Source organism: Pantherophis guttatus, chromosome 5 (assembly GCF_059756535.1).
Source record: "Pantherophis guttatus breed Tessera chromosome 5, ASM5975653v1, whole genome shotgun sequence".
NCBI lineage: Eukaryota > Metazoa > Chordata > Lepidosauria > Squamata > Colubridae > Pantherophis > Pantherophis guttatus.
In genome coordinates this window covers 20,966,212-21,110,390 of record NC_142067.1, presented here as the reverse complement: position 1 = coordinate 21,110,390, position 144,179 = coordinate 20,966,212, and the positions used below count along the sequence as shown (strand labels likewise).

General features: G+C 39.3%; 1 protein-coding gene across 4 annotated transcripts; it reads left to right on the top strand.

The window, feature by feature from the left end:
* The first annotated feature begins 48,337 nt into the window (after window positions 1-48,337).
* ARHGAP20 (Rho GTPase activating protein 20) lies at window positions 48,338-143,633 on the top strand. 4 transcript variants are annotated; one of them, XM_034409738.3, is made up of 15 exons: window positions 48,338-48,761; window positions 66,624-66,709; window positions 103,343-103,513; window positions 110,094-110,243; window positions 112,505-112,546; window positions 113,562-113,646; window positions 117,735-117,812; window positions 121,189-121,255; window positions 127,254-127,442; window positions 128,518-128,696; window positions 131,965-132,126; window positions 134,375-134,484; window positions 134,824-135,013; window positions 137,452-137,566; window positions 139,041-143,633. In XM_034409738.3, exons 1-15 carry the CDS (start codon window positions 48,663-48,665, stop codon window positions 140,771-140,773), a joined length of 3,456 nt encoding a protein of 1,151 aa, XP_034265629.2. In that variant the 5' UTR covers window positions 48,338-48,662; the 3' UTR covers window positions 140,774-143,633. The 4 variants fall into 4 exon arrangements, with proteins under 4 accessions (XP_034265629.2, XP_034265624.2, XP_034265639.2 ...); XM_034409733.3 differs by having other exon boundaries at window positions 48,351-48,761; window positions 66,621-66,709; XM_034409748.3 differs by lacking the exon at window positions 48,338-48,761 and adding an exon at window positions 49,621-50,012 and having other exon boundaries at window positions 66,621-66,709.
* The last annotated feature ends 546 nt before the right edge of the window (window positions 143,634-144,179 follow it).

The following is a 144,179-nucleotide window of genomic DNA, read 5'->3' as shown; positions in this document are numbered from 1 at the left end:
ATGCCAAGATGATTGGAATGGTTATTAGACACATTATCTAATGGAACTTCTCGGCAACAAATTAACTATTATTTTATGAGAAGATGTAGCTGGTCCCCTGGACAATCCATTTCTGACCTTGTTGAAATAAAGTGATGTATGACACTCTTGTTTAAATGTTGTCATGCATCTTCTTGTTCAGTTTTTATGTTTTGTGTTTTGCTGCATTTACATATTTTTCAATATGTCATCTAAACCAGCTGAGTTATATAACAGGATAAATTTATAAAATGAAAGTTTTAAAAAAAATTTTGACATGAGATAGAACTAGCTAACTTATATCAGGGCACTGAACTTCTGACCCTCCAGATATTAGATGATTAGAATTCCAGATGCTAGAATTAGGTTCATCAGCATGGCTAATGATAATGGAAGATGGGAGTTGTAGTCTAACAGTATATGGAAAATTATATGACCTCTTTCAGCTATACAGGATTTTCATAATGGATCAGATGTTTACATTGTTTCATATTAAATGTTTGAGTGCATGCATGCCATTCTTTTAATTTTTCTAAAAATATTTTGCCTGACTTTCCTTGAACTCTAACGATCTTAGTTGTTTAGGAAAAATAACACAGGAGTTGCTTGGGTAACCAAGCAAGTTTTGACCACCTACAGCTAGCTGTCAATGAGATTGAAATTTGTGGGAGATGGCCCAAGATCTTGAACTAACATTACCAAGCATTAATTTGGGAGATGGCCCAAAATCTTGAACAAGATTCATCATATTCAGATGATAAATGATAAAAAGGGAATATTCCAAAGATTGGCTGTCAGATTATATGGGGCTCATTATAAATTTCACTGAAGATGGAACTAAGAGTTAACAATGAAATAATTCGATTTTTATTGTGTTTACAGGCATGGTTAGCATTATCATTTGATCTAGTTCTTTATGCTTCAGATTTTGACTGAGATTTGATTTACCCTGTTAAATGAATTCAAAAAGATGCCATAAAAGTACAAACTACAAAGTAGATTTGTATCTTTGATTTGGCATAGGTTGCGATGTATGATTAGTGCATACTCAAAATGATAGACCATTTAGGTTTGATGATGCAATGGGTTGTAAGAATGACCTTGGGAACAAGAGAAAGAGCTGCAACCAAGATATTGACCAGACAAGAGAAATCAGGAGCTGAAAAGTAATTTGAGAAAAGGTCTCAGGCTTGACACTCCCTAATTCTCTTTAAGATAAGGTGGGGTGGATGGGTAAAGAGGCACCTTCATACTTGCAAGATTCTGTTAATCTACTGTGTTTCCCTGAAAATAAGACCTTGTCTTATATTTTTTTGAACCCTGAAATAAGCGCTTGGCCTTATTGTCATGTGCTCAAAAGCCCGATTGGGCTTATTATCAGGGGATGGCTTATTTTGGGGAAAACAGGGTAACTCTATAATAAATAGAGTTTATTAGTATAAATAGTATTAGTAATCATTTGGTTTTCTAGTCTACTTCAACTTGGAAGGCTAGCAGGATAATATACTTCAGTTTATTTCTTGGTCCATATTTGATGCATGACAGCACATTTCTTTATCATTTATGTAATGTAAATATAGCCTTTGAAAATCTGCAGAGAAAAAAACCTATTTATTAGTCAAAGAGGCATATGCTAGCTAGGCAGATTGTCATCAAGTGATCAAATATGTTATATCAAAATTATTGTGTAGGTACAGTTATCTCTTGCATTAAGGCTTCAGGGTTATCTCTAGGGGTGAGATTTAAAAAAGTCAGGATGGATTCACAACAGTAAACAGGTAGTCCTTGACTTACAACCATTTGTTTAGTGACTGTTCAAAATTACAATGGCACTGAAAAAAGTGAGTTATGATCAGTCCTCATGCTTACAATTGTCAGAACCTCTCCCACAATCACGTGATCAAAATTCAGTTGCTTGGCAACCAATATCTCAGGGTCCCCATTTGTGGCCTTCCCAGCTGGGTGTCAGATTCGGGTTAATGTCTGGGTTCCAAGTAACACCCCCAATGAAATCAAACTCCGAGGCTTGAGTTTCCTCAAAAGTAATTTTTATTAGGGATGTCATATTGGCACATCTGGGAAAAATCGAATCTGAGAGCTTCCGGGTTTTCCTCACCGAAAAGAAAGTTCAAGTCCTTGCCCATCACCCACATGTCCATCACACAAACCAATCAGGTACCCTCCGAACCAGAAGATACCTCCTCCTCCTTCTCAGCACAGCTGCAGGGCATAGCGGCCTTGACTTTCTGGAAAGAATGTTATTGTGACTACATATCATCTTCACTACATACAATCCCCCCTCCCATTTTCCCACAGTAGAATTTGTGGCAGGCCAGAAGGCTCACAGGTAAAAGATGGCTTCCAGGTCTGACACTGGGTTCCAGCGAGGTAAGTCAATGGGAGAAGCCAGATTGTGTTAAAGACCACAATGATTTGCTTAACGGTGGCAAAAAAAAAAAAAAAAAAGGTTGTGAAATCAGGTGTGACTCATTTAACAACTGCCTTGCTTAGCAACAGAAATTCTGGCCCCAATTGTGGTCATAACCTAAGGACTACTTGTACAATAATTGAAACTCTGCCCCTCTTTATATGCAACTCACACAGAAAAGGAGGCAGGGCTTTGATTGCATGGTCTTATGCACCATCTTGATTTTTGACACCCCCCTCCTGATATTGGCACTCCTGTGAGCATCCTTTCATACAGACAATAGTGAGCAGGATAGAGAGGATAAATATAGTAAAAAAAAAAGGGGTGGTTAATTTTTCAATTTCTTTCACTATTGTTATGTACATATAAAGACAGGCACTGTTAAGGAATTCTCAGAGCAACCATTGAGTAGCAAGGGTGTGCACATGAAAGTGATTAAGAGCAGTTGCGAAATAACACAGCCAACACATAGATACACTGAGTTGTGTTTACTTTCAGGAAAATAGTAATAAGGCACAGTCCAATAAGCTGACTTTGTATAAAAAAGAACACCGCTTGTGGGGGGGGCGAAAGCCCTACTAAGCAGGTATATACAAAAGTATGAAGGCTATTGCTTAATGCATTGTAAGCCGCCCTGAGTCTCTGGAGAAGGGCGGCATATAAATCGAACCAATAAATAAATAAATAAATAATAAATAAACAGTCCAGGTCATACACAGATAAAGCAGTAGATAGTAAAACAATAGTCCAGGGATATTCCAATAACAATGTCTTCTTACCAGTCGTCGTAGTCATACACAATAAACAGTTGCAAACAGTAGCAAAAACAGCACAGAGCAGTAACAATCAGCAAAGAATATCAAAGAGAAACAAACCCTCTTTCAAGCTCCCTCTTAAGGACATTGGCTACAGAGCAAGCCAATCAGGACACAGTATGATGCAATACAGCAATACAGTCTTAAAGCTATAATGCTGGTTTATATATTGCCAACCCAACAAGTTAGGTAATTATCATTTCCTAACAGGCACATTCAAAAACTATATTTATTTAATAGCAATGGACTGCCCATTGCAGTAAGTATAATTTTAAACTAGCCACAATTCCTGAGAATCAGATAATTCTTTGATGTTGTTTATATGGGTATAGTGAGTGATCTTTAGCCACTGTTACAGTTGTCACCGAGGAGAAAACAGCCTATTATTTAATTTTAGTGGCTGGAAACGAAAACAATATAGAATTGTTGCCAGAAATCTGTTTATAAAGAAAGGGGAATATTCTTCTCTTTATCATTAAAACTGAAATGCGGTGGCTCAGAAAAGATAAAAGATCAGAGCCTTCAGTGAAGTCCTCTGTAAGAGCTAGGGAATGCCATATGTTGCCATGGTCCATACTGATGGTCTTCAATAAAAGGAAAACATTTGCAAAATGCATAGACCTAGCATCTGCGTCAAGATTTTGAAATGTTACAAGCTGCACGTAGCTTCAGTTTTAATATACTTTCTGGTGTTCTGATCAGAATTTGATCCAGAATGTAGATTAAGTCACATTTCAATTAACTTTATAATTAATTTCTCCATCCTCCATTAATTTTTATGAGGAAACTTAAAAGATGCACTTAGGGAGATTCTGCTAATAACAGCAGTGGTGTTTTATCTAAATCCTGCTAATAGAAAGAGGAAATAGCTACTGTGTAGCTCAAGGGTCCACAACCCCCAGTCTGAGGACTGGCACCGGGCCGCAGCATGCCAGAAACAGGGCCCCGTAAACAAGCGAAGCTGCATCCGTGGAATGCAGGCAGCATGTGAAACCATGACCCCTCCGATCCGTGGAAAAACTTCTCTCCACAGAACTGGTCCCTGGTGCCCAAAAGGCTGGGGCCCGCTGGTCTAGCTCTTCTATAGCCTGATGCTCTTAAAAGAGGTTTTAAAATACTTCTGACCATAGGTGGGTTTCAGTAGGTTCTGACCAGTTCTGGAGAACTGGTAGCGGAAATTTTGAGTAGTTTAGAGAACCGGTAAATACCACCTCTGACTGGCCACGCCCCCATCTATTATCTGCCTCCCGAGTCCCAGCTGATCAGCAGGAAATGGGGATTTTGCAGTATCCTTCCCGTGGAGTGGGGTGGGAATGGAGATTTTACAGTATTCTTCCCCTGCCATGTCCACCAAGCCACACCCACCAAGCCATGCCACACCATGCCCACCAAGCCACGCCCACAGAACCAGTAGTAAAAACTTTTGAAACCCACCACTGCTTCTGACCAATACCTCAAAAGTGCCCATCTTGACTCTCTGGTATCTGGAGCTCAATGGAAAGCTTTCAATTAAATTATTGACAGACAAGTAGTTTCTTTCAATTCAGTTTTAGATTTCATGTGATATATAACAGGCAAATATTGAAGCTAAAACAAAGTTGATTTACAATGACTAAGATAATGATCTATCACTATTGTATGTACACTGAGAGCTTATGCACCGGAGACAAATTCCTTGTGTGTCTAATCACACTTGGCCAATAAAGAATTCTATTCTATTCTATTCTATTCTATTCTATTCTATTCTATTCTATTCTATTCTATTCTATTCTAGTCTAGTCTAGTCTAGTCTAGTCTAGTCTAGTCTAGTCTAGTCTAGTCTAGTCTAGTCTATTGATACTGTAGTAATGATGCTTAGATACAATTAGTAAATTCTACTGGTGGAACAAATACTTGCTACGTTGATGACATATCTATACACAAATACTTCAAAATTTTGTCTGGGTCCAATGTAAATTAATTTGAACCCTACAGTTCCTGAATTACTCCTTTCTATAAAACGTATTTGTTCAGTCCTTGGGTTTTTCTTTGGATCTGTTGTCTATCTGACATCTTGCATTTTGGTTTTAATTCCCCATCTCCAAAAGACTCTGAGGGTCATAATCAGTTTAATAAATAATAAGAAAAATTTCTTTCTGTGGTTTCTCAGAGATTCCAGATTTAAAAGTTTCAATCTTTTGAGGGAGAAAGGATTAAAAGGTAAATCCTCTCTAAAATAGCCAGTCCATTAGAGGGGATATTTCTTAAGGGATAAGGGGGTACCTTAATTATGGCTTAAGATATCCACTGCCTGTGGATCCTCCATAGGCTGTATAAACTGTTTGCCTTTGATGAACGTTTATGTCCAATCCACCAATTGTTATGTGTGATCATATCTTCACCACTTGTGTTAATTAAACAAGTGAAATTTTCCTTTTATTCTTTCTTTTATGCCAGAAGCTGTTCAAGATAACAGAACAATCTGAAGTGAAAATGTGCACCCGTTACTGCAGAACGGATCCAGAGAAAGACCGAGCTGCTTCCAAATAGCAGGCAGAACTATTTGAAAAGCACTTAAATTGACTTAATTAATGATATTTTAATGGGTTATTCCCCTCCAACCCGCCCCCGTACACTTATAATAATATGCATTCCCTATGAAATGGTTCAGAATATTCCAAGCCAAAAAGAACAGAGTGTTTTATTCTTTGTAATTGCCAGCATGGGATTCTGCAGGCAGGCCCAGTGGGTAGGAATGGCCTGCACCGGTCCAGAGAACATCCCTGCTGGCAACTCTGTCACAGACATTTTTTAAAAAACCCTGGGAGAATAGGAACATCTTATTTCATCCATACAAACAGATCAAGCACTAAGCGAAGGAAATGTCAAAGATGAAAAACAAACGCCCTGTGCACCCTGCTGTCGGATCATGTATGACATGCACTAAATGTGAGTCAGCAATCCGATGCACATTTATTTGAAGTAATTCCCATTGAACTCAGCAGAGAGTCCTTGCTATAGGATTAGGTTTTTATAAGCGATAAAATATGGACTAGATTTACATGTTGTACCAAGCTCTACGGTGTCTGAATCTTGCTTTGAGGACCAAGCCAATTATGACTTACTCATGAAACCATGATGAAGCAAACCATGAGCTCTGTTTGGCTGGTTACACATACATACTAGGCCCAAACCAAATCAATGATTGCTTGGTGCAGTGTTTGCTGGATAAGCTGTGTGGAAAAGGCTAAGCAATCCTTGGCATGGGTGTAGCTCTCCATGACCTTTGATGTAGTTAGTTGTAAGGTCCATATTTTCCTGCTCTTTCTCCCCTGCCTCTTCCTTCCTTCCTACTTCTGCACCCATTTTCAGCAAGGCCCTCCCCCTGCAAAGCTTCAGGAGAATATAGTCCTCTCATAGCAGATTCCAGTTGTGTCAAATATTCTGGCACCATGCAGTTGTGAAACAATGGCAAATCGGATCTTGTTTTGTGGGTCGTTTCTTTGAAAATCTGACAGAAATGAACATTTCTAATAGGGAATAAAGAGAACCAGTGTTATCTATTGGTAGCCCTTGACTTACAACCATTCATTTAGTGACCATTTGAAGTTAGAACAGCACTAAAAAGAGTGATTTATGACCAGTTTTTCACCCAACCGTTGCAGCATCCCCATGGTCACATGATCAGAATTCTGGCACTTGGCAACTGACATGTATTTATGACAGTTGTATTGTCTCAGGGTCATGTGATCGCCATTTGTAACCTTCTCAGTTGGCTTCTGACGAGTGAAGCCAATGCGGGAGGCGATTTGCTTATGTACCCTTGAATTACATGAATTGAATAGTTCTGCCTCAGCTATGAACCAATAAGGCTTTAGCAAATTCCCTCCCTCATTTTCAGGAATCTCACAGGATTTTTGTGAGGCTAGAATTTTTTATCACAAAGTACTTGAAGAAAGGGATGGACAATTTTGCCTATTTTAGGCAGTTCCAGTCAAAGATTCTTGTGAATAAGAGATTGCTGGGATACCGTGCTTCCTACAATTAATCAAATGAAGCTGTAGCAAATGATTCTGTTTCCTATTTTGAGCTGTATTTGGGTGTTTTTCAGAGAACCACTGAAATAGCAATAGCAACAGCACTTAGACTTACATACCCCTTCATAGTGCTTTACTAAGTGGTTTTACAGAAATGGTGATGGCAAATTATCAGGTTGTATTCATTGTCACTTGGAAGGGCAATTAGTGCCTGCAGTGGTTAAGGATGGGGGCAAATGATGAAAGTTACAATATGATACAATATGATTGAGCTGCGGTGGTACAATGGTTAGAATGCAGTACTGCAGGCTACTTCTGCTGACTGCCAGCTGCCTGCAATTTGGCAGATCGAATCTCACCAGGCTCAAGGTTGACTCATCCTTCCATCCTTCCAAGGTCAGTAAAATAAGGGCCCAGATTGTTGGGGGCAATATGCTGGCTCTGTAAACTGCTTAGAGAGGGCTGCAAAGCACTGTGAAGTGGTATATAAGTCTAAGTGCTATTGCTATGATGTCATAATGGAACTCCATACATGGATCTGTCTGTCTGTCTGTGCATATGTATGTATGTATATGTATATGTGTGTATGTATATATAGGGTTCAGGGGTGGGTTCTAAATTTTTTAATTACCGGTTCTGTGGGCGTGGCTTATTTTGTGGGCATGGCATGGGGGTAATGTGACTGGGTGGGCATGGCCAACTTTTTTTTTTTTAACTTTTAAAAGCATTTTTTCTACAACCTTAAGAGGTTGCAGAAAAAAATGCTTTCAGGAGCCTCTGACGATCAGGCAACTCAGATGGGATCGCCAGAGGCTTTTAAAGGGATTTTTTCCCCTACAACCTCTTCAGCTGAAGAGGTTGCAGAAAATAATGCTTTTAGAAGCTTCTGACGATCAGGCAAATCTGCTGGGATCGCCAGAGGCTTTTAAAGGGATTTTTTTCCCTACAACCTCTTCGGCTGAAGAGGTTGCAGAAAAAATGCTTTCAGAAGCTTCTGACAATCCCAGCTGAGCCGCACGATCATCAGAGGCTTTTTTTTTTTTACTTTTAAAAGCATTTTTTCAGCCGAAGAGGTTGTAGAAAAAATGCTTTTAAAAGTAAAAAAAACCAACCCACCTCTGATGAGGTGGGCGAGCGGCGACTGGGCCGGGGATCGGTTTGGGGGCGTGTCCAGCCAATGATATTACCGGTTCTCTGAACTACTAAACATTTTTACTACCGGTTCTTGCGAACTGATGCGAACCGGGAGCAACCCACCACTGATAGGGTTCCAGTATGACATCACATTGTAACTTTCATCATTTGTACAAATTGCCCTTCCTAGTGACAGGAAGTACAATTTGATAAAGGTTGACTCAGCCTTCCATCCTTTCTAAGGTAGGTAAATTGAGCACCCAGTTTGTGGGGGCAATAAGCTGACTTTGTAAAAATATACAAAAATATGAAGGCTATTGCTTAACGCATTGTAAGCCGCCCTGAGTCTCCGGAGAAGGGCGGCATATAAATCAAATTAAAAAAAAAAATTGCCATCACCATTTCTGTAAAACTGCTTAGAGAGGGTTGTAAAGCACTATGAAACTGTATATAAGTCTATATATATCAAGATTCTGCTTGGTAATGAGCTCAACCCATCTTTCCCAGAGTCTGCCGTAGCAAAATAAGCTGATTTGCAAAGGAACCAAATGCAGTGCTCACAGACTTCAACCACTAGTCATTTTTCAGATGCTAACAAAACACCAGCATGGCAAATATAGAAAGATGGAGGAATACTATAAACAATACGAAGAGGTTGTATTAGCCCTGAACTGGAGGGGTGGGGCAAGAAATGCCAGCGGCAGAATGCGCTTGACATATGAAGCCCATCAGATAAGTATGCTCATTTCTCGGAGCACCTTGATTTCTGCAAGGTTAGATCAACCCAGAACAAAATAATCTCAAACTGGAATCAGAAAGAGACTCAACTAAGAGAATCTCTTAGCTGCTATTTGTTTTTTTGTTTATCAAATTTTACTTTTAGTTCATTCTTTTTTTACACAACTTTAAGAGGAAAAAAAAAGCCACATTAAAATGTATATGCTTATTTTTGCATCTATTTGCTAAATGTATGTACATAATTTTGTATTTTTTTTCAACCCTTCACATGCTGTAACAAGCCTGGTATAACCCATGAGTGAAGGAAGTCACAAGCCCATACAATGCAACCAGAATCACAAAACAGATTTGAGGTGTATTTATCCAGACGTAAGCAGTACCTTGTTGATTTAGATTTACAGAATACAGAATAACAAGAGCTAGAAGGGATTTTGGAAGTCTTCTAGTCCAACCTCTTGTCCAAATAGGTGACATTATACCCTTCCATACAAATGGAATGTGAGCAATCTTATTTATTTACTTATTTATTTATTTTCTGGCAAACTATAAGAAGTCTCTAGTAGTATGTGTTGTCCAACTAACTTAACAGATCAGGGATGGGTTCTACTTACCTTTACTACCGGTTCGCAGCGGGGCCGCGCACAGAAGCTTCTGCGCATACGCAGAAGTGTTTTGATGACGTCGGCGGTTGGTGGGCGGAGCCTCCCGACGGTTTTACTACCGGTTCTATAGAACTGGTGAGAACCAGGGGCAACCCACCACCGTAACAAATGAAATAAGTTGCAGCTCATGACAGCTATAACTTTTAATAAGCTTTGTTAGTCAGAAACGGTGCTGCAAGACTCCTTCTGATTTTTTTTTGCCACTAACAACAACTCTTACCTACAATTCCTGACAAACCATTTAAGTTTACAACCTAATATATGTTTCCTTCCAAAGCCGTTAACTATGCCCTGGTTTCAACCTTGGTTTCCTAATACATTCATGCCCCATCGGTTCTTCACTTTGCTGTAAGGAAATAGGGACAAAGGAAAATAGTGTGGATATTAATAATTCAACCGATATGGAATCCCTCTCTTACCTTTTGGAAGAGGAAAGCGGTTATTGGTAGATTTTAGATTAATGACAGAAGCTGGTTTATTTTAATGCTGAGCATAGCCCATTAGTAGCAGCCATCCATGCTAAAAATAAAATTAATTTATCAGAAAAAAGTCACCGAAATGGCCATGAATAATGTAAAAGTTGCTGTTCAAAGGCTGTTCAAACTTATTAAAGCAAGTTTGGATGTGTAGCATAATCATTTTCGCTAGGGCAAAGAGACAATGCACCTTTTGTGTTTCCCATTTTAATGGCCAATACTCAGCTTCAAAACAGAGGTCACTTTTATTACATTTAGTGATTCTCCCAGTCCAATAACACTGTAATAACAATTCCACGTCAGAGCACATCAAAGGCATCAGAAAGGAAACCTCTGTCTCCACCTGCTTTCCCGTAATTTTTATGCTTATAATGAAAAGGCTCCAAGGAAGATCTTTTTATTTGACTGCACAGTAGACAATTAAAGTGGGGTCAGATAGGATCTTCTGCATTCAGGAATTGATATGCAAGAAGGATCTGAGTTAAGTCACACCCATAATAAATAGGGCATACTTCTGTTCAAAGAAATATCCTTCTGGGTTCAGTTCCAAGTGGGGAGAAAGACACTGGAAACATGGTGGCTGATTGGAAAGATTGTTTTTAATGGTGGACAGGACCATATGGTTTTAGGTCCTGGGCAAAAAGCACATGGTTGCAAGAGAGAAAGAGAGATTTATACCCTCTGTTCAGCTTTGAATTTGAGCTTGTATTCTGATTGGTTGTCAGACTCGCATGGGGCCATGCAGGGGTAACTTTGTAGGTTGTCTGTGTCCCAGGCTTGGTTGAGCCTTGCTGGGTGATGATGTAATGAAAGGGCTTTGGGCAATTCCTACTATGGCTCTGCCTGAAGGAGGTAGATCTTTATTATGTAGAATACTGGCCCAGGCCTTAATGGCCCATTGACAAAGGGGGGGAGTGAGTTTCTGCCTACCTTTTAGGGGAAATATCCTGCCCTTTTAATATTTCCTGAAATATCTCATTTTCCTAGGAGAGGGGTAGGTTCTAACTTCCTACACTTCAAAGGGGACAAGTGAAAACTGGCATTTTTTTTCAGTTGGCAGCGGTGTCTTTACTATACCTTTTGACGAAGAGCATTGACTTCCTCATCAGATATATTGGACTTCTTTTTCCCATAACTGTCTGGCAATGGTTCAAGAGAGGCTTATTAATAGATACTGGTTGATTCATTGGCTGCATTTCCACATTGCCTTGCACTTGAATTTTTTCCCTATGGCTCAGGAAAGAAGCTACTATGTACTGTCATCTCATCTCATACTAAGTCACAAATCATGATTTATAAACCACAATGGCTCAGTTCAAATATTGCTTTAAGTCAAAATCTGTAAGGGAAGGAGTGGCAGAGGGCCAGAGTTAAAAGAGGGATCAGCCTAGAATCCTTACATTGCCACAAGCGAGCTAAGTCCTACCCTCTTAAATTCCTCTGACCCTTATTTAATTCCCAGCAGGTGCTATCCATTAGTTGAGAATATTCCCGTGAGTACCAATAAATCAGTTTAATTGGACTACATGTGGACCTGATCTTTCATGCCTGACAAAATCTTTTATATATAGTATATATTGGTTCCTAGCTGTAAGACAGAGTCATTTAGGAGTGGGCAGCCTATAAATAAAATAAAAATAAAACCAAATTGGCCACTTGATGGCTTAATACAACTGTACATCCTGTACAACTGAAGGCAAATCCTATAAACTGTAGTTTGAAGCAATGTGATTTCTCAGATATAACAGCAAGCCATGTAGCAGAGTAACCAGAAGATTGATATCCTCCATGAGTTCAAGGATTTAACATGAGATTCCTTCATTTTGTCTTAACAACAAGTCTTTGAGGTAGGATGAGCTGAGATTGACTAATTGACACAAAGTTACTAAATAAGCTTCTATGGCTGAGTCCAAATCTTCCAACCCAGGCATGGGCTGCTGGGGGTTCGCAGGGGTTCGGGAGAACCTCTAGCTAAGATTCTGTGCAGTTCGGAGAACCCCGAAATCCTACTCCTGGCTGGCTCTACCCACCCTGCCCCTCCCAGGAGTTCCTACACGGCCTGTTTTGGATGCAGGTAAGTGCAGGGTGCACGTGGAGGCTTGGGGAGGGCAAAAACCAGGCCTACCGGAAGTTCGGGAAGGCCAGAAACGAGCCTGTTTCCCACCTCCAGAGGGCCGCCGGAGCCTGGGGAGGCCTTTTTCACTCAACCAGAGGCTCAAAGAAAGCCTCCGGAGCCTGGGGAGGGCAAACCCCCACCCGCCGTGGTGCAGGAGGCCAACTAGGCCATGCCCACCATGGCCACACCCATCCAGCAACCGGGCAGAGAACCCCTCACTAAAATTTTTGAAGCCCACCCCTGTTTCAACCCCTTAATCACTTCCAGTATATTTAGAGTCAATTTATAGGCATTTTTTGTTGCTTGTCGACCTGTCCCTGTTAAGGTGTACATTGATTACTTATTTGCCTTCATCTATTGGATCTCCCTGACAGTATTAGCTGCTTTAAGAACCATTGAGGCATCAATTGACATTTGATTTACATGAACATTCACATATTTTTCTCCATTGTACCTCATCATGGAAAGTTACAGCCCAGGCCAAAAACATCATCTTTCCATCTAGCTGGGAGCAGGTGGCACATGTCATCTTCTGTTCTGCTCCTGCTGCATAATTTGTTGTTTCTGGCAGCAGTTTCCACTTTCCATAGGATACCATTTTGTACCGACACAAGTAATTGGTTCATCCATTTACATCAAGAACAAATTAATTTTCTGAGTGCCAGTTCTCATATAGCTGATGCATATGATCTCCATCCAAGGAGACAGGGGGATGAACAGGTTTGTAATGGAAGAAAGGCATGGTTGACAATGGGAAAAAAAACCCACAGGTTTGATTGGCTAGAATGCCTAAGAATATACTAAAATGAAATAATGTGTTCCAATTCTGACTCTTGTCAGACCTGCCACCACTTAAACCTCTAAATAGAAACGATCCTTGGGTCCATTTGTTGAGAAAGGCATAATTTTATTGGAAGCCACGTGTATTGCAGTAATGCATAGCCAGAACTGAGAACCAAGCACCAAAATCCCTAAATTCAACTTTTCCCTCCCTTAGCTACCTCCCACTGCCACCCCCGTGCAATCAGTTGGGTTCAGGCAGGATGTCTTCATAATGGTCTGACCAAGTACAGGATGGTATGCAGCTGGTATGCCAGGTGACCTTGAAGCAGTGTCTGGAAGAGATACATCACTTGCTTTTGTTTTCCCCCCTTCCCTTCCCCCCTCTCCACATGGCATGTCTGACTCCCAAACATGACAAACCCTTTGTAGTTACTAAATTGTTCCCTTTATTAGAAGCACCAGCAGCCCCGGCAAAAAAATCTCTCTCTCTCACACACACACACACATAGCAGGCTAACAAGTCTGTCTGGCAAGGAGATGAATAGTTGTCTGCCATGCCTATTCATCTCCGCACCCTGACTTTTATCCCCAGAGCTAGGGTGGGGCTTTGCTAGCAGTGGTGGCTCTTCCATCCCAAGGACCGGCCCACAGATTTCCACTGCTCTCCTCTTCTCTGCCTTCTGTGCATCTGAGTATCAGGCACTGGACCCAGCTGTTCCTCTTCTTCCTCATCAGCCACCTCCAGACCTGGGAGCTGTTGACTCTCCATCTGAGGGGTGATGGATGGCCCAGGCTCTGCCTCTGTCTCTATCTCTGACAGCTCCACTCCCTCTTCCCCCTCGGAGGTCTCAGATTGCCTTGATGCTGGCCCTAACTCCCATGCCACCTCCTCATCTGATTCAGCTACTGGAGAGGCCACCAGCCGACAGGCAACAACACGGAAATCTGTCACCAAATGGTAGTGAAGCACAAGCAACCAATAAGGTGGCATCTGACACCTCTGCTATTTGCCATCAAGACTAACAGAAATTTTCAAGATGGAGCTATATTCCTCTTCCACTTTTCTAGAACATTCTTTTTTTAAATGAGATACTGTGGCCAAGTTGGCTTTTTAGACAATGATGAATTTAATGAGGGAATAGTCTCTTCCTTCCTCCACATGGTATTTTAAACCGCATGCATTCTGAAGCAATAGATATAATTTTGGATACTTGTGTGCATCTGTCAGACTATTCTCTTTAGAGAACAACAACATTATGCCAGGTGCCTATGGAGATTTTCAGTCATCCAGGTCATGATTGTCCCAAAGGTGCCTTTTTCATGATGCAACTGGAGTTTCTAGATTTTTCTTTGAAGAGGTTTCGCTTCTCATCCAAGAAGCTTCTTCAGTTCTGACTGGATGGTGAGGAATGGAAGGATTTATACTCCTTGCAGAGAGCTGGTCATTTGCATTCTTTTAGCGAGTCATTAAGGTCACTGGAGGTTGATCTGTGTCATCAGGATCACCTGAGTGGTGCAAATTGGTGTGGAGCCTTCTCGGAACTGTTGAAAGGACTGTGTTGTAGACTGGAGATAGATGATGTCATATCCCTCTTCCTCTGTTGAGAGAGGGATGTTCAATTTTAACATAAATGGCTTCTTTGACCCCTCTTTCAAACCAGCAATCCTCTCTGTCCAAAATATGGACTTTGTGCCAGGTGCAGAAAGTAAGACATGAATAAGACCAAAACATGATGTAAGAAAAGGAAACATAGCTGAAAGTAGTTTACATCAAAACCATTGACAATACCTTGCTATACATTTCTATACTTGGAAAATATCATTGTTTGCATCACCTCCATTTATACATATTTCTACTTTATACATTGGCTATTGTTCTTTCATTTCAGAAACTCTTCAATCCTTCAGCCACAACATTCTTGGTCTTCCTCTTTTTCCTGACCCATCCTCTCCTTTTTCATCTATTTGTTTAATGGTTTAATCCTTACTGTTTCTATATCATCAAATTATGCTTACTGCCTTTCTATTCGCCATTTTGTATTCCCTCTGCATTCCTTCAGCACTCATTAAACCTTGACCTTAATTTTCTTGTTTTGCTACACATGCTTCTTAAATACTTCATTCCCGTTATGTTCAACTGACGTTTATATTCCCTTTAACATACTCAACTCTCCCTTCCATATAACAAAGTGACAGAGACATTGCTTTCTTTTACAGGTTATTCTCACTTCTTTCAACAAATATTCTATGAACAACAAACATTCATTCCTTGCAACAGACCACTGTCCCTCTGCCAGCATTTACAAATCCAGATGTCCATTCTGCTTAACATGCCATCAAGGCATGCCCACAGCTCATCAACTTACTCTAGTTTCTTACTATGTACGTATAATTGATGAATGTTTGCTCCATTTTTTCTGTCAATTATTACAAAACCTAACCATAACTTTTGATATTCAATACATTGCTTTAGATGCTTATTCCTGATTGTAACATACAAACTAGGCATTCGTTATATTCACTCATGACTTCTTGTCCTGTCTTCTGAAACAAGTCTGAATTCCAAAGATCAATACCTACGGGACAGAAATTGGGAACTATTTTGGAGATTGATGGTGCTATCTGTTCAGCTGCTTCCAATTCTCAGTGTATTATTATGAATTAATCTTTTTAAAATTATTTTTATTATTTAATTATTTTTGAGATTATCAGACACAAATTAACCAATAAAAAGATATTATTCATTATCAGCCCATTGGGCAATTAGAAAGAGTATATATCATCAAGTGTTTGAATTTGAATTTAGACCAGGGGTATCAAACTCAAGGCCCGGGGGCCAGATCTGGCCCGCGGGGCCACCCTGAAAACAGCAAAGGACTGGCCTGCGGTGCTTCTGCCAGTGAAAACAGCCTCCCAAGCTCCATTTTCAGCTGCCACAGCCTCCTGCAACCTTCTGCCAGTGAAAACGTAGTTTGGGAGGGCTGCACCCTCCCAAGCTCCATTTTTTCTGGCAGAGGGTTGCAGGAGGCTGTGGCAGTCAAAAACGGAGCTTGGGAGCCTGTTTTTGCTGGCAGAGCACTAAGGCCACCAAAAGCGCCCCTGACAGGAGTGACGTTAAGCTGGCCATGCCCCCCTGGCCACGCCCCCCCGAGGTCAAACACAACCCTGATGCGGCCCTCAATGAAATCAAATTTGACACCCCTGATCTAGACACGTGAAATGAATATTTTCCCTATTCAATAAGAGAAGAAATCAACTTTTTAATACTAGGATATTATTGATTTTCCTCTCCATTAGTGTAATGATCTAGCTGGCCTTAGATAACCATTTCTGTCAGATTTCATTCCAGAGACTACTATAAATCTCTGCTCTCCAGATATTCAATCCCACATTCTCTAGCTAACAATTGAAGTATTACAAATTCATAGATCTGTCTAGACAGATCTTTTTAGAATATGAATATTACAAATTCATAGATCTGTCTAGACAAGTAGACAAGAAGTCATATATACATGCATACATACACACAGTAGATGGGTTTATCAGTGGTGGGTTTCTACCAGCAAACCAGTAGTGGCGGCGGTGGGAGGCTCCGCCCACCCGCCTGGACGTCATCACGGACACTCTGCACATGTGCGGAAGGCTCTGCGCATGTGCAGAAGCGCTGCATGCGAGCAAAGTGTGCGCACAAGCGTGAATGCTCACAGTTCTGAACTGGTAGTGAACTGGTAGCGAACTGGTAGCGAAGCAATAGTGGAACCCACTATTGATGTATTTTACAAAATGCAGAAATCTAGATATGCACAAACACACACAAACACACACACACACGTCTGTCTATGTCCCTGCCTGGTCTCCCCAGGTTTTAAAATTGTAGATCTTTTCCTTTTTTTAGGCAACAAAAACTGGGCCATTCTATTGCAAATAGGGAACAGTACGTAACAGTTATACCTGTCCGGAGAATTATTGATTCCCACCTCATTGTCTTCAGCCCTTACACGACCATTAAAGTAGTTAGCAGCTATCTTTCAGGGATGCTTTCATTTGGATTCCTGGACTAAAGGAAAAGGTTTGTTCAATGGCCTAAAAGTGTAATTTTTAAAATAAAATTTTTTAATTAAATTATTTAAACAAATCTTTAATTCTGTGACTTCGTAATGGCATAACCTTGTTAAAATTAAATGTTTATTTTCTAAAGGAAATAAAGGAGGCTAGAACTATTTTACTCTGAAATGCTATCACACACTTTTGTAATTACTGTGGTTCTAATGAAACTGGGGCTTAGGGTTTGGCATGGGTTTGGATATAACAGCTGTCTGCCTGCACATATGAGTAAACAGTATGGTCCAATGTAAAATCAGTGCTCCATTGCATTCCACTGCTGACCTTTGATGCATCCTTCTGCTGAACATTCTCTGTATTCTGTGGCTTTTGTCTATTAATCTTCTGCGGTTCTAACTGTTCATGTTGTTGCACAAACTGACCTGGATCAAAATCTTTGTGTATGTGTGTCAAAATTTGCTGGAGCATTCCAATTTATATTATGCAAGAACAGCATATTTATTGCTTAGAGAGTTTACTTTTCCCTCTAGTGTGAAAATATATATATATATTACAGAATGAATTTTACATCCTAGGGAAGCAGAGAAGTGGATAACGAGAAAGTAATAGGTAATAGGTTACAACATTTGCTCTTGGCATGGCAAGCAGGATATGGTTAATCTGGCAGTTGGGAACCACAAAGAAGACAAGACGGAGCTTGTTTGAATATCATTGGTGGAATTATAGGCAGGCAGAAAACTGCCAGAGATTATTTCTAAGAATTATTTCTAAAAGGTAAACAGGTATTTTTAAAAGGTAAAGTAAAAAGGTAAACAAGTATTGTAGTGACATTTAGGGTCCAGAGATATTTTACTAAAAGAGTACTCAAAACTTCTTCTTGAAATAAAATTCGAAATTTGAAATTTTAGATCTGGATAGCCTTGAACTATGCTTTCTACGTTCCGACCTATGCTTAGTTCATAAGATTATTTACCAAAAAATCCTACCTGTAAATGAGTACTTTAATTTCAACTGTAATAACACAAGGGTTATCAATAGGTTCAAACTCAATGTAATTCACTCTGATCTTGATTGTAGGAAATATGACTTCTGCAATAGAGTAGTAAATGTTTGGAACCCTCTATCCGATCCTGTTGTTAGTCTCGCTAATCCCCATACCTTTTACCTTAAACTGTCTACCGTGGACCTTTCATGTTTCTTAAGAGGTCCCTAAGGGGGCGTGCATAAGTGCACCAGCGTGCCTTCCATCCCTGTCCTACTGTCCCCATTTATATGTAATCATTCTTTGTCTTTATGGTTATGTTTTGCCTATTTATATCCTTTTATCTGTGCCAATTTTTTTCATATATCTATGTCTATACTGTTATTTGTTTCCTTGTACTCGTTGACAAAGAGAGAGAGAGAGAGAGAGGGAGGGAGGGAGGGAGGGAGGGAGAGAGAGAGAGAGAGAGAGAGATGGGACCTGGTCATCTTGTAGAAAGCGGCAGAGTAAGCAAGCAGCCATGTTCTTTTAATGACCTACTGCAGTAATCAGCATATGCAGGCAATAGTGTTTCATGAAGTGTGCAGTTTTCATTTATATCACTAACTATGTTCTAAATGGTAAACTGGTTTGCAGGGCATTTCTTTCTCTCAATGGATGAAATAGAGTAAATGGATGAGGAAATTACGGATCATCTTAAGATAACCTTCCTTATAGCGGTGGGTTTCACATTATGTTACTACCGGTTCACCGTGCACGCACACGCTTGCTTCGTACAGGCACATGCCTGGTTCACACGCGCACCTGCCTTCCACGTATGCGCCCAGCCTCAAAAACGTGCCTAAATAGAATGGCATATAGCCGGGGTGGGTGGGCAGGTGGGCAGGTGGACAGGGCGGGGGCGGGCCCACCCCCAACCCCACCCCACCCCCACCCACCCCCACCCATACCCCTGATTTCTGCTACCGGTTCGGGTGAACCGGTCCGAACTGGCTAAATACCACCTCTGCTTCCTTAACTTGGTACTCTTGGAATGTACTATGTTTCAAATCCCAGAGTTGCCACGGTGGTTGAGAATTCTGGGAGGTACAGCAGCTTGTGGAAAGCAAGCCGAAATGCACATGCCAGTTGAGAGACACCTATTTAGACTACACTGACCTATTTGGTTGCATTTCTGAGTTGAGATGCCAGAACATCACTCCTTCTCCAACTGATTGTGAGTCTGTCTATCTGCCTATCTGCCTGCCCGCCCGCCCATCCATCCATCCATCCATCCATCCATCCATCCATCCATCCATCCATCCCACATTTTATGGTTCTCTTGCTTTCATATATTTTATAATTACTGGAACGTTAATGTTATGCTTGGGGAGAAATCCATGAACTCAATCATATTTACAATGATGAGTTTATAGTAAATATGTTAAGAAAGCTTCTATTATACAATCATTTACGCAGGTTTCAAATGGCATTAGTTAGGTGAATCAAACTGGACATCTGGCGACTGCTTGGATAAATGTGTGTCTTCCTGAGCTACCCTTAGCAATAATTTGCAGTCCCAACACGAATATTCAGTAATTTCTTTGATTCTGCACATCTCTGTGTTATTTTCTATTACTTCTCCCAATCTTGCCAGAATACTGTTTTCTGGTTCATCTTCCAGTGCTCACATGAGATTAGATATTCCTGTATCTTCACCGTTTCTGATCCCAAATTCCTCAAAACAGTTCAAAGCCAACCTATAAGGATCTTCACTTCTGCCGATTTGAAATGCAGAGAACACACAGAGATCATGATGTGCCAGATGTCTGATCATACACTGCAACAAAGCTTGTCTCCCCAGATACCTAACTTGGTAAGCATGATCTTATTTTTAGCACTAAGGTTGTAGACACAGCATAACAATATACAGAAAATCTGCCTACTGCAGAGCACAGAATTCTTTCTTTTCTCTTTGCCTTTTTCTCCCATCTTGTCAAGTCAATGGAAATTTGACTATTTTCTTTCTGGCTTTGGGAGTGGAAGCTGTATCTGTTTAGTACAGGTAGTCCTTGATTTACAACTGGAATTGGGACCAGAATTTCCATTGCTAAGCAAGGAAGTTGTTAAGTGAGTTACGCCTGATTTTACAAACTTTTTTTGCCATGGTTATTAAGCAAATCATTGCAGTTGTTAAGAGAATTGTGCGGTTGTTAAGCCAATCTGTTTCCCCCCATTCGCTTTGCTTGTTGAAAGCCAGTTGGGAAGGTCATGAACAGCGATTATGTGACTCCAAGATACTGCAGCCATTGTAAATACATCCTGGTTGTCATCGTTTGTCTCCATTCCATGCAAAATAAAAATAAGCTCTCAAATCAGCCAATGTAATCAAATACATCCAGAGCTGGTTCTGAACCAGCCCAAAGCCTACAGTTGGCTGTGCTCATTGTCCTCCACTGATTTGGGTATTTTTAAATTTTCATAGAAAAAAAGGAAAATAAGAATACAGTGGCTGGAAAATGTAATACTAGAGCAGCGATGGCTAACCTTTTTGCCATCGCGTGAGGTTGCGTGCCCACACCCATCATTTTATGTGCCCTGCCCCCGTGCATGCGTGCACAACCCCCCCCGCTCCCTCCACTCCTGGCACGTGATAGCAAGGTAGGCCCGTTTTTCGCTCTCCTCAGCCTCTAGAGCCTTTATAGGAGTCTGGGGAGGGTGAAAACGGCCTTCCCCACCCCCCTGGAGGCCCTTTGGAGGCCAAAAATGGCCCATTTGCCAACTTCCAGTGGGACCGGAAGTCCCATTTTTTGCTGTCCCCAGCCTCCAGAGCCTTTTTAGAAGTCTGGGGAGGGCGAAAGAGGCCTTCCCCACCCCCCCGGAGGCCCTCCAGAGACCGAAAATGGCCCATTTGCCAACTTCTGATCCCACTGGAGCAGAGCTCACGTGTCCATCGATATGGCTACGTGTGCCACCTGTGGCACACGTGCCATAGGTTCACCACCATGGTACTAGAGGGTGTCTTTATGGAAGCATCTAGATTTGGGATCCAAACAACCCATTTTTCCTCCATGCTGAAATGAAACCAATGTGGTAGCACTTCTGCTATTAATCCAAATACTATTCTATAGTAGTAATACTTTTCCCAGAATGACTTGGCTACGATTCCCCTGTAGCACCATCCCCAAACAGAAGAGAGACGAAAACTGCACTCAATAATACTGTATATTTGCTTTCCCAACTCCTGCAACTAGGTGTGGTTTTGAACTTTGGACATAATGGTCTAACTGGTAAAGGATGGAATGCTTTTTTACAGAGTCACATCTGTTGCTCCAAAATGTAATTAGTTCTTCCAGTAACTTGGAAGCTTTCTTGCTTATTCTTGCTCCAATAATACCACACTCCTGCTTTATTTAACTGTTAAAAGAGCTCAGATATCAGAGCTCTTCAAATTTCTGAAGAAGAAAAAGTAATAAAGGATTTACAACCCCAATATAAACGAAAAAGGCAGCAATCAACTGCAATCTTTTCAAAACTGAATTATTGTAAATATGTTTAAACCTGGAAGACAAAGTGAATAGGAAAGGTATGCTAGAATATTGGATAGGCTGATTCAGAATGTTTATCAGTCATTCAGGTAAGCAGGAATTAACCAGTTACCCAGTTATGTTTAATAGATGATTGTTTTCTTTCTGCAGCAAAAAAATGTGTTTGTTCACCCATGGAATATAATGCAAAATCAGAAAGAATATTAAGATGTGAATATATTCAGAAAGGTAAAATTAAATATAACTTTAAAAAATATTTATTCCTAAAATATACAAGTATCATTTATACTGTATTTTGTCAGTGCTTTATCAGATGATATGGAAATGTATATAATGGACAAATTATGCTTAGGTTATTATTTAACACTTTCAATAACAACAAAATTAAGGTGTTCCTTTATAACCATCTGGGACTGAGCATAAAACTGTTTCTATAGGAAAATTAATGAATGTTTAATTAATGAAGAGAGATCACCCTTTTCAAGAAGTGTTAATGGAAAAATAAGTAAGTAGGACTGGACATAAGTTCATTTTAAGGTCAAACTCATCCACATGGAAGCAATACATTTTCCCATGGAAATCTGTTTTGTTGAAGTTAACCTATGCTGTACATTCCATTTCATTACAGATGGTATAAAATAACTTTAAAGAATAACGAAAAAGCTCTCCATGAAGTGTCAAGGGGCAACACAATTCCGTGGAATAAACAGCGTGTGTTTATAAATAAATGAGCTTGCCAGACAATCTTGATTACTTATTGTGACAAGAGTTTTAATTTTCCTGGACAATAGGAATGCCGACAGTGAAAGGATTCTGTGAGTTCGTTAAAATAATTGATGCAATCGCACTTCAAAATATTGATATTGGCATGGATACAGACAATATCACATAGGCTGGATATTGCCAGAAAAACTATAAACATAAGGTTACAGCAAATCACATGCTATCCAACTGAGCAAGGATCAGAGAAGTACCAGCTGACATCGTTTTACTGATCTGTTTCAGATGCAAAATGCCTTTAATAACAATCTGATTAGCTTCTCAACAGAAATTTTAAAATGGGAAAAGAAGAAACCACGAGCAGAGATCTATATTTACAAATGAGAGAATTACATAGAGAATAAAACAAATAAGGAGCCTGGATAGCTCTGCGGACAAGGCACTGTAATTTAACACCAGCTGTCTGCAATTAAAGTAAGTTCGAATCTCACCAGGCTCAAGGTTGAATCAGCCTTTCATCCTTTCTAAGGTAGGTAAATTGAGGACCCAGTTTGTGGGGGCAATAAGCTGACTTAGTATAAAATATACAAAAGTATGAAGGCTGTTGCTTAACGCACTGTAAGCCGCCCTGAGTCTCCGGAGAAGGGCGGCATATAAATCAAATTTTTTAAAAAATGTATAGATTTTTTTAAAAAATGGGCTGTGCTATAAAGGTTGGTTCTTCAGTTTGTTGATTAATTCATGAAGTTCCTGCCATTAGCGATGGCCTTCAACTGATGGTGATGAGAGTTTTAAAAGGAAGCTGAGTATAGGACTGCATCAATCTAGACCCTTTATACAATTTCCTGAATCACAGACAGAAAATCTTAAAACCAGCTATTGGGGACCAATAATGATGGAGGGTTATTACCTTCCTGTCCATGCTTGGGACCTTCCCAAGTACATGTGGTTGGTCAGCATGTAGCAGAGAATGTTAAACTTGATGCATTTGGGGCCTGATCCAAAGGAGCAAGGAAATATGCTTGTGCTGTTGGTTAACATTCACTGTATTTTGTGTGGCTCATAGTTCAAAAAGAGGGAGAATACTACCAATGATTGAACGTCGTACAGGGACAGTTATGTCCTCCTGTGCTATGCTAAGACTAGATAAGAGAGAGGGGGGAGGGAGGGAGGGAGGGAGGGAGAGAGAGAGAGAGAGAGAGAGACCCCCAAGGAGGATAAAGATATAAATATATAAATTTATATGCTAAAATATGAACATTGGGAAACATTTCAAATAGAAATGCAATATACAGTATATATATATATATATCTCACTGTATGACAAAGAAACCACAGCATGTAACCTGATGACTTGTGAATGAATTATGTCAGTTGTTCAATGCTGTTGATAGACATCTTCAGTGTTGTGCTCTCAAATTCCATCAGATTGGAATCAACAATGTTTTCAGTAAAGGTTGATCTGTGAAGTAAGATTTTGGGCCACCCTGGCAGCAGACTATTGCTGAGAAGATGAAAAATATTGCTCAAAAGTCTTAGCTAGCTTTGGCATCTTCTAAAGAAGTTGGAACGGTGTCATCCCAAATTCCCATTTGTCTTTGCAAATGCAAATTTTAAAATGAGACTTTTAAGATACCCCCCTCAATTGTGAAAAATATTTTGCTCAAAAAATGTTTTGTTCAAGTTGATGCAGATTTGGCCTCAGGTGCATTTTCAGTTTTGATGTCTTAGCTTGAAAGTTTGTGGTTGCACACTTGACAAGGAACTGCACCCGAGGATTGACTTGACAGATGGAAGAATTGTCTTTTGGAAGCTTGCTGATTGTTTTTCAGCATTGCAATGTAATGAGGTAACATAGAAATTATGACATCCTTTAAAATGTGGCATTGCAAATATTACTGTAAATTCATTACAATATCTAAAACAAGCCACTTATTCTGAGAAATGCTATTACTATGGATTGTAACCATTCAGCACAACAGCATTTAGGGCCTGAAAAAACACAGATTATATGTAAGACATCAGAATTCCTATAAGATCTGACATACATCTTCACATGTTTAAATTATAGTTCACGGACAATGACATTTTATTTTTTGACTACTCAAAATTAGCCCCGTAGGCACAGAACTTGTCCAGAATCCAAAATGCATTAATTTTCCTGTCAGACCTCAAGAGAACATCAATTCCCACTTATTTTTTCAACCAAAAGGGAACTCCTGCTGAACAGAATAAAGTAGTATACCTCAAAACAGCAGGAAGAACCAAGATACTAGTCCTTTAGATATTGTTCTAGGCAATACTTAGGCTTAATTAAAGAATGGATATTTAGGAGATAAGCAAATCCTTGTAGACTTGTCTGCAGTGATGTTAATATAATTACTATGCTGTTGCATTTTTATACTTTTTAATTGGATAGCTTCTTCCCAAAGGAATTTGAACTGGGTTTTGAGTGAAATCTTAAGAATATTCCCTACTCCCTTTCAGAACCATAGCTCCACTTTTCATATGTTTCTCTGAAGATGGATAATTTTAAAAACTCAATAACTAGGTTGTGCTGAGTCACTGTTCCATGGCTTTAAATGGCTGGAATTTGTAGGGTTTTTTTATGGTTTAGCAGATTGTATGTACACATTTTTTTTACTAGACAGAATAGGTTTTACATGGCATTCATGCAAGCCTACTCATTACATATTCAAAATAGCAATAGCCCTTAAGACTTATATAAGGCTTCACAGTGCTTTACAGCCCTCTCTAAGCAGTTTACAGAGTCAGCCTATTGCCCCCAACAATCTGGTTCCTCAATTTACCCACCTCGGAAGGATGGAAGGCTGAGTCAACCTTGAGCCTGGTGAGATTCAAACTGCCAAATTGCAGGCAACCGGCAATCAGCAGAAGTAGCTTGCAGTACTGCACTCTAACCATAGTGCCACCGCGATTTATTTATTTAAAAAATAAATCATTATAACAATAGGAAGAACCTCAATTTTTCACCAGCCACAGTAAAATAGCTGGAGGACAGGGATGATGGAAATTGCAGACAAGCAATAAATAGATAGTTATGGGTTCTCCAAACAGTTCAGATAGGAACCAATTTTTTTCCAAGATTACAGAGAGAAACAGCTATATTTTAAAGAACTATTTAGGGAGAAGGTACATGAATTGGCAACAGAATGGACAACTGGAACAAAGAAGATAGGAAAAAAAAAACTAATGTCAAAACTATATAGTGCACAATAAGATATATATCTGAGCAGACATGGATAGTTTTCAAAATAAAGGTAAAATTTTGCTTTGCAAACTAGAAAACATATAAAAGTGAACTTGTGAACTTGATGTTTAAAGTGTTTTTGGTGTCTAAATTTGTTTACAGGTACTCTGTGACTTATGACCTGTCACTTAGTGACAGTTCAAAGTTATGAAGGACCCCTGCCCCCCAAGAAAGCTATTTACATCTGGTGCTGGAGTTCTGACATCACCGCTCACAGACACATTACCATATTTTGGCAATTGACCTGCATTTACGGCTGTTTGCAGCATCCCGTGGTCACATGACCATGATTTACAATGATTTTGTTTGAAGTCAGTATTTACTTCTGTTATCTGGCAAAACTCAGGTCAAAATCAACAATGGCTTCACTAAACAATCACCATGTTCACTTACTGACTGCGACATTCGCTTTACAACTGTTGGGTTTGTGTAATGACCACCACAAAAAAAGGTTGTAAAAACAGGCCTAGGTCACCCACCATCATGACTTATGACTGTATTTGCCAGGCTCTTTTACAGCCCTAAGTCAAGGACTACCTGTATTTTAACTGTAAACACCAGGTATTTTATTTGTTAGTAAGATGCGCTGAAAAAGATAATTATCATTATAACGTATCTGTCTCTATTGATCTGTTGTCAATCCTGTTTCATTTAGGTTTGGAGTTTGGCAGCTTTTGCATTGTCAGATTTCACATCCTAATGCTTAGTATAGTCAATACCGTCTAGGAATTTTACAAGTACAGTCCAGAGGTGGGTTTCAGCAGGTTCTGACCAGTTCTGGAGAACCGGTAGCAGAAATTTTGAGTAGTTTGGAGAATCGGTAGTAAAAATTCTGACTGGCCCCGCCCCCATCTATTCTATGCCTCCCAAGTTCTAGCTCTGTGATGGCGAACCTATGGCACGTGTGCCAGAGGTGGCACGCAGAGCCCTCTCTGTGGGAACACGCACCATCGCCAGCTGTTCTGTTTTCCAACTGGTCTTTGCTGGAGCGCCAGAAAATGGCCTGAAAATGGCCCCAAAAACAGGCTGTTTTGGGGGCGGTTTTTGGGCCAAAAATGGCCTGAAAATGGCTAAAAAACAGGCATGCGCACACCAGCCAGCTGGTCTTCGGGTTTCCGGTGCTCCGGCGCACGCCAAGACCGGCTGGTTGGCACACATGTGCGTGGCAGAAAATCGAAGACCAGCTGGCCAGCGCGCACATGCTCTCTGGCCAGCTGGTCTTTGGATTTCTGGCTCCAGTGCATGCACATGCACACACGTTCCGGTTTGGGCACTCAGTGCTGAAAAGGTTCGCCATCACTGTTCTAGCTGATCGGGAGGAAATGGGAATTTTGCAGTAACCTTCCCCTGGAGTGGGGTGGGAATGGAGATTTTATAGTATCCTTCCCCCGCCACGCCCACCAGGCCACACCACGCCCACCAAGCCACACCCACAGAACCGGTAGTAAAAAAATTTGAAGCCCACCACTGGTACAGTCCCAACACATCACAAACATATATTGGGTAATGTTGTTATAAGCAATAAAGTCTGGCACAATTTTTTTTAAAGACATACTGTTTCAGAAAAAGAGACGTATTGACATCTTAATCGTAGAATCTCAAGTTGTAGTTACTTCAGCTCCTTCCAGCACATATGGATGAAGGTTGATGTTGCTGGAAGGCTTATGATGACACCCGCAGTATGTTTTTAAAGATGTGCAAAAGAGGACAAAATTATTGCACTTTGACAGTTGCATAAATGAGAAAATTTCAAGAGGTGAAATGTCCATGACAACATGAGCCAACTGAAATTCTGTCTTCTACAACAGTTGAAGATATGGGAACTTTATTTACTTATTTAATAGATTTATCTTCTTTTCTAACCTTTTAAAATCAGGCTGAGAATAGAAAATGGTTTGGGGAAAGCAACGGTTCAAAGTTTGCTTCTATAAATACTTTCTAACACCAGCAGGCTAATCTGTAAGATTGGGATAATAGTGAAACTACTTTACAGTTCTTTGAAGATAAAGAAGTTAAATCCCGAAGTGCTTTGTAAATGAAAGCAGGCATAATAATGAGAGTTAACTGACAGGTGGTGCTATAGCATAGGGGCTGGTCTGTGGACCAGAAAGTCCCTGAATAATATCCCAGCCCAGTCTTAGAGAATATCTGAAATGTGTTCTTAAGAAGCTCCAGTCCTGTGCTCCTACCAGCTTGTCAGCTTAAGAAAATCCTGTCAAAATTGAGACACTCTGACAACAGCCTGTAAAGTATTCAATGGGGGAGGTCAATACATGACCTCCCTGGTTAATTCCCCCATTTTTTTCTCTTTTCTCACTTTCTACAAAAAGCAGTTGTTAACTGTATGTCTTCCTCTTCCTGGATATATCTATCTTACAAAGCTGAATTCAGTTTATATAGTGATAGTAAAAGAATCAAAAGACACAGGCAGTCAAGCAAAACAATCTGCCTTAATATTAAAAAAAATCCTTTGTTATTGTCCTATTGGTCTTAAAGGTAAAGGTTTCCCTTGCACATATGTGCTAGTTGTTCCTGACTCTAGGGGGCGGTGCTCATCTCCGTTTCAAAGCCGAAGAGCCAGCGCTGTCCGAAGACATCTCCGTGGTCATGTGGCCAGCATGACTAAATGCCAAAGGCGCACGGAATGCCTTTGTTACCTTCCATCAAAGGTGGTCCCTATTTTTCTACTTGCATTTTTTACGTGCTTTCGAACTGCTAGGTTGGCAGAAGCTGGGATAAGTAACGGGAGCTCACCCTGTTACGCGGCACTAGGGATTCGAACTGCTGAACTGACGACCTTTCGAATGACAAGCTCAGTGTCTTAGCCACTGAGCCACCACATCCCTTATCCTATTGGTCTTACGTTGGCAGAAAACATTTTCGATCTCTATTTTTTCTTTCCCTTTACTTTTCCCAGGACCTTTGTTTTATTTTTATTTTTTTTAAAAGTCCTTTAGGATTTTTTTAAAAAAATAATCTTGCAATGTTTTGAACCAGCAATTTTCTCTTTAAGGAGCAATTGTTATAAATGTGGTGCTATTTTAACATTCAAGATAAATATAGAAGACATTCGAGACCATGGTAACTATTGATTGTTGAGGTTAGCCTGGTATGAAGTAAAACATCTCAGCCCAGACAGGAGTGCTTGAGATGATAGGAGGAAAGCAATACTATGGAATTGGAGGAGGAAAATGTGTCCAGAAGTAGCATTTGTGTTTTGGGGATGGGGGGATGGAGATGGGAGGGTGAGTAGAAAGCCAAATTGCCTATTGTTGGTCTCTTCGAATGGTTGCCTGTTTATTCTGGTGATGGGTCAACTGGTAGTGCCGATAAGCCCTTAGTCCTTCTGCTGCTGTGCAATATGGGAATGATAATATTGATCCTCGTGATGGCTTGTTGCAAGGATTATTGAAATAATGACTGACTAAACATTGGATTAAGCCTTAATGTTGTTTGCTTGTTTTTGGCTTAGTGTGATATGTGAATCAGGCTGTTCTGGTTTGTTCAAGCAACCAAGCATCAAAAACCTTGGCTTAGTATTATGTGAGAAGACAATAATTGCATATAAACATATCTGAAAGCTCCAAAATTTATAACTACAAGTTTTATGCATGTTTATTCAAAATCCCTACTTTACTGAAGAGATTTGCATAAGTTTAAAAGCATTTCTATTTAAGCAACGTATGTGCTGAATAATAAACAGCACTGTCAAGCTTAGGTGTGCAAGACTTAACAAAATTATTATTATTATTATTTTGTATTCATTAAACATGAAACTCAATCAACTGACCATTTAAAAATATACAACAATTTTAATTAACTGACCCTGATGGTTGATACGAGTTGCTGCCAGCATCCTAGGTATTGACCAAGTATCTTCTTAAAATGTATGATGTTCCGTTATATATATACTTTCTGAGCAGTTTGGCAAACTGGTCGTTGGAAGAAATCATTAGGGCAGAGAACCGGTTGTTAAATTACTTGAATCCCACCACTGTATGTATGTATGTATGTATGTATGACACTTCCAATTTTACGCGGGAGAAAACCCGAATAACCAAAGACCTACATACAAACACCCGTGAAAACCTCAGAAAACAAATATATATATATATATATATATGTATAGCAGCTTCCTGCAATAACACCAGCAGAACTGCAAAAAAACCCTGTGCTACTTGGAACATCGTACATTTTTTACATACATTATGCACACACACACACACACACACACACACACACACATATATATATTATAATAATAATAAAAAAAGGATTTATTTGCCACCCATCTCATGGTTCGAGGAGACTGAGAGACTTATCTTTGAACAAAAATGTTGGCTTATTCTCATAAAATCCTTAAAGCAAGCCTTTATTTGAGTTACTTTCGAAACTACATGTTCTCATCCAAAATTCACAAATTGCCCTGACTTTAAATTAAGAATAAGAAAATCCCACAATATAAGGGCCTGCAAACATTGTGGCAAAAGAAAGCAAAGACAATCCCAATAGTAATAGATGTCTTAGGTACAATCCCAAAACATCTGGAGTACCACTTGAAAACTATCAATATTGATTAAATCACCATTAGTCACCATGCAGAAGGCAGATTTACTTGGAACAGTTTACGCCCTGAGATATTACCTTTAACATCATGAAAAACAAGAATATTTGCCTATCCCCTGTCCTTGGGAAGGATTTGATTAGTGATTCAAAATGTCAAATGTAGACCAAACATCTAGCTAACTGTGTGACCAACCATAATAATAAAAATAAAACTTTAGCAGTGACTGCATTCCCTTTAAAGGTGTCTCATCCTACATTCCTACATCCCATTATCAAAGAGCCAAGGAAAGCTGAAATTGAAATACTAATGAAAAATATTAATTTTGACACAATGGAACACTTTGACAGCCTTGGGCAAACCCTCGCTCCAGTCATCTGAAGATACCATTATAATTTTAGATTCTAAATTATAGCCATAGGTTATGTTCTGGATGTCTAAAAGAATCAGCTGCATTGCCAACACTGTATGAGTTATCTAATTAGCTGTCATCTTATGCTAAGACAAATGTCTTGTTAGTATCTTATTAACCCCAACACTTACGTAAGGCTTTGTTGTGCAATATGCTACAATGAGATGTTGAAAAAACCCACAAAATTTTGCTAAATGCTCAGCAAATAGTCCATACCAGCTGTGTGGGACGGAGTCATGCTAATCCACAAAGGATGCATGTGGGTCAAAATTAGTAAATTTGTTTACAAAAAAGATCAGAGCTTCAATCATTACATCATGCCGGTCTTCCTACAGATTTTCAACCCAACTCCTTGCAGATATCCCAGTCAACTTGTGTAAGATTTCTTGTGTAAGATTTCTTGTGTAAAATGAACTATATGTTTTTCCTCTTCCTCTTCCCAAATATAGAATGCACCCAAATCTAGAGTTATTTCAAACTTTGGCAATGGCTGCAATTGCTTAGCACCTTTGACCATTAGATGTCAACTTTTATAATCATGTGTTGTCCCAAAGGTCCTTTTTTTTTCTTTGAAGATGTTTCGCTTCTCATCCAAGAAGCTGCTTCAGCTCTAACTGGATGGGGGGGGGAATGGAAGGATTAGAGCCAATTAGAGCTGAAGCAACTTCTTGGATGAGAAGCGAAACATCTTCAAAGGAAAACCAGAAAGTCCAGTTGCCTCTTGGAAAAAAAATCACCTTTGGGATAACCATGATCTGGATCACTGAGAATCTCCATAGACATAATAATGTGTTGTGTTGGTTCACTTAATGATGAGTCTATTTTTCCAAATCAGAAAATAATCAAGTCATGTAAAATACAGTTAGGTAATATATACACTGCTCAAAAAAATAAAGGGAACACAAGCAGAAGACATCCGAGATCTGAATGAATGAAATAGCCTTAATAGATACTTTGTTCATTACATACAGTAGTTTTGTGTTCCCTTTAGTTGTTTTGAGCAGCGTATGTAAAGAACAAAGTATTTAATAAGGCTATTTCATTCATTCAGATCTCGGATGTCTTCTGCTTGTGTTCCCTTTATTTTTTTGAGCAGTATACACTAGCCTCCTGGATGAAGTATTCTAGTGGTATAGCTATGTAGCACCCATTTATTTTGTTGTCATAGGTGTTGTGGGGGGGGGGTGTCTAAAAATCAAAGGCATCTACAATTGTAGGACTGCTACAATGCACTCAGGAAATGGGCATTCTTTCTATTGTGTAGTTTGGAACCAATTGTGATATTTTTGAGCTTGATTTTTGAGATGTCCCCTCTGTTGTCCTACATTAAAATGCCTTGTTAGGACAAATAACTTACATTCACTCAACATATCAGCTGGAACTAGATTTAAGTGGAGCTGCCACATGCTCTGGGCAGAAATGAGTTATTCTGTAGCTCCTTCTTTCTATGATTCAAGACCGTACAACACATAATATGGATGGTGTCATTGCTTCCTTATGGTCTTTTGTCATATCTTAATGCTCTGGTGAGAACATCAAATAACCATGGATGTTTAAGCTCTGTGGGAAAATCAATCGGGAGATGATGCAGCTAAAATTGGTGATTTGCAAAGACCCTACCATCGGTTTGTTTCTGATTCAGTAAGGGATGAATGGTTAATAAGGAGAAAGATTACAGATTGAAACCAGAAAGAAGTCTTCCAAAGGGAAGACATATCACCTTAATACAAGTTGCTCCACCAGACACACAGCAGATATGATAGACCAGTGTTTCTCTACCACAGCAACTTTAAGATGCATGGACTTCAACTCCCAGAATTCCATGCTGACTGGAGAATTCTGGGAGTTGAAGTCCACATATTTAAAATTGTCAGGGTGGAGAGTCGTTGTGTTAGACTTCACATCTCAGAATCTTCAAGTAACACATGTGGAAATTATGTGCTTCTTAACACATTAGTAGCCATTTCCCCATTCTTGAAAGCCCAGCAGGTAGGAGCACCTGGATCTGAATGACTGCATTTTTAAAATTTACACACATTCTCTTATTTTACCAGCTTGAAGTTGTTACAATTGGTATATGCTTATTTGGCAGTGTCAGTGAGTTTCTAAAATTCCTGGTCTGCAAGAGAAGATAAATGCAAGAGAAGATAAACACAGACAAAATGTGAATTATCAGGTAAATTTGTATTATATAGAATTTGATTTTAACTGAGTCTGTACCTAACCTTTTTGGACTTAATTTTTCTCTTGTGTCTCATATCCTTCATTTTTGGGGGCATGATTGATTTGACAAATGAAGAATATACAAGTGTTGTACTGATTGCTAGGTAGCAGTCACAGAAAATCTAAATGAAAGCTAAGTCATTTTCTTAAAACCAAAGGGCAGAGATAGCAAAATATAATAGCCAAGAGAAGCAAATGTTGGCAAAGGAAAACAAAAATAATTGGGCTTGGGTTTATAGTAGTTATAGCTTTCCAGACAAAACCTCAAGACTTGATGATTTTGGATTATATTCAGGATAGTTCAAGACACAAAAAAAATAGGTGTGTCCCAATTAGTCAACAAGAAATTGGATGGATTATTTGATTACACACAAAGAACTAAAGTCTAGAAATAAAAGAAGGTTGTCAGAAAATTACTGTGGCTGTCAAATTGCCATGAACTTTGGTGACCTGGACAGATGTGCTAATGCTTCACAATTGGGTTATTTTTCTACCAGACTGCTCTAAATTGGCCAATGCAAAGGATTGCTTTTGTGGGTTTATTGGCAGGGTGGTGGCTCTTAATTTGATAGGCAATGCACGATTTCACTTCCTGAAATTTAATCAGGCACCTCTTCTTAATCCAATTATACATGCAAGCAAACAAAGTAATCAAGTCTCTCTTGTTCCTGATTGTCTCTCTGACGTCTCCTGCTGTGCCACCTTTCTCCAAAACAAAATGGAGCCTATACTGGAGTCTTAAGCCCAAGTCTCTTGGTAATGTGACACAAAACATAAAGCACCAAAGTATACATGTTCACAAACCTAAAACATTTGATGCTTTTGGTAACTTGAAGCACTGCAACAACTGGACAAGGAATTTGGTTAAGCAGCAATGAAGGTCAAGTGCAAAGAAAGGGACATTACCTCAGAGTTGATCTTCTTGAGGAATTTGGCTATTTTTAACTATTAAAAATGCTTTTTAGTCTGACAATATACAATTTTTATCTTCCTACCACATGGAAGAAACCACCCAAAGGATGGCAATGGTCCCTGCTTCCACAGCCCATAACAACAGCCATATTTCAATTTATTCTCCTTCCAAATATTTCCCTGATGGGCAGGGGTGGGTTCTACCTACCTTTACTACTGGTTCACAGCAGGACCGCGTGCACGCTCTTCTGCCTATGCACAGAAGCTTCTGCGCATGCACAAAAACATTTTGATGACGTCAGGGTCGGTGGGTGGAGCCTCCCGCCGGTTTTACTACCGGTTCTATAGAACCAGTGTGAATCGGGGGCAACCCACCACTGCTGATGGGTTCTTAGGAGTATAGAAAATGGTTTGCATTGAATTTCATTATTAACCCATCCAGTTCAGAAATGACCAATCTGTGGCCTCAAGGACTACATGGAGGTCACAATGCTGTTTTCAGCCCCTGAAACCTCTTGCAACGCATTGCAGAATTTTGACATAGAGATTAGCAAAACTTGATGCAGTTTCTTCCTTTTTTGAGTGAGGAAACTGATGACAAATGTAGAGTGAGCTGTTACAGAGACTTAGCATTATTTTAAAGAAAAATCCAAATATTTATCTTCTCAAAATAGGAAGACCAAACTCTTTGCTAAGTGTGGTTCCCAAAAATTTAAGATTGCCCATCCCTGATCTAGCCTGGTGCTCTCCAGAATTGTTAGGCTATAATTTCTATCATCCCAATAATAATTGACAGTCCAAGAGATCTGGAAAATGCTAGTCTGCACTGACTGATTTTGACTTTTTGAGCATTTGGAACAAAATCTAGTCCCTTACTTTTGACAATTCATATCTTACTTTTACTTATTAAGTGAGGGCAGTATACATAACAGTTCTCCCCTTCATTTTTTTTCTATGACAACTCTGTGACAATGAATGGCTGGCTCAAAAATCACCTAGAAACGTTCCATAGTTGATCGGGTCTTTGACCTCCCTAATCCAGCCCCTTCACTTTTATACCATACATGGCTATCAAGCAAGATGTACCAATGTAACCCAGGACCTTTGTTTAGCTTTTTTGAACAAACAATCCCTTTCCCCAAGTGATGTCAGCACATAAAGGTGTCTTTCAGTGAGTCAGGCCTTTAGTTCATTTCTAGTGTTCTGACTCATGTAAGCATTCTTACTATAGCTCAGTGTACGTGTTTAGCAGCTTTGTGCTGGATTTAATCTCTTTATGGTGTTAAAGGAGCAATACAGAAGATCTAAAGACGCTTTGAGGACTTTCAGATGGAGTTCTCCTAACATCACCATCTAAAATACACGTACATGAACACAGAAACAAATACATGATTAGCAGTAAGAAAACACAGGGAAGTTAAGAAGCAGAATTTGTCTTTTTTAGACTTTCCTTCCAACTTGTATAATTGTATAAATAAAAAAGGCAGGGCAATTGCCCACTAAAATTTTCACCTGAAAGAATCTTTTATTGAGAAACAACAATGTTCTTCTTACACAAATTCTTTTTAAAGTGATTTTTCTATTGAATTGGGGTTGCAAATTAGTTCCAATGAGCAATGATGTAACTAAGTGGATCTGAGGAATTGGTGATTAGGTGACGTTTTATGGCTGCCGGCTATATATGATTATGATTGCAACATCCCCATATGTAAGAAGTAGGATTCAGGAATTTAAAGGCTTATAGCATATATAACATTTTTTTTTTTTTAGCAAACTCTTATCCAAGAGAACAAGATGAAATGAAGACTGGCAAGTTTCAGTGACCATAGAATAAGACACATTTTAATACTTTCTTAAATAAACTACAATTGGCTGTGTGGGCAGCACACAAATAAAAAAAAAATAAAGCCAAACAATTGACATTATTAAAACAAAATCATTAAAATACAATTAAAAAAAATAACAGGGGAGAAAGCATTCTAAACCTAATACAATATAGATATTTAATGGGCTCCACCACACTGGCACCCCTAGGTCAATGGCAGAACCAAGTTTTAAGGGTCCTCTGCAAAGTCAATAGGGTTGGGCCAATCTCACTTTAAGGGGGGAGGAATGATGTTCCAGACAGTGGGGGCTACATAGAAAAGGGTCTTCTCCTGGGTTACGCCAAACAAAACTCCTAGGCCAACAGGACCTGCCACATGTTCCTCCTGCTGGATCTCATGGGACAGGAATGAATGGCCATAATGCCTGAGTTCCCAAGTGCTATAAACTAATAATAACCCAGCAGACCATTAATGGTTTGTGTTAAGTTTGTGTTGGGTGAACTGTATTTCCTATATTTAGTTCTGCTCAGTATTGTTGAGCAATTTCAGATTCTAATTGTGAGAAGGATAATAATTTTACTGGTGATGGCTGGAAAACTTTCCTTAGAAAATATTTAAGATATTGCTTTTTTACGCCAATGAGCCCTGCTGAAGAAGTTGCAACCACATGGCTAGTCCTCCCCAATGATGAAAGATAAAACTCCCATTCATACAAACAGAATCTCAGGTTTGCTAGAAGCCAGTTCCCACTGTCTTTAACAGAGTTTACTAAGCAACCACAAGCTTTGCAGACTTGTTCATTTAGGAAATTAAAAAGAACAAGAAACACAGTGCGCAGTTTGATAATAGTAGTTGTAAAAGGATCTTGGCATTTTAATTGATCACAAATTGAACATGTCAGCAATGTGATGTGACTTTAAAAAAATGCAACTGCAACTTTGGCTAAATCATTAGCAATATAAAATTTCCTAATGAAGAGGAGCTGTATTGGGCATATATCACCTGAGGTAGCTAATCCAGTTCTGGATACTACAGGGGATTAAGATAAAGGCAGGCAAAAGATTATCAGTGGAGTGGAAATTAAGTCCTGTAGGGAGAGATTGAAAGAACTGTGTATGTTTAACCTTGAACAAAGATGACTCAGGAGGCACATAGTAACATTCCTTAAGCATCTGAGGCATTCACACAAATGAAGGCATGACTTGTTTATTATTGTTGCAAACTTCAGGACACAGAATCATAGTCTTCAGTAATAAAATCAGATTCTGGTTGAATATTAGGAATAATGTCCTAAAATAAGAGCAATGGATCCAATGACAACACTGAAGAGATTGTTTGGATGTGTTCTGCTTGGGAAAGCAGAATTCAGTTTATGTACAGTACTAAAGTGAAAGTGGATTTGATGGCTTCAGAGCAACCTTCTAAACCTCTGATTATAGAGGATTCCCAGATTTATTATGCATCCTAAACCCATTGGATAGAGAATAAGTCAGGGGTGAAATCCAGCAGGTTCTGACAGGTTGTGGAGAACCGGTAGCGGAAATTTTGAGTAGTTCAGAGAACTGGCAAATACCACCTCTGGCTGGCCCCTGAGTGGGGTAGGAATGGAGATTTTGCAATATCCTTTCCCCAGGAGTGAGGAGGGAATGGAGATTTTGCAGTATCCTTCCCCTGGAGTGGAGAGGGAATGGGGATTTTGCAGTATCCTTTGGAGTGGGGTGGGAATGAAGATTTTGCAGTATCCTTCCCCTGCCACGCCTCACCAAGCACGCCCACCAAGCTACACCACACCCACCAAGCCATGCCCACAGAACCGGTAGAAAAAAATTTGAATTCCACCACTGGAATAAGTCCCATTCAACCTATTGCTGAATCAGTATGCATAGAATCATCCTATCAGGCTGTAATCTTAAATTTATTTATTCAAAAGTGAATTCCAAAATGTTCATGGGGACTGAGTCTTTAGAAAATGTGCTTGTGACTACAGCTTCAGACAGTTCTGCCTTTAATGAATCTGCAGTGGGTCCAACATTCCATCCTCATGAGAGTGAAAAGAGAAAGCTCGGGAAACACACATACACACTCACACACACACATCCTACATGAACAGGAATATCAATCTGCTAATTTGGAACCAATATTTTAATCTGCTTTTCAGGCACATGTCATACGAATGCTAGAAAAACTCTGATCGAGGTACAAAATAAACCAGTGTTATTTAAATCCTTAATCCTGTATTGGTACAGTTTGCTACTGTTTGCTCCATGCTGTACAAATCTTGGTGGCTTCTGTTGGCTTGTATCCCACAAGGCTCACAAGGAAGTAAGGTGTGACATTTTCTAATAGGATCTGCCTTTACGTACTTACAAGACTGCCGTTGTGTTCCTAGGATGTGTACACTGTGCCTATTCTCTCCGCCGACTTGAAGCACTACATGTTCTGAAACTTCTAGGAAGCACAGTTCATCAAGTCCCGTTTCCTCTGAGTCATGTCTAGTAGTTGCAAAGCTGTTGTGCACAGCATTCTGTTGGCTTTCTTGACTAAAGAGGGAAAGTAATTGAGCAGTAAAAGCCAATAAAGATGTACAAAAGTGACAATATTTTATTCCAGCCAGTGGGGAGCATTACACGGTATGTTACACTTATTTGAATCCTTGGTTTATAAGCCTGGTTGGATTCACATATTTTGTTGTTGTTAGTTGCAAAGTCATGTCTGACCCATCGCGACCCCATGGACAACGTTCCTCCAGGCCTTCCTGTCCTCTACCATCCTCTGGAGTCCATTTAAGTGCCTACTGCTTCAGTGACTCTATTCAGCCACCTCGTTCTCTCTCATATCTAATATATAATATTACATATATAATATATATATAATATGTAATATTCACATATTACATTATTTTAAATAATGGTTGGATTCACACAATATTCTAATCCCAAACCAAATATATACTATAGTATATAGTATGAATACCCAGCTATCTATGATTTATAAACAATAGGGTATGTTTTAATGTGATTCTGACTTAGGATATCCTGTATGAAATTTAACCAAGTTTATTCTGTTTACTTGTGGATAAACCAAGGTATGGTTCACAACTATGAGTAACCCTCATCAGTAGTGGGTTGCCCCCGGTTCGCACTGGTTCTATAGAACTGGTAGTAAAACCGGGAGGCTCCACCCACTGACCCTGACATCATCAAAACGCTTCTGCACTTGCACAGAAGAGTGTGCGCGCACGCGAGGGAAACAAGCACGTGCGCACAGTCCCGCTGCAAACCGGTAGTAAAGGTAAGTAGAACCCACCCCTGACCCTCATCTATGTTTTTTAGTCTTCTTCCACCTAATTGGCAAGGCCTGCATGAAGAGCAATGCCTTTCAAGATATCACAAAGATATCACCACATGACCATGGAGACATCTTCGGAAAGCGCTGGCTTTTCGGCTTTGAAACGGAGATGAGCACTGCCCCCTAGAGTCGGGAACGACTAGCACATATGTGCGAGGGGAACCTTTACCTTTACCTTTTTATCTAGCCAAGCGTGGCTGATCAGACCTGGTTAATAGTCAGGCGAGAGATCACCAGAAATTTTCAAGACTGTAGACTAGACTGGGAAGTTGGAAAAAAAAATATTTACCAGATGTTCCTTATTCCATCATAATAGTATATAACTCGGATCTCTTCTCTAGCATTTTCCAGGATAACATCTTAAAAGACTTTGTATTAATAGTATAGAACATAAGTTATAACAGTATGCTTCACCATCTTTTAAAGGTGCACCAATGCATTTTCCCTGCACAGTTCCACAGTGGATAGGGAATTCTGGGAGTTGAAACCCATACAATTTAAAGTTGTAGAAACACTGCTCTAATCCCTCATCTACTCCCTTATATAGAGAAGTGTGCTGTGCTGTGCATGAACTATCACTATAATGAAATAAAATCAAAGTGGAGCTCTACATTTCCTGGAGAAGAAAACATGGGGTAAAGAACACTGATTCTGGGTCAATACAAAAAACAAAAACAAAAAAAGTGACAAAATATGTTGTGGGCACACCCTCAAAGTTAAGACCAATCCCAGGAATCTAACAGAGTATGAGTATGTAACACCTGGAGCTTGTGGTTCACTTAACTTTGTGTGAATTTTTTACACATAATGAAGTTTCAGAAGAACATCAAAAGGAGTATTTAGTTACTTTGGTTCTCATGGTGTATGATTCTCAGTTCCTCTGGTATTAATTCCAACGGAGCTTGGAGAAAAGTCAAATATGTGAACTTGGTTTTAACTTGTAGCATCTCTATAATTATGCCATGTTTGTTTCACCCTCAAAGGAGCTTCCGCTCTTGAGACTCTCCAAGATTTTTCTAGAACACAAAGAACTAGAAAATCCTCAAGCTGTTGTCCAAAAACTCAAAATAATTCACTGTTTGTTTGTTTTTAAAAAAAAGATGTCTGTGAATTAAAACAGACACAACAAAAGAATACAGCAAACTTAACTCATAAGCAGGAATTAACACCAGGATTAACATCCAACAAACAATCAAGCAGAAAACAATAATTAAGGAATTACCAACTCAGACAAACAAGCAGTAAGCAACAGCTTAACCAAGGAAATTCCAAGAAAAACAACACCACTCCCACCAATGATAGAGAAAGCTACAGTATATAAACAGAGAACAAACCAGGGGTGGGTTCTACTTACCGTTACTACTGGTTTGCAACGGGAGCACACGCACATGCGCAGATAATCAATTATGACGTCCATGTGGGTGGGCAGAGCCTCCCGCCGCTTTTACTACCAGTTCTATAGAACCAGACAGAACCGGGAGCAACCAACCACTGGAGCAAACCTCCTCGAATGTAGCATTGAGGATGTCACCTAGCCAGGTAATGAAACATCTGCATAAAAACAACTTCAAAGAGCACCAAGGACCCCCACAATTCAACCTAGAGCTACATCAGGGGTGAAATGCTCCCGGTTTGGACCAGATCGCCCGATACGGTAGCGGTGGAGGCGGGTGGTTCAGAGAACTGGTAGCAAAAATCCCTGTTCTCCCCCATTGCCCAGCTGAGCTGTGCAATCATCAGAGGCTTTTTTTAATTTTTAAAAGCATTTTTTCTACCTCCACTTTGGCCAAAAAAAAATGCTTTTAAAAGTTAAAAAATAAAAGCCTCTGATGATCGCGTGGCTCAGCTGGGATCATCAGAGGCTTTTAAAAGCATTTTTTCTACAACCTTTTCGGCCAAAGAGGTTATAGAAAAAATGTTTTTAAAAGGAAAAAAAGCCTCTGCCGATCAGGGCAAGTTAGCTGGGATCATCAGAGGCTTTAAAAAAAAAAGCTTCTGCCAATCAGGCAAGTCAGCTGGGATCGGCAGAGGCTTAAAAAAAAAAAAGCAAGCCTCTGCCGATCAGGCAAGTCAGCTACGCCCACTCAGTCATATTACTCCCCACCAAGCCATGCCCACAGAACCGGTAGTAACAAATTTTACATTTCACCACTGAGCTACATATAGTCTCTTCTATTAGTAAACTTGACTGAGAACCACTTATTGAGCTTCATAATGTCCAGTTCAATCTCAATCTCTGACTAGTCTCTGTCTGCTTATATCAATCAAGCACAAACCTCCAGAGGTCTGTTGTTTGCAGAAATAAGCCTCCGTATGAGGGTCACATACCATACTAAGCCATGTTTCTTTAACCACAATTTCGGTACATGACAATGGCTAGATACACAGATACTAGGTCAAAATGTTGTTTGATTTAGTATATTTTGAGAATCCAGGCAGCATGGTTTACAAATCATGATTTATAATGTAATATGTTATACAAAGCCAGCCAACTGTGGCTTAATAGAATCATAAAGACAAAATTGGCCATTTCAGCCAAAAGATCAATTTTACACGGTATAGTGTAAAAATAAAAATTAAAGCATCCTAGTTTGATGTCTGTCTAGCATCTACTTCAGCAAATCAAATAAAGGAAATAAAGGACCAATCATCCACCTCCATGGATGATTGCTCCACTGTTAAACTAATATTGTTAACAAGCTCTTGTAACATTGAATGTGAATCTATTTTTCTACATCTTAAAGTCCTTTATTCCCTGCTTACACTCAACAAAAGAGAATGGGTCTATGACATCCTTTCAAATACAATATATCTACCATCCATGGGTGTCAATCAGGTTGGGGGAATTTATTTAATAAAAATGATGGCTATTGCAGTCACCACACTGAATCTCCATTTTTTTCATGTGCATTGCTTGTGCAACTGATCTATAATCACAAAATTGATTATAGATCAATCACAAAATTGCAGCTACTATCTTGATTTTTTTTAAACCACTCTCTCTGGAAGATACTCCTGCATTCTCAAGTCATCTTTTCCAACACTAAGCATGTCTGACTTCTTCAAATTTTTCTTCATGGGACTTAATTTCTATTCCTTTGATCATATATTATGCATCCTGTAAACCTGTTTCTTGATCTGTTTCAGTTTCTCTGAACCTTTCTTAAAGTATTGAGCCAAAGAATTGGACAGAATATTTAATTCAGAGTCTGATCAAATGAAATGAAACAATTACTTTTCATGATTTGGAAATAAAACTCATTTTTGGCTTCATTATTTGCTGGTTCATAGTCCATTTGCAATTATCTTGAATTCTATTTTGCCAAGTCAAGTATCCTCCATCTTTTGCTGGGTGTTAAATTTTTGCTTTTTAAGTAAAGAATTGAAGGTTTATAAACAAGGGTTTGTCTATAAACAAACCTTGAATTAGGATAGATTTGCACAACACATTAAGGCTAATATGCAGTTGGCTAGTTTGTCTCAGTCCGTTGTATGGGCCCAGCCAGTGTGGTTAATTTATGATTGACTATGTAGGTGAACCTAACCAAGTACTTCATTAAGGAAAATTATGAGTTACTAATATATTGCATAAAGCTCATGGAGGAATTAGCAGAATGAATAGTATACAGTTTATAGAAAGTGGGAGTTAATAGATTTCACTGCTGTTTCACTGCTACTCTGCACCTGCCTCTAATTAGTGGCTCAAGCAAATGATAAATTAGGACTCACAAGATGGATATCTGCCTTTTGTGAAAACAAAAGACACTTTTTTTTTTACTTAGCCATGTTAAAATTAACCTTATTTTCTGCATTTGCAGCAAATGAACCCATTATGCTAGCAGGTTTTACGTAACACCAGAAGTTAAAGTATGGTTAGTTGGCTTGTGATTTGGTATGTTATATGAACAGTGTCACAATATCATAGTCAAAATTCATTTAAAATTTGGAACATTGTTATAATTTTACTGAATAATAATTATTTAAAACTATTTTCCCCTCAGGGAATTGTGCCTAGCTTTGGGATAGTTTCTAGTAGTGAAAAAATAGGAATAAAAACTTCAAAAATATTTCATTAAATGAGCATTAAGTGACATACCTAAGTCCTATTTAAATATAAATGGATAGATAATTCAGTGCACCCTAAATTCAGCTTCCATTCACCCTGGAGGTCAATACACAATTCTTTGCTCATTTTCTATCATCAAAAGAGTAGAAATTTTTTCTAAATTCTAGATTACTAAAGACAAAGATTATTCAGCAACTTCTGGTATTTGTAATTAATGCACAAAGAGCAAGATACATAATGGGAATAAAGTATCCAGTATTTCTCAAACTTGGTGACTTTAAGTCATGTGAACTTTAGTTCTCAGAATTCCAGCATTCTTGCTAGGGAATTCTGGGAGTTGAAATCCACATGTTTTAAAGTCACCAAGTTTGAAAAACTCTGGAACTAAGAATCTAATGGTACATTTTCTTTAATTGATACAATACAATACAATACAATACAATACAATACAATACAATACAATACAATACAATACAATACAATACAATACAATACAATACAATACAATACAGCACAACTTTACCCAATCTGGCTATTTAATTCCCGAAGAGGGACTTTGCAAGTATATACAGTGTTTTTTTATGCTGTCTGTGCTGTTTTATGCATTTATATCTTTCTATTACAGTACATTTCAGTTTTTACTGACCACAGTAAAGCTTTACATAAGATACACTTAGTAATTTAATAAATTAGTATTTGATTCTCAAACTAGTTTTATAATTTAGGCAATTTGTATTCTACCACTCGTAAGGTTTTGTAGTTTGACCCATGCTATTTATTTCTATTAATCATTCAAAAATGCCTATGTATTTGAGCCTTGGAATCTTCCCCCCCAGAATTTATTATTTATTTATTTATTTGATTTTATTTATTTGATTTATATACTGCCCTACTCCCGAAGGACTCAGGGTGGTGAACAGCCAAACAGTAAAAATACATAGATACAAAATTTAAAAACAAAGTAAAATCGAATTTACAATATGCTAGTCAATGGTTATATGTAATAAAGATACTAATTCTATTATTCAACTTTAACTATGAAGACCATCAATGGCCTTGTTTGTATAGCACCTTAAAACGCAGTAAATTTTAGTTTAATATGTTGTTTGAACCCTTCCATATGGCTCATTTTCTGGTTCAATTGTTATGAAAACCCATATGGTTGGGGTTAACTGATTAAATGATAGTTAAAATGGGAAGCATTCATGTTTGTTTTAATTTCTTCTCTGCAAAGCCAAGGGCTTCTGAATTCTACACCCATAAGGAGACAAATGTTTCCCCCCCCCTGAAATGGAAGTCAATCACAGTTTCCTTGTTTCAATATCCTCAATCAGAGCAACCTGATACCTGTAATGTACTAGCCATTGATTCACTCAATTCCTTTGGGTCAGCAGTTTGACTGTAGCTGCCTACGGCTAATTTGCAGGAGGGACACTGCAAGTGATTTTTTCTTAATGGAAATATTCAAGCCATGTAGGGATAGTCTTCATTTTGTGTTGGAGAAGGAGCCTTGTTTCTCCTTATTCTGGCAAAATAAACAAGCATAGGGTCTTGCAATATTGACAATTTTTGTCACAATTCCCTCCTTTTTACAGTTGACCAGCAAAAATAAGCCTACCTTATTTTTCAAGCTATTCATGTACTTCTGGCTGGTTTTTGTGATGAAGATTGGTAAGGTATCTTGAATCCCTTGTTTTACAATCATCATAACAAACTGATTCATGAAAGTTTCCTTACCATAATCACCTCAGAAGCAACTTGGGTTTAACTGATAATTGTTATATCCAACCTTTTTTTATAACCATGGCACCTTCAACTCCCAATATTCTCCAGCCAGCATGTAGGAGAATTCTGGCAGTTAACATCAGGGATAGAAACATATCAGCAAAAGTCTAGGAAAGGAAATGCAGTGCAAATCTACATACAGCTACCAGAAAATGACTTCATTAAAAGTTATTTTAAAGTAAGTAAATTGTGCAGAAAAAATTGTAGGCAGGTAGGTACTGGAGGTTATTTTTTCCCCCAGGGTACAAGTTTTTCAATATTTTTAATTCTGTGGAAGGGATATGGTCAGGTACAGATTACAAGATTTAGGAGTTTAAAAAAATAGTAACTATCACTATTTTTATGACACACAACCATGTTGCTGGGGAAAAAAAACCCATACATTGCCAAAGAATTATATTAATTAAAAAGTCACTCTGAGTTTCCAGGGCTGATGGTAAACGCTTGAGGCCCTGTTCCTAGTTCGACACCTTATTAGCTACACCATCTTGACTCTCATGGGTTTTTTTTTTTTTTAAATATCTGGTCATTTTAATGTGCTTGCATTTTGAAATTATATAATCCCTATTTGAGAAACCACCTGATAAAACACTTGATAAGCAGCATAAATTTGGTTATCACAGTAGAAAACACCATGTATGTACAAAAACTTTATGGAGAAGGTATTAGATGGGTGTCACTTGGTTATCCTATTGTCCTAGAATTACAAGTTCAGCATGATATACAGGGGAGTGTTCTCCTTGATTTCAGAAAAGTTATGTGAAAAAAATTGAGTTTCTTCCAAGTTGAAAGATAGGATAAAATATACATAATAAGAGTAATAGCAAGGAGTACAAAGGTATGCACAAGCTGCTTGCTGTCATAGTACGAGAATGTTTAACTTGAAAACTCAGCTAAAATTGCTTTAAAATGAGATCTAATATTCCCTTAAATCAGCAATGAGTTTGAATGCGAGAAAGATAAGACAAACAAGAATATAAACTTAAGATTTCTGGCTCTAGATTTCTTTTCCTAGTCTCCCACACAGCATTACAGATGTTTCTTATTTTAAAAAACCATTTTCTCTCTCCTCACATCACAAGTCTTGCAGAGCCCCTTATTTCTGTAATTTTGCAGAATGCAGTATCACACTGTAAAGTTAACAATCCAGCCAACAATCTTCATACAACATCAGCATAAGCCTTTTTATTTGTTCTAATAGTGTGAATATTAGAACAAATAATATTATTAAAGAAAGAATATTAAAGAAAGTTTTAAACTGAAAGTTCATTCTAATCAATAGTTTTAAAGTATTTCAATTAAAAATACCGGGAATGGAAGACTGAGTTTATTTTACATACTAACATATAAATTCTGATTTGTCATTGGTGAAAGGAGCTTTATTTATTCAAATTTGTTGTAGCCACCCAAGTTTGACTGACTCATAATTACAATTTATTTAACCATGGTTTATTCAATAAACTACAACTGGATTTTACCTGGAGGTAAAGCAAACCATAATGGCTAGATTTACACAACAAACTTTGTCAGAACAGAAAAAAATTGCATTATATATAAGTCTGGTCAATATATTTTTCTATTTTATTTCCTTTTGTGGCAACTTATTTACTTCACCTTAAATACTCACTGCATTTTTTGGAGATGCATGATTTCAGGCTATATATATTTTGATAAATCTCAAAGCTGTAGGCTAGACAGAAATCATACATATACGGTACATGCCACAGACAGGAGCTTGTTTGGCATAGTGGTTAAGGCATCAAGCTAGTAAGCAGGAGACTTTGCAGTTCTAATCCTACCTTAGGTACAATGCATATATCGTACAGGTATCTCCCAGAAGAATCACAAACTTGCTAAAGACATTTTGGTCTAGCATGTTGTACAAATCCATCTAGTTCACAGTCCAATATGTTGTGAGAAACAATTTCACAAAGCATTCAAGTCCAGGTAATTTCTAGCACAGAATAGTTAAAATAGTCAAGATGGAGGCTGCAATGGTGTGATCAGATTTCAAACTTTTTATTTGCATTGTGACATGGGCAAAAATTCAATTTAATGTTGTGGGCATCATTTTGACTGTTTTGACCATATCCTGGGGACATCCCCCCTCCCCATTCTAGCCAAATGCTTCCTAGCACCTTCAAAATAATGTCTGTGGTCAATTCTCCACATTATAGTAAACCATACTATAATCTGGCTGTAATTTAGCGTGTGGACATGAATCTAAGCCATTCAACCTCAGTGCTTTAATTCAAAATTAATAGCTGAGGTGCTCTTTTCTTTTAAAGAAAATAGCAGAAGGAATGATAGGGAAGTATGGGTTACCGGATATTTGTTCTTTGCGTCTCTCATAAAATGCCAAGCAGAGAAAAAGTAACATTTATTCTTCTCTTCCTTACTAGTAATTATCTCTTTCCACTTATTACTATAACCATGTTTCTTATATCTTTCAATTTATATTGTTTTTGTTTCCTAGTATGATTTGATAGCTTATTAGTAACATTGACTATGACTAAATGTTGTATCTTTTTATTCTTGATGAATGCATTTTATTCTCCTTATGTACACCGAGAGCATATACAGCAAAGACAAATTCCTTGTGGGTCCAATCACACTTGGCCAATAAAGAATTCCATTCCATTCCATTCCAATTTATAAAAGCTTTGCCTGGAAATACAACTCCAGACCTATTCTATGTATTATGAGGTCGTATGGAGGTGGCAAAGTATTCAATAAATGCTTTGTATGGAAGCATCTTTTTTTCCTCTCTCCTGTTTTGGACTGGAGCAGATCTGTTATTTCCAAGCACGCTGTACTTGTTTGGAGCAAGACCCAATGACCTGAGTTAAACGGCCTTCTTAGGAAACTGATACAAGATCTGGCTTGTTCCTTGTTGCCTTCTCCACTTCAGTTTCACAATCAAGAGTTGCCAATGAGCTCTTCTCCTTGCGCCCTTCGCCATTTCATGGGGTCTGACAAAATATTTGTACAGGGCTGATCGATTCCAGATGAAACACGAATTGAGGTTACTTCTTAATCAATTCGATATATGGTACAATATAATATATTAATTTAAAAAACGTGCCCCATTAGTAGGGAGCGGAGGAGGAAGGGATTACGGTTGTTTTAGTAATATTGAGATCAAATGAAGGGACAGTTGTTGTTGTTGTTTTTAATTTGCAAAGGGCTTCTTCGGTCGCAGTGCAGGAAGTCCAAAGACTCGATAATCGGGGATTAAAAAATAATAATAATATATGACTATGAAGAGATCCCTTCGTTTCCTCTGAAACACAAAAGTCAAACGGACGACCGCGCCCACCCCCCACCTCGGAATTCTGCAGTCTCGGTTGTGGGCGGGGCTAAGGGTGCGATTAAAATAAGAGGCGGGGCTACAAAGCATGCCGGCTGGGCTTCGATTCCCCTCCGCAGGAGAAGGGGTGGGGCTTGGGCCTCGGCTTCCATTTCTGGGTGGAGCCTCGGCGCGAAACTCGGGTAGCGTTTGGCCTCGAGGTGGGCGGGGCCAGCCGTGCCGCTGTCTGCCGCACTCGCTTTTTTTGCCTCGCGCTTTGCGCTGAATCCGCTGTTGGCGCTGGCAGTTTCCGCGGCGGCGGAGGCGGCGCTGCTTTTTTTGCGCGCTTTCCCGTTGCTGCCTTTAATTCTCCAATGAGAGGCTCCGAGGAAGGCTGCTTTTTTTGCCTCAGGATCGAGGACCAGCCTGGGATGACCTCAGGTTTGCTCTGGGCTGTTTGAGCAGCGCGGCCCCGTCCAAGGGAATCTAATGGAAGCGATGTCCCCGCAACAGGATCACGTCGGCCAGGGGCGATCTTCCTCCCTGACCGGAGGGAATCGCCGCTCCGCCGCTCCGGAGGGCAAAAAGGTGAGAGAGAGCTCCGACGCCGCGTGCAGAATCGCCCACCGGGGAGGAATGGGAAGCCGGTTTCCTTCCTTAGGCAAACGGGGCGGGGAAGAGAGGCTTTGCGCGCTTTCCTTCTTTCCTTCCCTTGCAGGTGGATGGAGGTCGCTCCGTTGCTCGTTTCCTTGGAAGTCGGGCCGGTTCATTGCAACCTTTTCCCACGGCCGGGTGGGTGGGTGGATGGAGGCTGGTCGTTGTGCAGCCCCAGAACCTGAAAGCTTTTGGCGGGTTGACTTGGGAGGGAGCAAAACCCCACGGAGACCGTCGGGATTCCCTTCAGGCTGGCGCTGCGATCTGTTTTAAAGGGGTTTTTTTTGGGGGGGGGAAAGGGGGGTTTTCCCCGGGCGCTGCTCGTGTCTCCCCTCCCTCTTTTCCCTTCTGCCTTTCCCTCGGCGGTTTTTCTCCCCGCCGCTTTTGACCCGTTTATATCCCCCTTTTCCTGAATGGAGTCGTTTGCCTCCGCGTCTCGCAGGGGGGGGAAAAGAAATGAAACGTGAGAACGCGACCCTATGAAGATCGCCATCCCGGCTCTTCCCGGGAACCTTTTCCCGTATAGCCTGCAGTCACCTCGGGGGTGGGTGGGTGGGTGGGAAACGCACGCTGGGCCCGCGTCCCTCCTCCGAAGGACTTTCAGCCGTCGGTCACTGTGAGTCGTGACTCGGAGGAGCTTCGCCCGCCCACAGCTGAGCCCCGATCTCTAGCGCGCTTGTGCCCGCAGTACGCCGCCTCCTTTCAAAGCATCCGAGGGACCCTCCGCGTGGTTGGAAGGGGAGGTGCGTTATTTCCACCACCCCCCGTCCCTCCGTCCCCACACCTTCTTTCCAGCGGGAGGGTTTGACTCCCCCTGCCCGGGTTCGCTTGCCTCTCGCGGGTGCCTGCACTTGACCGACCGGGGATGGATGGATGGAGGCGAGCGCACTGAGAGACCATGCGCTCTTTGCAGCCGCGCGGGGAGCGCGCTCGTGGCTTAGAAATATTACCTTTCTGAGTGGGGTGTGCGTGTGTGTGTATTCATGCATTCATGTATGTATGTATGTATGTATGTATGTATGTATGTATGTATGTATGTATGTATGTATGTAGAATCCACGATCCACTATCTTGAAGATGGTGTCATCCGAAGGACCGGGTGCTCTGCTGGCATCGCCTTTGGAATAAGAGGAGCCGCGTCTCCCTCGGTGCTTTTTCAGTGGAAGAGGCGTAAATCCGAGAAAGGTTGGCACCTCGTTTTGGTTTGAGTGGTTTCCTCCTCTGAAAGTGTTCCTCTTGGAGATCTAATTCTGAGGTTGTTTTTTTTTTCTCCCCCTCCTTCTAAACTACAAGCCCTGGGTAGGAACTTGAACGGTGAGATTTAATTCACAGGCATGGGGTGATGCTAATGGGGAGGCTCCCAGTGCTTTCTATACTTTCCTCCTGCTGCCATTAAAATAACTTTACGTAAGGAAGGTTAGTGTTGCTATTCCCAAATTAGATTTCGGGAGAGAAGAAAGAGACTGGGGTGAGAACTCTGAGCATAAGGCAACCAATAAGTGTGTTACTGTGTTATTTGGACTCTCGATGTGTGTGTGTTGCGTCTTTTGTACTAGATTCCAGCAGCAGGAATTCTAGAGATGTCCAAACAGGACATCGGGATGTTATCTTTTCTTTCTATATTTGTTTTCCCTTGACGGCAGCTAGATTATGACACATGCAGGACCTGGAGCTGCTTTTCAATATTACTTTATTTAGGAATAGATCATGTTGCATTTCAAAACAGTTTTCTTAGAGTGGTGTGTAGAGGACTAACAAAATTTTGTAATGTTGAACAGTCTGATTCAGGACTGGCTTGTTTTGGCCAGACTTGCGTTGTTCTAAATATTGCATTTTTTCCTTCTCTTTGCCAGTTTGGTCTTATGGTTAAAGGCTCCAAGCTTAGAAACTGGGAGACTGTGAGTTGTAGTTCTCTCTTAGGCATGAAAGACAGTTGGGTAACTTTGGCCCAGTTACACTCTTTCAGCCCTACCCACCACATAGGGTTGTTTGCTGGGAAAATAGGACGTCGAAGGAGTATTATATATGTTTCCCTCCCTGAGTTATTTATGAAATAATAAAGGTGGGATATAAATAAATTTTGTGACCACTGGTAATGTTCAATTCCAACTGGATTTATGCAATTCTTTTTTTTGTTCTTGTCTTTCTCTAAACCTTAAGATTCTCCCAAGCCTTCCACAATCTTTCTTTTAGGTGTGGAAGGTGCTTGTTTGGACTGTTTAAGGATGCAAACTCAAAGAATGAGCTTCTTCATAGTATATAGCTTAGTTTTTTGTAGTGGCTAGTGGTTCTTATACTGGAGCTAGTCATTCTTTCGATTTTTCCCCACATTCTTGTACATATTTTTACCTTGGCATCCAAGACAATGAATGGCTTGTCCCTGTCAGAACCTTAGAGTTCAGCTACAGACCTGAGTATTCATTAGTTGCTGCCATCCATTTATGAAATCTGGATCACTTTTTCTCTTGTAGATATAAATAGAAATGGCTCTGAGACCATACTTTTGTTATACAATCTGTTCTGTGGGCTTCTGTCATATTTATTGATTGCAAAAACCTTTACCACAATTAGAATGCAGATAAATGAGTTCTTTTTAAAAAGTATTTCCAGATCACCAGTTTTCTGACTCCAAAGTCGCGTAGTCTAGAACAGTGATGGCGAACCTTTTCAGCACCGAGTTCCCAAACTGGAATGTGCATGCGCGCACCGGCTACCTGGTCGTCTGGTTTTGCGTGGGTGCACCGGAAACCCGAAGACCAGGTGGCTGGCCGGAAACCAAAAGAGCAGCTGGCGACAGCACGCGTGCCACAGAGAGTTTCTGAGACTTGAGTTCCTGAAACTACAGATGGAGTGTATTGTGAACTCAAGGATGGCTCTAATAAAAGTGGGATGGAGGTGGATAGAGCTTTGAGTGATTTACAGTGGATGGGTAAAATTTCAGATGATTGTATTGGTCCTACAAAAGTAATAACTAATAGCTGTCCCTGCCACTGATCATAAATTTGGTTGCCAAAACAGAATGCCTCAGGTAGAAGGGATGATACCAGAGACTGCCACTTGTCAGAAATGGTGTAGGTTCTCCTGCTTGGACGGGGGGTTGGACTAGATGACCTACAAAGTCCCTTCCAACTCAATCTGTAAATTTTGCGATTGTATCTTTTTTCCTGTCACAGAGGAGAAGCCATTTTTCTCCCTCTTCATTTCTTTCTTTTTGAAAAAGACAAGACTTGTGGACTTGCTTCTGGGACTGATCACAAATTTTGGGCTGAGCAAGTTCTTAATAATTTAGGTTTGCAAGCATGAAACACTGGCTTGCACTTGGATTCAGAGTATGAATGTCTAGGTGTCCTCTGAAAAAGAAAAAGAAAAGAGATTTTCCATATCCGAAGTCTGCCTGCCTCAGTTTAAGAACTAAAGTTTCAAGCTTCAGTGTCCACACTTAGAAAATTTGAGTACAGGAATTTTCAGCAGGATTTCTAGGAAAGCAATATAGTACAAGAAAGGATGAGTGACCAGCTTCAGTCAGCAACGTGAGAAAAACTAGAATTGTTATCTGGATGGTGCAGCAAGATTTTAAAAATAAAGGATGGCAGAATCTAGTAGGAAAAGGAGCATTTGAATTTTATCTCAGGCAGGGAAATTTTGGGTTAAGAAGAAGTAACCAATAAGGTGATCCTTGAGGTTGGAAACCATCACTTTAGTAATTAAGATATTCCAAGTGTTAAGATGGTGTTTTAGTGCTTGTATGCTCCTTGTACAAAATTCCTCCCTTTCACTCTTAATGTGTGTGGGCTTGCCACAGTGTAAGAAATCTGGCAAAAAAAGAAGTGTGATTTATGAGTCAGTGATACATTGGGATCCTGAATACTTCAGCATCTTCTTCCTTCTCCCCAGTTTTTTAAACTCTGTTCCTCCTAGAGACTATTCCAGAATAAATAGAAGGAAGAGTAAAGGAGGAACCAAGCTAAGAAGGAAATCTCCTATTTGCAGGGTTTGCATTAAAATGTGATTAAATCCCAGCCAGCACATTCTCCTTAGAGAATTAGTACAGCAGGCTGCCAGATGCTTATTGGGATTTTAAAGCCTGCCTGGATTATTATAGAGCACATCATAAATATTTCCAGTCCCGATCACGTTGGGAGGAGAAAAATGGGAACACCATATATGTAGTTTCTCTCTTGGATGTCAGCCCTCAAGCCCAATGTGAGACTGGTGTACTAATAAACAGTTCACTGGAGTCAAGGACATTTGAACATCTGAAATGTTCTGCAGTTTGGCATTCAATCGAATGTTTCATTTCAACAAGAAATCATTTTAGTTTATCCTCACAGGAATAAAGGCGTTGGGTCTGTTGCACTGGGAGATAGAAACGTTCAGGACATCCAAAAGGCTGAACAAATTTAAAAGCCTGAACCAATTGGAGGATAAGATTTTCAGTTTTCATGACCACCGGAATGTCATGACTAAGAAGACCCCTTCCTATTGGGGTGTTTGTTGTTGTTGTTAGTTGCGAAGTTGTGTCCGACCCATCACAACCCCATGGACAACGTTCCTCCAGGCCTTACTGTCCTCTACCATCCTTTGGTAGATGGTAAGCTTACACCTACTGCTTCAGTGACTCCATCCAGCCACCTCGTTCTCTGCCGTCCCTTTCTTCTTTTGCCCTCAATCGTTCGCAGCTTTAGGCTCTTCTCCGGTGAGTCCTTCCTTCTCATTAGGTTGCCAAAGAATTTGAGTTTCATCTTCAGGATCTGGCCTTCTAAAGAGCAGTCAGGGTTGATCTCCTCTAGGACTGACCAGTTTGAACGCCTTGCAGTCCAAGGGACTCACAGGAGTCTTCTCCAGTACCATGTTCAAAGGCCTCAATTCTTTGGTGCTCAGCCTTTCTTATGGTTCAACTTTCACAGCCATACATTGCAACTGGAAAAACCATAGCCTTGACTCAGTGGTGAAGTGTAAATTTTGTTAATACCGGTTCTATGGCCGTGGCTTGGTGGTAGTGGTGAAATATGACTGAGTGGGCGTGGCCAACTTTTTTATCTTTTTAACTTTTAAAACCATTTTTCTACAACCTCTTCGGCTGAAGAGGTTATTAAAAAAATGCTTTTAAAGCCTCTGACGATCGCAGCTGACTTGCCTGATCGACAGAGGCTTTTTCTTTTTTCTTTTTAAGCCTCTGACGATCCTAGTGACTTGCCTGATCGGCAGAGGCTTTGTTTTTACTTTTAAAAGCATTTTTTCTATAACCCCTTCGGCCGAAGAGGTTGTAGAAAAAATGCTTTTAAAAATAAAAACAAAGCCTCTGATGATTGCGCGGCTCAGCTGGGCAATGGGGGGCAGGAATTTTTGCTACTGGTTCTCCGAACCACCCACCTCCATTGCTACCGGATCGGGCGATCTGGTCCAAACCGGGAGCATTTCACCCCTGCCTTGACTATACACACTTTTGTTGGCACGGTGATGTCTCTGATTTTTATTATGCTGTCTAGATTTGCCATAACTTTCCTCCCAGGAGCAAACATCTTTTAATTTCTTGGCTGTAGTCCCCATCTGTGGTGATCTTGGATTGGGGTGTGTATGTCTCACGAAATTAGTTTCTGAAAATGTATAACTAAGATGGCATAGTAAATATTCTGAGATGATTGTCCAGTGGCATACATACCATGGGTGTCAAACTCACGGTGTCACATTGCCATCATGTGATGTTCCGCAATGCTTTTCCCCTTCACCGAGCTGGGGTGGGTGTGGCCTGTGCATAACGCATCTGGCCCACAGGCCACCAGTTTGACACCACTGTATATAGGTGGTCCTCAACTTACAACCATTCATTTAGTGGCGATTTAAAGTTATAACGGCGCTGAGAAAAATTACTTATGACCATTGTTCACACTGCGATCATTGCAGCATTCCCATGACCACGTGATCAGAATTGGGGTGCTTGACAATTGGCATATATTTATGTGATCACCATTTGTAACTTTCCCAGCCAGCTTCCAACAAGCAAAGTCAGAAGGGGAAGTCAGATTCATTAACAACCACATGATTCACTTAACAGCTGTAATGCATCCTGTTGTCCTCTAGAGCAGGGGTGAAATGCTCCCGGTTTAGACCGGATCGCCCGATCCGATAGCGATAGCGGTGGGTGGTTCAGAAAACCGGTAGCAAAAATCCCTGCGCCCCCCACCCCCCACCATGCCCAGCTGAGCCGCACGATCATCAGAGGCTTTTTTTTTTGCTTTTAAAAGCATTTTTTCTACAACCTCTTCTGACGAAAAAATGCTTTTAAAAGTAAAAAAAAAAAAAGCCTCTGATAATCGCGCGACTCAGCTGGGATTGTCAGAGGCTTTTCAAAGCATTTTTTTCTGCAACTTCTTGGCCGAAGAGGTGGTAAAAAAAATGCTTTGAAAATTCTCTGACGGTCCCAGCTGAGTTGCCTGATCGTCAGAGGCTTTTCAAAGCATTAGAAAAAATGCTTTGAAAAGTTAAAAAAAAAAAGTTGGCCACGCCCACCCAGTCACATTACCCCCCCACCCCCACCAAGCCACACCCACAGAACTGGTAGTAACAAATTTTATATTTCACCCCTGCTCTAGAGGTTCTCTTCTCATACAGTAGTCCACTGACTAGCATGTTAGTTGTGTTAGGTTAAATTAAGCGAAGAATTGTTTGTACGTTTTTTTCAACTTAGTGCTTTTCAAAGATACCATACTGTACTTTTCAGAAATGCAGGAATGCTGGCTGCAAACTCTGTGATTCTTGTGCAAATCAGCCAATTGTGAAATAGTTTGAGTAGGATAGGTAATAAATCATGATTTATTTGTATTGCAAATCTACAGTAGCTGGATTCACACACCAAGTCAAAGCCAAAAATACATGTTCAGTACGATGCAGTTGCATGAAGAAGGTATGAACAGAACAAAGTCCTCTGGTAGCATTTCTGTGTGTGTATGTTTTGTAGTTGCATAGCAGGCAGAAGTTCAAAAGGTGAATAAAAGTTTAATACAACAACAGATTATTATCTTAAGAGCTGCATGAATTTCTGCTTGTCTTGTATTTGGGAGACCTGCCAGAAAAGCTACTTGTGAACATTGCTCTTGGTATGACAAGCTGTTCCTGTTCATAAATCATTTTTTACATGAAACTATTGAAGTTAAGAACTCTTTGTTATAAAATGCTCTGCCTTTGGGTGTCTAGCTCTTGCATCAGATGACTATGTTGAATGCCCTGAAGTCATATAACGAGCCTTTGTATACTGAATCGTCATATTACAGAACTTCTTACGGGACTTGGGATTCAAGCTATTTTCAGTTATTAATATAGTTCAGGGGTGTCAAACTCGATTTCACTGAGGGCAGCATCAGGGTTGTGTTTGACCTCAGGGGCTGGGGTGGGAATGGCCAGGGTGGGCGTGGCCAGCTTGATGTCATTCGTGTTGGGGGCGTCTGTGGTGGCCTGAGACTTCTGCCAGCGAAAACTGGCTCCCGAGTTCCATTTTCACTGGAAGAGGGTGGCAGGAAGCTGTTGCGGCTGAAAATGGAGCCTGGGAGGGCCATGTGTGGCCCTCCCGAGCTCCATTTTCGCTGGCAAAGGCACTATGGGCTGGTCCTTTGCTGTTTCTAGGGCGGCCCCACGGTCCAGATTTAAGCACCCCGTAGGCCACATCCAGCCCCCGGGCCTTGAGTTTGACACTCCTGATAAAGTTCATTAAGGAATATTACTCCAGCTTTATATGTAGTTTATGTGAATGCTGGAAAAAGGATTCAATGGGTTAGGGTTGGCTGCAGAGTTAAATTTATGCTCTGTTGAATTTAGAAGGTTTTACATGGGTTTGTTAAACTGAAAATGATTCCAAAATAAAGGGTGAAATTAGAGCTAGTCCCCACAGTCCCTTGAATTTGTTGATGTCTTGAACTATTTAAATCATTTTTATTACCGTTTTTGTTATTCTGACATCATATGATCATATCTGTCAGAAATTATCAGGTAATATATTATTGCTAAACATGGGTGTCTGATGATCTCCATCTGGGGATCGTAGGAGCTTTAGTCCAACACATCTAAAGGACCTTGGGTTAGGATTGGAGGAAGCTGCTTCCAATAAATATCATTTTAAAATTAATCGTTATGAATTTGCTTCTTCATTTTACCAGGTCTAGGGACAGCTTAAGACGTAACCAGAAATTATCACAAACCTTAGCAGAACTTGATTTGAATGGCTACAAATTTTCTCCATCAGACTATGTCTAAAGATCAACTTTATGGCTTCAAAATTGTCACTTCTTATTCAGATTCTGCATTTGCCTTGAGAAAGGGTTTGAGAGAATTTGGAGACCTGTATCCTTTGTTTATCATGTTTTTGTTGGCCTAAGAATGTTGTGTGTAGATTTTGGATGATGATGATGATGATGATGATGATGATGATGGTTTTGTTTGTCAGAAGGTTGCAAAAATGATCACATGACCCCAGGACACTGCAATCGTTATAAATTCATGCCAGTTGCCAAGCGTCCGAATTTTGATCATGTAACCACAGGGAAGCTGCAATGGTCATTTGAAAAACAGTTATAAGTTCCTCTTTTTTTTAGTGCTGTTGTAACTTCAAAACAGTCACTAAAGAAATGGTTGTAAGTCGAGGAACACCTGTATGCAGAGTATGGAAAGGGAGTAAGAAAAAATAAGCAAAGGAATTAAAGCATGAATTTAAAAAAAAAGACAGGAGGTATAGTTACAGCACCCACATTCCCAAAACCTCTATTCTTACTACAACTATTTTTGCTGTAATAAATAACTGAAGGGACATCGCTCACCCTTATTTTACTCCCTGATGTATGCTGAACCATTTACTAAGCAGTCAGATTAGTTTTAGGAATTAAATGGAATGTTTAGCGTGCTTGGATTTATAGCATTTGTTTCAGTTCCCTTCATCATATCACTATCATTTCCATATACTTGTCTGAAATAATTCTTCTTGCATTCCCTCACTTGAATTTCATCCCAAGCTGTTTCATTTCTTCAATTTAATTCCAGACAGTCTGCAGGATGCTCCTTATTTAGCCCTCTTAACCTACTGTACTTCCAAAAGTGTGTGTGTGTGTATGTGTATGTATTGGGGTGAAATCCAGCAGGTTCTGACAGGTTCTGGAGAACCGGTACCGGAAATTTTGAGTAGTTTGGAGAACCGGCAAATACCACCTCTGGCTGGCCCCAGAGTGGGGTGGGAATGGAGATTTTGCAATATCCTTCCCCTTGGAGTGGGGTGGGAATGGAGATTTTGCATTATCCTTCCCCTGCCATGCCCACCAAGCCACACCCACCAAGCCACACTATGCCCACCAAGCCACGCCCACAGAACCGGTGGTAAAAAAATTTGGATTTCACCACCATTATATGTATGTATGTATGTATGTATGTATGTATGTATGTATGTATGTATGTATAATTTCTAGCAAAATTGCTATGTGTTTTCTCTGCTTCTTTTAATCCGAACTATTTCATGCTCACTTTGAGCATGAAAGTACATGCTGATTGAGTACATTCGTTACAATCAACTTCCATCCAAAATATAATGCTAGGCTACATCTTTATAAAGCACCATATAAACTGATGATACATATGAAGTGTTAAAAGATAAATACAACCACCCCAAGTTGTAAGGAAGATCAGTGAAGAAAATGAGCATGGTTTAGGCCTTTAGTTTTTTTAAAAAAGTTGGCAGTTGTTTTGCTATCCCCAAAATTAATTGGATAATTTCAGTTTATCTAGAGCAGGCAGGCCCAACCTGTCGACCACAGGCAGCCTTGGAAAGCTAGTAATGCCCCACATGATCATAAAACATTTAACATTATGTGATACTTAACATACATTAAAACTATATTATATATTTTATATGCGGCCTAAGACAATTCCTCTTCATTCAATGTTGTCCAGGCAAGCCAAAAAGTTGGACACCCATGATTGAGAGTGTGAATAAGCAGCTGGTGACCCAAAAGCATATTTGGCCAATAGGCATTTTTTCCCTATCTGATAAGCAAACTTACCAGATTTTAAGATGATGAAAAAGTTTTGTTGAATTTGAGCAAACATTACTTCTTCCTATCTTTTTTTCACTCACATATAATGCCCAAGCAATAGAGATTAATACATCTGTGTGTACCCCTTCTGCAGGGTAGGGTGTGATACAATGATGAAATGTAAAATTTGTTACTACCGGATCTGTGGACGTGGCTTGGGGGGGGGGGTAATGTGACTGGGTGGGCATGGCCAACTTTTTTTTTCTTAACTTCTAAAAGCATTTTTTCTACAACCTCTTCGGCTGAAGAGGTTGCAGAAAAAAATGCTTTTAAAAGCCTCTGATGATTAGGCAACTCAGCTGGGATCGTCAGAGACTTTTAAAAGCATTTTTTTCCCTACAAGCTCTTCGGCCGAAGAGGTTGTAGAAAAATGCTTTTAAAAGCATCTGACGATCCCAGCTGAGCCGCGTGATCATCAGAGGCTTTTTTTTTTTTTTACTTTTAATTTTTTTCGGCCGAAGAGGTTGTAGAAAAAATGCTTTTAAAAGGAAAAAACACAGCCTCTGATCGCGCGGCTCAGCTGAGCATGGTGTGTGTGTGTGTGCAGGGATTTTTGCTACCGGTTCTCCGAACCACCATCGTTACCGAATCAGGCAATCCCGTCCGAACCGGGAGCATTTCACCCCTGGTGTGATATGTAAAATTTTTGTCCTGATTTGTTTAATATACAGTATCTGAGCATACATAGCCTTAATTTATGTGATATGAATTTGAGCACAGTGGTCCAAATTTCTATCTACTGATTGCCCCATCTAACAGAACAAGAGAGTTGTATCCAAATCAGCCTGTGTAAGGCAATTAAATGTATGTTAATTTTACATGAATAATTTGCAGCAGTTTGTAGCAGTTGCACAATAACTTTATTATGCAAATGACATCACTTATGCCAGTTGCAGGAAATGACATGATTAATGTAAATGAAGCAATTCGGTATTTAACATTAATGAATACCTCCCCCCCTCCCAAATTGGTCCAGTTATGATTTCACTGTACTGCAAAATGTATATTGCTAATTCCTGGGTGATAGAAGTGGGTCATATATCATCCGGATGTTGTACATTAGACAAGGTGTACTGTGATGTGAATGAATCATAGACTAAGGAAGGATGTTTAGAATTTTGCCTCTTTACCATTGCTGTGATTTTGTTTCCATGCTTCATAATTATATCCAATAATTAATCCAAAGTCACTCAAGTTATTTAAAGTTTTATGTTAGGCAAAGAGATAAATTTAGTTTTGTGATAATTCTATGACCTTGAGAGCACATTGCTGAATAATAGTATCCAAAACCCAGCAGTTCTCCATGGCAGTGAGATCCATGGACATCAGAAATTGGCACATTTTGTATAGATTTATCTGTGCTTGCAACAAGCATAGGACTGTCTAACACAGGCCAGTTTTTTATATCCTATTGGAAAAGAGGATGGGCCTACTCTGTTAAGTGTTAATCTGCTTGCTTTATTTATGTACATTTGTGTGCACTCATGCGAGTTCTTGGTTGAATAGCTGGAATTTTTTAAAGAAGATGATTTGTGCTGAAATTCAGTAAAGTAATCTTGGCATTATATCCTACGGGAGAAGATTTCTTTTAAACATACCAAAACCAAAGTGGGTTTTTTTTTCTTTTCTAAAAAACTCTCATCTGATGGAATAGCAAGTTGTAACATTTCTATTATTTTCTATATTTAATTTAAATCAAGTAGTTTTTTTCACTTTATTGATCATCTATACCACAGGTGTCAAAAGTCAAACTCGAAGTTTTTTCCCTTCACGGAGCTGGGGTGGGCGTGGCCTGTGCGTGATACATCCGGCCTGCGGGCCACTAGTTTGACCCCCCCCCCGGTCTATACCTACCATCAATTTTCACTATATACATGATGTTTTACAGGCATCCTATCCGTTCAAACTTGGGACAGCTGGGGGGAATGAAATCCTTATAATTCAATTTTACATGGAAAAATGAGGCTGATAATGTGTATCAAATCTCTAGACATAGATTTGAACTTCTTTTTATGACCAAAATTTGGCCATACTGAACTTTTTAGTAGGTAGATTTGTCCTATATTTATTTGGATTACAAGTTTATTTGACCCTGTGCTTTCTCCTTCATATGGGGGACGTTGTGGCAAAGTTTTACAGAATTGAAATCAGAATAGCCCTTAGTCACGTCGTTTATTTATTTATTGTATTTCTTATTTTTAGGGCACACTGGTAAATGAACATTTTGCCTAACTATTCCAAGAGAATGTTTCAAAAACGTTCTTTTGTTTGTGGTGTCTGAAAGAGAGTTGAGTTCCTAAAAAGGTACACTGGGCATGATTTGAAAGAGAGCTCTTGCACATGCCTGCGATTCATTAAAACCAGGGGTGAAATCCAGCAGGTTCTGACAGGTTCTGGAGAACCGGTAGCGGAAATTTTCAGTAGTTCGGAGAACTGGCAAATACTACCTTTGAGTGGTCGCAAAGTGGGGTGTGAATGGAGATTTTGCAATATCCTTCCCCCAGGAGTGGGGTGGGAATGGAGATTTTGCAGTACCCTTCCCCTGGAGTGGGGTGGGAATGGAGATTTTGCAGTATTCTTCCCCTGCTATGCCCATCAAGCAACACCACACCCACCAAGCAACATCACACCCACCAAGCAACACCACACCAACCAAGCCATGCCCACAGAACCGGTAATAAAAAATTTTGGATTTCACCACTGATTAAAACAGCCTTCTCTGTCAGATTGGAAAAAAGATGCTGCTGTTTTAAGGAATCCATTAAAGCAACTCTTGCATGGTGGAGAGCTGCAGTGTTATAATATTGTGAGGACATCATTGCCATCTTTGAAGACTTAGAATCCTTCCCATTCTAGCTCTGGTCTAGTCTGGTCTGCTTTGGTGACTAAAATGTTCCCTTGCAATTGCCACTAACCTCCTTGAAATAGTTTTGAAGAACTCTTAAGTGACCATGATAAACATCTTGGACATTACAAACACTGGAAGTAGTGGATCATATCTTAGTGGCTATGATTATTTTAAAGCCGAATTTTGAATTCTAGCAAACAATTCTTTGTGAGTGTTGGTGCAGGAGAGAAACATGCACATACATACACACTTGTATTCCACCTCATGTGTTTCCCAGTTCTTATGATTGTGGAGGAAAAATGGAAAAATGGATCCCATTTCTAGTCTGTGTTCCTTTTTTTTATTTGCATGTCTTTATAGACTTTAATAGAAATTGCAATAGTTAAAAATACATTGTTAAAAATGTGTATTATTTCATCAGATTTAATTTCTCCCAACCATTTTCTATTTCTATATCTTTCTCTTAACTGTTACACAAATCCTATAGAGAATTATAATATAAATCTATTTTGGGGTAGGGATTAGAAGTCTTTCAATTCATCCAACATATAAACCTAAATCCCAATTCAGACATTTCTTAAATAGTTGCCTGGAATGTTGTCTGTTATGACGTTATGAATTTTTTCCTTTCATTCAGGAAACAGGACACAAGACACTGTTTCGTGACTGAATACTGTAAATAGATCTCGACTAAGCCTGGAGAAATAATAATCCATTTGTCTAAAAATGAAACCTCTTGATTTCTTACGTTTTTTTTTTCTTCCTTGGCAGAAATGCAAGTTGTCCACAAAAATAATGGCAGAGCTTTAAATTTATAGTACAGCTTTGTATTTCCACCCAGGAACGAGAGGCTGCATTAAAATGAGTTCATGCTATAGCTTGGAATATGTGTATATAAATTCATCCTAAAAATATGTTTTTCATATCTATATGTCGTTCCAACATTGCAAGTAGGACAAGAAACTGTGTAGCGTCCATCAGCCTGGAGGCAAATTAGAATATTGAAAATCAATAATGGGCTAAGTTGGATTGATTGACTGAAAGAAAGGAAGCATACAGGTAGCTCCCAACTTATGACCGGTTGCTTAGCTGTTATTTGAAGTTGTGATAGACCAGTGATGGCTAACCTTTTTGCCGTCGCGTGCCAAAAGCGGGGAGAGCACAGGGGGGTCATGCGTGTGCGTGCCCACACCCATAATTCAATGCTCCACTCGTGCCCCACCCCCCTGCGCATGTGCACGAGACCCCCTGCGCTCTCCCCGCTTTTGGTACACGATGGTAAAAAGGTTACCAGTGGGCCCGTTAGGCCCATTTTTTGCCCTCCCCAGGCTCAAGAGGCTTTTTGGGAGCCTGGGGAGGGCGAAAACAGCCTCCCCCACCCCCACTTCAGAGGCCAGAAACGGCCCATTTCCTGACTTCCGGTGGGCCCGGAAGGCCTGAAAATCAGCTGGCCTGCACGCACATGCATGCTGGAGCTGAGCTAGGGCAACGCTTGCGTGCCCACAGATATGGCTCCGTGTGCCATCTGTGGCACGCATGCCATAGGTTCGCCATCGCGGTGATAGACCCTCCAAAAGGTCTTACGAATCAGTTTTAAAGTTCAGACGGCTCCTCTTCCTACAGTCATGTGAACTCATTTTGAGTACTTGGCAGTCAGCTCTAGGTACAGTGATTTACAGTGTCCCATGTTCATGGGACCACGATTTACAGTGTTTTGCTGAAAAACGGGGTTTCCTTCTGGTTTTCGGCAAAAATGAACAATAGGTTTGCTTAATGACTACAGTATTTGCTTAAGAACTGGGGATTCACTTAATAATGATGATGATTCATATAATGACTGCTACAAAAACAAGGTTGTAAAATTGGGCCAGTCATATAATGGCTCATTTTACCACCCTGAAGACTTAGGACCGTAATGGGCAAACTCCACTACAGTCATAAGCCAGGGACTACCTGCATTCTTATGCTTTAGATGAAACATACATAAACCTAAATTATCCTTATTCTGTATCAAAACATGCTGCTCACCATCTGCAGGTCTTATAATACTTTTTCTAAAAATAGCTTGTCAATGTTTTCAACGGGCATTCACTAGCCAATATAATGAAGGCAGTCTATTGCACGTGAATCTCTCTGAGGATGCATTCTGTTTCATGTCTGTTTTACAGAAAGTGCCATCAATATTTAGTTTGTTTGTTTGATTATTTATTTATTTATTTAGTTTCTATAGCCACTCATCTCTGCCAAGTGACTTTGGGGGGGCTGGGGTGGGGGATTGCCATTCTAAAACTACAAAACAGTTAAAATAATTAAAAACAATAAAAACATCTACAAAGTAAATACAAATTTATTACATTAACTTTTATAGTGTCCTGAGGTAAAACCGTTCAGAGTACCCTGTTTCTCCCAAAATAAGACATCCCCTGATAATAAGCCCAATCGGGCTTTTGAGCACATGGCAATATAAGTCAAACGCTTATTTCAGGGTTCAAAAAAAATATAAGACAGGGTCTTATTTTCGGGAAAACACGGTAGCAACCAAATATACAGTGTCTGAATTTGAAAATTGGAAAGTTTTAACCTGTATTTTCAGGGTGGATAAAAATCAATGATTTTTTTAAAAAAATCAGATTTTTTTGATTTAAATCGGATTTTTTTGATTTTTATCGAATTTATTTTAATAAAAAACTTTTGAGGTAAAAATCTATCATAAGATAGTTTTCTATTTAAGATACATAAATAATTTAGTTTATTCAGCATGAAATGGAGTTTAGTTATGTAGCATGAGGCTGTATATTCTGCAACACTGGGACTATCGGTGAGTCAACAGTGGGTCAAAGGAGTAGCAGAGATGACAGTTGCTCTTTAAAAATTATGATTTAAATCGAGTTGATTTAAATCAAGCCTTTTTACTAGTGATTTAAATCATGATTTAAATTGTGATTTAAATCAACTCAATTTAAATCAAATCCACCCTGTGTATTTTATACTTCTCTTTTAATATTTGTCATTTGAGTTTAATTTTTTGAGAAGTTCTTTCAGCTAGAAGCCGTTTGCGGCTTTTGTAAACAGTTATTAAGTGCAACCACTAGTACTTTTGCCTATACGAAAAAACAAACTCTCAGAGGGACCTTGTTTCAACTGATGCAATTTGTGCTGATTCTGTTAATGGTTGAATTGGCTCAAGTATGAAATAGAACTGCCCTTAATTAAATTAAATTAAGAATGAGCCAAGTTATAACAAGCACAACCTTCCTGAGGAAAACTAAAAAGAATGGGATGAATTGTTAATTAAAATATGTTTAATTATAGTTTATTGCTTGTATATTGAGTACTGTATTATCATTTATTTAGTATATTACCTCTATCCAAGGGTGAAAGTGAAACAATAAAACTGTAAAACAGACAAATCCAAATTTCATAAAGCCAGCATAAATAAACTCATTTTAAAAATCTTAGTTATTTTAATGTAGATGCCAGTCTTGAAACCAGCCATTTCCTGGTCATCTGTGCCCTATTTTTTAATACCTTACACAAAGACGTCTTGACAACTCTTCTGAGTGGCAATATTGTAGGGAGGAAACTTTCTTGTCTTTGATTGGCAGGCTGTCCCAGAATGAATGGACCTTGACTGAGAAGGCCTGCCCCTGCTGCCCCAGTCCTCCTGTCTTCCTGGGGAGTAGAATCCACAATATTATAGTCCTTTTTGGTCAGAGGGTAGAATCTATATTATTCCTTTTTGGCCTGCTTGTATTGAATGGACGGATTCTACTTGAGCAGGTTGTCTCAAATAGGCTGTCTTCCAGTTTTGTCACCACACTATAAAAAGGATGTTGAGACTCTAGAAAAAGTGCAGAGAAGAGCAACCAAGATGATTAGGGGACTGAAGGCTAAAACATACAATGAATGGTTGCAGGAACTGGGCATGGCTAGTCTAGTGAAGAGAAGAACAGGAGAGACATGACAGCAGTGTTCCAATATTTGAGAGGCTGCCACAGAGAGGGGCTCAAGCTATTTTCCAAAGTACCTGAAAGGCCAGACAAGGAATAATGGATGGAAACTGATCAAGGAAAGATTCAACCTAGAAATGAGGAGAAATTTTCTGACAGTAAGAACAACCAACCAATGGAACAGCTTGCCTTTGGAAGTTGTGGGAGTTTCATCACTGGAGGCTTTCAAGAAGAGACTGGACTGCCATCTGTCAGAAATGGTGTAGGGTCTCCTGCTTGGGCGGGGGATTGGACTAGAAGACCTACAAGGTCCCTTCCAACTCTGTTAATCTGTTTTGCTAAATACAACCAGGACGATGACATACAGGTAGTTCTCGACTTACAACCATTCATTTAATGATGGTTCAAAGTTGCAGTGGCCTTGGAGAAACTGACCTATGTTCGCACTCATGACCATCGCACCACCCCTGCGGTTATATAATTGCAATTCAGGTGCTTGGCAAATGGCTTGCATTTTCAACCACTTGTAGCATCCTGTGGTAACATGATAGCAATTTGTGACCTTTTTTGCTGATTTCCAAGGGAAAAAAATGCCCATTCACTTAAACATGTGTGATTTGCTTAATGACTATGTGATCTGTTTAATGGCTGTGGTGATGCATTTAATGACCGCTGTAAAAATTGTCATAAAATCAGATCTCATTTGACTTACAATTGCAATGACTTATGGACATTTGGGTCCCAATGGTGGTCATAAGTCAAAGAATGGGGTAACTTGCTGCGGCCAACTCACTGCAGGACAACTCGTTGCAGCCAACACACCATGGGACAATTCATCCCAGAACAATTCAACAGTTCAATTATTTAAAATAATGAAAAAATCTATGTTAATGTTTGTCATTCACATTTGATTTTGATGTTTCAGCAGAAAATGAAGAGCTTGGCCCAAAGACGTCAGTCAGCACCATCCCTGGTTCTCAGCAAAGCTCTGAACAAAGCCAGAACAAGTGCCAGGTAAGACGGACTCTTATACCTTCTGGCTCCATTTTCATCATAGTGTGGTTTTGATGAGTAACTGTATCATACATGGCTAAACTAGTACCTGGAGGATAAACTGTAAACAGGTTGATGTTTAGAATGTTCTTGCCTTGGGCAACTGGGAGGTGTGGCGAAGAAAGCAAAGTTAGTAGAAAAACAGACTGCCCCCAAAATTCCATCTCTGTTAGATTAGATTTAGATTACCCAACCCTGACCCAGAAAAAGGACTTTGTGTCCTGAGGTTCCCTGGTTTATGAGAGTTGCAAAGAGTGTCTGTATTTTGCAAAGCAATAATGAAATTGTTTCCTTCTTGAGAATATGACATGATGGGAAATTCAATCCCAAAAAAGACACACAGTACTTTATTTCTGCCAGTAAAGCAGAGTTTGGTACCAGGATTAATTCTTTACAAATCTTGGCTTGTTTTAACTATGGTTTTATATCTGAATTCTGGCTTCTTAGATCAGTTGTTTTCCTGTAGCCATAAATGACGTGGCGTGAGTGGAAAACAAAGTTTTATTCTTTTTTTTTCTAAATCAGCTCCAATTTCCATAAATGCTTAGACATGCACAGCACATGTTATAAAGATTTTAATAATAATACAATTTTAGTTAAATCTGTAATTGAGATGCTTCTGGTTTAAGCTAAAGGCACTGGAGTTTACTCTATGCATTAATTTCATTCTTAATAATTGTTTTCATCAATGTTTTTAATTTAGGTTGCCTTCTCAGGTGACATTTTTCAGAAAAAAAGATTTAATATTTTACAGACCAAGAACAAAATCACCATGAATTTGTGGAGAAATGATTTACAGCAAAATCTTTGCTTGGGCAACTATAATAAAGTTACTATAGGAGTAATTTTGTTTAGGAGTAATTTTTAGCCAACATAGCATTTCTTTGCTACTTATGTAGATTATAACTATAAATTCAGTTAATTATCCCAAAATGCAGGTCAGGATATTTTGACATTAATTTTCAACTGCATGAAATGAATGCACTATGGGTGCATCCAGGATAATACGAAATATGAATTAAAAAGCTGCTTTGTAATAAATCTTTGGTATGAAAATCCCAGAATTTCATTGGACAGTTTGCAAGATGTAGTGTTTGGCAACAACTTCTGCAAAACTACATTTCACTGTAAAATGGTTAACAGATGATAAAATTACTGGGTACAGCATTTTCTGCAAAGTTTTTTCTCCAAGTGCTTTACATTGGCCATCTCAAGATTAACTGATTTTTTTTATATCTTTGTTTTTAATTATTATCCAATAAATTTCCAATGCTATGTTTATAACTAATCTCTCCTACTCTTATAATTTATTGGAATTGCAGCTATTCAAGTCATTGGCAAAATTGCAAGCAAACACAACTAGCTCATTTAAATCAACACGCAGGGCTCCATTCAGTTGGTTCTCTCTCCTTCTCAAAATCGCTTCTCTATTAACAAGAATCATTCTTCTTCATCAATAATAAACAAATCATGTTTGGATTTTCTACTCCGTGTGTTCTGAAAATGCTTAACTCTTGCTTGCTTTTTCTTCTTCTGAAAGAACAATGAGTGGTATGTTTAACACCTTAAATGTTTTGTTGTAAAAGCTGTTTTAATACTTATTCACATTTTTTAAACAAAATATTAAGTTCAAGTTTAAATAGATTACAGTTTTCTTTTGGTACTAAATACTAATGTTAATAGACAGTCACTCCAATGCCTTATGAGTATTTGATTAATGACTACAAAACTCCTTCCCAACTCCATCTTATATCTGCAGAGGTTTTATATGAATATCCTATTTTAGCAGCTGATTCATCTCTGTATTTATTGACCTTAATCTAATAAGAGAGTTTAGTTAGGAAATACTTGGAAAAGCTGGCATATTTATATTTTCATGGCCTTTTATAGGCAATTCTGATGTATCTTTTTTCCTGCTGCATGACAATCATATCAAAATGTAATGTTGGCCATAGGCTACTGATTTAAAATAGTTAAAATACAGTAACTAATTTAAAATAATATTTAAATGTTCAAGGAAATGAGGCTGAATATTTCAAAGTGGCATTTTTGTTTTAAAACTTTTGTTTTTTTTAAAAATATTTCTTGGTCTAAAAACTTGATTTATAATTGTGCGGTTGATGCTTTGCAAAATAGCTATCGTTGAATTGAGTTGAACCATTTCTGACAACTACTGTGAGCCTTTAGCCATTCTACTTTGCTGTGATTAATTTCTGCACAGTTGTTTTGTAAATCTAAAGTAGTTTTCAGCTTTACTGAAAAGAAACTTGTATAAAAGTGAAATCAGAATGAAATCTGTGATTTTATTCAAAAAGGGCGATACAATCAAACTCCTATTGTGCATTTGTATAGATCAACCTGTGCTACCCTTTAGTTGTGAATCTCTCAAAAACTGGTTTCATAATTATTTCTGAAACAAAGTATTCAGAGTACTAAGGCATTCCTTAGTAACTATCTCCTTCTCCTGTGATCCAAAAATAGGGCTAGAAGTGTGTAGTTCTGTAAAAATAACACTTCTTTTTGGAGGTATTATCTACCTCCTCTTTTGGCCCTATTCTTCCTGTGTTCCTAGAACTGATATTTCTTTGATCTCTCATTCTTGTTTGTCAAAACAGTTTTCTTGTATATAAAATGAAAACCTAGTTAAAACCAGATGAATTCTCTTGGCTGAGAACCATGAACCAAGTGATGATGGAAAGTGAAAGTACAATAGTGATATCAACTCATTCTATCTAAAATTGTGCGGGAAGAGAGCTGTGTTAAGTCTGTGGTAGGCTTACAAATTTTATTAAAAGATATTTTGAGCATCTGATGAAGTGAGCTATAGTTCACAAAGTCTTACACGTTTTAGTAAAACGTGTTAGCATGAAAGGGTGCAGACTCCTGGTTGTTATTTGTTAGTTGTTATTTCAGACTAACTGGATTCATTAGTGTTCTTATATCTAATATTATCCTAGTCCAATCTGAATCACAAATTGAAGCAAAAATAGAACACTAATAATGGTGTCTGATCACTTCCTGTCTCTGGCATTTACAAATCAGTTTGATCTCTAAACAATCCTGTTCTCTCTTATGTTCGTTTGTTGTCATAATTATATGAGTGAAATGTTGAAAATGGTAACATCAAGCAGCATCTGCTCACTTATGATCTGCCTTTTAAAGAAAACGGATCTTGCATTTAACTCCACTAAAAATTTATTGAGGAAGATATTTGTGAATATGAAAAATACAGTTATGCTCTACTTGTTTAGTTGAAATTTTATTGTGTGGGAAGTGTCTCAGTGGTGACTCTTCATGCAATATTTTAGATTTGTCTGAAACAAAAATCTCTATTTTTGCTTTTCTGTGGTGAGATAATAATTGAAATCAAGACTAGCAAACAATTATATTCGTATGAGTTGAAGAGACCTTTGTTTGCATAAAGCATGAAACTATATTGTATTACTTTCTGCTTTTGAGCAAAACAAAAATGTTAAAAAGGGATAAAATTTTTGACTTCAAATCTAAGGGGCTAAAGATAAGTACAGCTTTCTGATGGTTCTTTGTTGATTCTAGTAGATAATTGGCTACTGATGGAGAGAACTCATTTGGTGAAGATGTGGCTGACCATCTGCAAATTGTGTCCCTCCCCTTCATAGTTATCTGGGAAAAGTTTGAACATGTGAGCATTATTAATTAATTTGGACAGAATTCTTGGAACTGTGAGATTGGCCACTTGGTTTTAGATCCATGTCCCTCCTACGGTACTTGATCAAAGTCTCCTGGGACGTGACATGTGGTTGTGTCCATTTGCTGGTGAATGGTTCTTTGTAAGAGATAGTGGTTCCACACAACTTAAAAGAGGAAGTTGTCTGCCCCCTTCCTCAGGAAGCCATGGTTGGACTCAATGGAACAGGACAATTTCAACCTAGACATCAGCATTGCCATAGGGAAGATTGTTCAGGAGGTGATCAGCTTCCAACTCCAGAAGGCTTAAAGGAAGGAAGGAGATTATCTGTACTTTTATGGTTGAATTTCAAGATGGTATTTATTACATTTGTGGATGGCCTCTGGCTGGATTGGAATGAGAGTGATCCTGACCTTTCTTGGTTCTCAGCAACTTTCAGTACCATCATTCACGGCACCTTCTGAACCAGCTCAAGAAAGCCTGGTCCTTTCTCCAAGGGCAGTATCAGTTGATGTTGGCAGAAAGGAAGCTGGTACCCTTGATTTATATGATGCTTCAGGATTGTACTTTCTGCCTGCTTCTAACACCTACATAAAGTTAGCGTTTCTTGAATTATAACCTATTTTTAAACTTCCATATAATTTGCAGGTTTTAGATACTTTTTAAAATGGAGATGACCATCATAAAACTCGTAACACATAGCAACATGGATTTTGTGTTCTATTAATGTAGGGGAAGGAATGGCAGAACCAAGTGGTGGAGTTAAAAGAAGGATCAACCTAGAAACTCTATGTAGCCACAAGCGGACTAAACCCAACCCCACCCCTTTGAATTCCATTGACCCTTTGTAACACCTAGCAGGTGCTAAACCTTAGTTTACAATATTCCTGTGCACAGGCATAAGTAGCAATAAGTCAATTTTATTGGAATTTCACATGTGGACCTGATCTTTTATTCCCGACAATTAGTTTTGCTTTAAAATCCTATTCATAATTCTAATTTTAGATTTGCAGGCACATAGGAAAAGATGCGGTTTTTAAGGCATTTCGTCTATCCATGATGAACAATACCAAAGCTCCATGTTTCATGGAAATTCTCCTCTTGTCTAAATCACAATAAATGATTTTGACATGTTATTTTCCAGCTCTGCGCCAAATGCTAAATATTCCTAGATAACAGTGATCACATATGTTATCTGGTAATGCAATCAGTTTAGCTTCAATATGGAAATACAGTTTGTACCTTAAAGAATTGTACTCTGTGTCCTCGAGGGTTTAATTTGGATTGTCTGAGTTATATAGCTGAGAGATAATAGAAGATTTAGTAAATATAAATTATGAAAAGAACGTAACTATCCAATTCCAGTAGACAGTGTTTCATAAAAATATGCCTCATGGGCTGTTTTCTAAAGCAAGAAGAGTGTTGGCTAATCCCCTGCATTCATTTTTAGTTTTTAACGTGCATAGGTTTTTATCTCCACATGGGAGAACAAAAAAACATGACCACACTTCCAATGTCACCTTTAAGTTTCTAGAGATGTTGCCCATACACTTAACTGCTGTTCATCTTTACCAGAAGACCTGGATGTGTTTCAAACTAAAAAACCCTTTTCTAATCAATGCAACAGATTTTCTGTTTTCAAGTCAGCAATCCTTTGATGAATTTCTCCCATTTTATATGTCCCAATTAGTTCTCAGTACTTCAAAATAATTATCAGAGAGAAGGCATGCCAAGTTCAGACAACTAACAAACTCTCCTTGTTTCCTGGGATTAATTGGTACTTTGGGCTAAGGGTGTAGCATCAATTAGTGGCTTGTTGACGTTTTGTTTTACAGTTTTTGACCCAAGTTTCCAGATCACATTATGGTTAAGGTCTTATTTGGGATGATGAAACCAAGAAGCAAAGCAACAAGATTAATCCCAAAATGAACTTGCTTGTGGTGACTTTTTCTTGAGAACATTGTGGAAGTGACCAGCCATTGTCACCTTCTAATATTTTATAAAGTTTCCCAATCTGTTTTAAAGCTCTGGGATTTTCCAGGAGGCTTCCCATTTAACTACTTATCAGGTCTGAACCTGTTTAGCTTTTTGAAATCAATGAAGCATCTTTATTCTCTGTGAAATCATCTACTGCAGATGGTTGCACTGTCAAACTCTGAAACACAAAGCACAAAATCCAAGATTGAATTTGTCCTCTGCAGTTGCCTACATTGGCCAATGAAAACACACAGGGCTAGAGATTGGGGCCTAGTGAGCAGTGAACACTAGACTGTTGCTAGAAGTCAAATCTTCAGAAAAAGTGAAATGTAGATAGATGTTTAATGAAAGCATTTTTTCTATGAAGCTTTTTTTTTTTTTTTAGAAATTTGACTAGGAAAACTCAACACAGTTTTTGAAGTGAGAAGCAATTGATATATAATTATTTAAAATAAGCCAATACTGTTGCAGTTTCTGGTGTGAAGTGTGAACAATTCTCCTGTGGCTTGTTCAGCGCACCACAAGTAAAACAAATTTGGGTTAGCACAGTGTGAATTCACAAGTCATGTAAGGACTGAAGCCACATTTTAAAAAAATCTCTAAAGGAAGATCATAATTGTTTCTCATCAATGATTGAAACAAGTATGAAAAGTGAAGCAGTGTTCATAGTTGAAGTGAATGTATGTGGGTAGGAGATCTCCAGGAATCTGAAGGTTGGCAGGGACTAAGCAGTGCACTATTATTGCCAAGAAGATGACTTAGACATGCCATAAAGTCAAAATTGTTTGAAGAGAAATGTTGTTCTTATCTATCCATAAAAGATGGATACTTACAGTTATAGTAGTCCTTGACTTATGACCACAACTGGGACAAGAACTTCTGTCTCTGATGAAGCCATTAAGTGAGTCATGCCCAATTTTATGAGCTTTTTGACACAATTGTTAGGCAAATCACCATGGTCATTAATTGAATAATGTGATCATTAACCTACATTGAGTTTAGTTGTCAGAAGCCCCCTGAGAAAATTGAAAATGGTACTCAAATATACCCCGGGATGCTGCAACTGTTATAAATATATGCCAATTGCCAATCACCCAAATTTTGACCATGTCACATGGGGACACTGGTTGTACGTGCGAGGATTTGTTGTAAGTCATTTTATTCAGTGCCATCATGGCTTCGAACGGTTGTTAAATAAATGGTCCCAAGTCAAGTACCATATTTTTCGGAGTATAAGACGCACCTTTCCCCCCGCCCAGAGGGGATGAAAATTTAGGTGCGTCTTATACACCGAATGTAGCCCCGCCCACCCATTGGCCCCTACCCTTTGGCCTCTGCCTCACAGCAGTTACCTCCTTGCAAGCAAACAGCAAGAAAAAACAGCTCCTTTCAGCTTCAGCCCTGCCTAATTAGCACAAGTTGATTGGATCGGCCTCCTGACTCTCAGCTGATTTGCTCTCAGCTGTTTTCCGCAGGGCTCTGCTACTTGCTGCAAAGAGGTAAATTGCTGGAGCAGATTTTTTTTCCCCTTGTGCTGATCAAGCTATGCTGAAAAGGAAAATGAAAGTAAAGCAGGCTGTTTGCTGTCTGCTGTAAAGAGGCAAAATTGCTCAGAGGCAGAGGGAGATTTCTTTTTCTTCTTTTCCTCACCAAAAAAGGTAGGGGCATCTTATATTCCAGTACGTCTTATACTCCGAAAAATACGGCATTTATTTTCGAAGATCCCTTACATATAATCATGAAATTCATTTCCTTCACTATTTTTTTTTTATTTTTCATCCCTAACTGAATGCTTGTTCCAACAGCTCATATTTTAACTTAGTCTACCCTTCTTAAAAAAACCTGAAAATGTAGGATGTGGTGAAGTTGATCTCCTCGATAACAACTGTACCCAAAGAGATGAGATTGAGAACTTCATTTCTAAAAATCTGCAAGACCAGCATGGCTATATCGCCCTCAAGAATGTAAAGCTTTGAAAATGTATCGGTGCCCTATAACTGTTTTGCAAGTAGTTGAATGTGTAACATTATCATACTGAGTAATTGTGCTATTGTATCTTCAGCTGCAAGTCATGGATAGACCCTGCAGAGCGTTCTACCGAGGGAGAATTAAAACCATCTAACCTCATAGTTATGAGGGCAAACACTGTTGCTATTATGGAGCAGTCCCAGAATAAACAAGGATATGACCTGCACACCTGAGAAAACACCTTATTTCAGCTCTCTCTATGGAGCACTCGATAGTGGAAAGTCCTTTTGTCATTGAGTGATCGGGCAAAAGGTCTACCCTTCCCTGTTAGATGCTTGTCGTTCAGCTCAAAGTGAAGAGAGATATTCACATTTTTCAGCCATGGGGAGGTGAAAAACTTTGAAAAAAAGTGCATTCCTTTGTCATTCACATGACAAATAAGCAGTGTTTCCTTGTTTTAAGGTAGTGAACTGTGAGATAGAGGTAGCCTTTGCTTTCCATTTGTATTACTGTGTTTATCCACTCATAGCCTCGCTCGTTCCATTTTTCTTCTATGAATGTCACTTGGCACAAATTCTTAAAATTTCCTTTTTGGCTCTCTCAGCCAAAGCTTGGAATGTGTCACTGATCTAGGAACCCAGTTATGTGCAATACACATGTCCATGTTGCTTTTGATCCCAGTTAGTCTAAGGATCAGGACATGCAAGAGTTATTTGATGCTTTCATCCTGTGATTTTTTTCCTATAACATTGCTATGAATTGAAATTGGCCTCAAACGTTGCCTCAAAACTGGTGAAACTGAAGTGGCTGCACCTTCAGAACAGAACAGAACAGGAGAACAGAATCAAAATGCTGATTTTGAAATGATTAGTTTAAAAGCTCCTGGATAAAGCTACAGGGAATTATGCCTTTGCTTGTTCTACCCATTTACTCAAGCCGTCCTTCTCTGGATATTACTTTGGATGCTAACTGGTTGAGGATTAGGGACAAGTATAGCACCATGTTTTCTGGAATACCTTTTCTGGAAGTCTTAACTGGCACATAGTTCTTTCCAGCTCCTAGGAGAAGAAGAGATCTTGTTTTTCATGGCCTTTTACAATTTGATTTTGGGCTTTATTCTGCTGTTGAATATTATTCTGGGTTTCCTCCAACCTCCAACTTCTTACTTGCTTTGGAAATAGCAATCATTCAAGGTGCATATTCATTCAGCAAATAAATAGGTCAATTTTCAAAGTGAATGGAGTTAAAATTTAAGAAAATGTATTGTACAAAGTAATTTGGTTTGTTACTTAATAAGAAGAGATCATATATTTGAAAAAATAATAGAAACGTAATGAATGATTGGAATGTTATATATTTAATTGAGCTTTATTAAGATGTTGGATTGTACTATTTGGAATAAAATAAGATTTAGAAATATGAATAAGTTTAATATATGGAATTGTAATAGGTGGAATATTTTTGATTGTAATCAGAGAAAATTGGAGTTAAAATTTAAGAAAAATAACAAAAGAAATGAATGATTGGAATGTTATATATTTAACTGAGCTTTATTAAGATGTTGGACTGTATTTTTTTATTTATTTTTTTTAATTTGATTTATATGCCGCCCTTCTCCGGAGACTCAGGGCGGCTTACAATGCGTTAAGCAATAGCCTTCATTCTTTTGTATATTTTATACAAAGTCAGCTTATTGCCCCCACAAACTGGGTCCTCATTTCACCTACCTTAGAAAGGATGGAAGGCTGAGTCAACCTTGAGCCTTGGAGAGATTCGAACCAGCAGAAATTGCAGGCAGCTGTGTTAATAACAGGGTGCACTAAACCACTGTACTATCAAGACTCTTATTTGATAAAGAAAAATGTTTATGATTATACGGGGATTTAAGGAAATATTGGGATTATCTGATATGAGATTTTAAATTTAAGGGGTTTAAATTAGAGATGAAAAGGGAAAAATTGAATTTTATTAAGATAGAGATTAGGATGAAGGGTAATATTGGTTTATAAAAACTAGAGAGAATGGCCCTTGCTTTGCCTGAGACAGAAAGCACAAAATATAAATGCTTGAAGTTCCCTGTTTCATATGCATGAATTGTTTCAAGTATTTTGCAAGAGAGCCTAAAACACATTTCACAATGTGCCTACCAGTCCAGAAAGACCACAATTGATGTTGTTAAGCAAGACATTTGTTAAGTGAGTTTTGCTCATTTTCCCATTGACTTTGCTTGTCACGTTATCACATGACCTTGGGACATAAATATGAGTCACTTGCCAACTGTCTGAATTTTGATTATTTGACCATCGGGACGCTGCAATAATCGTAAATGTGAAAAATGGTCATTTGTCACGTTTTTCAGTGATGATGTAGCTTTGAATGGTCACTTAAATGAACTGTTATAAGTCAAGGACTACCTGTAATTGGATGGGAGCATTCTGAGAAATTTCAGGACTGTAGGCTAGATAAGGAACTCTGAAAACATCCTAGAAGCAGCAGTTGCAAACTGCTTTTGTATTGTTTTCACGAAAACGCTAAGAATATGATTATGAAGTCATCCTGAATCAAGCTTGATTCAAAGAAGACTTTTCCTCATGCCTTTAAATGATTTGGGTGCAAATGTTTTTTCTTTTTCAAAACCTTAAGAGTTTTTGATTTGTTTATAATAATAGCTCAGATGGTAATTAATAAAAAACCAATATGGACTTACTGAGGATTTCTGACACATGCATCAGATAACTAAGAAGTGTTTAGGAGAAAATGGCAACCATTTGTCAATTTAATGTAATTTATATAATAAACTATACATGAAGCTTGACTTTTGTTACATTCTATATATTAATGAACTGCATTGCAGATTTGCATGCATTTTAAGCAAAAATAATTTAATTTTAATTACTATTACACGTCTTAATAGAAATAGTAAAGAAAAGTTCTTCTGTAGCCTATTTGCAAATTATCTTTTCATGATCCCAGCAAGCTAGAATATCTGAAAGGGGCAAAGTTAGACATTTAAAAATTCTACTGCATCAGAAATAGGCAATGCGATTCCAGAAGAGTCTTTTCAAATGTTTGCAGACTTCATAGAGTAATTTGAAAGGAGAGCAGGAATCTCAAGAAACACAAATTACAGCTGGGATTTGTATTATTTAAAGCATTATGTCCTAATATATATCCAATTAATAACTGACTTTATCATTTTGTAAACAGGATGTGGTTTATATTTTTATAGCTCTTAATTGAATTAATATGATTCATCATATTGTATCCTGATGCACTTCTCACTCCAAATATTATCTTCCTTATTCATTACAATGAACTGGTGAATTTCTACTTGGGTGATTCTAATTATATGAGACTTATTTTCCAGTAAAGAAAATAAGTCCAAAGCCAAAAATTCCTGTAATAATTTTTATTGTGAGGAGAACAGAATTTCTGCCTATCCTTCTACAGTATTTTCTCAGTGGTTGAAATTAGTGAGCAAACTGTACTCATATGAAAAGAAACTGCTGTAAAATCTTGTGGCCTTTTTCTCTCTCTCTCAGCGTACAAACAATTACTCTGGAAGATCTGAAAAATTAACTGAAATAATTTGCATACCTCCAAATACTAAGAAACTAAACATACTATGGGGAGCAAAAATTTGAATGTATGTGATTAAAATCTGTTGTGACCTTTACTCTTGGCTACAACAAAGCAGTGATGCATAAAATTTGATATGATTAACATTGATAAAGCCAAGTATTGCATTTCACTGGATATGCAAACTACCCAACAGAGATAAATAAGATAAATAAATGTGCTTATCTCTGGTAGCTTTTGTAGGTCCATGAAGTATTGTGAAGAGATTACCTCAGGTCTTCATTATTGGTTTGAATGAATAAACCATCTTACAAAGACACCTACTGTAAAACTGACCAAACATCTTCTTTAACTTTTACCAGATTCACTACAACAATTTGGTGTAGTTTCAGATCATTTCCAAAGTGTGAAATAATGTTATCTTAATATTCTACTGCATTCTAGGATGTACAATTTCCTCTTTATGCCTTGAGAGTGATTTATCTATTAATTTAACCTGTGGAGGTACTAAAAGTGAGCAGTGTGCTTCTTTCTGTCTAATGGCATTCATCAGATGGGTTTGCTACGACAGTTTTTCCTCATATGGGTGTGGAACAAGGTTTAGTTTTCTCATGATTATATAAATGTAATTATATTAATATAAAATTATTTTCTGATGTAGGGATGATCCTACGGGGTTCCAGATTTGCTGAACTATATATAATTCTCAGTATTATTCAGCCCTTAAAATTCAGTCTTAATATTCCTTTTTACTTACTTTTTTCATGTATTCAAATTATGTTTATACTTTTACGTGTTATCTTATATGCTTGACAAATAAACTTATGATTATGATTATTCCTCACCATTGGCTTTGTCACTTTGAAGGCTTTTGGAATTGTCCTTTTGTGACATTCGGAAGGCCATAAATGTTCCCTACTTCTAGCAGAAATGAATTATATAAATAATCTGCATTGAATGAAAGGTGACAGAAGTAAATGAGTCTGTACTGATTTATCCATTTTAAATGTTTTGAAATAAAATATCTGTCCGATCAACTGCTGATATAGTCCAGCTTTCTGTTTCACACTGGCCTGTCACATGTCCACAGGAAGGACATTTTAATAATCCCAATCAAGTCAAATTTGTTTTCAGAAGCATACTGCCTACCATGATAACTTTTGTATAGTTAGTTGCCAGTAATAGCCTTATACTTTCTGTTGAAAGCCTGGCTTTCATCATCAGGCTTTTAACAGATGAATAGGAAGATATTAACGGATTTAGAGCAGTAGACAAATACAGCTAAGGCTATCCCATAGTCTCTAATCAAAATAGATTTTGACCATGAGGCTTAGCAAAGTGGAAGAGTTGCCTTTCGAGTGAACAATATGATGCTTACAGAAGATAATGCCGACTGTATTTATCTATCTACTGTGCTGGTTTAAGTGAATTTGGGTCATTGTGCATGTACTGTACTTTTGTCACAGCAGTCAAATTCAGAAGAATAAAGAAAAAGAGGTTAATCTGCAGAGGTTAATTTCTGTACAGTGGGACACTCAAAATATAATTTGATTTATTTGATTGCTTATTTGTACCCTATGACTACCATTAAGTGTTGTACCTTATGATTCTTGACGAATGTATCTTTTCTTTTATGTACATTGAGAGCATAGGCACCAAGACAAATTCCTTGTGTGTCCAATCACACTTGGCCAATAAAGAATTCTATTCTATTCTATTCTAAAGTTTTATATGCAAATCAAGATTATGCTCTTCAATGAGCTCTGGTTTCAATGAGATTTAATCTTTTGGTAGCTATCTGGTGTTTTAAGTATTTCAATTTGAGGTTTTGTTTGACCTCCGAAGACTAGGCCACAGCTTTATCTTAAATAGATACCCAGGAAATTTATATTTCATTTGTAGAACTTAGTTTGACATGTGGAATCTATTAGCTTGAAAAGTTCAGGCAGCTGCATAATTACTTGGAGGTGCTTAAGCCTGTACAGTGTTGAAAAGAAAACTTTTAAACACCAAACTGGCAAAGAAGGCCTACTCCTGCCTGTCTGATATCCAGTCTCATTGAAACAGTGAAACTTGCCAGATCCTAAAAAGGTTCTCCAAGCCACTGTAAACAACCCTGTCCTTTAACATGCTCTCCCCACACTGCCAAATAATCACATATGTTTGCATTTGATTAAGCTGCTGTTGAAGTGTGGTTATTGATACACTGCTTTTGGTGGAAATGTTCAAGTTATGTGTTGTTGTTGTTGTTGTTAGTTGCAAAGTCGTGTTCGATCCATCGCGACCCCATGGACAACGTTCCTCCAGGCCTTCCTGTCCTCTACCATCCAGCCACCTTGTTCTCTGTCGTCCCTTTCTTCTTTTGCCTTCAATCTTTCCCAGTATTAGGCTCTTCTCCAATGAGTCAAACTCAAGTTATGTGTAGCTCCAATTAATGGCACTCCCAAAATGTGAACATTGTTTTAGACAAAATATGCTTTATGTTGTAAAACTGGTTCTGCCATTTAAGATTCAAGATGGTGATTTTTGCATCAATGAATGTAGAGGCGAGTAAACGTTTGTTTGTTTTTTTGCCTGAAGCTGCATTTCTCCCATATGCCCTGTTTGGAATTCACAGGTGGCTATAGCTGTTGATGTAAAAAAAATAAAAACAAATTAACAATTTCTGGATTTTTTTTTTAATACTCTAATATCCCTAACACGGCAAATCAGCCCAACTTGGGGAAGGGAAGATTAACAGGTACTGAGGGTATTTTCAACTTCTGTAAAACAGTCCCCCCAAAAAGTTCGAAAGTTTTGGCCCACCCTGTTGTTGGAGCTCCAGGAAGAATCCTACCAATTATCCATAGGCTATGTCCCCATTTAATGGAACAAGAAAATATTCAGAATTTGCAAACTATTGAAAACAGTTACTGCGTTTTCCTCCTTTCTGAATGTGGATTATAAACTTTTGGCAAGGTTTAGTCACCAGGGATTTTTAATAACATACGACATTTACTTGTTTCTGTCTTTGCATCTAAACTACTTGCAAGTTGCCAAATAATCTCTAGTCTTCTTGATTTTGAAGCTGATGACATGGTGGGAATTGCTGTGAAAGTGCTTGGACATCTCACCGGTCTTTGTCCATTTCACAGCCTTTCCACTTTCTTTGTCTTGTTGAAGACTGGTTTCCATTTGGCATTTCTGTACAACAGAAACATCTGTGTGCTGGTTTTGCACCGTGAAATTTTTATAACTGATTTTCTGACCAGTTGGAGTAATTAATTTTGTATTAAGGAAGAATATTATTGTAAAGAGGTACCGGAGAAAATCTTTCTCACAAAAATGAGGAGCTTTTACTCTACTGTACTGTAGGTTTATATTCCATCTATTATTTAGGAGTCAGTGGCAGTGTACACACTTCTTGCTTGTCCTATTTTTCCATACAAGAAGAAGCCTGGGAAGTGCATTAGGCTGAGAAAAAGTGGCTGCCTTCAAATCATCCAACAAGCTTCCATGGCTGAGGGACATCCCTGCTTAGTGTTTCCATCAGCTTATCTGTCTCTGCTCCTAATCTTACACCTTGACTATTACATTTCTTCCTATGATGATTACCTTTACTGATGAAATGGTATATAGCCATTGGCAAAATAGTAATTGATATCATGGCTTAGGCCCAGGATATCTGTCGGACCACCTGCAACCAGCATCGACCTCCCATTGCCCAGTGCGTTCTCACAGAGAGGGACTACTCAGGGTGCCGTCGGCTAGACAATGTTGCTGGTGACCCCCAGGGGTAGAGCCTTCTCTGTGGGCGTGCCCACCCTCTGGAATCAACTTCCCTTGGGTCTTCGATTGGCCCCAAGGGATCTTCGTACCTTCCACCACGAGCTTAAGACATGGCTGTTTAAACACCCTAGCCTGAACTGATGGGATCTACTGTTTTAAATTGGTTTTAAATTGGTTTTAGTCTGTTTTAGTATGTTTTAATGTGTATTTATTGGGATTGATTCGCTGATGTGAGCCGCCCTGAGTCCTTTGGAGAGAGGGCGGCATATAAATCCAATAAATAATAATAATAAAATAATAATATCTGTGTCCTTCAACTGATTGATATCTTTCTCTTCAACTGATTTAAGAGAACTTGTATGGGATGCAAAGAGTTATCCATTTTATATCTTATCTTTGGTGGCAATTGAAGTATTTGAATCCTGCTGCCTATTGAATAGAATGCATACTATTGAAGTTTCTATGGAGTTGGATTATGTGTGTGTGTATGTGTGTTTATGTGTGTATGTATTTATTTTAAACCTTGTTATTATCAAGACACCATCTTCTTACAAAATAGTATTTAATTTATGAAATAATAGGAATGCGGCTCATTTTCGCTTCTGCTGTGAATGAAAGTTGTTGAAAGCCAGGGTCATTCATTTTGCAGTTTGAAGTGTGTATAATGCCTATTTTACAAGATATGGTGTATTATTTTAGACATATAATCTCTTGGCACCAATTTTTCTCCAGCTTATTCTCCAGCTGTTGGCATATTTATTTCCCAAGTACTGGATGATTCTCCTTTCCCATCACATTGCAAGTTAGAAACTGATGGCAATTTTTGGAAAGGTTCCAGAGGAAATCACAGGTGGTCTTGTGACCCAAACTCTGCACTTTTTTCTGAACCCAAACCTATTGATGAATTAGAAGAAATAAAACAAGCAATGGCTGTTAATTGATCTTTGGCAAACTATAGTTTTGCCTTTTTCACTGATTAATTACAGTGCGTGCCATGAAGTTGGGTGCTGAACTATAGTGACCGCATAGATTTTCTCCAGGACAATCTCTTGCCAGTCTAGTCCGTAAGGTCTTTCAACAGTGCATTATTTGCTGCTCTGCTGCTGGTTGTTTTCTTCTTCTCTTTCTTTCCAAATGTTTATTCAACTTATATGTGAAATATATATTGAGGAAAGGTGGTTTGGAAGAAGGGGATTGTGATTTTAAGGTTGGAGGAAGAAACATCAGTATCCTGCAGTTTGGTGATAACATTACACTGATAGTTGAAAATGCAAAGGATCTGAAGGCCTAGTAATGAAAGTGAAGATGCAAAGTGAAAAAAAATGAGACTATAAAGAAGACCAAACTAATAACAACAGGTATAGCAACCAGCCTTAGAATTGACAATGAACATATTGATGTAGTGGATAGTTTCTGTCTTTTAGGATCATGGCGCAGTGGTTAGAATGCAGTACTGCAGGCTACTTCTGCTGCCTGCCGGCTGCCTGCAATTTGGCAGTTCGAATCTCACCAGGCTCAGGGTTGACTCAGCCTACCATCCTTCCGAGGTGGGTAAAATGAGGACCCAGATTGTTGGGGGCGATAGGCTGACTCGGTAAACTGCTTAGAGAGGGCTGGAAAGCATTGTGAAGTGGTATATAAATCTAAGTGCTATTGCTATATGTCTACATTGAGGGAAACAACAATCAAGAAATATGCCACAGACTACTACCTGGAGAATAGCCATGAAAGCTTAAATCCTACCAAGTATCTATATCTACAGTGTTCAGAATCATGCAAGCAGTGGTATTTCCTGTGATGCTCTATGGCAGTGTTTCCCAAACTTGGCTATTTTAAGATGCATGGACTTCAACTCCCAGAATTCCCCAGCCAGTATGCCTGGTTGAGGAATAGTATGCCTGGTTGAGGAATTCTGGGAGTTGAAGTCCATACATCTTCAAAGGGTCAAGTTTGGGAAACACTGCTCTATGGAAACAAAAGATAGACTTTGAAGAAGCAAGATAGAATATTAACACTTTTGAACTTTGATTTAGGAGAAGACTCAGAAATCTTCTCTCAGGAGAATACCATGGACAGCCAAATTAATGGGTCATTGAACAAATTAACCCAAAGTTCTCACTAAGGCACAAGCAACCACTGCCCACATTTTCGACATATTATTTGAAGATCTAGCTTTCTGCAGAAATCTGTAATGCTGGGAAAGATGGAAGGGAAGAGAAGAAGAGGGTGACCAATAGCAAGGTAGATGGACTCAATTACAATGGTGATGTGACCAATTTTGTAGTACCTGAAGGGCCATATTGGGGCAATTTGGCTTTGGAGAAAATCTACCTTTGCGGTTGCTAAGAGTCAATAAGACACTAGAATAACAAGAATCAAAATCTCCAGTCAGTGGGAGTTATGACATACTGGAGATAGATACCAGGTTGAGAAAGGTTGTTCTGTTGCAACACCAGCAAACTAACGATGACAAAATGTTAGCTTTAAAATATTGATTGGCTTTTGTCTGATTACTGCAGACAGGTGTTAATAGAAAGTACCATTCATATTTTTTTGTAAAATTTGAGGGATGATTAAGTTGCCTCTTTTATTTAATAAGCAACTGAGAATCTGTGATCAAGATCTGCAGAGGAAATAACCAATTCTTTAAGGGAACTTAAACTTCTCCCTGTGTGTGTCTGTTTGTGTAGGTGTATAAGAGAGAGATTCATTATGCAGGGAATGGGGTGGGGAATGCCTTGGTCACTTCCCTTTTGGATTACTGCCACATGGAAGCTACTGCTGGTCCAGAATGCCCAGTGATAGGGCCCCGTTGTTTTATCTATGTTACACTTCCGTTTTGTGAACTAAAGAGCTCCCAGTTTCCTTACAGGTGCAATTTAAGGTGCTCATTATTTACCTTTAAAAGCCTACTATGTTAGATAGAGTTGAGATGCTCTACTTAGGAGGCCTGGTGGCACAGTGGTTAAGTGCAGTATTGCAGGCAAACTGCCCACAGCCTGAAGTTCGATTCTGACGGGGGCTCAAAGTTGACACAGCCTTCCAGCCTCCCGAGGTCGGTAAAATGTGGACCCCGAATTGTTGAGGGTAATATGCAAATAATGCTTCAACATTGTAAACTGCCCATAGAGTGCTGTAAAGTGCTATGGGACGGTATATAAGCCTAAATGCAATGCTATTGCTATGCTCCTAGTGCCCTCACTTAAACATTGCCCTCTGTGGGAGCTAGAAAGTATATCTTTTCTTTGATAGACCCTGTATCATGAAATACCTTTCCCGTGAGGTTTGGCAAGTCCCATCCTCCTAGTCTTCTGAAAAGGACTTAAGATCCAGTTTTCCCTGCAAGCACTGGGATAGGTGAGATCCTTCCCCACCCCCAAAGTAAATAAATTAAAAATAACTTGAAACTCGTTAATAATGTAACATTAAGTTTGATATGTTCACAAAACATCTGCTTTTTTCTCCTGAACTTCAAAAAACGCTTGAACTATTAAAAAAAACATTTTCCATTGTTAACAGAATGTTTTCATTCTTGGAATCTGGCTGTCATAGCACTTGAAGAGATTCTGCGGATGATAAAAATTCAAAAGAGGATTGGCTATCTTTAAAAGAACGAAGCTTCGGTTACCTTTTTCCTCTATCTGTCTATTTTCTATTGGCTGTTACATGAGTATAATATATGAGTATAATTTTTCACCTTCACCGAAGACTTCCTTTTGCAACTTTTCAAAGGAACATATCAAAACAACAGCCAGGGTGTATATATTGATTGGGAAATGTCATTGGTTACAGTGTGATTATTATTTTTTACTCCTTGCGCATCGTTGAATTCAATTGACATTTTTGAATAGATGTGTTAGAAATTGCCAGATGTGCTCCCTCTCTTGTACATGTTGCTTTATTTTTCATAATCTCTGCCTCAATATTTTAGTTTAAAATCCCCACAGTATGTTGGAAAAGAAGTCTGAAAATAGAAGCTTGTGGTAGAAAAGACTACTAATTGTTACTGTTTAAGTATATTCTTCTTGACTGAATTTAAAAAGGTTATACTCTATTATATTAAGGGAGATTTCTGGAAAAAAATTCAGACTGAGGCAAATCTCTGTTTGTTTGCAAGCCTCTGCTATGCTCAGAGAAACTCTTGCAGGATTCCTAACATTGTTACTTTCTCAACAGGCAGAGGCAATTGCTAAATCTTGTTTTTAAGAGTTTATTTAGCTAAATCAAGCTTTAGTAAGCCCTCAAAGATTTCTTTTCATTGCTGACGTGGTGGCTAAGGTAGTCCTTGATTTACAGCCATTTATTTAGCAATTGTTCAAACTTAGAATAACACTGTAAAAAAGTAACTTACAGCCAGTCCTCACATTTACGTCTGTTCAGCATCGTTGTTATTTGCAACCTTCCCAGGTGACATCCGATGAAAAAAGTGAATGGGGAAGCCAGATATGCTTAAAGACCATAGCAAAAAAAGCATAAAATCAGGTGCGATTTAACAACAGCCTTGCTTAGCAATGGAAATTCTAATTCCAATTGTGGTCATAAGTTGAGGAATACCTGTATTTGCTTTGTTCTGATTCCTTAGGAGAGCAGCCCTTAAACTTTGTCCTCTCTTGTCTTCTCCATCTCAAGTGCCTTTGTGCCAGCTTCTTCCAATTTCACAATTTTGACCATATTGTGTGATTCTTGCCTAACATTATTCCATTCATTGTAGTGCCCAATACCAATTTTCAGATCTCAAATCCTCAGTTTCTTTGATTAATTTTGTGTCTGTCTCAGAGGTGACAGTCCCCTGATTCTAAGCCTTGGCTTCATATCTATCATTTTTAAAAATCGTTCATATATTTAATTGTTGCCCCAGTGGGATATAACAATGTATGTTTATTGGTTATCTGTCACTGTGCAATAAAAACACAAAATATGATTGATGGGCAAAATTCAGGTTTTAAGGATTCGAAAAGTGCCCATTAGCAATAGTTTAACAAATTACAATTCAAATCAAGGAAAGTTAAGATTTAGGGAGTGAAGAATATGCTTACATTGTTGAACTGCTTCATGGGCAAAAGCTGTCAAACGCCAGAAAAATGGGCAATAATTTTCTGTTCATGGACAAAATGAGTTTTACCCAAGAAACATAAGTGTACAATAGGGATACATTCCCAAATGGAGTTCTGCAGTGAATCACAGCTTCTACATTCCATAGCCAACAAGCTCATGCTGGGCTGGCTTTGAATTTTGCTGCATTTGTGTAGATATTCCGTGTGATTAAGATAATTAAGATAAAATAATTTGGATGAAAAGGAATCAAAATTGCATTGTATTATGCCGTGCTTCCATGAAACCAACTCTGGTGTAATCATTAGGTGGACCGACAAGTGATAGGAAAGCAAGTAAAACTTGGCAAAGGAAGTCAACTCAACAATTGTATGATTCTTGAACTGGAGAGATCCAGAATCAAATTCAACTTCTTTCCTCAGCATAGAAGCTCAGGTGACTTTGGGCTAAACATGCTCTCCCAGCCCAACCTGTATCACAGAGCGGTTGTTGTGGGAGAAATGGGAAGAAGGATAACTGTATACACTGCCTTGAACTGCTGAATAAAAGGCATGTTTGATTATAAATCTGATAAATTAATACTTCCTCACTTTTACTGCTTCAGCTTTCCTTTGTTCTTTCTTGTACTTTGAAGTATTTCAGCCTTTCTCATGTTTTTTTTATCTCCTATCCCATATCTGTGAACTTCTCCTTTGTTTTTAAATCTCATTTTAAGGATGGCTTCTTCTGATCTGCCAATTTTTCAGAGCCAGATACTCTTCCTTTCTGATTCCCAGCTGCTTTTGATTCAGAGGTGGAGTCTTGTGAGAACCATCTATGATGGGATCCAAGAAGTGGGCCTTCTTTATAACAGTGCCTGCCCACCAGAGATCTGTGTGGTTTCTACCTTGACCTTGTTTCAAGGACCTCTTAAAATTGGTTTTCTCTCCAAGTGTCTGGGTGGATGGCCCCTTTGGGAAATGTTTTGTGTAAGAGAGTGCGTGGCTTTACTCAATTTGAATACTCACCATTTTGGTTTTCATTTTTAAATGTTCTAATTTGTATTTTAGTACAAATATGCTGCTCATAGAGTCATACAAAGGCAACTTTACAACATCGATAACTATTCCATACAGAAAGAGAAGAAACAGTAGGCCAACCAAAGTTTCAACAGAAATACACTTTTTACCAGGGGTGCTATTCAGCAGGTTCTGACAGGTTCTGGAGAACCAGTAGTGGAAATTTTGAGTAGTTCGGGGAACCGGCAAATACCACCTCTGGCTGGTCCCAGAGTGGGGTGGGAATGGAGATTTTGCAATATCCTTCCCCCAGGAGTGGGGAGAGAATGGGGATTTTGCAGTATCCTTCCCCTGCCATGCCCGCCAAGCCACGCCCACCAAGCCACATCACACCACACCCACCAAGCCACGCCCACAGAACCGGTAGTAAAAAAAATTTGAATTCCACCACTGCTTTCTACCATTCAAGCAAGCTATACATGGCAAAGAAAGAAGAAAAGGTGCCCTTTTGAAGTATATGCACCCAGAGAGATGGCACAAATTGGTTCTATGATGCCTCTCTGTTTATTCCCTCTTTGTGCAAAAAAGTAAGCCCTAAACTTGTATTGTTAAAATACATTTTAAAATCCATGTTATAGTTGCACAGATGCTTGCCCAAGCATTTCTCCAAGAACTTCAGTGCTGAACATACTATCCAGCATGTGTACAATATTAGGGGAAGTATATGATATCTCTGGTGAAATTTGATTGTATATTCTTGCAGCATTGAGTGCTATACAAATAAAAGTGGTAAATTTATTTATTTATTTATTTATTTGATTTGATTTCTATACCGCCCTACTCCCGAAGGACTCAGGGCGGTGTACAGCCAAACAATAAAACACATACATACAAAATTTAAAAGTAGAATAAAATCAAATTAAATAATTTTGGCCCCGACAAATTTAAAACCCCAAACTTTTAAAACCAATTTAAAATTGAATGTATAAAATACTAAAAGATATTTAAAAATTAAAAATCTTTTATAAAAGAGGGAGAAAATTAGGCCAGGCCCACCTGGTGAAATAGTAAGGTCTTTAAAGTGCGGCGGAAGGTGCGCAGATCCGGGATCCTCCGTATCTCTGGGGGGAGCTCGTTCCAGATAGTAGGTGCCCCCACAGAGAAGGCTCTCCCCCTGGGGGCCGCCAGTTGGCATTGTTTGGCTGATGGCACCCGGAGGAGCCCCTCTCTATGGGAGCGTACCGGCCGGTGGGAGGCTATTGGTGGTAGTAGGCGGTCCCGCAAGTACCCAGGTCCTAAGCCATGGAGCACTTTAAAGGTGGTAACCAAAACCTTGAAGCACACCCGGAAGACCACCGGGAGCCAGTGCAGCTCACGCAGGAGGGGTGTTACATGGGAACGCCATGTCGCTCCCATTACCACCCGCGCGGTAAATACTTTTGATACATTTTGCTCTCCTTATGTGAGGGTGGGCAAGCCTCTGAATTGTTCAGAACAATATAAGGACTTGAAGTGCAAATTAAGTAGACAGATGGCATTGACTAATCAGTGCTTTGAAGTCTACTAATAGTGAGAACTCAGTTTGGTTGCTAAGATCCAGTTAGTTACATGTATAAGTCACATTTCATCAAACAAATCTTGAATTAATCATGTTCAGAAGGTTTGTTTTTAGAGAAATTGTTCTGTGAATCTGAAAATTAGGCAATGAAATAAAAAAAGTGAAGGCAGCCATCTGCTTGATAGAATTATATCTTTTTTTTTTCCAAAAGGATCTTGACTTTGCCATCTTGGTATAAGGGCTACTGAAAGCACATATACAGGATAAAAATATTTAATACTGATGGCTTAATAGGAGAATTGAAGCAGTGCTAAAACTAATATATGGGTTGTTCATTCAGCCTGTGTTAAGATAATGGTCTTTAGATTGGCTTGTTATGAATCCCCTATATATTTTTAAATTCAACAAGGAAGACCAAATTGAGAAAATGAAAAAGTCAATAATCATGATGTATCAATGTATGGTTATTTGTGGAATACTATCGGTGTAGAAATGCTAGCTTTTAATGATTTCAGTTGAAGTCTTGCTCTAACATAATATTTTCATGGTTGTACCATGGGAAAAAGTAGATGGATTTTTGATGAAAGTATTTCCCCCTTCTGCCCTGTAACATATGTGCCATAATTTGCACAGCTCACAGCTGTTAAGGTTCCTAATTCATCTGGAAAAAAACCTCATTAAATAAATTCAGTCATAAGTGTGTTGCAACCACCCAGTTCATGGATTTGCAAATGTGCATGACATGTACAGATTTTATCCTTAATATATGATGGGTAATTTAACAAGGTCAGTTTAAGCAGAATCAATTGCTAGTGCTTGGGGATGAATAATTCAAATATCTAGGTTGGACCAGAAAAATCTGGTGCCAAGCCAGTGAGAAACAGTCTTAGGATGGAATGTGTATAGACATAAGTATGGGAATGCAAACACTTTTTAAATATATTTTTCCTTGCTGTTGTAGCTTAAAGTTGTGAATTAGATGTTTTGAATTTAGAAGGCCATGGTAACAGTGCTGAGATAGCAGACATCTTTTCTTTCTGTATCTCCTAGGATTTTTCTTGTTTCTGGTTCTTGCCTCTGACTGCTTGAGTGAAAGCCAATACATGATGTAACTGCCAGCTACCACTTTGTCTGCTGTGGTTGGTTAATTGCCTGAATTGATAAGAGGAATAATCTGTGATAATTCACCCCTGATTATATTAACTGCACACATGCAAACAATGGGCTGAAGTTTTCAAAGAGAACTGGTCAACTTGCCTCTTTGCTGCCATTGTTTCTCCAAATATGAAAATCGAGTTGCAATTCAGGGAAAGTATAGAAATATTAAAATGAAGCAGAGCCCTTTCTTCTAATTGTACATGTTTTGACATTTTCAAATAAATGTAGGTATAATTATTGTATTAGTCATTTATTTCCTCTCTTGCTTATCCTCATCTTTTTTCTTCTCATCGCTGTTTTTCCACTGTCAAAAAGAAAATGTGTTCCATTTTTTAAAAACAGAAGGTTCAGTTGGTAACTTTTATTTCTCAAAAGCTTCTAGAAATGTTTTGATTCCTTTGAGGCTCCTCAAGTTTCTAGCAGTATAATACACCTGCTGTTCCCTCGTAGGGATGCCAAAAATACAAATAAGGTCACTAAGTAAGCTGTCTGAAATGTATTCAGTTAGAAAAGGTATAAGTGTTATAAATAAAAGAAATAAATGCATATATTGTCTTTCAGAGTTTAGTTAACTTGTTTACATGGAACCTTTAGAACAGAGGTCTTCAAACTTGGCAGCTTTAAGACTTGTGGACTTCAACTCAAATTCAACTCAAACTCAATTCAAATGCATAGCTGGCTGGAGAATTCTGGGAGTTGAAGTCCACAAGTCTTAAAGCTGCCAAGTTTGAAGACCTCTGCTTTAGAAAGTAGAATTTGCTTTTGGGGTGAGAGTGTGCTCCAAAGTAGGCATCAGGTTTCCATGGACCTTTAAAGTAATGATTTCTTTGGCATGTGTTTGGTTAGTGAGAACCTCTGAATACAAGCAGGACATACAGGTAGTCCTCGACTTACGACCAGAATTGGAACTTGATTTTTCAGTGCTAAGCAAGAGAGTTCTTAAGTGAGTCGCATCTGATTTTATGACTTGTTTTCCTATGGCTTTTAAACGAATCAGTGTAGTTGTTAAGTGAATCACACAGTTGTTAAGCATATCTGGCTTCCCCCATTGACTTTTCTTATTGGATGCCAACTGGGAAGGTCACAAATGACGATCACATGACCTCAGGACGCTGCAACTGCCATAAATATGAGTCGATTGCCAAGCATCTGAATTTTAATCAAATGATCATGAGGATTCTACAACAGTTGTGTGAAAAACAATCATAAGTTACTTTTTTTCAGTGCTGTTATAACTTCAGTCACTTAAATGAACTGTTACCTGTAACCTGCGGATTGCTGATTATGAATGTTCATGCTTACATCATCTATTACCTATGCATATGTGTGACTATTTCATTTTCTTACCCTTTCCTGAAATATATGAATATGAGTGCATTATTTTGTCTGTAGAGGAGATCCTACGTGAACATTGTTAAATAAATACTACAGTAAGCCTTGATTATTGGTCTTGAGGGTCCAGTGTTTGATTGCACATTAGCATCCTGAATGCTTCAGATCCTGCAACAGTCATAAGAACAAAGACCAGTCATAAATCACTTTCAGGGCTGTTGTATCTTAGAGCAGTCGTTAAATTGATGGTTGTAAGTTGAAGGCTACCTCTACAGCCAACAACCCTTTCTTCTCTATTTTTGTTTCTAGTATATCCTATGGAATTTAGGGGGCTATAACTAGCTACTTCCTTGCAAAATTGTCTTTAGGAGAACAAATACTGTAATAAGATCCATGTATGCCAATAGCAGTTAGTCTACTTGCTTACCTGCCTGCGTGTTGTTACTTGTTGGGAACTGGCTCATATTGATAGATGGGCTGATTGCTTCCAAGACAGATAACCTGTTGCTGAATATGAGGTTAGCTGATTGTCAGAATAGAAAGCCTTTTTATAGGGAACATTTGACTGGAGCTGGGTTTGGGGAGATTCACTATCTCCTTTACTGTAAATGAATGCATAGGAAATAATGAATTAGTTGCATTAGGCCTAGTTATTCACTAGCTGCCAATATGGCAAATTACCCAGGCATGGCCGCTGGAGGTGATATCTATTAGTTCTATTTTAGTAATCATAAGCCATGGAAGGGACTTATTTCTTATCAGAGAGGCCCCTGAATTGTATCCCAAACTTTGACGAAATGATGCGGCTAGCGAAACGAGTTCACTAGCCAGATGAAAGTATTGGGCAAACACCTTCAGAATCAATCATGAAATCCTCTTTTGTGTACTGACTTGTGCTGGACAAAATCTGGCTGTTCATTAAATTGTGCATTAGGATACCATCTTGTAGCTTGTATTGTATTGATATTGTAAGTAATGGAAACAAACTCAGCTCTTGGCATTGTTGGTGGAGTATGGTTTGTCTAAGAGTAAAAGAACATTTTGTTTTATTGTACATCAAAGGCTTAGGAATCCTTGTTTCCTCATGAGTACACAATTCTTTCCCGATTTAAAATGATCATGCACTAACAGTTAGATAAATATGGCCTGTTTGTGCTCATTGTATATTTTTCTTGCTAGTTTAGGCTCTCCTTGACCTTCCCATACAGTATCCAATGCTTGATATACTTGTGCTCTGATTGAATCCGTTGTGACAGCTGGTGTTACAATGACCCTTATCTGTTTGCCTGTTTGCTGGGCTCTATTATTAATCATCTGTGTGGGTGAGGTGTCTGCCTGGATGAAGCTATCAGCAAATAGATCAGCTTTATATTTGATTTGACCAAACTGCACTTCTTTTTATAGAAGGTTTCTGATTAATGCCGAGACTTGGCAAACGCTGAGCTTTTTGTGTGTTCACTGATGTTACTCGTTTCCTTATTTCTGAAAGTTTATAGAGGAAATGAAAATCTTCCCAAAGGACATTTTCAAAGACTGCATGGGAGTCAGCATTTTTTTTTTTTTGGTATAAAAAAAGGGACTGCTTCAAACATAATCAATGTGTTATGGATTTCAAGTGTTCCTAAAAGTTTCACTAGTTTACTCTAGTGTTCTATAAGAGGCTCCTCTTTAATAAAAAAAAAAAGAGTTAGTAGTGATGGCAATAATACAATCATTATATTGAGGGAGAAGAAATAATGACTTTCTTAAAGTTATTTAGCTATATTTTTATTTACTACGGTATATGGAAATAACAGGCATGTTTTTTAGCTGCTATGGAGTACTCCGTGATTTATGACCACAATTGGGATTGAAATTTATACCATTAAGTGATGTAGTTAAGTGAGCTGTGCTCAATTTTACGATCTTATTTTCTGGAATTGTTAAACGAATCACTGCAGTCATTGAGAGATGTTAAAGGAATCCAGCTTCTCTCACTGACTGCTTGTCGGAAGTTCCCTGGGAAAGTTGGAGATGCCAATCATTGACCTTGGGATGCCGCAACAATTGTAAATACATGCCAGTTGCCAGAGTGCCCAAATTGTGATCATGTGATCACAGGATGCTGTAATGGTTGTAAGTACAAAGATGCTGTAAGGTTATAATTCACTTTTTTTCAGCACTAAATAAATGATTGTAAGTTGAGAACTACTTGTAAGAACTATTAATGCCAAACAGTTCAGGTTAGTCATTAGTCATGTTTCCTTCTTTTTTAAAAATGCAGTAGTTAGTCTTGTCCTGTTCTTGTTCTTCTTTTTAGCAGTCTCTTTGTCCCATTTCACTGCATTATTCTCCATTCTTTGTAGATTATAAACCCAATTTCCAAGAGACCTGTAGTTTGACAAAGGTGGGTGTAGAACTATCACTGACGTTTTGTTTTGGCATTACGTCATTAGATTGATAAAGTGATCATTGCTTCATATTGGTCCATCTGGTGATAGGTATTAAAATTCCAGGATGAAAATAAACACATTAGTGCACATAATACAAACATGACATTTATTTAGAAACATGGAAGGGCTCTATTGCACAATTGGCTTCTATTTTAATGTCCTTGATCAGATGATACCACAGTGTTTATTCCAGGGGTGAAATGCTACCGGTTTGGACCAGTTTGGGCGAACTGGTAGTAAAAAATGCTACTGGTTTGACCGAACCGGTATTTCCAACGATCAGCTGGGCGACGATCAGCTGTGACATGCGATTTATATTAGCTAGAATCTTCAGATTTCCTGCTTTCTAGCTAATCTAAATTGCGTGGCAGAGTGGATTCCCCCCCCCCCTTGCTGTTCTACTTACTTTTGCAGACTCGGAAGGTTTCAAAATGTTCCTTTTTTAGTGCTGTGTGGGTGCGCCTCAGGTGCGCATGTGCGCGCGAAGCACGTGCTCGGTAGCAAACTCACAGAACAGGTAGAAGACTTCAGAGGATTTCACCGCTGGTTTATTCTCACTCGATACCATAGACGTTTTCTTTTGTTTGCTATTTAATGCTTTCATTATGATCATTTCTAGGACAACATCTTTTTGAAAGTTTCTTTTTATTTTCAGTATTTGATTTTAGATTATTTTTTTTTCATACTGACCTTTGAGCAACTAATTCTTGGAATTGCATGCCAGCTGAGAAAACGCTTTCAGGGTAACTTAAATAAGTAGGTAGTCAAGTCAAAGGTCAGGATATTGCATGACAACAAGACCGCAAAGGAATGAATTTAATAAGACAATGGTTGCTTTACCATGAAGATGTATTATGTGGAAATCCTTGTTCTGTGCAAGACGCTTAGTTTGTATTTAATAACAGATGATGAGAAATGTACATGGACACGGATAATTTCTTGATCCGTTCATTTTTAAAAAAATCTTTTAATTGCTTAATTAGGAAACCAAGTTGTCATGCTATAAAGCACTATTGATGTCATCTTTATTTCTAAGAAGGGTCTTGGAACCCTTAAACTTCCATGGAAAAATAAATAATGGATGGCAATTGCACATTTCTTTGTAAATGTGTGCAAAGGGTCATTCTGCTGGGTGGGGAGATAGAGCAGGGGTCTCCAACCTTGGCAACTTTAAGACTTGTGGACTTCAACTCCCAGAATTCCTCAGCTAGCTTTGCTTCAACTCTGGGAGTTGAAGTCCACAAGTCTTAAAGTTGCCAAGGTTGGAGACCCCTGAGATAGAGACATGTCAAGGAATATTCTGATATATTGGTACTTTATGACCGTTTCTTGTAAAAGGTCGTCTCGTGCTGTCTAACTTCTAAATGGTCCTACTAGATTGATGTAATTCCAGAAATAAGGACAAAGTCATACATGAGGCCAAAATTATCAGTAAAAGTTATCAGTAAAAACAATGACATCATACAATCTGGTTTCTCCGAGTGATTTTTTATTTTTTTTATTGGCTGAAAGCCACGTTGCTGTGGAATCAAATCGTGTGCCTGGATTCTGGGTTATTTCCAGGTGCAGCGGTAAACTTTTCAAGTGCTAAGATATCCTTGGTTCAGTTTCAAGCCGCAGCTGCTGTTGAAAAACATAACATAGCAGTTGCACACTTATTAAATTCTAGGAGTGGTTCATTAAAAGGCGATTTAGTTAATAATTTATTGATTCATATTCCTTGTTTCTTCATTTTTCCACCGTTAATTCCTTTAATGAGGTCTTTTGTTTATGAATCACTAATATTTGTGATTGAGTGGCTTAAAGAGTTTGCATCCAGTTTTGCTCCCTACACGGGTATGTTTAATATTTTGCAGAAGAAGACTGCACGTCAGTTATTTCTGCTTCTTCTCAGTATTTCCCATGGATTAGATAAAGCTGAATAATGTTGAAATAATAAATAATAATCTGTTTGGGCTTTCTACTTGGGCTCCCTTTACTTCTCCTGAGCTTATAGGATTCAAGGTTCTTCCAGACAATTAGACTCTCAACCCTTCTGAACCCAAGATTGTAGGGGCTATTTTGGCAACTTTCAGATCCATCAACACAACCATGCTTATTGTGCACAGAACTCCCAGAGAACCGACAAGTCAATCATTACTTGTCTATTTTGGATTATGGCGCAGAGCCTCATCCTGCCTTCTCCAAACTGGGCCTAAACATGTATTCCCTTTCCTCCTTCACAAAAATAAAAGAGAACAATTAATGTGTTTATTGGCAAGACCTCTACTGCTTTCCAAGCTTTTAACGCAATTCAGCATTTGGACTTCTTTGCCTAATCATGCAGGAACACTGCCATAAATGGATCCCAGAATCCTTTCATTAAAAGCATCCAAGCACAAAACTTTGCAGCATTCATGACCTTGAAATGGCAGCTCCCTGCTCATCAATACAGAGATATTTTGAATGTGCTCAGCATTGCAATGTCGCATAATCCATTGAATGGTCATCTTGCTCCACTACCAAGGTTGCATTTTCTGTCAAGACTTAACCTTTTCTTCTCTTGAAGAGGGTATATAAGAGCAGAAGATACAGTGTGTGTGTTTTTATATATTTTTGAATTGCATGCTTTATTTCCTATGCTTGTTCTTCATTTTCCTTCTCTCCCTGTGACCAAATTATGGTTTTAGGCTTAATACTGGAATCTGGCAACTTTGCCTTTTGTATTCTTACAAAAAAAAAAAAAAAGCTTATGCGGCAGAATGTTTTGGATAGGAACAACAGGAATAGATTACATCAAAACTTGCAGCATATGTCCATCTTTAATTTTGGGATTCAGATGCTAATTATTGCAATAGCATGAGAATTGACACTTGTGCAAATAATAAATGAGAGCGCAAGGTTGAATGAAACAGTAGGAAAGGAAGGTTTGGGTTGCTTAAGAACTTGGGTGTCAAATTTGCTGTGTCATGTTGTCACCACATGACGTTTTGCGATGTTTTCCCCATTTGTGGAACATTGTGGAGTGGGCGTGGCCTGCGTGTGACACATCCGGTTTACGGGCTGCCAGTTTGACACTCCTGCAGTAAGACCATTGATACGACTGACTTAATTTGGCTGAGCTGATAGGTGAAACTCGTACTGATTTGGGGGCTTTTTTTAAAAAAAAAAGCATGCAGACTCTTCACTAATTAACATGTTCTCTGGCTTTAGCTTTAAGAAAATATGTTTCTTAGGAGTCCATTTCAACCCTTTTTTCCATTATTTATTTGGAAAATATTTTTAGAAATCATTTTATGTTTACGGATAGTATCAGTAACAATGGCAACATACAACTGTAGAATATCCGAGCATATACCTGTTGATTCGGGTTAATGTCAGGGTTCCAAGTAACACCCCCAATGAAAGAAGACTCTGAGGCTTGAAGTTCCTCAAAGTTCCATTTTATTAGAAATATCATATTGGCGCAACTGGGAAAACCCAAATCTGAAAGCTTCCAGGTTTTCCCCACCCAAAGGAAAGTCCAGGTCCCTACCCAGCACCCACATGTCCATCACATAGTCCAATCAAAGCACCTTCCCATCTGGAGATGCCTCCTAGTCACACCCTTGACTCTCTGAGAAAGGAATGTTATTATGACTACATATCACCCCTGCTCCATACAGTCCCCCCTCCCAGTTTCCCATGTTTGTGGTCACTAAGAATAAACAGTGACTTGATGGCATGTACTATAATCAATTAATCAAAGTAGTTACTAATCTCCTTGGTTATATTCTTTGGTTTCAATGTGAATTAATTGTAGAAAGGAAAGTTAGAGGGAGCTATTTTTAGGTCAGTGTGGTTGGACATTCACATTGCCTTTCATATTTGTCCACATTGTTCATTTTTTTATGAATGCTTACCTTTCATTTTATTGAAAGCCTTGGAAAGACCTATTGTTGCTTTGCCCAGTCAAAGACAGGACTTCATATATGATGTCCTAGATCAGGGATCTCCAATCTTGGCAACTTTAAACCTGGAGCTATGCTGGCTGGGGAATTCTGGGAGTTGAAGTCCTCCAGGCTTAAAGTTGCCAAGGTGGAAGACCTCTGTCCTAGATCTAGCCAACAAATCGGGAGTTATCTAGACTGAGTCTACCCTCTATTGTTTCTTGAGGAATTAAAAATCTGTTTTTTTCCTGGTACTTCCTTTGTTCAAAGGGGATTATATGAGAGAGGCTACTTGGAGGCAAAGTGGAAGGGCCTCATTTCCATTGCCTTTCAGCATGGAGTCAATTTATCATGTATCCAGTGTTGTGCTGAAGCAGAAAGAGCTGGTCATAATTTATAATTTCTAATTAATACTGGAAGGAACAATTTGTCAAGCAAAGTCTAAAAATACATACTTAAACATATTGAACAACTAAGAAATGTATAATAAAAAGAGTTGTGAATGCTTTTTAGAAATCTTGGTTTTAATCATCTAAACTGAACGGCCCTGATACAACACAAATGAAGCAGTAGAATATTCCGTGCATGTACTTTAAAAAAAAGAAGAATCCATAATAAGGGTTATTTAAGGATACTTCCTGTTTCTGAAGTAAGCGGCTGCTTGTTCTCAAAAGAAATCAGTAGGGCTATTTGAGAACGATTAACTTGGATAATACAGCCTTATTTTTGGGGGGGAATAATCTGTGTCAGGGTGGATTTGATTTAAATCGAGTTGATTTAAATCACAATTTAAATCATGATTTAAATCACTAGTAAAAAGGCTTGATTTAAATCAACTCGATTTAAATCATAATTTTTAAAGAGCAACTGTCACCTCTGCTACTCCTTTGACCCACTGTTGACTCACCGATAGTCCCAGTATACAGCCTCATGCTACATAACTAAGCTCCATTTCATGCTGAATAAACTAAATTATTTATGTATCTTAAATAGAAAACTATCTTATGATAGATTTTTACCCCAAAAGTTTTTTATTAAAATAAATTCGATAAAAATAAAAAAAATCCGATTTAAATCAAAAACATCCGATTTAAATCAAAAAATCTGATTTTTTTGATTTAAAAAAATCATTGATTTTTATCCACCCTGATCTGTGTCAAAACGCTGGTATTTTCTGAACAACATACCTGAGTGTTGCTGGCCACACCCTTTTTCTGAATCATGAAAGGGTTTTTGATTCTGGCAAGATGACATCAATTCAAACAGAGGTGGGTTTCAGCAGGTTCTGACCACTTCTGGAGAACCGATAGGGGAGTAGTTCGGAGAACCGGTAAATACCACCTCTGACTGGCCCCGCCCCCATCTATTCTCTGCCTCCCGAGTCCCAGCTGGTTGGGAGAAAATGGGGATTTTGCAGTAACCTTCCATTGGAGTGGGGAGGGAATAGAGATTTTACAGTATCCTTCACCTGCCACACCCACCAAGCCACGCCCACCAAGCCATGCCATGCCCACCAAACCACACCCACAGAACAGGTAGCAAAAAAAATTGAAACCCACCACTGAATTCAAAGCACTGGAATTATGTGTCAGTCTAAAATGTCTTTAGCTGTCACACGAAATGCGATGCTAACTCTAAACCGGATGAATGGATGGATAGATAGATGGGTGGGTGGATGGATGGACGGACAGACGGACAGACAAGCAAGGGCAGAAATGTAAGATTGAGTTAAAGACCCCCAATCAGAGGTGGGTTTCAGCAGGTTCTGACCGGTTCTGGAGAACCGGTAGCTGAAATTTTGAGAAGTTCGGAGAACTGGTAGTAAAAATTCTGACTGGCCCCACCCCCATCTATTCTCTGCCTCCCGAGTCCCAGCTGCTCAGGAAGAAATGGGGATTTTGCAGTAACCTTCCCCTGGATTAGAGAGGGAATGGAGTTTTTACAGTATCCTTCCCCTGCCACGCCCATCAAGCCATGCCACGCCCACCAAGCCACACCCACAGAACCGGTAGTAAAAAATTTTTGAAACCCACCACTGCCTCCAGTGCAGAATAAATAAGCTTAAATTGTATATACGAGAATAACATTATCTAAGAAGCAGTTTATATGGGGGCTACAGGTAAGGGTATTTTTACCTTGTTTTTAGCAGTAGTGAGTGGAGGGTTATGTTTCAGATTGCCACTTTCATTTTTCTACTGCAGATTTTGAACTGCAGGATTCAAGCAAGTCTGCAATTTTTGTTAGACCCTGCCTTCAGGCTGGTTGGGGGAAAAAAAAAAGACATTTCAGCTTCAATTGGCATGTAATGGGATATGCCCATTAGTGTGGTCCTTCGCCACCCAGAGTCATTGAGAGTCGAAAGGCATACAGGTTTAATAAGTTTTAAATTAAATACAAGTTCAGTAAATCAAATTACTGCCATCCTTGTAAATAGAACAGATGTCTAGGTCAGGAATGCTTTCGGATCATAATCCAGGAAGATTCTGCACTGTGAACAGCAGAGGGCAGGACTAACTGGAAAAGCCCTGTTAATATACGCCGATTCAAAATGTGAACTTCACTTCTGAATAGAGCCTTGTTCTGCCAAGGAATCTTTAAACATCTGGGATGAAAACTATAGATTCAGTGACATGATCTAAGGCGGCACATTTAGCATATGCAGGATACTGTCCAAGCTTGCTGGCCTATTTATTGACCCGTGTAAACTATAACCTAAAGCAAACTTTACATACCTTTATAGCTGCATATAGCAGGGGAGTGTCATGCATAATGAGAAAATTGGGTTTTTTTTCGCCCAAGGGGAAAAAAAAATCATCATTGGAGTTAATGTGGTTTGGTGGTTAAGGTTTTGAACTGGGATTGAGGAGATTTGGTTTCCCATAAAACCAGTAGTTTACTGATCCTCTGGCCTAGACATTTTTCTAGTTCTGTTAAAGTGAGGGGAATCCTACACTTATGTATACTATCTTTAAGTTACCAGAAAAAAATCTGAATATGAAAGAACCAATATTAATAGTTAATAATTAAATACATCAAATACTTTGGCCACTTAATGAGAAGGAAGGACTCACCGAAGAAGAGCCTAATGCTGAGAAAGATTGAGGGCAAAAGAAGAAGGGGACGACAGAGAATGAGGTAGCTGGATGGTGGAGTCACTGAACCAGTAGGAGTGAGCTTAAATGGACTCCAAAGGATGGTAGAGGACAGGAAGGCCTGGGGGAACGTTGTCCATGGGGTCGCGATGGGTTGGACACGACTTCGCAACTAACAACAACAAATTAAATACAACTACTTATTAAATATCCAAGGAACATGAGTGTTCCTCAGAATGTGTCTCCTTAGATCTTTGCAATGCTCTAGCGGCTGAATTTCAAGGCACAAGAACCAGGAAAAAAATGTTGCAACATTTCAATCCCATGGCATGAACCAGATTCAGAAGTTATAAAGTTCTTCATGTAGGTTTTAGCCACACTTTCTTGTAGAAATATATGGGCCACTTAGAACTTTCTTGTTTTGTCTAAGCAAATTCTGATCATCCATTGAAATTGTCTCTGCTCTTAATTCGCATTATGATTTTGCGAAGAAAGTAAAATCAAATGGCAATATTTCTTGATTCCCCACCTCCTCATTATCTACTTGAAGGAAACTAGAAAGGGTTCATAGCATATAGGGGTTAGGATCGTATGATCTATGATTTGGATCCAGATTGTATCCAAATCAAAGATCAACGACTTCACTTTCAGTACAAATTTGATTATTTCACTTAATTTCAGTACTGTATCTGGAGTGTAAAATAGATATTGATCTACAGTAATATCTCACAGTCCTTTATTTTCACTTGTTTATTAGTGGAAACAGCCAATAGATAATCAAACATTTGTAGGAATTATTGAATAATAAAGCACTGTGTTCTTTACAAAGCAGAAACAAGATGATAAATCTGGATTATTGCTGACTTGCAAGGCGGCTGCAGATAGTTGCTTTTCTGCCAGTGGATATGAGTCATATTCATGCTGAAGTTCATGTCCTTCCAGCACCAGCTGTCAGGGTTTCCCAAGTCAGCAATATTATTAGACCCCCTGAATATTCCAGCTGCACTCAGCAAGGGTTGCAACAAATACGGAGATGGTGAAGCTAGGAAGCAGCCAAACACAGCATGAGCCTCTCTACCCAGATCCTGAAAGGTTCTTTGGGTGGCCAGCTGTTCCCATTGCTGTCATTCCAACAAGCAGAAGCAAGCAAGGGAGGTTTAAGGGGTCTGGGAGCCATGTATAATAGTCAGATGCAAAGCAACAAAAGGAAAGGAAAGTTATGTATAAAACTGGCTTGTTCCGATGATAACGCTTGATTTTGTGTGTCTTACAGGGTAGCAATAGCCAAATCAAAGTTAGATTAGAATCTGGCTTGTTTTTGTGGAAGATTTCTTTATAACTTTGGGGAAGGAGAAAACCGGAAAAAATTCATGGAATCAAGCTAACCCTAACCTTCCAGCTAATATAGAGAGTGTAATATCTTTGGTTAAATTTCAAGATCCATTTGTGCCTCCATAATTTGTAACAGCATCATGGACTACTTAGAATTGGTCTTATACAGTTCATTTTTATTTTATTTTATTTATTTCGTCAAGCATGTATTTTATGACAGATACAAGTGTAAACATAATTATAAATACATGAAAAGGATACGAAGAAAAGAAAACATTAGGACAGGGACGGGAGGCACGCTGGTGTGCTTATGCACGCCCCGTACAGACCTCTTAGGAATGGGATGAGGTCTACAGTAGACAGTCTAAGGTTAAAGTTTTGGGGATTTGGGGAAGAAAAAAAAGTTAAGAAGTTAACTCTCAGTTTTATGGACTCCAGTTTAGCAGACATGAAACCTCTGCGCATTGCCATGTTATGCCTACATAAAAAATCAATTTGCCTTATCGCACACCTATGTCAAATATCCATGAATAAAATCCTATTCATATTTAATAGACAATTGGTTAACTGGGGCTCCTCCCCATTAGGCAGTAAAATTAAGGACCGACTGTAATCTTTATCCCTAGATGTTATAAATGCCGATAATTAATGCAGGTGAATTAATAAACTTCTGTAGAAGACCAACACTGGATAAGAGCATTATATTCTGGGGGGAGGGAGTGGAAACAGGCTTCAGTTTGACTCATAGATTATTCCTTTTGATTTTGCAACAGGGAAGGCTGCTTCTCCCCAATCAGTCCGGAGACATGTCCACTGGTACAGTCCTTCCTTTCTCCAGCTCGAGCATTCCTATTGGAAGGACATGTACAACTGAAGACGGGCCTGCAGACTCAGGAACGACACCTGTTCCTCTTTACTGACATCCTTGTGGTTGCTAAATCCAAGTAAGTTTCCTTGCGGAATATGTCCTCTTGATAACAGTCAACATCCCTTACTGTATTTTATGTTATGGGGTTGGTGGGAGGCTCAAAGTTGCTTTGCTTTGCTTACTAACATTTAGATTTCTTTAAATTATACAACAGGACATTAGATGGAAGCAGAAGGTTGGGTGGTTGGGAGGCTATAGTTAGCAAAAATGAATAACCTTTGTTATTCTGTGTGGGTTTTCATTACTAACCAATGTGCTCATCTGAAAAAGAGAGGAGCCCCATTCGATTTGTGACGAGGGCAAAAAGATTGAGTGAATGCTGTGAAATGTTTTTGCTTCTTCACAAGGTAAATAATCAAGCAATGTGAAATTCTGGGTCATTAACCTGCAGGGGATTGGGAAGTCGGAGGACTCCAGTGCCTGTCACCTTTCAGTTTCCTTCTACTTTGTTTGGCTTTAAAATTAAATGATGCTAGTGCTGTTAAGTAGTTGAATGTGGAGCTCCAAAAAAGCCCCTTCATTTATCTGTGTCTAACGTGACCTTTGAGAATGCTTCTTCAAACTAGTAACTACCGGTAGTAACTTCATAAATTGTAGCTTAATGAAAAAAGAAACCAATTCTTCTCTTGCTGTTGTACGGCCTTATACAGTCTTAAGTTACTGGAAATGGAAATATCCTTTTATGGTTTGCAAAGAGAGTCAGTCTAGCTGTGTTCTGCTAAGAATTTAGATTCGGCATTTATCTGTAGGATTACAAATATTTTCAGGGCTTCAGAAAAGATGTCTCATCGGTAACATCACGTTAGATGTTTAACTATGATTAAGGGGTCACATATCGTTGGGAGCACTGTTTGCTCAAATGTCTTCTCCATCCTTTCAGAGAAGTTTTGCCCCTCCCCAAACTTTTATAAAGGCAACCAGGTATTTACTAAACAGAGATATTAGATTAACTGAGAAACCCAAGTAGCTTTAACATTTACTTTGACCACCTACCACTGAAACCAGAGGAGAAAATGTTGGGAAGATGTTTCAGATTGCTCTTGATTTTTTTGGGCAACTGAGATTATCACTGGAAAAATGCACATCATTCAAATATTTTTACATATAATTCAATATTCTGGGAGTGTTGTATGCATGGCTCGTCCGCATGTACTCATGGTACACACCATTCTCCTTCAGTTGACTGAACAAAATAAGAATTGCATTGTTGGATCGGTACTGTCTAGTCCTGTATTTTTTTAACAGTGGCCCTCCAAATGTTTTTATGAAGCTTATAAGTAGATTAATTATTAATCTATCCCCCAAATAATCATGGAAAGTTTCTATTTCGACTGTCCCCAGGTTTACATAATTGCTTTTTCATAGAGAAGAATGCATGGCCACAAGTTCAAGATAATCATTCAGCCTACCTCTCCTGATCCTTTGGCAAAAAAAGAGGTTTTTTATGGCTTTTCCTTCATAGTTTTTATGCATAACTGCACATGAATTGTCGCCCAGGTTTGTCTATAGCTATAAACATTGCAGTACAATGAGGTTGATATGTCAGAGTTCCAGTTCATAACTTTGATTTAATTCTGAATTGTCAGATGAATAATCGTAAGATCAGTGTCAAGCTTGAATGCACATAAACAGCTTATTCAGGCTCTGTTGTGTTTAGTAACATCTTCCAAACACTTTCTGTTAATTCAGAAGCACAAGGAAGACAAAACATTATGTACATGCTTACAAAACATTGCAGTTCCAAGAAACCTGTTTCTGAGATACAATCAGTGTTAAGGACCAGGGTTTTGTTTCTTTCAAACGAAATAAGAACTGATTTATATATCTGCTTACTTTCCCTGTTCCAGTTTTACTTTCCATAAGTGAACTCCAATTTCATTTGAACAGAAGGGTTGGGGGTTTATTTTGGTTCCAGTGCTATTCCTGAAACTGCTTTTCCCTGGGCAAAAAAAAATCAGCCACTGATGTCTAATGACATGTAATTATCTCCTAAAGCAATGACTGGATATATACAATGAAGCACTAAGCATAAGAGCCCTCTCCTTCACAGGCTTTGCTAACAAAGTATTAATAAATTGCTTTGTGAAAAAAAAAATTGTTATGTTAACAGGACTGGATGATCTTTCTAGGCAGACATTTTTGTTTTCACAGTTTTTATTTTAAGAACTGGTATTTTCTCTGATTTGCATGCTAATAAACATTGTTCTTTTGCCTTCTTTCCCTCTTGGAACATTTTACTCAAGTATTATAAATTAATTTTTTTTTTAGGTTACTCTCCTTTCATATCAGATCTTCCAATTCTGAGCAGTATAGGTAGTCCTTAACTTACAACCACAACTGAAACTCGTTGTGAGTTTTTGCGGCAGTTGTTAAGGGAAATCTGCCTTTCCCCATTAACTTTGCTTGTCGGAAGCTTGGCTGGGAAGGTCACATGATGGTGATTACATGACCCCGGAAAGCTGCAATTGTTGTGTCAGTTGCACAAATTTTGATCATGTGTCATGGTAATGCTGCGATGCTTGTCTGAGGAATGGTGGTATGGCACTTCTTTTTTAAGCACAGTTGTAACTTTGAATAGTTGCTAAATGAATGATTGTAAATTGAGGAATACCTATAGTTGCTAGGCAAGACATTGTGCAGCAGCTCCATCCAGAAGACAAAGTTTTGTTGAAAACAAAGTAAGTTAGAATGCCAGAAAAGGAAGCAGACTCATTCCATCATGACCAGTTTGGAGCAACTGAAGGCCATATCTCTGTACTCAGTCTTTCCTGTGCTTTTCAACACAGAAATCTTCCTTGCAGCCTCCAAGAGGGGATAGACCAAACTCAACCGCATCATGTGACATACCATGACCTTTTTTTGCCTTTGTGGAGCCAACGTGGGCGTGGCCTGTGCATGACACATCCAGCCCGTAGGCCACCAGTTTGATACCCCTGGGATAGACAATCAGTTGTTCTTCTTTTTTTTCCCTCCCTTATTATCCTTAGGCAAATGAGCCTCCCTCCCTTGGCCTTGTGAAAATGGAAGGAGACATAATGACACCAATGTTTTAATTCATAAGTATCAGACTTCATGGAAGCATGAAGCTTCGTTCATAATTCTCCAGCTATTTGACTCTGCATTCAGTAACTGGCTAATTGTTATTGCAGGAGTCATATCTACACAGGAGAACAATAGCTACAGAATCTAGAATGTGTCATGCTCAAGAGTGTAAATCCTAAATCTTTTTCTTGTATCTTTTGGGAAAATGGATTTTTGGCTGCTAATTTCCCATGCTGGAATGCAGAAGACATCTACTCTGGCTTATGTAATGGTCTTTCCTTCCAACCTTGCTAACATGAGCCCTCATAATTAGCCAATGTGAAGCCTTAAATGGTATATTTTAATCAAGGTTTCAACAAAGCAGTGTTTTAGTGCAACTTCATGAAGCAAGAGGCCACGTCTGGGTTCTGCATTAAAGCTGCCATGTTACATGAATTGTGGGAACCTTGGAAGGAAGAAAATAATCTGTTTCCACATTTTAGACCAAGGGTCTCCAACCTTGGCAACTTTAAGCCTGGAGGACTTCAAATTCCAGAATTCCCAGAATTCTGGAAGTTGAAGTCCTCCAGGCTTAAAGTTGCCAAGGTTGGAGACCCCTGCTTTAGACTGTAGACAATGGAAGGGGGTCTTTCCCCCCTCTCAAAGATAGGCACTCCAATGATTGGAAGTCAAAACAGCTCTATGAGGCAAAACCTTTCCATATCTTTTCTATCTATCTCATAGAACCCCTACTTTTAACCTCTACTTATTTGAGTGCATGCGCTTCATTTGAATTTTCACCCTTTATTTTCCTAAAAAAGGGATTAAATCCTTGAGAGATTACAAGAAAATTATATTCCTCTGGCCCATAATTGTAGAACGTGCTTCATCAATGTTTATTTGGACTTGAAAATCATTTATTGTCCTAATGGAGTGAATACAAGGTAGACCTAGACTTACAACAGTTCGTTTAGTGATCAAGGTTACCACGGCACTGAAAAATGTGACTTTTTTCACAGTTACGACCTTTACAGCATCCCCATGGTCATGTGATCAAAATTCAGATGCTTGGCAACGGGTTCATATTTATGACAGTTGCTGTATCCCAATCACCTTTTGAGACCTTCTGACAAGTAAGTCAGACCAAATCCTTGTCTGTCCAATCACACTTGGCCAATAAAGAATTCTATTTCTATTAACTTGTCAAATGCATCCTCACTTAACAACTATGGCGAGAAAGGTCGTAAAATGGGGCAAAGTTCTCTTGACAAATGTCTCACTCAAGAACAGAAATTTTGGGCTCAACCATCCATCTCACTTAAGTTTCCCTAAGTGATTTTCTACATGGTCAAATAAGTGAGATACAGAGTAAAGATCTGTAAAAGCCATATTGGGGTATTAGCATAGGATTCTGCATCACTTCACCTCCCCCTCCCTGGAGAATTTCTAATCCAAAAACAATTGATTTGGAATTGCCAGAATGGAACTTAGGGGAATTGTGTCATAGAAGAAAAGTATTTGAATCTTCCTTTATTTCTGTGGACATCATGCAGGCAGCAGCTGCCAGTGAATTTTGTGCAGACTAGTATTTGCATCTGTGGATATTTGGGTTACTGCCAATTTCTCCGGGTGGTAGAACCTACTTACAATAAGATTGTTTAGAAAAATAGAAGCATTATCAATATAAGCCAGTCCTCTGAAATCCTTAAAGTTTAAATGCATCCATATTTGAGACCTAAAGAGCTGCATGTGATTGATGGTAGATCTATGCTGTAGCTTAGAACACATTTTGAGAATGTCCATAACTCTAAGGATGAATAATTTGATTTTTGTTTCAGATTGCACCTGTCTCTTTCTGGCCTGCTAATATTAATTTTAAAAATTCCAAAATAAGAAGGTTTTAACTGGAATTTAAAATAAGAAGCTACAATAAACATAATGAAACATACTTTGGTAAAAAGAATTTCAGTCTTTCCTAAAAGACTAGTGGTCAGTTTAGGGATGGGGGGGCTCTAGAAATTTTATTTATTTATTTATTTTGTTGCATTTCTATGCCGCCCAACTCCCAAGGGACTCTGGGCGGCTTACAACAAAGAATAAAACAATGCGAACAATCCCATAAAAAATGTTAAAAAGAAAAACATTAAAAACTTTAAAAACCTTAAAACACATACACTCCAATTCGTGGCTGGGTCTCACAAGATCGTTATAACGAGATCAACGGCCCCAGGTCTGCCGGAAGAGCCAGGTCTTCACAACTTCGTGGAAGGCCAATAGGGTGGGGGCGGTCCGGACCTCAGGAGGTAATTGGTTCCAGAGAGCCGGGACAGCCACAGAGAAGGCCCTCCCCTGCGGGCCCGCCAGCCGACATTTAGAAGCATTCCTGCAACTATTTGTCGTTTATTCAGTAGCCAGCATCTAAAGCATTACCTCTAACTGTAATCTAGGCAAACAGGATCCATGCTTGCAGTTGTGTGAGCTTTCAGTCTAAAGCAGGGGTGTCAAACTCACGACGACACGTTGTTGTCACGTGACGTATTTTTCCTCCACTAAACTGGGGGTGGGCGTGGCCAGCACGTGACGCATCCAGCCTGCGGGCCGTGAGTTTGACACCCCTGGTCTAAAAGGTCAGAGGCAGGAGAACAACATAGAAAGGCTTACTGCATGTGGTTTTCCATTTATGCTCACTTGCCCAGAGGAAACATTCTTGATTATTTATTAAAACAATTTATTGCAAATAACATGAGTACCCTCATGTTATTTGTGGTATGTGGTATGTAATATAAGAGTTGTGTTAATGTAGTAACTATAAAATTGGAACGTATGAACAAAAATCTAAAAAACAGCAATGAACAGTTTGTTTTTATGTATTTATATTTCACATTTCTGAACCAACCAACTCTTTCAAAGGAGGATTCTGGGCGATATACAATAAAACATCAAAATATAAAACAGTATATAAAAAATTAAAATGTCAAGAGTTATATTTTCGTTTTATGTATAATGGCTCTCCACCAGAGGGGGAAGTATGTTTCTCCTATTTGTATATTTTAAGAATGGTTTGAGATCTTGTATGTAGATTTTCTGCTATATTGGTAGTGTTATCAACTTAACAAGATGAATTACTTATCAATATAGACTAGCTGTGGATGATATTGAAATATAGCAACCAAAATGCCTTGTAGCTGTGTGTGTGTATGTGAGAGAGAAGTGGGGGAGGGAGAGAGTGCACATAGGCCTTGTATGTTTTTTTTTAAATTTGATTTATATGCTGCCCTTCTCCAGAGACTAAGGGCGGCTTACAATGCGTTAAGCAATAGCCTTCATACTTTTGTATATTTTTAGAAAGTCAGCTTATTGCCCCCACAAACTGGGTCCTTAATTTACCTACCTTAGAAAGGATGGAAGGCTGAGTCAACCTTGAGCCTGGCAAGATTCGAACTTACTAATTGCAGACAGCTGGAGTTAAATTACAATGCATTAGTCTGCTGAGCTATCCAGGTTTTTGTTTCTTTCTTTATATTTTTCTACCTATAAAAAATGTGGATTTTTTTTTTTTTTTTTTGTAATTGCAGGTCCCAGTTGCATTTCAAACTGAAGACCCAGGCCCGCCTGTCTGAAATGTGGACTGCTTCTTGCTTGGAAGAGGTCTGTGAGAGCAGCACTAATGCCGACCGATCTTTCGTTTTGGGATGGCCCACAACCAACTGCGTCGCCAGTTTCAGGTACAAGAGATTCTTTTAATTGATTTCTCTTATTGTTGCATATATCCAGGGGTGGTTAAAGACACTGAGCTTGTCAACTGGAGAGCTGACAGTCCGGGTTCGAGACCCAAGTTCCGTGCGTTCCTTGCTTCAGTTCCTGCCCACCTAGCAGTTTGAAAGCATGCAAATGCGAATAGATTAATAGGTACCACTTCGGTGGGAAGGTAACAGCATTCTGTGTACCTCAGCTTATAGCCATGCTGGCCACATGACCACAGAAATTGTCTTTGTACAACGCTGGCTCTCTTGGCCAAGAAACAGAGATGAGCACCATGACCTAGAGTCGGATATGACTGACAGGGAAGCCTTTACCTTTACCTTTTTGCAAATATCCAACTGAGTCGCCACTTAAGAGTTATCTTGGGTGTCAAAACTATATTCTGAAGCCATATTAATATTCAATTATTGAGTTTAAAGAAAAGTGGATCCGTACTCCTCATCTTACGACTGAAAATTTAGAATGAGGATCAGAGTTTGCATTCAGCTGTGGCTTAACTTTTAGCAGAATGCAGTTATGCTGATTCAAATCAAAGCATCTCATTTTGCCATATTCCCAGATTTTTAAAAGCTTCTTTATCCTCCCAGACTGTTTGAGATAGATGGTTGGGAGAAGATAAGTAGAGACACAATATGTGCAGCAGAAGAGACCCATGAAAACTAGAGCTTGTCATAGAAGCTTTTTAAAGGTCTGAAAAGACAGTGGAACATCAAAGTATGAGTGAAATTCTAGGACAGTTTATGAATTGAAAGGAGGTGCTTTTTGGAGGTATTCTGGTTTCATAACATTTAGGATTTGAACAACCAAAACACTGAAATAAATTGGTAGTCAGGCAAACAGCTTAATGTGTGACTATATCAGTACCCAGAGAACTTGGGCCAATCAATCTCTTTCAGCCCTAAGAATGAGGCAATGGCAAGCCACAGCTGAAAAACCTTGCCAAAAAAGCTTCAGGGATTTGTCCAGGCAGTTTCCATAAATTGGATATGATTAAACGTAAGAAAAAAGAGTCAGTCCCTACAAAAGCATTCTATGTGACCTACTATACATATTCTATAGCAGTGATGGCTAACCTTTTTGCCATCGCGTGCCAAAAGCTGGGGGAGTGCGGGATGGTCGTGCACGTGCGTGCCCACACCCATAATTCTATGCGCTCTGCCCCCCCACGCATGCGTGCGTGACCCCCCCACGCTCCCCCTGCTTTTGGCATGGTGGGCCCAGTAGGCCCGTTTTTTGCCCTCCCCAGGCTCCAGAGGCTTTCTAGGAACCTGGGGAGGGCAAAAACAGCCTTCCCCACCTCCCCGGAGGCCCTCCGGAGGCCGGAAACAGCCCATTTGCTGATTTCCGTTGGGCCCAGAAGGCCCAAAAATCAGCTGGCCAGCACGCACATGCGTGCTGGAGCTGAGCTAGCGCAACGCTCACATGCCCACCCATATGGCTCCACGTGCCACCTGTGGCACACGTGCCATAGGTTCGCCATCACGGTTCTATAGTATCATACACACACACACACACACACACACACACACACAAAATCTACAACCTATTTACACTAAGAGGTTTCACAGTTTGATTTACTTCAATTTATTTCACAGTTTGGGGAAATATATACTGATTTACAATGATAATGTGATTGTTATTTGATCTCCCGTATCAATGAAGAAATACCTTTTAATGGATATTCTTGCTTGACTTTCATCTTGACTTTGAAATAGTCCAACTTTAAAAATGTTGGAATGTCTGTCAAAAGGACATTCTGAATGTGTCATAACCAATGCAGAATATAGTAATGAACCATAGAAATTAATTACATTCTCCAAAATATCCATTCATTATATATTTTGATTCTTCGTTGTTTTCACTTTAATGTTTAAAATTCTTCTACAGTGGAGTTCCACTCACAAAGCACTTTGTGTGAGCTGTAGTGGCATTTCAGTAGCAGAACAAGGCTCTGTTCTGGATGAAAAACCTAAAGAAGGTCTTTTTATATAAATAAAATTGCAGTCTGGGTTTACTGTTTTTTTTTTTTTTTCCCTTTTCATTTTCAAAGAGACTTGGCCTGTTGGTTCCCTGCTTAGCAGATTTGCATATTTTACTCTGGTAGTTTATTTGCTACTCTATTCAACTATTCTGAACTGTTATCTAAGTTGGCTTATACACTGTAAAGAGATTCCATTTGGAATTGATTTGCTAAAGTTTAAAAATGTGTTCTTAATTATTTCAGTTCCGTCGAGCAAAAAGAGAAGTGGCTCACTTCCCTTCAAAGGTACTTTGCTTTTTCTGTATTCATATTAGGAAGTCATTGCTAAGTTAGCCAGGTGCAAAATTTGTATTTGAAAAGGTTCAAGCACAAAGTATCCTGATTTAAATTTGAAACAGCTGCTTTTAACTTAACTGGAAATATTCTGACGCTGTCTAACATTCTAGTCCGGAACACTTCCAGCAAGGTCAGAATTCAAACCAGTTGTTGCAAAATCTTGTCTATCTAATTTAGATCAAACTTTAGACAGTTTCTCATTTTAGTGAGTATAGTTCAGAGATATACAGCTTTTTTTTTAAGCTAGTTGGGCACATTTGAAATTTTGAGAATATAGGAACTTGCTGAACAGCTTTCAAAATCTGGGTAGAATAGAGTTATACAGAACTGAATTAACAAATGCTTCTTGCCACCAACTCTACTCTGTACTACCATAGCTTACTTTCTTTTTCCAGGCAAGTAAGCATATTTCCTTTAAAAACTAAAACTAAAAGAGCTTAGACATTCTTTCCATTATTCTTATTCTGGAAGAGAAAGTATGGAGTTTATTCTTAGAAATGCTCATTCTTAGAAATGAAGTTGATGCTTGAGGATAGTGCTTTGCTTTGTACTATGTCAGCTTCTATATTTTTGAAAAATATAAAAAATCAAGTTGGGGAGAAACGTCTGGGAAATGCTGAGAAATGTCTGCGGATACATTGTAGTCCCTAAATTTAGTCTAATGAGGTTATTTTATGGTCTTCAGAAATGCAATCATAAAGCCAAGTGAGAAAGACTGAGAGATGAATAAGGTGACTGAATTTGATTGAATTCTTACTGAATACTATTTTGTTACATAACATGAAAATAATATATATTTAAAGGAAATAATATTTTTTAAGGAAAGATCCTACAAGCTTCTTGGCTAGCTTTGCTAAAGATGAAATTGCCCCTTAATATTTATAGCTATTATTGAATGCATTGTCATTTCTGCTTTGTGAATTTACTTATAAAGGCTAATTTCGATTTTTGCTTGCTTCGATAGTCGAATCAAAGAAGAGAAAGCAAAAGACTATCCCAAGAGTATTCCGTTGAAGATTCTTGCAAAGGATATTGGAAATTGTGTATATGTAAGTGTTTCTGACTCCCAGTTTGAATGAGCAGTGTGTCTAACCCAAATATCATTATTCTCTTCATTCACATACTAACAATTTTCATCTTATTTATATCTCTATCTTAATATATTTTCTGCTTTTTTTTGGTCTCCTTCATTTCCAAACTCCATTTTTATTCTCCAACCATTGGTAAAATACTTCCCATATCATATAATATTCAGTTTGCTCTTTCTCCTTAATTGCTAATGTTAATCTATTCATTTCTGCACATTCTAATATTTTCCTTATCTTCTTCTCTTCAATGGGAATCTCTCCACTTTTCCAATGTTGTGCAAATACAATTCTAGCTGCAGTTAATACATGAATAATTAAATATACATTCTCTTTATTATAAGTTTCAGGTAAAAGTCCTAACAGAAATATTTCTGGTTTCAAGTCAATATGTTGCTGTATCATCTCTTCCAACCATATCTTAATTTTTGTCCAGTACTTCATTGCTTCTTCACATCTCCACCATATATGATAGTAAGATCCAGGTAGTTGATGACACTTCCAGCATTTACCTGATTTATCTTTAAACATCTTGGCCAACCTCACCGGTGGTAAATGCCATCTGTAAAACATCTTATACAATTTATCTTTATATGCAGTTGACATTGTTAATTTATAATTCCTATCCCACAATTTCTGCCATTTATCTAATTCTATCGTGTAACCAAAGTTTTTCGCCCATGTTATCATTGTCTCTTTTACTTGTTCCTCTTCCAATTTTATACCCAATAGATAATTATATAATTTCTTTATTACCCTCTTTTCTGTTCCTGTTAGGATTTTATCTAACTCTGTTAATTCTTTGTAAAAGCCCTGTAATTTAACATTTAAAACAAAAGAAGAAATGAGTGAGCAAGGGATCGATATATTGTGGTATTCACATGTGCAGATATGATCTAGATATAGATTGTTGATTGTAGATTAAATGGACCTACAGTATGTAAAATCTGGCAACTGTAGTATTAAACTGTAGTATTAACATAGGATATTGCTTGCTTTCTATCCAGATCAGGCACTTACTTGAGGCCACATAATTGTAATCCAATCCAATCCAGTCATCCTGCAGCGTTCTGCTGGCCGTGGGGAGACCCCAGTCCTCCAGAAGCACTCTGCCAGCCAAAAACGGGCCATGTGGAGGCCCCGCGAGGCCTCTGTGTGGCCCATGTTTGACTGGCAGAGTGCTGCTGGAGGCCGTGGAGGCCGAAAACCTACTACGCAGGGGCTGCATGCGGCTCCCCCTGTGGCCCATTTTGGCTGGCAGAGGCACTGCGGCCAAAATGGGCCTGTTATTTCCAGGCCAGTCCCACGGGCCATATCCTGCCCATGGGCCTTGAGTTTGACACCCCTGATTTAGAGAATAGTTGAGGCCACATGGAGGTTTTTCTGTGTCGTCAGGGTCACCTGAATAGTACAAATGGGTGTGGAGCCTTCTTTGAACTGTTGAAAGGACCATGTTGTAGACTGGAGATAGATGATGTTGTATCCCTCCCCCTCTTTTGAGAGAGGGCTGCTACAAAAACTAGAAAGTCCAGTTGCCTCTTGCAAAAGCACCTTACTTACTTACTTACTTTATTTGATTTATATACCGCCCTACTCCCGAAGGACTCAGGGCGGTGAACAGCCAAACAGTAAAAATACATAGATACAAAATTTAAAAACAAAGTAAAATCGAATTAAACAATTTGGCCCAGACAGATTAAAACACCCCAATCATTTAAAAACCGATTAAAATTTGCATAATTAAAAAGAGGGAAAAGATTAGGCCAGACCCGCCTGGTGGAATAAAAAGGTCTTAAGAGCGCTGTGGAAGGTGCGCAGATCCGGGATCCTCTGTATCTCTGGGGGGAGCTCGTTCCAGATAGTAGGTGCCCCCACAGAGAAGGGTCTCCCCCTAGGGGTCACCAGTCAACATTGTTTGGCCGATGGCACCCGGAGGAGCCTCTCTCTATGAGAGCGTACCGGCCGGTGGGAGGCTATTGGTGGTAGTAGGCGGTCCCGTAGATAACCAGGTCCTAAGCCATGGAGCGCTCTAAAGGTGGTAACCTTTGCCACCTCTGGGGCAGTGCACTGTGAAACACAACAGTTCATAACACTGCAAAACAGATGCATATTTCTCTCCAGGACTGATCATTCTTAAAAGTGCAATATACGGTAATAACACCAGAAATACTAGTGAGGAGACAATAGAATGGCTTTTGAAAATATGTTTGGTTTGTGGATTGCTTTTTCCCTAGCTAGAACAGCTGGACATCCCAGGGGATCAGCTTCATTTTATCTGCAAATTGGGGTTAAGTGCAGGGGGAGGTGACATAAGCAACCCAAATTACTTTTATCACATTCTCACCAAAGGCAAGCTGTATGCAAATCTGCTGACCTACTCCCGGGTGCCAGATATCACTACTTTGCAGAAATGTTAGCTTTGTTTTGTTCATGTCATAATTATTCAGGTGCATCCTGGAACAAAAATAGACTTGAGTTCATACTGCTTCAGTTTACCTTCTGTGGCACCGGACTGTATAATTTTCTCCATCTCTTGTGGCGGAAGACTATTTTGAGCAGCTGGCGAAAAGGAAACTCGCAGAGATTTTGGAATTGGAAGTTTTGTGGGCTGGTTTTGAAGTTAATTGTGAAACATTTAATATGTATGTTGATTTAAAAGAGGAAATCTTTCTCCCAAAAGGAATGTTTCTGCCTTAAAGAACCCTCTTAAGAGCTCCTGGTTAAGAGTTTTGCACTCGTTGGAGATTCTTTCTGAGAGGGATTGAAATTATGGATCGTGGTATTTGAAGGAGTATTCACAGACTCCTATCGGCTGTGATTACAAGATTGTATTTAATGAATCTAGAAAGAAGAGACCTCCACCAATTTAGAGGAGTTCAGAATCAAGTTTTTAATTAACTAGAGCTTTTTGTGTCATGCAGTACAAACTAGGAATGAAGCTTAATATTGTGGCTAAATCCTGGAATAATATTAATTTTTTAAAAATAAAACATTAGTGCTTAGCGCATTTTGTCATAGTAGACGGTACAAAAACATTTACTTAAGGGAAGGTAAAAGGGAAAACTTTCACGTTCCTTATTTTTTCTGTAAAGAGAGTAGAAAATGTCTACCAGCCCTAAACCCACTGTTACTTCTATACTTTGGTCTGAAATATAGCATGAGGTGCAACTACAGGCAATGTGTAAAATAAATCGCTTATTATTTAAAATTTCAGAATAAGAATATTAAAAAGAAAAACACCCTTTGCCAAGATCTAGTTCTAATTTACATGCAGTTAGAGCACAGCTGTCAAACTCCTGGCCCGTGGGCCAGATGCCAGTAATGGGTTCCTCCCGGTTCGGCTGAATCGGTAGCGGTGACGATATGACATCACCGAACCGGTTCTCTTTGTTCGGGAACTGCTGGCCCCCGCATTATTCTTACCTTTTATTTGGCCCCGCCCCCAATCTATTCACTGCCTCCCGAGTCCCAGCTGATCGGCTAAAAGGAAAAAAACTGTTTAAACTCTTGCCGCGGGGCTTCAAAGGGACGCCCTACAGCTGATCAGTGTTAAAAGGCAGTGTGGTGGTAGACCAGTGCGCTCGAAAAACAAATGGGTAGACCAGTGCCTCAAAAACAAATGGGTAGACCGGAACACTCCAAGAACAAGTGGGTAGACTGGTACAGCCCTGCAAGCAGTTAAAAGCGTGGTAGACCAGTACCTCTGCTGAATCCTAAAGAATTGTCACATGACCATCAAGCCACGCCCACAAAATAAGCCACGCCCACAGAACCGGTAGTAAAAAAATTTAGAACCCACCCCTGCCAGATGCATCACATGCTGGCCACTCCCATGCTCGGTTTAGCGAAGGGGTAAAAAGTACCGATACGTCATGTGACGCTGCCATGACGGCGTGAATTTGATACCCCTGAGTTAGAGCATCTGGTTTTTGTTTTCATCCTTCGAGCTTACATATAGTTGTCATACCCAAATTCTGACTGACATTTTCATCTGCTTTTTTTTTTTTTTTGAGCAACATTAGAGGTTTAATGTTTCTTTTTCTTCTTCACAGTCAAAAACCTTAACCATTACTAACCTGGACACGGCAAACGACGTCATCCTCTTGGCCCTCCAGCAGCTTGGAATTAATGTGAGATTGATTATTTATCTGTTTATTTATGTTGGCAAATAATGACACCGTTTGCAGTATTAAAAAGTAATCCTGATGCCTGAAAAATATAATTTTGCATTATACAAGTTTGACCAGCTTGAAAAATAATTACTGGGATAAAGAAAGTACTTAATTCAGAGGAGGAAATAATTGCTTGAATTCAATTTTTCCCCTCCTCTGTTAAGTAGAGAATATGAACCATCTTTCCTTAAAAGCAATACAGAGCTACACTAAAAACCAAACAAACTCACTCCTACTATATAACCTGTGCCAATTGGACAATACAGTAAAAGGTCAATTTCTTCAATTAGGATCCCCGTGTTTGATCCAAAACTATTTCTTGTCTATTGCACTTTGGGAAGTATTTGACTGGCTGTCGGCTGTCTTATTAATATCTCTCAAACCAGGGGTGAAATCCAGCAGGTTCTGACAGGTTTTGGAGAACCGGCAGTGGAAATTTTGAGTAGTTCGGAGAACCAACAAATACCACCTCTGGCTGGCCCCAGAGTGGGGTGGGAATGGGGATTTTGCAGTATCCTTCCCCTGGAGTAGAGTGGGAATGGAGATTTTGCAGTATCCTTCCCCTGCCATGCCCACCAAGCCATGCCCACCAAGCCACACCACACCACGCCCACCAAGCCACACCCACAGAACCGGTAGTAAAATAATTTGGATTTCACCACTGTCTCAAACTCTATTAAGTCAGGAAGTTCCCCGCATATCCACAGACAAATTTTAAAGTATAGCTCAGGTTCCTAGACACCTAATTTGTGTTTCTGAAATCTTGGAAAAAGTGGATTAACCAGTAGGCATCAATCAGTCCATCTTGTACTTTTAAAATAGTCTCTCGAAAATAGTGGAAAGTTCAGAATTGGGCTGTCTTCTACCTTTTGAAGATATGGGCTGTTTGATCCTCAACTGATTGCTGCCTTCTAGCTGATAGCATTCAAGGCTAAAGGAGACATGTGAGATTACAGCATTACAGTTGGAGACTTTGATTGCAGTACAATGACTGTACTTTTGATACTCACCCATTTTCAGCGGTATACAAAACAACACTTTCAGCTAGCTACATGAAGTTTCAATAATGCTTCTATTTTAGGAACACCCGCCCCAAAATTTCTAGGAATTCCCCATTTCAAACAAGTAAGCAATTTTTCAAAGGACATTTTTATCCAGTGCCGAAAAATAGCTTGTGTCACCTAAGATGGGCCTGGTGGCTCAGCAGACTGATAGCATTGTGATTAACACCAGCTGTCTGCAATTACTGTAAATTTGAATCTCACCAGGCTCAAGGTTGACTCAGCCTTCCATCCTTTCTAAGGTAGGTAATTGAGGACCCAGTTTGTGGGGGCAATAAGCTGACTTTGTATAAATATACAAAAGTATGAAGGCTATTGCTTAACGCACTGTAAGCTTCCCTGAGTCCCGGAGAAGGGCGGCATATAAATCAAATTAAAAAAAAAAAAAAAGATCCTGGAATGCTACGGCATGCTAAGAAACAGTGGAATTTTCTTGTATGGAGAAAAGAAAAAAAAAAAAAAGACTCCAGATCATTCTGAATGGATGGTTAGATTCTTTGGAGATTCTCAACCATCCTGGTCACGGTTGTCCCAGAGGTGCATTTTTTAAAAAGGCAATTGGATTTACTTGTTTTGCTTTTTTTAATTTGAAAATGTTTCACTTCTCATCCAAGAAGCTGAAGAATTGAACTGAAGAAGCTTCTTGGATGAGAAGTGAAATATTTTCAATGAAAAACAAAAACAAAACAAAACAACCACCAAGGAAGTCCATTTGCCTTTTGGAAGAAGCACCTTTGGGACAATGGGTAATTACCAATAAAGGAGAATATTTGTAGCTCGGGGTTAAAATTAGGGGTGCTCGGTTGTTTCCTTGTAGACGTTTCATTACCCCAAGTCGTTAACATCATTGGTGCTAGTAACATTAGCACTGATATTTGGGTACTGGAACGTCTGCAAGAAAACAACCAAGCTCAGAGAGCACCAAGGACTCCTCAATGGGTAATTGCAGGGGTGAAATGCTCCTGGATCGGACCAGATTGCCCGATCCGGTAGCGATCTTGGCCGGTGGTTTGACAGTCCGGTAGTGATGGCAGAGCTATGCTCCGCCCACCTGGCCAGGTGTCATTACTTCCTGGTTTTAACTAGGAAGTGATGTGTTTTTACTGCACATGCGCAGAAGGTCTGCGCGCGCCTATGACACGCGCATGCGCTTCTGAACCATTAAGGAAGGTAAGTAGATTTCACCCCTGGATAGTTGGCCATCCCTGCGGGGAGACAGAGGACCACGACAGAGTTTTATGATCCAAATAGGCCAGGCCTCCCATTGTCTGTTGGTGCATTGCTTCAAATGTGAGACTGTCTGAAAGCTTCCCCATTGTGAGCACCAAACACTCCGATCCATATTCTCATCAGCTGTTTCCTGAAAAGAAGAAGCAGAAATGTCACCCTCCTTATCTCCCACTTCCATTCTGTTTTGCCCAGGAGGAAAATGGGACACATTCAAAGGGAGATGGTTTAATTTTCTGTCCACAATCACTCATATTCTGATCCAAAACCTAGAAGGGCAATCCAGTTGAATGATACAGATCAGGAGTTTAACTTGGAACCAGCTTGGAGTAGAATAGCATAGAAACTCTGGTAGTGAAAGTAAATTAAATCTTGCAGGTTATTGGCACAGGGTATAGTCTAGGAGTTCGTTTGTTTGGTTATTAGTGTAGCTCTGTATTCTTTCGTAGTTCCTGCTCTCTGGGGGCTTAGTGACCCCCATATTCGCTGTCTTTTGTGTTGTTCAGTTTTGGCTTCGTGAACATACTGTTTTTAGAAAAGAGCTTTCTGACATTTTCCAGCTTATTGGAAATCTTTGCAAAGGGGGAGCTGGAAGCATGAAATCAATTGGAATGGAAACAAATTTCAAGATGGAAGAAATGCTCTGTTTTTCGCTCCTTTCCCCTTTCATTTCCTTCCTTTTCAGTTCACAGTCATGCCATGTCACCACAGTCTGGGGAGTTCCATATGTGGAAAGAGCAGCTGCAGTCGAGCCCTCTCCCCAGCACTTAGATTGCATACAATTGTCACGCCTGGTCAAAATACAGCCTTTCGTGTTTTTACCCAAATGTGTAGGGAGCCTGTCAGAAGCTCTGCCGGGGCACATATTACAACAGATGTGCCAATAGTGTAAATATTTAAGTGTTCTGCTATTTGATTTCTGTTAAAAGTCAGTGACCTCTGCTGTAGTCTAGAACAGCTGTGTTAAGGACACATGTTTTAATTTATAATGTTAAATAAATCAGCTTTCTGTTCATTCTAACAGATGTAGGATTGTATTTTTAAAGGGTTCTGAGAAGGATTATCAGCTGTGGGTTAATTCTGGAAAAGAAGATGCCCCTTATCCTCTTATTGGTAAGTGTATGGAAAGCGTATACTAATGGTGTAGAATTTGCTTTGTGTTATATTCTTTCAAAGGTTTCAGAGTCAATAACAGTTAAACAATAACATCATACAGGTAGTCCTTGACTTACAACCACAGTTGCAACGGGAATGTCCACTGCAGTCATGCCTGATTTAACAGCCTTTTTTGCCACAGTGGTTAAGTGACTCATGCAGTCGTTTTAGCGAATTCGGCTTCCCCCAGTGACTTTGCTTGTTGGAAACTGGCTGAGAAAGTCACAAATGGCGATCACGTGTCCTCAGAACACTGCAACCTTCATAAGCACATGCTGGTTGCCAAGCACCCAGATTTTGATCACATGGCCATTTGGATCCTGCAACAGTGGTAAATGTAAGGACTGGTTGTAAGCAATGGTGGGATTCAGCCAGTTCGCACCACTTCGGGCGAACCGGTTGTTAAATTTCTGAGCAGTTTGGTGAACTGGTTGTTGGAAGAAATCATTAGGGCAGAGAACCGGTTGTTAAATTAGTTGAATCCCACCACTGGTTGTAAGTCACTTTTTTCAGAACGGTTATAATTTCAAACTGTAATGAAATGGATGGTTATAAGTTGAGGACATATAACAAAATAGATGAAACTCAAAACAATATAGTATTAAATGTTACTCATGATTTTGTTATTCAATGACAGCCTAAATAAGGATATTTTTTAAGTCATCTAGAACAGCAACCCCCCCTTTTGGGCACCAGGGACTAGTACCGTGGATAAAGTTTTTTCCGTGGACTGGAGGGGGTGTGGTTTCGTGTGCTTCCTGCATCCCGTGGATGGGGCTTCACTTGTTTGCATGGACCGGTTTTTGGCATGTCACAGCCAGGTGCCAGTCCACAGACTAGGGTTGGGGACTCCTGATCTAGAAAATATTTACTGTGAGCATTGTATTAAGTAGACAATCAGAATAAATGTATTTTAAACTAATTAATAGACTGCAACAACAGTATGGAATTTCCTCCTGTTTTGGGGACGCCGTTTCTGAAACCTCTGATTTTCTGTTGGATGGATGGGAATTGGAGCCTATTAATATCAGGAAGGCTCATCAGGAATTTAATTTCATATTTGAAAAATCAAAGCAGGCGTCACTTATTGCACGAAGCCATTATATGGTTAGGGTTTGGCTGTGCTGTATGTATATCCAGCCACTGTGGTTTGTAAAATGTGATAAATGGCTTCAGATGTTGTGCAAATCAGCAACAATACCTGTGGACAAATCATGGCTTATCGTAGTACATTAAAAGAAAAGCAACGGAGTTGTTCCAAATGCGATTCTTATCTGCAATCGCTCTTGGCACACTTACTGAAGATAAGATGACATGTTCTTGGCTGATTTTGTCAAATATGTTTTTCTTTAAAAGTGTGCTGCGAGTTCAGAAAACTTACTGTAACATCCCACTTTTACTTCCTTTAAAAAAATATATATGTGTTGTGGTTTTGGCACATTGAGCTAGTTAAGTTGGGGTAAAGGAAAAGAGACTGTTGTGGACTGTGGAATTTTTATGATGACTGGTTTGGTTTGGATTTTTTTAAAACCAGAAGCAATACAGATAATGACTGGGGTTATATCGTTCTCTCAGAAAAATTTATCAACTGCCTTTGATATTTTCTTGGGAGCGTGTGTGAATGAGGGTATGTGACTGTGGCCAGTTGTAATTGTAGATTTAGATGCGATCTCAGAGACTATTGAGAACTGTATTTCTAATTCCGACCTGCATAACGCCTTATTTTGTTATGCTCAAAAAGATAGACCTGGCTTTCATAAACCACCTATTGAAAATACCCATTTAACCCCCTCATTACAAATTACAGATTGCTAGTAATCTGGCTATTTTTATAAGAAAATGCTAGATCCCTCCTTCGATTTAGTCTCCCCCCCCCTTTCCCTTTTCTTTTCCTTTTGTCTTTTTTGCATTCTTGTTCATTTTGACAGCCTTGTAAGAAGGTGAGTTTAGAAAACCTTTCCTACTGTAAGTGGGGAACATAGTTTTCTCTTTCTGAAACCCACTTTAAGTGCTAAAGTACGATGCCGTATCTTCCGATAAGATCCCATGAACTTAAGGAAGCAAAGGCTCTTCTTCTCAACTCTGTTCTGATCAGCAGTGGGTGTTGCACAGATGCAGATTGAAAGGCAAATTGTTGCCTTTTGGCTTTTTGTTCCTTGACTGCTATTACTCCCACAGACAGACTTAATACATTTTTTAACATTTTTAGCCTTTGTAGAGCTTCACTGAAGCACATTGGCTACAGTAGATTATTCTAAAACAAGACAAATCTGGATTTGAATTTAATGTTGAAATACCTCCTTTTTCTTCAACATCATAAAGTTCCTTAGCAGTGGCCGTATTTGTTCTGATCCAAAAAAGTAATTGTAATTGGGATGTTGCAATACTTCTGAAGAGTCAGGCCAACTTAGAACACCAACAATGGCCAAGTATTGGAGCAGTCAAACCAAATCACAACTATCCCTTCTTGTTAGCATGGCCATGCCATTGGATCTATTGGAACTTGCAGTAGGCAACATATTCAGCGAGGCTTATTAAAAAATAAAACAGAACCAATCCCAATTTATTCAAAAAAAATAAGGAATCCCTGCAGATTTTACTCCGCTAGTCGTTGCCAACTATATGGGATGGTGCTCATCTCCATTTCAAGGCCATTGAGCCAGGGCTGTCTGAAGACATTTCCGCGGTCATGTGGCCAGCATGACTTCATGAAGCATTGCTACTTCCCCACAGAAGTGGTACCTATTTATCTACTCGCATTTGCATTGTTTCAAACTGCTAGGTTGGCAGAAGCTGGGGCGAGGACAGGAGCTCACCCCGTCGCATGGCACTTGGGTCTCGAACCTGGGTCATCAACTTTCCAACCAACAAGCCCAGTGTCAAGACACTATGCTGCCCCAATTTATTAAGCCATCTAAAATAATGACAATCTCGACTTTTGTATCTATGATTTTTCATATTGCAATTTTATTTGACATGTGCTGTGAACAGGTGGCAGAGCCTTTTCAACCATGCCTGACTGACTTGAGAAGATATACAGGTCAAGCTTGATTAATATTTGAGTGGGAGAATTCCAAGCAGTGTTGGGCTGAATGCTCAGCTGGGAAATCACAACACATCCTAAAAGAAATCAGTGACAAACCACATCTGTGCTCTTTCTATACAATTCCGTAAATTGTATCCATGTAGCGCCCCCACCCCCTTGAGTCAATTAGAAATTGAAGGAGCCCTCTGATCAGTGAGACACATTTGAAAAGATTCAAGTGGGACAAATAAAGCTGGGATTTTGGATGGGTTTTTTTAAAGAAGGGGCATGGAGGCTCAGTGGCTAAGATGCTGAGCTTGTCAATCGAAAAGTCAGCAGTTCGAATCCCTAGTGCCGTGTAGCGGGGTGAGCTCCCATTACTTGTCCCAGTTTCTGCCAACCTAGCAGTTCGAAAGCACGTAAAAAACGCAAGTAGAAAAATAGGGACCATCTTTGGTGGGAAGGTAACAGCATTCCATGCGCCTTTGGCATTTAGTCATGCCGGCCGCATGACCACAGAGACGTCTCCGGACATCGCTGGCTCTTCGGCTTTGAAATGGAGATGAGCACCGCTCCCTAGAGTCGGGAACATCTAGCACATGTGCGAGTGGAACCTTTACCTTTACCTATTTTATGTGTGTGTGTGTGTGTGTGTGTGTGTGTGTGTGTGTGTGTGTGTATGCCAGGAAACCACCCCCATCCCCCCAAAAATTAAAAAGCTGGGAACTACAAAAATACTATATTTTTTCAGTGAAATAAGATGCAAAATAGATGAGTTAAGTTTCTGTTTGACTTAACAAATCTGTTTTATTACTTAAAAGTAAAGCCCAATCCTCATTGCAAGGGACAGACTCTCATTTACTGATATTTTTCATGTTATCTGCAACTTGCACTTGCAGCTTTTAATTTTGTTTTGAAGTATGGCCTCTGGCTGTGAAATGTTGTTGGTACTTAGAGGTGTAGATCATGATATCTCGGTAGATGTTCGGATGGTTGGCAAAAGTTTAGCAAGAATTTTTAAAACGCAATTGTGTAGTGATTATAACAGCAAAATTTAGCAGCTCCTAAATTAGCTTTTGAAATGAACAAAGTGTGTTTTAAACTCTTCTTTAAAAGCAAATGTATTATAAATATCCAAGAACAAGTCAAGATTCCAGCAATCAGGAATCTAGGCTAGGTTTAACTTCACAGGAAAGTGTTGCATAGGAAGACTGTGGATTGAGATCAGTTCTGCTACTGAATACAGATTCTGTTTTCTGAATTGGAGTATACTGTTGCTCAGTATTTTAATTCTAAGTACTTGTCCCTCAAATTGATGGTTCTTGGAAGTTCTGGTAAAAGACCAAAATAGGGCCAAATAATCTTAAGTGAATTTACTGCTGGCTGTATGTGAGAAAATATTCAAATAACATGTGCATGTTTTCCTTCAAGAGAGGAAGATTTTATATATATATATATATATATATATATTCAACTGTTTTTCTTCTTAACTAGTTAAAAGGCTAATAAGTCGAATGCAGAGATAAGAGTTCCCCATGCTGAGGTTTGACCCTAATGTGATTTGATCTGCCTCCCTTTCCTAATAACCTCTTCCAATTGCCTGGTTCACCATAAGGACTTCTCAATCTTATGCTGAAAACAGTGAGACTTGCTATGAATGCTGGAGTAGCAAAAGTTGGCTTCCTTAAGCAGTCTTAACTCTAAATCCTTCCATTGTAAGGATACACACTAACTTATCCTACGCTGTGGGATATACTGCTTATCAAGGAAAACTGGAGGAGAGGAAAAGAATAACATGTTTTCATATGGTATCCAGATGTCGTTTTGCAAGCCTCGGGCTACAAACTCAGAAATCTCTGTTATTTCTGTTCATTTGAGATATACAAAAGCCGAGGCTTTCAATGCCCAGTGGTGATTTGACTGACACATAATGCTCTGCATTTGCCCTGTGTAGGAGAAATAATAATGGCTGTTCTAAGAAATAATAGTGGATATACTTTAAAGTCACTGGATATGTCAGCCCTTCGTTTTGGTTGGCCTGTGCCCACATATCTGGCACTGTCAGTAAATAAAACACACCATAAATTTTCCATTTTTAGCAGGCAGAATCTAAAATAGGGCTAGAAAGTAAGGGAAGGACAGGATTTGGAAAATCCCGAGTACCAGATAATTGATCATAAAGATAACATAATGTAAATCAGAGGTGGGGTTCACTGACCTTCCCTACCGGTTCGCAAATGTGAGCACGTTCGTGCCTCCTCCGTGCATGCGCACGACTTTCTGCACACGTGCAATGCATTACATCCGGATGGGTGGGCGGAGCCTCCTGCAGTTGTCGCTACCGGTTAGCCCAATGTTTCGCAACCTTAGCAGTTTGAAATTGTGTGGACTTCAACTCCTAGAATTCCCTAGCCAACATAGCATAACATAGCTGGCTAGGGAATTCTGGAAGTTGAAGTCCACATATCTTCAAACTGTCAAGGTTGAGAAACACTGGGTTAGCCTGAACCGGACAGAATCGGCTGAATCCCACCTCTGGTGTAAATGTCTGTGGAGATTTTCAGTCATCCAGGTCATGGTTGTCCCAAAGGTGCTTTTTCAAAAGGCAACTGGTCTTTCTTTGTTTTGCTTGAAGACATTTCACTTCTCATCCAAGACGCTGAACTGAAGAAGAACTCTGGAACTGAAGAAGGGTCTTGGATGAGAAATGAAACGTCTTCAAGCAAAACAAAGAAAGTCCAGTTGCCTTTTCAAAAAGCACCCTTGGGCTAGCATAGTGTAAAATCAAGTGAGTACGATACATTTATTCTAGGGATTACAGTCCATTTTTAAAGAATAAACATTATTGTGATGTTCTGGTAGGTCTTGTTTTTCGGAGTATTACTTTTGTTTTTCATATATGCAAATTAAAATCTCTTCTTTTATGAGCAGGGCATGAATATCCTTTTGGAATTAAAATGAGCCACATTCGTGACACTTTGCCCCAGACAGAGGGGTCAAAGGATGGCGATTGCCCTCTGGATCTTCAAGGAGCCTTCCTAATAGAACAATTGCCCCGTGAGCTTCAGTGCCAGTTCATTCTCAAGCCAAGCCGACTGGCCACTGGGCATCAGTTGAATGGTGAGTGTTCCCACTTACAAAAGGCTTCATTCAGCAAGGGTCCCCCAGCTCAACCAGTAGTGTTGTAGGTGTAGCCCACTAGGTCACGCAGAAGGCCTGTTGAGTTTATTATTGATTCCTATGACAAGTGGATTCCAGTTGTTCTCTTGTAGTTGTATATTGCCGAGGACGTTAGGATTTCATAATATTATAGAATGGTAAGAGAATCTAAAACATGCTAAAATAGTACATGGTTTCGCCTCAGATGAAGAAGGTATTGAGTGGGGCACCACAAGGCCACAAGAACGGGTCCTCTAATATTTTCATTAACAATTTGGGTCAATAGCTCGAAGAAACGCTCGTCAAATTTGCAGATGTCATAAAGACAAATTTCAGAACAATCTGAATAGAGAAACGGGCTTCAAGTTAAATTCAACATAGAACGTTCTTAATTTAGAACACAAAAATCAAATGCACAAGTATCGATATCGTCCATACCAGTGATGGCTTACCTTTTTGTCATCGCCTGCTGAAAGCAGCGCATGCGCGCAACAGCATGCGTGTGTGCCTGCATTCATAATGCAATGCGTGTGCTCCCCCCACACATGGGCACGTGACCCCTTGTGCTCCTGCAAATGTGTGTGCAACCCCCCGTGCTCCCCCACACCCCCATGCATTTGTGTGTGACCCCCCTGCGGCCTGTTTTTGATCCCAGGAGGCTGCAGGGAGGCCTGCTAGGCCCAAAATGGGCTGCGGGGGGGGGGTCACACTGCACCTCCCACCCTCCCCCCATGCATGTACACATGATCCCCTGCCCCCCCGCATGACCCCCCACCCTGGGCATGTGCACATGACTCCTGCTTGCATGTCACCTCCCTGCATATGCGCGGCAAAGATCGGAAAATCAGCTGGCCGGCAGGAGGCGGGGTGGAACTGAGCTGGGCGATGTGTGCCGTAGGTTCGCCATCACGGCTCTGTACCCTCATCTTAACACTTTAACCACAGTGTTTGGCTTTCCACAATAGGAATAGTTTTCTCTTCTAAAATAAACAGAAAGCAAAATTTACTCTCTTCCTTCCTGCCTTCCTTTCTTTAGAGTTAAGCCAAAAGCCATTTAAAAGGAAAAGGTCGATTATAAACTGGGCCTTCTGGCGAGAAACAGGTGCTCCAGTGGATCATTTAGTGCCATCTCCAACGTCTTCCAAATCAGGAAAGCTCTTTGGCCTTTCCCTCTCATCCATCTGTGAGAATGATAATCTGCCCAAACCTATCTTGGTAAGTCTCTTTTACATCGCAGGTGGAATGATGACAACTCTCTGGGTAAAGATGTGCACAGGTGGCCCTGGAACACATTTGGGCTGTTGAAAATATGTAACAGTCAATCTCTTCATTGAGAAAATACAAGTAGTCTACGACTTACGACCACAATTGAGCTCAAAACTTTCTGTTGCTAAATAAGACAGTTGTTAAGTGAATTTCGCCATTAAATTAAGTTAGCAACATGGTTGTTAAGTGGATCTTGTTTCCCCATTGACTTTGCATGTCATAAGGTTGGGAAAAAAAGTGATCACATGACCGCGGGACACTGCAACTGTCATAAACACGAGTCAGTTGGCAAGTGTCTGAATTTTGATCACACGATCATGGGGATGCTATAGTGGTCATAAGTGTGAAAAACAGTCATAAGCCACTTTTTTCAGTGCCGTTGTAACTGAGAATGGTCACTAAATAAACTGTTTTAAGTCGAGAGCTATCCTTATTTGCCATTGTGGACATGACCAGTCATGAAACTAGACTTGGGAAATCTAGTTTGCAGATGGCAAATTAGATCCTTCAAATGCTCTGCCATCTCCTGTGGGTCCTTATGTACAGTAGTGGCCAAAATTGTGGAAACCTTTGGGGAAAAGTATATTTTTGAGGTTTGATGGCTAATAACACCCCCTTTTTTTTTGGGAGTTTCAAGATAACTATATTCCACTGCTGGAATGACCTGGGAATAGCCCAGACCTTAACCCAATGAGCCGACTAAAGAAACTTGTTAGTCAGAAGCGACTCAGCAATAAAACCCAGTTAACAGAAGCAATCATTCAACCAATCTTGGTTTCACATTATAACAGCTGCAGAACTAAAAGACTTGGTTCACTCCATGAGAAGACGTTGTAAGGCCATAATTCATGCTAAAGGTTACCCAACTAAGTATTAACTGACATGGGGATCATTTTTGTAGATCTCGTTTTTCTATGTGTTTCACGTTTCTTCTTTATACTGTAGCTGCTATTCTAATAGCAAATCCTTCATAAAAGTTACTGCATTACATTCTTGATTAAATTATCTCTCCATTGATATATAATTTTATGGTACTATTCCAAAAACAAGTGGTGTTATTAGCTAGTTTTAGAGAATACACTTTTCCCAAAAGGTTTCACAATTTTGGCCACTATTGTATGGCTCAAAAGCATCCTATGTGACATGCCAATCTGGGACAGAGAGTATGGTGAACATCAAGTAAAGTTCCTGCAGACACATTGGCAACCACAGGCAATAGATTGCTACCCCTGTTCTAGGCAGGGAATAAGAAGATTATGGCAGGAGGAGCAAAGGAACAATCAATAGGGGTTTGGAGCCTTACTTAGGTCCCACTTGGTGAAATTGCAACTCAAATTGTAAATGGGCATTTTATGTAATCATTTGTACTATCGCATCTCCTATCATAAGATTATCATGGAATAAATATTTTCTGATTTCTCACTCCATATTTGTGTCAAATAACAAAATCTGATTTCTAGGATGTTAGACTTGCTAGAGAAAAACTCTGTTGTTGTTTTGGGGAGGGGGAAAAGTTTGACATCAAAAATTGAAGTAACAAATTTATTACCATCTTAGACTTTGTGGATCCCAGTTCATTTCATTAAAATATAAAGTCCTTGTTGGCCAATCGATAAACACATGGACATTGCTATGATAGTGGAGCATGTAAGATACTTGGTACTTGTACCTAATATTTTAGACCAGGCGTGTTAAACTCAAGGCCCAGGGGATAGATCCAGCCTGCGGGGTACTTAGATCTGGCCCGCTGGCACTCCCGAGCTCTGTTTTCACTGGCAGAGGGTTGTCACCACAGGCGCCTCCGACACGAGTGACGTTGAGCTGGCCACACCCACCCGGACTTCCCAAGGTCAAACACGACCCTGATGCGGCCCTTGATGAAATTGAGTTTGACACCCCTGTTTTAGACCATAGTTAGAGAATATATGCTGTTAGCTATGAGAAGTACTATAATAAAACCAGTACACTATATCTACAGTATTATCTTAATAAGCAACCAATATTATGACTTGTTATTTTCTTACATTTAGGCTTTCTGTTGAGATAGTGAAGGCTAAAGCATAAGTTGGCATGTATCTGCCAAATATAATTTACTAATTAGGAGCTTCTTCAAATATTTCCCTTCCCTTTAGAGCACCTTTATTCCTTTTTCTTCTTCATACTAAATGCTAAATTTCTGCATTACTTGTGTATCAGAGTTAATACCACTTCTTTTGAAACCATGCTTTCAAACTGTACATTTTAAAACTATGGCTTCAAACCATGGTTGCAGAAGAAGCATTTACCATTTACCTTACTGGTTTTCATGTACACATAGATCTCCCAAAGATTTACCATTTGGTGTTGCTTTATACAAATTAGATACACATATGCATTGTGCTTATCTTCCCCTTAAGAGTACAGGAATTTGTGCATAAACCACAACTCCCACAGTTACTATATTTGGAAATGAGACATGCCTCAACATATGGTTCCTTCCAAAATATCACATTTAAAGTTTTTTTTTTTTAAACAACCTTGTAACTTATAACTCTGATAAGTTAAGTGTATCTAAAAATATGGTCATAAAGTCTACTTTGGTTGTTGCACTGCAAAATTTGATCAGTATGAGGAATGATTTCAGATTAGCAAAGTACCAAATACTTAAAAAAGAAAAGGGAATGGATACCTCAACACAAGTAGCAAAATGTGAATGATAAAGAGATGGCGGAAGAAAGAGGCAGACTGAACATTTCAGAAGTCTTCTTAAACATCCACCTAAGGCAGCATTCTAAACTACAGCAACATGTAAGATGGATAGACTTCAACTCCCAGAATTCCCCCAGCCAGCATGACCCAGTGTGTTTGCACATCTGACCTTCAAACATTTATCCAGAAGTCTTAAAGATACTGCATCCTAAATTAATTAATAGTAATTCAATCTGTAAAAAAAAAAAAAAAATAGAGCTGACTTTGGAGATGGGGAAGGAATGAGCAAGCCATTAAGAAGGGATTTTCAGAAAAGAGTACAAAGTTCTAAGAAAAGAGAAAATGTGAAGAATAAACTGAATATAACCCAGCCTTGATTTTATTTAACATAAATAAAGTGGGACTGAGAAGAATTTGGACAGATTAAGTAGCCAGAGAAAAACCTGCTAATTTTAAAGAAAAACCTGTGCTTTTATCTGCTAAAATCACTTGCCATGTTTCATGTACTGATTATATATTTCATTTGTAGGATATGCTTTGCTTTCTTTATCAAGAGGGACCATTTACTCGGGGTATTTTCAGACGTTCAGCAAATGCAAAATCCTGCAGAGAGCTGAAAGAGAAGCTTGACTCGGGTGAAGACGTACACCTATTTTGCGAGTCTGTGTTTGTGATAGCCTCTGTGTTTAAGGTAGATGGGAATCTCTTTCACTCTTGTGTAACCATTACTTGACCGTTGAAATTGCCTGTCTGGATATGAAGATTATCTTGTTCCTTTTTTAAAAAAATAATCTAGAACTCTGCAGATTAATTCAAGGAACTTGTAGACAACTCCTTACAAGGAAGTTTTTCCCAATCCTACTACCTGAAATTGGGATTTAAGATTCCTAGAAATGGTTGGAAGAAATATTACATAAATAAATCTATATTTTTTTATTTATTTATTTTATTGAATTTCTATACCGCCCTACTCCCGAAGGACTTAGGGCGGTGCACAGCCATGAGATAAAACACATAGATATACAAAATTTAAAATCGGATAAAATGAATTAAATAAATTTGGCTGAATTAATACCAATAATTTAAGATACCCATATTTTAAAATACATTAAAATTTAGAATTTACACTTAAAAGGGAGAAGATTTAGGCGAGGCCAGCTTGATGAAATAAAAGCGTCTTCAATAGAATTAAAACCAAAGGTTTTTTTATTGGGTATTCTCCCAGAGAGATATAGTAAAGAAGATGTGTATTTAACTATACATATAATAACAGCAGCAAGAATTGTATTTGCGCAAAATTGGAAGACAGAAAAAATTCCGTCAGAAGGTGAAGTAATAAAAAAGATTTTAGACTGTGTGGAAATGAATAGATTAACTCTAAGAATAAGAGATAAAGGGGAATCAGTGTACTTCAAGACATGGGGAAGATTTTATATATGGTTGGAAAAGAAATATGAAGATAAGAGGATAGATAAATGATTTAGATAATAGAAAGTTAAACGAGGGAGAGGATAAAAAAGAAATAGAAACCCAGATGACACCAGAGTAAATGAAAAAGGGGGATGGGAGGGGAGAAAAGAAAGAAGATAATAAAAATAAATGTACAATTATGATGATAATACTGATAGATAGAATAAATCTGGAAAGAAATTGAAAGAAAGTATATACTATTAGAATATAGGAGTTGCTCGGATACCAAACAAGGAGAATATTCCACAGCAAAGAAGATAGAAAGGAGAGAGGAGGAGAGGGTAGGAAGAGGAGAGGGAGGGAGAGGAATGGAAGAAAGGGAAAAGGAGAGGAAGGAAGGGTAGGGACAGGAGTAGGAGAGAAGGTGAGAAGGGGGAAAAGAAGAGAGGAGTGGGAGAAAGGAAGGGGAAGTAGGATGAGGTAGGAGAGGAGGAAGGAGAAAGTAGGAGAGGAGAGGAGGGAGGGAAGGGAAAGAGGAGAAGAAGAAGAAGAAGGTTTGTTGAAAAATGAGGGAAGAAAGGGTAGAAGAGCAACTCCGAATGTACCGTATTTTTCAGAGTATAAGATGCACCTTTTTCCCCCCTAAAAGGGGGTGAAAATTTAGGTGCGTCTTATACACCGAATGTAGCCCCGCCCACCCATTGGCCCCCACCCTTTGGCCTCTGCCTCGCAGCAGTTATCTCCTTGCAAGCAAACAGCAAGAAAAAACAGCTCCTTTCAGCTTCAGCACAGCCTAATTAGCACAAGTTGATTGGATCGGCCTCCCAACTCTCAGCTGATTTGCTCTCAGCTGTTTTGCGTAGAGCTCTGCTGCTTGCTGCAAAGAGGTAAATTGCTGGAGCAGATTTTTTTTTCCTTGTGCTAATCAAGCTATGCTGAAAAGGAAAATGAAAGTAAAGCAGGCTGTTTGCTGTTTGCTGCAATGAGGCAAAATTGCTCAGAGGCAGAGGGAGATTTCTTTTTCTTCTTTTCCTCACCAAAAAAGGTAGGTGCGTCTTATACTCCGGTGTGTCTTATATTCCGAAAAATACGGTAATTAAAATGCCTTATTTTAATGCTTTCTTTAAGGGAAACGTGTATATATATGATTAATTATGTATAAGAAAATGTACATTTTATATTACATGTATAAGAAATAAAACTGAAAAACTTTTCAAAAAAAAAAGAGGAAGTTTTTCCCAACCCTACTACCTGAAATTGGGATTTAAGACATTAACAAACAATTCGGAGACCTAGCACATGCAACATGTGTATTAGTCTAGTGCTGAGATGTTTCTGTAACCCATTGATCTTCCCAATCATAGAATCCTCCAAATATTTGATTTGAAACTTCTCTTTGGAATTCGGTGAAAGCCTAGGCTCCCTCCTGCATATAATTGATAGAACATGTAGACTCTCAAACCTTTTTTAAAAAAATGTATCTATTGAAATGATTGCTCATGTATATGTTTCTCTTCTCTTTCAATAAGGATTTCCTTCGTAACATCCCAGGAAGCATCTTCTCATCCGAGCTCTGTGATCAGTGGGTTTCCTTAATGGATGAAGGGAACCATGAACAGCAAATGAAAATCATCCATAGGTAACATTGCTTGTGTAATTTCCTGTGTCAGTTTTTCAGAGAATATCAAGGGACAGTGGTAGGAAGCCAAACTGTAAAGTGTGTGTGTGTGTGTGTGTGTGTGTGTGTGTGTGTGAGCGTGTCCACACACACGCACAGATACATATTTTACAGTTTGGCTTCCTACCACTGTCCCTTGATATTTTCTGAAAAACTGACGCAGGAAATATATATGTAGTTTTCTCCAGTAATCTTCCACTTAGTGGGAAATAGGTTTCTGAACGGAGAGCACAGCTTTTTAAAAAGGAGAATTTTGAGAGTCAGCTGTGAAGCCCTTTCTGTTTGATTTTGTGTTTTTAGACTAATGGAACAGCTTCCAAGAGCCAATGTAGTGCTGTTGCGTTACCTCTTTGGAGTATTACACAGCATACAAAAGCAGTCTGAAGGCAACCAGATGACCGCATTCAATTTAGCAGTGTGCATCGCACCCAGCTTGCTCTGGCCTCCAGCTCCTGCAAATCCAGGGACTGAAGGAGAATTCACCAAGAAGGTAAGCCACAGTTCTTCAGGTTCTTTTCTTGGAACCGCTTCAGATATTCTAAGGAACCAGTAGAAGAGGAAGAACAAGAGTACAGCGTCTTCTCAATTATTCTGGATCATGTCCAAAGAGGGGAAATACAATAGGTCCAGGCTATTTTTTTAAATAATGGATTTCACTTCAGAGCAACTTCGTGTGCACGTCTCCTTGGCCGCCACCGGCAGCCCTGCTTCCCCAGCTGGCAGCAGCAGGAGGAGCAGGAGCAGCTGCAGCGGCTGGAGGGGCATCCGGCAGGCAGGCAGGGCGAGGGCACTGTGAGGCCGGCTGGGCAAGGCAAGGCTCCCCCCGCCACGGCTGCCTTGGCAAAGCTGGCAGCGCTTCCCGGTGCGGCGTCAGGGGCGTCTGGTGAGGCTGGCGCAAAGTTGGGCGTGTCACTGCATTTTTGTATTTACCAGATGAGCTCTTATTTTTGAACTTTCAGATTTACCGTAGCTTGCCAAGTTCTTATCTTTAAGCTAACTGCGCATGTCCACATTCCTTCACTTTCTAAAAATTTTCTTTGTTCTCCGGCCAAGAGAGGTGGCTGGGAAAGCTTTGCCAAGATGTAATTAATTAGCTAGTGAGATGTTTTATTTTCTTTATAACAAATAAATGAGTTTTTCTTAGAAAATATATCTTCGGGTTTTATTTTCTTAAAGTATACTTCAAGGAAATGGTCACGATCCATTCTCTAACCAAGGTGCAATTACCCAAAAGCAGAATGGGATTAATTGCCACCATGACAGGGTGGGGAGGCTGGAGGGGTGCCCGAGGAGGCAAGCGAGCGAGCAGGCAAGGGAGGCAGTGGCTGAGGGCTGGGTGAGGGCGGGATGCAGCGAGGGCGGGACGCAGCGGGGGCAAGCCGCCTCCTTCCCTGCCTCCTGGCACGCCCCATGCTATTTTGAAAAAAGAGTTGGGAACAGTGGTGGGTTGCTACCAGTTTGCCCCGGTTTGGGCGAACTGGTAGTAGCGGTGGCGGGAGGCTCCACCCACCCACCCAGACGTCATCAAATACGCTCTGCGAATGCGCAGAAAAGCGCACAGGAGCAAAGTGAGCGTGCATGCACAAGCGAACTTGTAGCAAAGGTAAGTGAAACCCACCACTGGTTGGGAGTGTGCAGATTTACTCACATATAACCTATTTTCTCAAGAAATAGGCCAGTAGGGCCTGGATCCCTCCCACTTTAGAAAGCTCTGTACAGTACATAGTTAAAGGTAATATGGGATGTGGCTTCAAAATGACTCATGCTATAAAGAGCTTACTTTTTTCTACCATCCAATATTGCACTGTTCTGTCTTCCCGGCAAGCATTGGTGCATGTTAAGACACAGATGCTTTCCTGTATTAAGCATCCCATCTGAATTGGTTCAAGGTCGCAGCCTTTCCATATTCATCTGCTCGAATATTTAAGCTTGCCTCAAGCAGGTGACCCTCTGCTTTCCCACAGAAATCAATAATATAGTTGCTAATGTGGAGTCATCCATGGACAAGAATTTACACTAGGTACTAACCGATGAAGAGCAGCCATCTTCCTACATTTCTCCTTTTTTTGCCAATGTGATCAGTAATCATTGTGGAACATTTTCAGATTCCAGCCCTGTATTGGGTGGCAGCCTAGAACTAACAGGTTGCAATAGGAGGATTTGTGTGGGAGGAAAAGAACTGGCATAGAAATAAGAGAGCACATAATTGACAAGAGATAATAAGGAAAATGTTCTAATACTGAGCTGACGACAGATCTGTGGGAAAAGCCTGCTCTGTGCCAAGGGAACAGCAGGACTAGAAGGAAGTCTCACTTGGTTTTATTTATTTTATTATTTTTTCTTTGAAAGAACATGTTTTATATATAGGATGAGGTTTGTCATTAAAGGGCATTTGGAAGGTTTTACATAACTGCACTTTTTTTTTTTCATAACATGTAATACTAATACTGAAAATGCTGCGACATTAATTGAAAGGAGTAAAAGTAAAAGTGGCGCAGCAGACTAAAGTGCTGTTAAGTAACACCAGCTGCCTGCAATTACTGCAAGTTCAAATCTCACCAGGCTCAAGGTTGACTCAGCCTTCCATCCTTCCGAGGTAGGTAAAATGAGGACCCGGATTGTAGGGGCAATAATCTGACTTTGTATAAAAAAAAACACCGCTTAGGGGGGGCCAAAAGCCTTACTAAGCAGGTATATATAAAAGTATGAAAGCTATTGCTTAACGCATTGTAAGCCGCCCTGAGTCTCCGGAGAAGGGCGGCATATAAATTGAACCAATAAATAAATAAATAAATAAATAAAAGTGAACTTTCCCACCCGGTGGGCCAGCAGAGGCAAGCTGGAATTTGGTAATGAACTCTTTTGACTTACCTTGAATGCCATGGTGACCTTCGTGCCTTAATCTCAGCATTCTTTCTTCGTTCACAGGTTTCTGTCCTTGTACAGTTTCTCATCGAAAATTGCTGCAGGATCTTTGGGGAAGAACTTATCTCTGTCTTTGCAGATATTATGCCCAAACATGATAACCGGGAAGACGGTTCAGGTAACTAAAAAAAAAAAAGAAAGAAAGAAAGAAAAGTGTAGTGGGAGGGGAGTGCAATATTCTAGCGTTTTAACCTAGTTTTTACAACTTGTTGTTTTGGCATTTTTTTAAAAAAATCAGGATTGCAATATATATTTCAGATCACACAATGGGGGTAGTCAGCGTGTGGTCAAAAATGCAAGATTCCTAGGAACAAGTCCCATGAAGGTGACACAAAGCCATCACTCTGCTGGAACATATCTCAGGATGTCTCTTAAGAATAGATAAAATTAGTTTAACAACTGAAAAGCATATTTGCATGTTTGTTTGTTTGTAAATTTTATTAACTGCCCATCTTGCCACATGGTAACTCTGGGTGGCTTACCCTATTAAAAGATAACACTGTATAATTTATAATAATAGAATTAACAATACTATAACATCAACTATAATACACACACACACACACACACACACACACACACACACTATAACAAAAAGGGACGCGGTGGCTCAGTGACTAAGACGCTGAGCTTGTCGATCAGAAAAGTCAGCAGTTCAGCGGTTCGAAACCCTAGTGCCACGAAACGGGGTGAGTTCCCGATACTTGTCCCAGCTTCTGCCAACCTAGCAGTTTGAAAGCACGCAAAAAATGCAGGTAGAAAAATAGGGCCCACCTTTGGTGGGAAGGTAACGGCATTCCGTGTGCCTTTGGCATTTAGTCATGCTGGACACATGACCACGGAGACATCTTCGGACAGTGCTGGCTTTGAAATGGAGATGAACACTGCCCCCTAGAGTCGGGAACGACTAGCACATATGTGCAAGGGGAACCCTTACCTTTACCTTTAACATCAACTTAGTTAAAAAGATGAGGGGAGGGAATAAAAAGAGAGGGGAAGTGGGTGGGATCTTTGTTAATCAATCAGCCACCCCCAACATGAAGCCCCTCTGTTGAAGCTCCAAGTCAACTGGCAGAACCAGGTCTTTAAGGGTTAGGCCCAACACTTCTGGGGGGGGGGGAAGAGGAAGGGGAAGTTAAGATGTTCCAGAGAATAGGTGCTAGCAGTGGCAGACTAGGCCCTTTGCTTGGACCCCACTAGCTGGAATACTCAGGGTGATGGGGCCTGCAGCATGCCTCCTGTGCTGGCATGGGTGGGGTGGGCCAATTCCAGTGGGATGAGAGTCCTCCAGATAGCCTGGACCCATCCCATGAAGGACTTTAAAGGTAATTACCAGCACCTTGAATTACACCCAGAAGCAAATCAGCAGCCAGTGCAGTTTGCAGAGTGGTGGAGTTATATGGGCCACGCTTGGGCCCCCAAAAACTGCCTACCCCTCCTGCACTCTGCACCAGCTGCAGCTTCCAAATGCTCCAGTATTGACCTCTGAAAAGTTGTAAACAAACCTCCTGTTGTTTTATTCAGTATTTTTGCTCTAGATTGAGCTGGCGAAACCTTAAAATTTGGTAACACCTGTTTTCATATTCTTGCAGATCTCTCTTCTTTTCACCTGAATGACTCCTCCTACGATAGTTTGGAAAATGAATTAAATGACTGCACAGATCCCGCATTTAACAACCTTTTTAAAAAACGAGGGAAAGAGAACAGGAGTAGAGACTCCGTTTTGACTTTGAGCGACTGTGATTTGGACTCGCCAGAAGCTGGAGATGCTCAGATTAAATTACCAATCAAATCTCAGCCAGTGTCCATTTCTGTGGGCTTCCATCACAAATCTTCATCACGGGAGCACTCTGAGAATGAGTCTCTGTGTTCCATCACGTCAGGTTATTCATCAACGGCCATCTCAGATGTTCTGAAAAGCTCAAGAAGGCATAGGCGCTGTTCAGAGCCCACGATTGGTCTTCTTGACTCCAAGTTTACACCACTCAGTGGGTTTCATGAAAGCGCTGTACGCAAAGCCAGCTGTGATGCTGTTCTGTCCCACACAAATGAAGACTATCTTGAGCAGTTTCGTTCTCTCCAAGTAGAAGGCCAGAAACTTATAAATCAGAATTTGGTTATGGGGATAGAAGTAAGCAACAAGGATGGTCCTGAAAGTCATATCGGTGAAAAGAAAGATGTTTCTAACCGTCTCCTCCTGCCGCCACCACTTAGGTTAAATATTTGCTCAAGGACTAGCTGCTCTAGCCTCTCATCACCAGGAACTTCCCCATCAGGGTCTTCAATGAGCTCTCTTGATAGTGCTTTTTCCCAGTTTTCGGACTATTCGGTGTTTACCCCAACCGAGGCTTCCTCTCCTCTAGACTGTGCCTTTCAGCCACAGAGGAAATTTGGAGAGGTTTCTCCTGATTTTAATCCTTTTTCAGGAATTCACCTTGGATCCGGAGTTAGCGCTTTTTCTAACCAAGCCAACAATAACCAAACCAGCAGCTTGATACCTATTAAGAAAGAGAACCTGGAATGGCTTCCTCACAAAAACCCGGTCACTCTGCATCCCAGCACATGGTTGAAAAGTGGTGCTTCCACCATGAAAAACTGGACTCTACGGAAAAGGGAAAGAGCCTCCAAGCAGAATGAGAAAAATAACACTTCTGTGAAAATAACTTTGGAGTCAACAACATTTCCCTCTGAGAGTAATTTAGCTCAGGGGCAACAAGGAACGGGCAGCATTTGCGCAACGGATGGCAATTCTGTGGCGGGGCACTTGGGGAGCGGATCTTCTCAGGAAGTTGGGCAGCTCACTAGCCTTCCTTTTTGTGCCATGGAAGCCCAGGAGAAACGGCTAAAGGCCTTGGAGCTTTTAGCAGAGCATAGCAAGGAAGAGGAAGAAGAGGAAAATTCTACAGTGTTTGTTTCTTACAAGCAACAACAACCCAGTCTTAAACCACAGTCTCAAAATAAACCCAAGTCAGAGGCTGATTTGGGGGCTGACCATCAGCGGGTCATTGAGAGAAAGTTAAATGAAACCACCCGTTTCACAGGAATTGCAGTCCAGCAAGCAGCAGATTCCAAAACTGATAAATCTTCATTGATCAGAGAGCCCAAAGATGCTGACATCAACTTGGAAAATGAATGTTGTGCTTCTTCACACTTAGTCAAGGATGAGGATGAATGTTCATTTCAAATGGCTCCAAGTAATAAAAGCTTTTCCAAAACCCCAGAAGGAACCGATGCTAATAAAATGGAATGGCTGAAAAAGTTGTGCAGTGATCCCAAATTCAAGGACACAGACCAGAAATTTTTCACAGAGGAATCCTATGTTTGAGCAACTGATATCAAAGAATGTTATTTCAATTTAACTTGGTGTTGCTTTAATATCCCAGGGGATATCGTCTCATCAGGGAACTGAGGGAAGTTGTGCTATTTGAGGGATGAGTGGAATGATTTTTCTTAGCTATATTCTTGCAATTTTTAAAGGCATTTCCTGGTATCTAGGAAGGTCACATGAAATGATTTAAGAGAAACACTTGATTGTATAACATTAGCAAACACTTGTGTACGTGCTTGCTATGTAACTTTTTAAAAATAGCTCATATATATTCTGGACATTGTAAATTTATGTTTTGTGTCCATGGTGATTTGGCTGTAATGTGTTACGATCAGCTTGGCCTTCATAGCTTTGGTATTGTATTGCTCTTTTGAAGCCAATGGTCCATTTCATTGTTCTCCAAGAAAGGATGTCTTAAACGTTTTATGAGGAATCTGTTCAGTAGTTGCAGTCACTTTCTTCCCTTACCAAGAAGGGGGGGGGAATAAAGAATGACTTTTGAACTTTTTTGTAACTTAAAAGTCCAAGTTATATGTATTTCACCATTCTGTGTTCCATTTGGCTATTAATTTTTATTTGTTCCATTTTTTTTGTTTTGTTTTATGATGATGCTCTCCAATGGCATTACATTTTGCTGGTGGTGGTAGTGATGGCATTGCAGGCAGAGCTTACATAATTATTCTACGTGTCTTTATTATAATATATTGAAAGTAATGCATTTATCTTCCAAAAGCTTCAAGATTGTATAATATATCTTGGTATATTATTTTTTTTGCTATTGTATATGTTCTGAAATAAATGTGTATTTTTGTACATGTGGAAAATACTCACCTTTTGAGTGGGTGGGCTCTGGCAGGGATGTGTAAACCATTCACTGAAATACAGAAGTACATGCAGCTCCTGCTTAATGACCAAAATTGGGATCAGCAATTCTGATGCTAAGTGTTGCAGACATTAAGTGAAACATCACAGGACTGCAACAGACTTATGACGTTACTTCTGCCGTGGTTGTTAAGTGAGATATCATGTGACCCAGTGGTGGGTTGCTCCCGGTTCGCACCGGTTCGCAAGAACCGGTAGTAAAAATTTGTAGTAGTTCGGAGAACCGGTAATAACATTGGCTGGCCACACCCCCGAACCGGTCCCCGGCCCAGTCGCCGCTTGCTTACCCCACCCACCTTATCAGAGGCTTTTTTTAAATTTTATTTTCACAAGCATTTTTTCTACAACCTCTTCGGCCGAAAAAATGCTTGTAAAAGTTTTTTAAAAAAGCCTCTGATGATCGCGCGGCTCAGCTGGGATTGTCAGAGGCTTCTGAAAGCATTTTTTTCTGCAACCTCTTCAGCCAAAGAGGTTGTAGGGGGAAAAAATGCCTTTAAAAGGCTCTGGCGATCCCAGCTGAGTTGCCTGATCATCAGAGGCTCCTGAAAGCATTTTTTTCTGCAACCTCTTAAGGTTGTAAAAAAAATGTTTTAAAAAGTTTTTAAAAAAACAGTTGGCCACACCCACCCAGTCACATTACCCCCACCACCACCAAGCCATGCCCATAAAATAAGCCATGCCCACAGAACCAGTAGTAAAAAATTTTAGAACCCACCCCTGATGTGACTGCACCTTGCAATTACAATGCCGGTTTCTCCGTTGACTCTGCTTGCGGAAGCCAGCTGTGAAGTGCACAAAAGATGATCACGTGACCCAGGGATGCTATGACAGTTATAAATACAGTGGTACCCTGGTACTCTTTGTTAATTGGTTCTAAGAGACATACTGAGTACTAAAAGTAAGTACCAAGCAAACCATGTGACTTACCACATCACCCTTTGTTTTGGCCAGGAAGGACTTTCTGTCTCTTCCTTTTCCTATGTCAGAGACCCTCCCAGCATGGCCGACTTCCTGTTCGCCCTCTGCGACCATCCCCCACTTCCTTTTCCAGTGACGTTCCCAGCATAGCCAACTTATATCAAATCAAGACCAAATCAAACTAGAAAATTAAATTGAATTAAAGTTAATGTGGTAAATCATTTAAAAATTCTCATTTTTTTGGTCACATGAAAACTACAAATTGGCAGCATATTTTGGAATAATTATTGAGTATGGAGTGTTTGCTGGTTGTCGATTTAAATAGGTCATCAGTCTTAATTTTTGAAACCGTGTGATTTCTTCTTTTGCATTCCCAGTTTCCTTCAGGACAGCTCTTCTTCTACTGTGAACTCTTGCCTTGAACTGCTTGAATGGATTATTCCGTTGATTAAGCAGGAAATCAGCCAGTAAAACAACATCTTCTCGGCTTGTTTCCTTTTTTTTAAAGTTGTGCTAAAGAAGACAAAAGCTCTGACATTGACATTGGGAAGCTGTAATTCTGGCTCCTATTGCTTTGGTGTTTTGTTGTGGAGGGGAAAACTCATAGTCTTCAGACCATTGAGAATTTAAGAATAATTATAATTTCTCACCCAAGAAGTAGTGCTGCTTTGTGGGCTCAGGGCTGCCCACATACCATGTGTTTTCTCGCCCAACAGTTATTTGAGCATATGGAAGGAACTTCTATTGATCTGTTCATAACGGAACATGCTGGGTAATTTTAAAATTTGAGCGACTGAAAAGTAGTCACGCCTCTTCAGAGGAGAGTCCCCACAATCTGGGGTTTTAAATTATTTTGCTTTTAAATTGATTTTAAACCACTGTTTGTTTCCTTTAAACCAGATGGATAAACTTCAGGAAGGTGGTATCTTTTCTCTTAAAAACCTATGATTCACTAACAAGCATCCCGTTCAAAAATGGGACCAGGGCAATTAGACTGTTTATCCATTGTACCTGAGATGGTCAGATTTGTATGTGGCAGGAATAAAACTGCTCATTTTAATAGCGTGGAGATGGCATTATCTTTGTTTTCTTGTAAGTACTATAAAATAACCCCTATCAGTAAATCTCAAGCTTACTTATTTAGAAAAGTTATATGGTGTATCCATCTTAGCTACAGACTTTGGGCAGATAACAACAGTCAACAAAAAGCAATATGGTATAATAAAATTTTCAAATGTCATAAGCTCCTTTCATTTCAAGAGGGAATTCAACAAACTTAACCTGGATCCTTTGTGAATTTCTACTCTTCCAAAAATAATTCAAACACAAAAAACATTGAACATTTCAAAATGTTTCACAGAATGGAAATCCAAAAATAATAAACTTTATTCTTCCATTTTTTTATGAGTTCAGGCAAAGAACTTCATTCAGAAAGCAGAATATTTGCAGTGTTGTTCAAGAACTTCATATTATGTTACCAGAGATTAATTGCTTCTTTGCTTTTAAGCGAACACATATTCCTGAAAATGATGCCGAAAAACAAGATCAAGAAAATATGGCTGAATTCAGTAGACACTACAGCTACTTATCTTTATGTTAATGA

Coding starts and splice junctions, on each gene's coding strand:
- ARHGAP20 (XM_034409733.3), top strand. CDS start 48,663: ATGGAAGCGATGTCCCCGCAACAGGATCACGTCGGCCAGGGGCGATCT. Junction 113,647..117,734: donor ATATTGGAAATTGTGTATAT/GTAAGTGTTTCT, acceptor TCTTCTTCACAG/TCAAAAACCTTAACCATTAC. Junction 134,485..134,823: donor CAAATGAAAATCATCCATAG/GTAACATTGCTT, acceptor TTGTGTTTTTAG/ACTAATGGAACAGCTTCCAA.